Source organism: Chanodichthys erythropterus, chromosome 2 (assembly GCF_024489055.1).
Source record: "Chanodichthys erythropterus isolate Z2021 chromosome 2, ASM2448905v1, whole genome shotgun sequence".
NCBI lineage: Eukaryota > Metazoa > Chordata > Actinopteri > Cypriniformes > Xenocyprididae > Chanodichthys > Chanodichthys erythropterus.
In genome coordinates this window covers 27,298,246-27,436,211 of record NC_090222.1, presented here as the reverse complement: position 1 = coordinate 27,436,211, position 137,966 = coordinate 27,298,246, and the positions used below count along the sequence as shown (strand labels likewise).

The window sequence follows — 137,966 nt, the reverse complement described above, 5'->3', positions numbered from 1 at the left end:
AAAGCATTTATTTTCCATTGGCTCAGATCATTTACGTGTTTGTATGATATAAGCATGTTTGTGTGTGCTAACTGTTCATTAACAGAGAAAGCTTCTAGCATTCTAATTTACAGTCAAAAGGCTAGTTGGCTGAGGACATTTTGTCCTGTTAACAATGTGCTGGTGCTGTTAGTAAAATAATTAGATGATGAGCTGTGTGTAGAGTAAATAAAAGTGTTTGAACTCGCCCCTGTGTCGCCATTTTCACTAGGCTTGAAAGGCTGTAATAAGTGATGACACTCTCTCTCTCTCCCTCTCTCTTCTCTTTGATTGCAACACCTCTGAGAGTATGGGGAGGGGCTCCTCTCACACAAAGGCTTTTAATTGGACCGGCTCCTCTTTTATTTGCATAAAATCAGATTGACTGAGAGTCGTGAGAAAGACAGAGAGAGGCTGAGAGAGAGAGAGTGAGAGACCTCATGATTCTGCCACTTAGCACTGAAAGACAGGCTTTTGAAACAAACAGCGACTTGAGGGTAAATTTGAGGAAAACTAAAACAACCAGTGTTACAATTCCGTTTCCTTTTTTCTGTCGGCACAGTCAGGGTCTTTTTTCCCATTTAAAAATAAATCCCAACCTTTGCGGGATGCGTTTGAAGCCATCTCTCACCCAGGGAGAATGATCAGCCTGCAATGTAAGACAGAGACAACAAGCAGTGAATGAACCCCTTGCATCTCTAAAAACCAGTTCAGACTCGTTCAACAGACTGGTGAAACCATAGCCAAGTTTATTCTAGCAGGTTTTATCCAGTCAACTTTAAAAGAAGATATACTAGTAGTTCTAAAAGCAACAAGTCCTAGCACAGTCATGATCATTAATGAATGACTCGCATTAAACGCATCAGGTTTAATTAAAGCTTGTGTTTAAATACAGTTGACTTCAATCCCAACCTAATTAGAAAGTTAATAAAAAAATCTTCTCTTTTCAGGTCCCAGTTCAACCCCGGTTTTTCATATGGTGGAAGAGGATGGGTGGCCGGAGGGGTTGGCTGTTATCTTTGGTTATCTAGCTGTATGAGTGTTATACATTCTTCATAAAGCTAGATAACCGAAAGTAACAAGAATCCCATTACACACCTGAAAGGCATCACCCCACCTTGAGATCTGTACATTTCCCCTCTCCTCTTTTCCTTCCTAAGTCTCCCTCTCTCCTCCTCCTCAATTTCTGCATCTTATTGCAAGAGCAAGCCACAAAATGGCCTCCATCACTGCTGATGTAGAAGGTAAGCAGCATTTTTTTTATTACAGTAATTTTTTGTTCAAAAAACAAGCAGTGATTGTACCGTATAAAGTATTATGCAGCATCATCTTTCCTCGTAATGCCCAATCTTTCTCATTACCCTCTTTATAATGGTTGTTTCCACTCTGGCACAGGGCTAATACAATTGTAAAAGATGCAAGTACAAAACGGCTATCCATTTTTTAAAGAAGCCTGTAAGCCTCATATTTGTCATATTTGCATGAAAAATGAGAGCAAACAATTCATAAGAGCAGGTGTGAAATTTTCAAACTCAACTGCAATGTCTTTTGATGTAAAATGCATTACTCAAGGACTAGATCTGGATAGCATTAGACAAATAAATGGGATATGCGATTCATAGCTACACAGCAAGCAGGGGAAAATTCAGCAGAAGAGGAAAAATACACATTCACACCAATAGGCAACAACTTTCATTACAAATACTGCACAAAATGAGGATGTTTACCAAAATACAAAAATCTACAAAATCTATGGATTTGTATGGATAAAACATGGTTTATGCGAACATGCGGTGCAGTGGTAAGTTGGTCAAACATGATCGTGTTTAATCTGTAAGCTGCTAGTCTCAGAGCACAGAGCAGCAGGCTGAGGCTTAACACAAGGCCACATGATGATCACCCACGGGTGCCTGTACTAACACCCAGTCCGGTGCTTTCTGAAGTATTAGTCTGCAGCGAGCGCACAAAGCTCATTCACTCGTTACCTTTGTTTAACAAGGTTGGTGAGTTGAGACCCCATTGTCTTTTTCAATACCGACCCAGACTCGCTCAATTCAACTCATACATTTGAATAATTAACGGGCTAAAGCTTTCCCACGCAAATCTGGCTGCTATTCAGGATGCATTCGGACCTTGAGCCAGCGCTGAGAAACAAACGTTGATTGTCTGAACTTGAATTTTGTGCTGAGAGGTTCCTGATTGGATGTGACAGTTGGCTGTGTTATAAACGGGGCTGGGATGGAGCCAGTGCCGGCATGGACATTTTCTAAGTAGCAAAGCTTGTTGGGATGGTCCTGAATACAGGTCTGTGGGTTCAGCAGCTGAACCTTAACAGTTTTTGTTGGCAAAAAAAACATTAGGAGGCCAATACCACAATTCCCCTTCACTATTGTGATCAGTAGGTGGACATGAGCCACTTTGGGCATGTTATAGTAATTTAATTTCTCATTTTGAATTAACAGACCACAGAGGCTTCAAAAGTCTGATTTAGCAATGCTGTTTAGTAATGGGTACATTTTGGACGTTGTAAATTAATCTATATGGTGAGGCGCTGTCATTCAGTTTGTGTTACTACTGTAGCCACAGATAGTGCTGCTGCATTGCAGGTGCAGGGATTAAACTGTTCATCCTTGATAGCAAAAGACAAATACAGTCCAAACGTTACCACAGGGAATAGATAAATGAGTTTGAGCCAAAATGATCAAGTGTGTACACATGTGGTTACATTAGCATTGAGTTGATCGTGTCCTCCAATGACAAAATGTTTCAGACCAGTTTCTACTGAGTTTATTGAAACCTCTGACAAAAGCTGCCATTCACATACGATTGTTTCCTTATGGCAGTTGCACAGAACTTTCAAATTGGTCATGAAGAAGCTGTTACCCTCTGCTTATTCACTATTATAAAATGAATGAATAATGAATGTATGAATATATCCACATAAAACAAATTACCTCTAATACTTTTGAAAGAAAAGCATAGGTTTTCTAGGGCTTACCATGGACATTTTTTGTAATAACCACCCATTTTAGAGAAATAGTGTTTAAAGAATAATGTTTTAGTGCAAAAATATTGGTAATTCTCACCTCATGCTCATAGTTTTGATTAGAATACATTACATCCGGTCTAATGGTCTAACCGCAAATATTCATTGCAACCGAAGATCGAAAAATTCCACATGCGCATGTATGGCCAGAACTTCACAAAGCTTCACTTAATTGGAAGTGAATGACTTCTGGTCTTTTATTTGTTGGAGATAGTGAAAATTCTTAAAAGGTGGCTTAAGAGTTTCTAAAACCATGTTCAAGTTTAGCAATAACATGTGTGACAAACTCTCAATTTGTTTTGTCCTGCAGTTACATTATTAATAACTTTATTATCAAAAATACCTACACAGCAATTTATATACTCCAATATTATCAATCATCATCTTGATTTAGCTCAATTTGCATCACTCCATCATTATCCATTTCTCTTGTTGCATTCTTTACACCAATTTAGCAGTGAACTGTCCATCTTGGCCTAGCTAGAGTAAACTATAAATGACGTTCAATTACAAACTGTCCTAAAAAGTGTTATAAAAGAAAGATCTACAAGTACAAGTTAGAATACCTTGACGATTTAGCATGAAGGTAGGAGGTAGCCTTTAGGTTGGATACGTCACGGCCTGTGAGGAATAATGATTGGCAGTCTAATCATACTGTCTGTAGAGCAGGGAACAGAGGAACAGGAAGGAAAAGCATGAATGGCAGTTTTCTTGCACTTAGCATTTCGGACTTCAAGTGTCAACTAGAAAAACAAGCATTGTGCCCTCATTATTACCACCCTCCTCCCTTCTCCCGTCAACTGTACGGTCAATAGAGCCAGGCCACTTGTCACAGAGACAATGGATTCCTTTACCAACCTTTTGACAGCGTCCCAGTCACATCAGCCAGGCAGCTTTTGGTGAGCGCCGCTCTGATTCCTGCCCCCGGCAATGCTTCTCTTTCTTTGGACGGAACTCACCAACCGAGCCCCAAAATGGCTGCACTGTTGGAGAGGAAACTGAGGAATAGACACCGTTCTTTCTGACCCCCTCCCGCCCTGACGTCGCCCCAAAGAATTGTGAATTCCCTTTAGGCTGTTAGAGAAGTCAATGGGCCCACACACACAAAGGGGATTCAAACTCTCAGCAGTAACAGGTGTAGCCAAATGCTGTCCTGACTACATGAAAGGCCGATTCATCACACACGCTGTACGGCGACAAGAAGACCACACCGTTCTCGTTTAGACATTTAAATTTAGTTTAAAGGAATGAATGGGTAATTGCACAATGGGTTCGACTGTGTCTGAAAATAGCTGAATGCGAACATGGCAATAATATTGAATGCTGCTATATGAATTATTTACACTCTGTGCTATTTACACTCATAGATTTAAAAAATGTGTTATTGGAGAAGCAGTTAAAGAAAACAAATATTCAGATGTTGTAAAATCATACATCTGCTTGATTGTCCAAGTTTAATGGGCCATTCTGTTAAAAGCTTGGCACAGTGAACTAGTACTCGCTCTGGTGAAATGACTTTTTTTCTCCCCCACTGAAGCATCATTTGGATGGCTTTTCACATGCTGTCCACTCTCTGCCACATTGTCCTGTGCTCTCTTCAACACACCTACATGTCCACTGAAAGCACACAGTCCCATTGTTACCTCAGCTGTTAATGTCAGAGGCCTGACAATGGTTCCTATTTGCAGTATTTGCATAAGGCACTTTTCCAGCAAGCGTTTGGAGTGGTCTTAAAAGAGGGTCCACTTTATCCAGCCACAGCAAAAAAATGTCAAGTGCCAATTAGGGAAGGTTTGCTGCCTTTCAGCAGAACCCCACCCCTCCAATCCCACTCTTTATTTACCCCTCAGCCAACTCTCTCACACTCCGGCCCGGCTAACGGCACCTTAAAACAAAGACCACCTCTACCTCAGCATCCTCAGCGCAATGAAAGAAACTACCTAAGAAAAGACTAGCCTGCCACGCTGCGTTGTTTCCCCATGTGGGACCATCCATCAGATAATAAAGACTCCCTTAGCTTCTGAGATGATTAACAGGGATTCATAGTCCATCCCTCTGCAGATCTGCCTCAATATGAACCTGTCAGATTGGGTTTTATTTTGAGCTGGTACTTGTAATTAATGGTAATGCTGGTACTTCCTGGTCAGTGGCTGGTACTTATCTGGCAGCCACTGTGGCAGGTGACCTCTAAGAAAAAAAATACACACACACACACATACATATATATATATATTTATATTATATATATATATATATATATATATATATATATATATATATATATATATATATATATATATATATATATATATATATATATATATATATATATATATATATATATATATATATATATATATATATATAAAAATTATTACAAAATATATATTTTAAAAAATCATAACATTTTAATAAAATTGTATATAACTATATTAATATGTAATTTATATATATATATATATATATACACACAGTATTTTGAGATTATATATATTTAAATTGTTAAAAATTAAAATGCTGTATATATATATATATATATATATATATATATATATATATATATATATATATATATATATATATATATATATATATATATAAAATAGCCATTTTACAATTCAAATGTATGAAGTTCAATATAAAAAATGTAAAACATATCTAAAATATTATATATAGTATATATTATAGTGTGATTTATACATTTTAATTAAACAAAAATGGCTGTTAGAATGGTGTCTTTTTCTGGTGGGCAAGAAATTTAATTTCCCACCCCTGACTAGGTTATTTTAACAAGGCCTGTACGATGAGCAGCTCACGCTTCATACTCCAGCCCAATGAGTGTTTCACTGTTGTCTAGAACATTCCCTGTGGTGTATACAACTTCCATTTCATTCTCCATTATACTTTCAGAGCTCCTACAGCAGGTGGTCAACATGCATACTTATAGAACAACTTTTAACGTTTAATTTAGCGCTATGACACGGATCAGTAGCTATAGATATTGTGAGGACTGCATTCTAATGCTCAAATTCGGTTTGTGTTTTGTGCGCACGCTAAATCACCACAAAGAAAGAGTGTGTTACAATCTTAAACGGCCATTTTTGTGCTCTCTGGGACACCCTTGTTCCTCCACATGGCGTTTAGTTCTGTTAGCCGCCTCCTGCCACCCAAAGGATTTATCCTTCACTCTCTGTCTCTTTCATTCAATATCTCTGTGTAGATTTTTTCCCAGCCTTGATTCTCAGATGGTTGGGTCTGATTTGCATGCATTTGCATAATGAAAGTCATTTGCATGCTCAAGGCAGACTTTACCATGAGAACAGACATGAAAAGGTGCGAGTGTGCGCGCGCATGCCCGATCGTGCTTATGCCCTCACATGCTGATGCATTTATGCCCTTCTTCCTTCATCTTTCCATTTTCATTCTCCTACAGATCAACCATCCTTGATGCCAAGGAAAGGAAAGAGTGAAGCAGAAGCAGGGCAGGTCGGTTGTGTGGCTGTCGTCCTGCTGGCGTTGCTGCTCCCCTCCCCTTCGTTGCTCGCCTGCCCCCTTCCTCCTGTCACGAGATGCAGTTTGCACAAAGCCACCATCTTAGAGCATGCGGGCATTAAATGGAAGTGGAAAATAAGCAGGTATGACCCACCATCACTCTCCTGCATCTCACACCCTCCTCGCTCTCTCTCTCTCTCTTTCACACACGCCGTCCCCTCTCTCCCCCTGCTCGAAGGCACTGTTCATTACAGCAGATGTGTTTGTTAATTGTGAATATCACACGTCCTGGTTGTGATAGGCGCTGAAGGGGGTGGGGAGATGTTTTGTAGTCGTTTGCATTAAATCATTCCCCGGCACAATGGCTGAAGCAGAGCTGCATCTGCGGGCATCAACGTTGAATAGATCGCCATCAGGGATTCTGCTGCCCCGTCGCCGTACCATGCCAGCCACGGTGATGGCGTGCTGCCATTATTGCGAAGAACAGCAAGCCTTCTCTCCAGCCATAGTCGTCATGATATTAGCTTTCCCATGAGAGAGGAGCTTGAATGAGCAAAACGGTTAGTCTTACATAACTATAGAAACCATAAGCTAACATCTTGGATTATTTAGCATATATTTAAAGACAAACTAACAGCAAAAACAAGCTAAGAGAGACAAAAGTCGGAGTAGCAGAAGGGGGAGCGTGATGGAGAGTCTCAATGAGGACGGGTTCTCTTGGTTTCTAAGAGTCGCGGGCCAGACAAGTCCAGTATTGTTCTACATGGCAAGTTTGCCGTGGTGCACTGTTATTAAGGCCAGGAAGCTATAAGTTTAAAAACCGCTTAACCAAAACACCAGATAGAGCCGGCTGTGCCTGATTAAGTGAGGTAGCTAAGTAAACAATACCGGCCATTGTCCTTCATTCTCTCAGAGGGCCGCCTTTGTTCAGGTCCCATCACTGAATGTCCAGACAATAGCCAGAGCTAGGTGATACAGTGGAGGACTAGCGTGTTAATAGCGATGTTCAAAGCTCAGTCAGAGGAGAAGGTGTATGTTAGCTGTATATGCTTACAAAAAAGTACTATGCCGCCCTTTTAGCATACTGTGATGGTATTTCATGGCAATACTATGGTACCATGGTATTTAGTTGGTACCCCCATTATATGACACAATGAAAGTACCATGGCACATGTCCAAAAACATATTTTTAGTAGGTTTTTGTAAGTGTAGCATTGTATTCTGATTATTATCAACTTTTTACAGTCAGAAACTTTTATTGCCAAATATAAACTACCATTCAAAAGTTTGGGAGCAGTAAGATTTTTTTATATTTTTGAAAGAAGTGTCTTATGCTCACCAGGCTACATTTATTTGATTGAGAATACAGTGAAAACAGTAATATTGTAAAATATTATTACAATTTAAAATAACACTTTTTTTGCTATTTGAATATACTGTATTTTGGAAAGTAATTTATTCCTGTGATGGCAAAGCTGAAATTTCAGCATCATTACTCCAGTCTTCAGTGTCACATGATCCTTCAGAAATCATTCTAACATGTTGATTTGGTGCTCAAGAAACAGTTGTGCTGTACATCGTTTTCGGGATTCTTTTCTTTTTTTAAAAAAACAAACAAAAAAACAGCATTTATTTGAAATAGAAATCTTTTGTAACATTGTAAATATTTTTAGTATCGCTTTTTTTATTTAATTTAAAGCATTCTTATAGAATAAAAGTATTAATTTCTTTCTAAAGATTCTTTCTGACCCCAAACTTTTTAACGGTAGTGTATATCTAGTGCAACCACAAAAAAAAAAAAAAAAAATTTTAATGTGAGGAAATCAAACTTGCAGAACAGTTACACAAAGAGTTTTCCCACAACAAACAAATTTATCCGTCCAAAAAAATCATCTAGCAAAATGACAGCAGCAATGAAACTATTTCCTCTTTTCCACTTTTATCACATTAAAAATGCAAGTTCAATTTTTTTTAATTCCAAAACAAAGATTCAATTGTTCACGAGTGATAAAACTCTTTATGCAGGTAGCAGAGAATTACAGGATTGCAGTCACACTGGGTCTACAATCATGTCATTGTTTTCAGTAATCTAAGTGCACCACAGTAAACAGGTGGCAAACTGGGGGAAGAGCGGCTGAGAGGGACGGCACAGTAAATTATGCACAGTAAAAACAAAGCCAAAGCACATGAGATAAAAAAAGGAGCGAAGAATCCGCGGCAGCTTGCGTCTGGGAGCGTGCGAGGTGGCTGGGGCTTGGGCAAAGGGGCAGACACTCTCCCGTCTACACACACACACACACACACACACACACACACACAAGGCTCCCCTTTTCTGAGCAGCTGCTCTTGCCTCTTCACGTAGGCACCAGCCTTGGGAACCACCACGATGAGGCTCCCCCAAAAAATGGGCACCGGGGCCCCCCAAAGTCTGAGTCTGTCTGCCCCCCACCCCCCTCCTGTCTCTCCCTCCCCCTCCTGACGATGATGCTGGGTGCCTGGGAAGGACTCGGAGTTCATGGTCAGACTGCCTATTGAGCTGACAGGCTGACTGTTTGCTCAATTCACTCTTCTATTCAGCCGGGACAGGAGGAGGGAGACAGAGACACAGTAACACTCCAATGAGCATTCATTTAGGGAAGACAACCGGAGGGAGAGAGGGAAATCACGAAAAAAAGAATGAAAGCCAAGGCGCTTTTTTTTTTTTTTGCGACCCATTTGGCTTAGAGATACCAGCTTGACCATCATGTCCAAACTTCCACTCACACTTATCCAATTTTCCGACAACCAAACAAAGATAGAGTCATTGCAAGACCATAAATACAGACAAATGTGGGTGTTTGATCAGCCCTTGCCTCCTTGCATTCTTAATCACCTGCACACCTCGAGTTGCTTGTCTGAGCCGCGTGGAGCGACTAAACTCTGGAGTTCTCCGGGCTTAGGTTGTGTCACATGCCTCCTCTTTGCTTCAGTTCCACGTTGTACCAAGCGCAAAGGCACCGTCAACTTCGCCCTCAATCTCTAAACCTGGCACTCACTGTGGCCTGCATGAGTTACAGCCGTCTGAGGTGTTTGTTTGCTGCAAACTTCTTAATGAACCCTACAAAACAGAAAATTCAAATCCAATAACACAACATCTTAAAGTACAAAAGACAGTCCTGAAGAGATAAACCAACAGTTTTCAGTAATCAAATCAAATTATGATTTGAATCGAAATGGTTAATTTATCAAAAATATTATATCACTTATCACATTTCCTGTTTCTTTTGTGTCTTTTCAGGTTTTTAGAGTCAAGTCGAATAACGTGAAATCCATTAAATGGAAGAACGTTCATACCGACGGCTGATGGAGTCAGACGGGTTACTTTACTATGCATGTGCCCCAACATCAGATAAAACAGCACTTTAATTGTTCTATATGACTTCAATCTTAGCATTTGTGAAGCAGTTTTACTGTTCCATTGGCCGTATATTGCGAGCCAAGTGTGTGTGTGTATGGGTGTTGAAAAAATTGTGATTAACTGTTAGTCTTTCTTTGTATGGGTCTGGGTCAAAGTACTCAACAAACTGTATTTGTACAAACACACTAATTTGGAATTCTCCAAGTAAAAAGGTTTTATTCGGGCAGTTCTAATTTAATGAGGATTTTGTAGAGAATGTCATTTTAAAGGCCAACCATTTTGGTACTTTTTGATAAAAAGAATGTAAGAGATAAAAATGTGTGAAAGATTAGGTTTAGCCTATAAATATTATAAAAATGATTTTAACAGCTTAACACTCTCTTATCTAGTCTGTCTTGATACAATCTTTAGCATAATGCACTTTATAACACACAAACTGATTTTTTTTTAGTTCAATAGTTTTCAATATTAAAGGACAATTTAGGGGCATGTGTATATTCCCTAATGCATTTCTCTAATAACTGATTACTAATTGAAATCTAACATGAATTATTAGAAATAATGTGTGAGGCTCTGTAGATTCTGCACGTATGAGTGTGAGACCCACGGCAGCAGTGAACGATACTGCACTCTGATTGGACAGCTCAGTGTGTTCTATGTCACACACTTGTTGGACAGAGAGCTGTTGTCTTTAATCTCTATGCAATTGCGTTGGGCTTGCAATCACCTGGAAGAGAAGGCAGATCAGAGCAGCTATTTATGACAGCAGGTTCAATTTGTTTTAATGTGAGAGGAATATTTAGCTGAATGAATATGAATATTTCATTCCTCCGATTAAAACTGGTTTCCACAACAAACTGTAAAGTCACTGACCGCTAAAAGCATCTTCAACTAGCTTTTGTGTTTTTTATTTTTTGTTTCAGCACTCAAAATAACAATTTTAAAGGGTATTAAATGCTCTCTAAATGTCTCTCTGTATTTTATGTTAAAACAATCATAGCTGAAGAGAACGTTCAGTATTGAATATGCAAATGTTTTAAGAATGATTTACAATTTGAAGAGAATTGTGCAATCTATTTTTTTTTTATTCTATTATTTTTCTTAATTTTATTTTAATTACATTGATTTTTTTTGTTTTTCAAAATTTGACAAATCAAGCAAATTGTAAAGACAATGGATTGATGAAATGGGGCCTTTTACTATGCAATTTTTAACCATACTTTTCTGTGATTTTGTAGAGTTTTATGATTTTCAGCTAGTCATAGTCCTGTAATGATAATGATAACAATTAAAATCAAAATTTTGTAATGCTATAGTTTTATTCTTTTTCTTACTGTACTGTAAACAAAAAGTTTAATGTTGCAGTTAAAATGTGTGAGATATTTTTGTTCACCATGACTTATTTTCTGTATTACCACATGTGCCTTTTAACAAAGTCCTGTAATGGATATTAATAAAAGTTTACTTTGAAAACAAACTTGTGCTGTTGTCGCTAAGATTTTGGAACTGCCAAGTGAGAACAAATCTAAAATATATCTGATCAAATTCTAGAATCCTGAAGGCAGCACATCAGATTTTGCATGAAACTGAACTCAAGATGGTGGAAGCAGGTATAGGACTGACTGATTTTTCTTTCGACAAAGATTTGTTAACAGGTTATTCCACTAGCAAGGAACATCCAGTATTCAGTACTACAGTCCAACATCATTTCTTGGCCGCTCAGAGCAGCTTACAATCTGTGCGGCTGTGTGCCAGGAGACAAGGTGCATTAGTGTACTACTGTAGGCCATAATTCTGCTGATCTAACACACACTTTGTTGGGACACTGAGACTGTGCCTGAATTTAAACCAGTCCAAAAACAAAGCTTATTCAGTTTTCTGTGTATATAAGGGCTATGTCAACAAGTTTCTAGACTGATATATTACAGCAGTGGCTTCTTACACAACATTGCTGTCATTTCAATATAAACAAGGGAAGTACAGTAAGTGAAAGACAGAGTCTGTGACTGATCATTGGAAAGATGCGTTCTTACTTAGTTTGTGTCTATTCTGCCAAGTCAGTCTATGACTAAACTGTAAGCAGTTTGTGAGGAAATTGGCTTCTGACAGGTTTAAAAGTGACCAGAACTTATATTTAATATACATATTTTTTAAAGGTACACTATGTAACATTATCAAAATTAACTAAATTTAAATAATGAGTCAATACATCAGTACAAGTGTTTTTGTCTTACCCTGATTCACTGTGGTAAGCCTATTATAAGTGTTATAATGGATTTCGCGGGAAATTGCGTACATACATCACTCGCCCGTGCATGTCTCATCATATCCATAGAGAAAAAGTTGCTCCAACTACACTGACGCATGTATTGTGTGGGAACGGCATTGGTTAACTGTCACAACAAGCGAGAAATGTTTACATGGAGCACACTAAATCTGGAATCTCTAGTCTAGGGAATCACCCGTTTTAAAAATAAACAGAAGAGAGTCTGCTGGCAAAAAACAGAACATGACAAAGCTTGTAATACAACGAGAATCAACACTGGTTTGGCTTTTCGAGATGGCGACATTTGAAATGTTGTAAAAGCAACACGGAGATGGTGTTTTTATTACTCAACGGGTTTATAAAACAGATACATTGCCACATGAAGCTCTCTTGTTCATTGTAAATCATTATCTTTAGTGAAAAGGTCATATTCATCAAGCCGAAGCACAACCAAAACAAATGCATGCGGTTTTGTTTTTACATAGTGTACCTTAAAGGATAATATATTTTATTATTAATATATCATTTAAATATTTTTATATCACTAATTCTGTAGGCCCACATATGGACATTAACAAAAGTTTACTTTGAAAAAAAAAAAAAAATAATAAAAAAAAATAATATTATATATTATATCATATATATATATATATATATATATTCACTATGCAATTAATTATAGAATAACTATTAATTTATGAATTATTTACCTTTCAATGGACATCATTTTTTTCCACCAACTGCCAAACCATATGCGCAGGATTGTGGGACATCACTGGCAGTCAAGAATGCATCTGCAGCCTTCAAAAACAACCGGATGAAGGCATCTTAGTAGGCTTGTTGTCTTCCTCCATATGCTGTTTGTGAAGACAACATTTTTAGCTTTCGGATGCAGCTTTGATTACCAACTCATGCTGATAACTGTCTTTAAATCTCCACCTTAGTAATCAAATGTTGAACAATTCCTGTCATCACTATCTGCTAACTGCTGAGTAAATCAACGCTAGAGTCAACGACAAATGGGCCAAACAAAAAGATGGATTGTGTGAAATCTGGTTTAGATTTAAATATTTTTTGAGTAAAATTATATATCAAAAACTATAAAGCTGTTAATGTCAAACATAATTGTGAAGCTCTAATACATGTTTTATCATGGTGATGACTAAGAAAATAGTATGTGAAATCCTAAAGGAAATGTCCGAAGATTCCAAATACTGATGGTAGTATAGAAAAATATAGATGATAAATCCTGAAAGAAAAAAAAAACATTGCATTAATGATTTAATATCCTCAATTTAACATTATAAATGCCTGTTCAAATAATTATACTCAAGTTAAGTTGTTAATAGGCTGTTATGTTGTCATCTAAAGCTTTGAGATTCAAACAAATGTGCACACAAACCCAATATTAGAAACATTTTATGTTAGTGGTTACTAAACAGTTTGGTCTTTGTGATGAAATCTGGGAAAGCAGAGTTAATGATTACTAGGATATCATTTATCAAGCAGCACTTATATCCTCATGAATCACCATTTCATTGTGTCTTCGACAGCTCCACTCCAGTCCTGAGCTGCGTCTGACTTGTTGTCTGCCTGGTTTGCAAATCTTGTTCAAGCTACTGAAGTCACTTGGCTTAAAAAAAGCAAGTAAATACAAAATGGAGGATGTGGGAATGGAATTCGAACCCTGGATTTGCCTCATGGGAAAGCGAACAGCCCCAATGGGCGTGTGCGGCAGGGACGAGGTCACCACAGCCCGCCGTGCTGGTGTGAATGACTAGGGACTGGAGAGAGGAGTCGATGCAGACAACGCAACAATGAGAGTTTAAGGGTGAGAAGGAGGAGAGAAACAAGAGAATAGACCTGAGGTCAAGTTCAAGGCCGTTCTCACTGTCTGGCGATGTAAATGAGGTTGAACGCGCACACACATACAAACACATTCACATAAACAAATTCACACTTTTCCCAGCCCACACAGCATTCCCTCAATACAGTCTGCAATGAGTTAATGTTTATGCAACTTATTTTGTGGATTTAATAGGTTGTTTACATGAGAGCCTATTTCCGCCTCAGAGTAAAAATAAATAAAAACAAACAAAAACTGTGACTATCTCCCAATTACGAATTTATATCTCCCAATGTGCCATTTTCACAATAATCTTTTTAATATTTCACTCTGAGGTGGAAACACAGTGTTTTAGAAAGAAACAAAGGTTAAAAAAGGGGGTTTTCAGGCCACTTTTTTAATTCAGATTTTTTTTTTTTTTATTCTCAATCTCATATGTTGTTCAATAATGACTGAAGATGAGATTTAGACTTCAGCATCTGGACATTTTGACCTAAACATTCCATAAAGACCTGATGTTTTTGCACTGTAGGGGCATTTTTTCGTCTGTCTTTAAAATTATTTTGTCTCCCTTAATTTATCTGATTATTTGTGTTGTTTGTGAATCAGCTAGTAATAAAGTCAGAGAAACTGTGCTAATGGTGAATTTCCATCACATTCTGCACAACATACACACAAAGACAAACCTCATCCTACATTAATGAGTCAAAACGGCTTTCACTTGCTGATAGACTGTCAGAAGGATGCCTGTTAATTTGTTGAAACAATAGAGCACAGAGCTGTACAGATTCACTGATAAATATCAGTATTTATTTACAGATGTAACAGTGAATCTTGCAACAGATGCAGGATTTAAAAATTGATTTTTCCCTACAGTATATGATTTGGTGTATTATTATGTACTGATGGACAGGACCACACACACACACACACACACACACACACACACTCGTACAGTCTCTCACCCACACCCAGAGAACGTGCCCAGCGTCCCAGTGCTGTTCCACAGCTGCTGCGAGTCGGCTTTGTGCCATGCTCCACCTCTCTCTCTCTCCCTCGGTCTTCTCTCGCTAGCTTTCATGCTGCCTCCTGGTTGCCGTAGCAACTGATGGCACTGACTCAGAGAGGAAAGAGGTCTGCAGCAGAGAACAACACTTGTGAGCAGCACACACACACACATAACACAAATATATGCCAACGCACAAACAAACACATGCAGTGATGGGAACATACACTTGTGCCACCGCTCAGACACACACCTACAACAAAACACTGCTTAAATACATTTATATATGTTGACAAATGTATATGTGAAGTTCAGTCTCTGACTGATGCAATACTGTTATATATGAAGAGCTATAATCTGTATAGACTGTAGATGTTGCATCTGATTCTGTACTTACAATAACATTTAAACAATGAATCCAGATGTTGACATTTCTTTCCACAAGGCCAAAAGGAAAAGTGTGTTTCAGAAGCAGAAAGCACATAAATGTGCCCATACTGTGATGATTGACAGGACTGAGGTTTGTGCTCTAATTCTAATCTAATGTATCTAGCGTTCAAAAGTTTGGGTCAAGAAGATGTTTTAATGTTTAAGAAGTCTCCCCAGTATTCTTTGATGAGTAGAATATTCAAAATAAAAATGATTGTAACATTGCCTTCACTGATACTTTTGATCAATTTAATGCCTCTTTGCTAGGGGTGTGATGAGACACTCATGAGACGAGACGAGACATGAGATCGGGCTCACAAGAACGAGAAGATTTTTTAAAGGTGCCCTAGAACTTTTTTTTAAAAGATGTAATATAAGTCTAAGGTGTCCCCTGAATGTGTCTGTGAAGTTTCAGCTCAAAATACCCCATAGATTTTTTTTAATTCATTTTTTTAACTGCCTATTTTGGGGCATCATTATAAATGAGCCGATTCAGGGTGTGTGGCCCTTTAAATCTGGTGCTCCACGCCCCAAGAGCTCGCGCTTGCCTTAAACAGCATAAAAAAAAACGTTCAAACAGCTAACATAACACTCAAAATGGATCTTTACAAAGTGTTCATCATGCAGCATGTCTAATCGCGTAAGTACAGTGTTTATTTTGATGTTTACAATGATTCTGAATGAGTTTGAGGCTATGCTCCGTGGCTAACAGCTAATGCTACACTGTTGGAGAGATTTATAAAGAATGAAGTTGTGTTTGTGCATTATACAGACTGCAAGTGTTTAAAAATTAAAATAGCAACGGCTCTTGTGTCCGTGAATACAGTAATAAACAATGGTAACTTTAACCACATTTAACAGTACATTAGCAACATGCTAACGAAACATTTAGAAAGACAATTTACAAATATCACTAAAAATATCATGATATCAAGGATCATGTCAGTTATTATTGCTCCATCTGCCATTTTTTGCTATTGTTCTTGCTTGCTTATCTAGTCTGATGATTCAGCTCTGCACAGATCCAGACGTTTATACTGGCTGCCCTTGTCTAATGCCTTTCATAATGTTGGGAATATGGGCTGGCATATGCAAATATTGGGGGCGTACACCCCGACTGTTACGTAACAGTCGTTGTTATGTTGAGATTCGCCTGTTCTTCAGAGGTCTTTTAAACAAATGAGATTTATATAAGGAGGAGGAAACAATGGAGTTGGAGACTCACTGTATGTCTTTTCCATGTACTGAACTCTTGTTATTGAACTATGCCGAGGTAAATTCAATTTTTGAATCTAGGGCACCTTTAAGAAATCCTCAATGACAAAATTCATGACTGAAAAGATAGTCTGCAGGAGCATTTTGAAATGTTTTAACTAATTTCAGTTCTACTACAAGAAAAGACAACAATATACAAGCACTGTAAGATTTTGCCACAACTTCAACTGACTGGCTTCTCTCCTGTCTGATTTCACATAAGTCGCTTCAGACCTTACTGTGCATGAATTATGAGCTTCCAGAACATCTGATTGAGGCTGTGTGTGACCTCCTAATTGAAATCCTTTCCACAAATTGAGCATAGAAATAAAAACAGTTTCTTTTTAGTCTTATTAAGTGCAAACAATAAGTGCAACCAAAATCCAAGTACTCTCTCAATATTTAAAGTGAAAACAGAGACCAGAGCTAAAAGGTAGTTACAACTACACAGCCAAGCCTAAGATAGGTTTGAAATTGGGAGACAGGCTATTGTATGTACCCTAATTTACATGCATAAGGGAGCTTGTGTTTTACTTTCGTTTTCAAATTCGTTTCACACATACTCTGTGTATAGGGAGCGCGGGGCTGATCGCACATTGTACAAGATAAGACATTCATCAGACGCTTAGGCTCTGTTGTGCAACGAATCATCTGCCATGGTCTTGTCAGTCATCTCGCCTTTCTCTCGTCATATGATTAGTGAACTGTGATATAAAAAAAACCAAAACAACAGTGGAGGTTGTGCCACGGTGGGCCCCATAATGTAATTTAATAGCAATGGCATATAATTTCACCCTCACGCTCTGTCATGGTATTATCATGAGATGGCACAAGATCTCGTCACACCCCAAATTCTGTGCGTTAGTGTAGGTGGAGTTCAGTCATATAAAACTATATATTTTACATGACTAAACCATTCAAATTAAATGTTATAAATTACTTTTTTTAGGCACTGGTCACTCAGTTTAGAATAAAACACCAAAGCCATGTAAACCCTACAGTTGAATCAAAAACAATGGTTTGCAAACTGTACAAGCCCAGGAACACCCTATTAGACCAACCCAGGGCCTCCAATATAAAAAGAGATAGATAATACTTTATAATAGCTTTCATTAACAACATTTAGTAGTTAATGCTCATTCAATTTTAATATTTGTTCATTGACCTGTCATGGTCATTTCCTCAACACGACTGCCTATACCTCTCCAACAATTTTACACCGGGAATTCACTGCTAACACTAGGAGAGGCTACAACCATAATCCTTTAGGAATTTGAATTAAACCTAAATCTGCTGGTTAAACAGTGACTGATCAAACTCAACCAAGATTAATAAAACAGAGGGAAAAAAACTAAATTAATTTTTAAGTTCAGCATAGCACTACTAATACCAAAATAAAATGGTCTTTAATTTCAGATGTTTGAGAAGGAATCAAAAATCATAATAGGAGATAACAGAATGAATCATGGTCTTAAGTGACACTTAAAGGGATAGTTTACCCAAAAATGAAAATTCTGTCATCACTTACTCACCCTCAGGTTGTTCCAAACCTGTATAAGTTTCCTTTTCTTCTGCTGAACACAGATATTTTAAAGAATGTTGGTAACCAAACAATTGATGGTAGCCATTGACTTCCATAATAGGGAAAAAAAAATACAATGGAAGTCAATGGCTACTGTCAACTGTTTGATTACCAACATTCTTTAAAATATCTTCTTTTGTATTCGACAGAAGTAAGAACCTCATACAGGTTTGGAACAACATGAAGGTGAGTAAATGATGACAGAATTTTCATTTTTGGGTGAACTATCCCTTTAAGACTTGTCAACAAACGTACATACTACTGTAAGTATTTAGGAATAGTTCACCCAAAAATTCGATCATTATATCATTCCAAATCTGTATTACAATATGGCTTTTCACACTTCAAATAGTTAACCCTGGGTGATATTTTAAACCCCGGCTAAACAGAATCCTGGGTTATCTTTCTTCACGTTTCACACTGATCATAATTTACCCGGGGTTAATCCTGGGTATTCATAAGATGACGTTTCACATTGTACAATCCTAAAACCCTGGGTGCCTACATAGGCTAACTCTAGCATTGTGCATCCTCATACTGCCGACTGTACTATCCAGTTTATACTGAATGGACATTTCGGACTAAGGTAAGAATGAAAAGGCGATTTGATTTCGCCCGGCAACTCAGTCTGGAAACCTGTACATTCTTTTCTACTGCTTCTGTTACACTTTTGCGGGAACCAATCACAGACTGGCTTATCCACCTTGCTCGCTATTGGCGGGTATAACACGATGGCGATAGAGAAGCGACGGCAAGCACGACCAAATCCAATTCCTTTTAACCTCTTGACGATGCTGAATGACTTCTTTAGTTTAGCAAACAAATCGCTTGAGTGGGTGTAAATACCACCCACTTTCATGGTTTTTTTGCACAACCTGCAAAAATCGCTTGATGCCATTGCTTCTTCTGTAAACCGCTGATCAATGCTACAAACCAATACAAACTAAACCTGTCTGGAGTTTTTGCATCGCTCTGCAAAGTACGTCACCTGGATCATTAATCTGATTGGTTGAAGGACAATTGCGTGAATAATGCTCGTTGATCATGCCTCTTGTGAAGTAGAAAATACATAGCAGACTACCCAGACCAATGTTCAATTTTAAATTGAGCTTGGTCTGGTGATATAATATATATATATATATATCTATTCTATTATATATTTTGTATATATATATATATATATATATATATATATATATATATATATATATATATATATATACACATATATTTTTTATATTTTTTAAATATCTTTTATGTTTCATAGAAGAATGTTTTGGAACGACATGAGAGTGAGTAAATGATGACAGAATTTTTATTTTTGTGTGAACTAGCCATTTAAGTAATGTACTTAGTATATGCACAGCTGTAATGGGAGGCACCAATCAAAAGGTTCCCACAAAATGCCATCCACAATTCAGACAGTTATGAGTCCATTCATTAGCATGGAGTGACATGAGATTTGATGGGAAAGGTCTTTTCTGTGCAGTGATGCTGTAGACACAGGATGCCACCGTGATCCTCTGAAGCAGTCTAAGAGTGCTCTTTAATGCTGTCTCTAATATATCACATATGGTCTCGGGATTAAGCGGAAGACAGACAGGAACACACATAAAACGGAGGGCCTGAACACTGGCTGCACTCCACAATGACACTTTTAGGGGGCTGGAACCCTTAATTAAAGCACAGACGTGAAAAGGGGCCGCAGACAGAGAGGAGAGCAGAAGAAAAGCAAATGAGATGGAGTCCTCCAGACTGTCTGGGAAAGAGTGTGGGAGCGTGTTGCCCCTTGTGCATGTGTGCACGTGTTTATGGAGTTGGGGGGGGGGTTGACTTATATCACATCAAATTGTGTGACGCGCAAACAAACACTTTACTTATAACTCAACATTTTAATACTAATGTCCAGCACTGTTCAGATATTTCAGATAACTTGTCACCATATCATGAGGATGTAGGGCACTGTGCATAAACACCAGTTTTCTGTCTGAGAAGCACAAAGAGTAGGGGTGAAAGGTCAAACAAGCGCACTAAGATGGGTGGCTTTCTCATGCTAATTGCCATACCAATGCACCCCCAGCTCTGTCTGATACAGAGTTTTGGGGCTCCCTGATGGCACAGGGTAACATCCTCCATGAGCATCCTGGGAAGTGGGTGGTGACTGACGGTATGTGTCAAGGACAGATAAAAAGTGAAACATCGTTTAGCCTTCTGGGGAGAGTAACGATGACAGGCCGACACATTTGAGACTCTGTGAAAAGAGGGATGTCTAGACACGAATGAAAGATTTTTGAAGCCATGCTCACTAAGACCCGATTGTTTCTTTCAAATGAGTCATGCTATCGAATCACATTCAGGCTGGAAACTGCGCTGCATATAGATTTTAGACTTTTTCAAGTATATTACTTTAGTCCATACAATCCTGGATTTTTAATAAAGCATCAAGATGCATAAAAAAACATCTTCCTAAAGACGTTAAACACACAATAAGCAAAAAAAGGCAATGACAAAAATCAATTTCTAAGGAAAGCACCTATAAGGATGGTTTTCATTGTCTACAGTTTATAATAATAATAATGGAAAATGCTTTTAATGTATTAACGCACACACATACACACTTTGGGTTTTATGAGGACTCATCATAGACATAATGATTTTGTATACTGTACAATCTATACATTCTATCCCCTAACCCTACCGCTAAACCTAACCCTTACAGAAAACATTATGTGTCTTGGGGGTAAAATTTATATCCAGATGTGAGCTAAACCTGACAAAACTTCCAAAAACATCCTTTTGTGGATGTTTGCATTTGTAAAAAAAAAAAAGAAAGAAAGAAAAGAAACTAAATAAAGTTTTTTTTTTTTTTATTGTAAAAAGTTTTCTGTTAGGGATAGAGTTTGGGTGTAGGTTTGGTTATTTATTGACTGGATAGACTCAGTATGCAACCCTTTTACATAGGCTAGCTCTAGCATTGTGCATCCTCATATCGCCAACTGTACTATCCAGATTTATACTGAATTGACATTTCGGACTATAACCCAAGGTTAAGTGCAGTGTGAAAAACGCCCTTTTGTTTTTCAAAAATTTTGGTTACAATTTACATAAAAGAAGATATTTTGGGATTTTTTTTTTTTTTTTTTCCCCAAAATATCTTCTTTTATGTTTCATAGAAGAAAGTCAGAGTTTTGGAACGACATGAGGGTGAGTAAATGATGGCAGAATTTTTATTTTTGAGTGAACTATACATTTAAGTAATGGACTCAGAATATGCACAGCTGTAATGGGAGGCACCAATCAAAAGGTTCCCACAAAATGCTATCCACAATTCAGACAGATATGAGTCCATTCATTAGCATGGAGTGACATGGGATTTGATGGGAAAGGTTTTATATTATATATATATACTGTAGCCTACTATACTGTAGTACTGTAGCCAACCTGTGAATGCAGTTACTTGATAATCATTACCTAATAATGATAGTAGTGGTTGCAGAATTTTCCTTACTTGGAACCAACTTCTTAAAAAAAAAAAAGCCTAAACTATGTGCCAATTTCACAGGACAGCTTTAACAGCTAAGAAACTTTTTGGAAACTAAAACCTCTCACTTCCCTAATTCTCTCACGTTTTTATCAACCCTTTGTCATTTTCTAAACTAAAACACACACATAGCCTTTACATAATTTTAATAACGAGCTTAATTACATCTGTTAAAACTGTAGTTGTGATACATTCAAAGAAACAGTCCACATAACTTCACGATCAATGTAAGGTTCAGACGCTGTCATTGACGTGACAATCCGTGAAATTGTAATGAAGCGAATCCGCGCGCAGCCGCAGGGTGTGTCTGGGAACCACAAAGCCCGACTAGTTTCTCTCTGTAGCAACCAACCGTGACAGCAACGCGCGGGGATGAACGGGTTAATACCACCAACTTGGTGGACGTTAACTTATAGCATAACAGTGAGTGATCGGTTTGCATCTATCACTGAAGGGCGACCTCAAAAGTCAAAACTGCCCCATAGACCACCATCTACGATAGGAACACAGATTTACTATAAAAATTATACAAGAGAATAGACTTATAAATAATTTCGTGAAAGCAACACAAACCCTGAACGTTTGCATGCACGGTTAGAGTGCATCAGCCCACTCGCAATGCATCTGTCTATTTCTATCATATAGGCTGTAGTAATAAATCGTGCTTTGGTGCATCATTAAATCGGTGTGTATTTGTTTCATGTTGAAAATACAGAGCAAATAGGCTAAATAAATTAGCTAATACTAGATATAATAAATGGGCTAATAATAATCACTCATGGGCTATTCAGGGAATAGACCCATGGAATTAAACTAAATAGCCTAAATAAAATATAAAAGTCTCAAACCTATGTACATGATTTTTTTTTTTTTTTATATATATATATATTAAGTAGAAAGAAAACACTATCTGCAACTCTTAAAAGCTATAATGCAACCTAAGGTGAATACATTAATCCAATTAAACCGCTTCGTTTTTTCAGAAAAACAACATTTTTTTCGTTCTTTTGATTCTATATATAATTGCGCGGCCACACGGTTCACGTTGCAGAACATGCCTGTGTTGAGAGAGAGGGGCCCTCATTAGTGCGCGCGCGTCTTAATTTTTCTCCACCGAGGAATTATGTGACGTCAGCCTCAATTAACGCCACACAGGGTCATCGGGATTAAAACACAAGCTACCAGTTCTCACAGTTTCCCTCGCATCAAAGTAAAGCGCCTTTTGTTTGCTGCGCCTCTTCGACTGGACTGTGTGCATTCTATACCCTGCAGGACCCAATTAAAAACCGGAAAACAGTAAATGAAGGCAATGAGATCATTCACGGACCCGCTGATATTCGTTTCAGCCAATCAGAGTGAGCATTTTCTAAACGCAAATAAGGTTTGTGATTGGGAGGGGATGCAGACTCATTTACAAGTGACTGAAACGTAAATATCCATTTAAAGGCATATTTTCGTTCTTTGCAGTTGAGTGGCCTTATTATTATTATTATTATTTGTAAATTTATCTGGCATATACATAGGTTTTATGTGCGTTCATTTACTTTTACTTCGGAGTTACAATTGTACACCATTAAAAAAAAACAAAAGGCTACACAGCAGTGGTGTATTTAAGATTTATCAAATGATAAAATTAGGTTGATCTGATCATTTTCGTTTAAATGCAAGCTGGTAACTATCAGTGTCGGTACATTTTTGTACTTCATCTATTTAGCTTTTTAAAATTTCGTGAAATAAACCATGTTGCTTGATTTTAAATGAGACGGAGTTATGTAGGATGAAGGCACTTTTTTTTTATTAGCTACTAAGAAAATGCCACTAAAACAAAGTTTTTGTACAATTCTGTTGCATAAAAAAACTAATAAGAATACATAAAAATAAAATAAAAACATGCAGATATGAAGCAGAGTGGGCCACTTGAATTCATATTTTTGTGCATTGATAATTTAATAAAAACCTTTTTTTCCCAGGACAAACGATAGCTTTAATTTCATATTTGTTAATTTTACACGAATAATAAAACATCTAAAAAATTTGTGAGAAATATAGGAAGACAACAGACTGTAAAATGCAGGCAATTAAACTCATGAATGAGGCAAAAGAGGACATTAAAGGCTACTATATAACTTTTCACCTGAAATCTACAAATAGACTAACTTATAATTCTTAAAGCCTGATGCCATAGGATAACTTTAAGTTGCGCAAACCACTTTTTTTTTTTATTCTCGTGCAAAAACATGTTGGCTTCTGGTGCTTTAAAGATTCAGTTTGCAGATCTAAAGACTTTTGAATCCCCAATGATCCGCATGCAGCGAAAAACCTATGGTGTGGATTATTTTAGTTATTTTGCGTCAAAAGCCTGAAGCAGAGTGAGGTATAGAGAAACGCTGTATTTCAGAGCAAGAGGAACATTTGCCAGCGAAGTGAAGATGGTTAGATGATACACAACGCTTAAGCGTGGGCTCGCCTTTACACTTTTTCCCGGGGTTCATGTCAACCGAAGGGTGGCTAATGAGAGACGACAAGCGACTGACGAAAGGACGAGAGGTAATTGGCACGGAGTCGTGGGAAACCATAAACAAACAGCTGCCAATGGCATTTTGTTTTTCTCATCCCTTATACTACTGAAAAGAATCACAAGCGGTGCTGCTCACTGGCAGCTGGGAGAGGAGAGCTCACGAGAGGCCCAAATAACAAGCTTAGGAATTCTATAGCGTGCCACTGGCATTGCACATCACAGGATCACGAACACTCACGATTAACTATTCACTGTTTCTGAGAAAACTCATCATAATTCCATCACAACCGCTGCTCGTGAAAAGTACGCAGGCCTACCTTATTCGTGGCAGACGCCATTTTTAAAATTTTCACCAATGAAAACAAGGCTGTGAGAGATACACTTGCACGCTTGTAGTCTACTGGTGTGTACATGCAGTATATTAATGGATTAAACGTTAATTGTTGTTGCTTGAAACTGTTAAAAATCTACTGCTGTGTACATGGATATCAACTATTTAAAAAAAAAAAATCAGATAAATAAAACATATTTAAAATTATGACAATTTACCTGTTTACCAATTTACCTAATTATAACACTCCAACCCCCCAATTTTGAAATTCATTAGGCTACTGATGATGATGAGAACTTGTTTGATCTGGGAACTCATAAAATTAAGTATAAAGGAAAATGTAAAAGGAAACGGATGTATGAAAACACTTTTTACTGTGTGCAACATACAGAGACACAAAGAAAGATAGAAAGGCTTCATAAATTAGAAATGTTCTGAACGTAAAGATTTGGATTGTTTATTTTTAATTACATGGCAAACAGAGGGGTGCATTTTAATTAAAGAAAATAAAAATCTTAATTTGAAATGCTAGTCCATTAAAGCATTTCTTTTCACTGAGAAAAGCATCAGTAATCTTTTTAGTATTTTGGGTTGTTGTTTTTTTTTTCTGTAGTATGAAGATTTTTTTTGTTTGTGATCATTATCAAATTATGGTGATGTTAATTTAAGCAGGGAAGTTCATACCATAGCTGATTCACATGAATGGCTTTGGGGCAGCGATGAATGAACTGATATATGAATGTTGGTTTAACCTCACAGTGGGATGGACATATCCTTAATCAGTCATAAGGTGGATGTTAAACATAAGGAGGTGTCCCTGGGGTGTGCCCTCGGGGCATATCCCTCCCTTAGCACGCCCCACTATCCTTGTGACCTGCTTGTCCTTGCCTAACAGGGTCAAGCCTCCAATTAGCCAGAGGTCAGAGGTTAGGGACAGGGTCCTCTTCTCTAACATATGGCTCTATAGGCTGATGGCCTTCTCTTCAACAACAGGTCAATGTCAGCCATGCAATGTTATGTGAGCAGCTCGTTTAAGCAATATTAACTCAAAAAAGCAAAACCGATTATGTTCAGTTTTTCCATTGATTTTGTACTTTGCAATCTTAAGGAATGGATTTCTTTATTTCCCTGGATTTATTAGCTTGTATGTTTGAATTTTTTTATTTTTGTAATATATGATTATTGTTGATAGAGCTCAAAACTATGATCCAGAGTTGCCATTTTGCCAGTAACCCAGCATAGCGTGTTTTGTTAAATTAAAATAAAAGACCCAGCAGGATTTCCCACAATTATTGTCTCTGTGCTGAGCAAGCGAATGTCAGGGAAAAATAGATTTGGTCATCAAACTAGCTTGATTCATGTTAAAGAAAGCATTTTAATCTTTGTGCACATGTAATGGCTTTCAGAGGCCGAGATAAACTGTGTAAATTTAACTCAGTTTAATTAATTTTGAATTTCAAATCTTTTTTTCAGCTGCCCATTTGTGTTTTTCATGTAATCGCCAATGCTTGCATTGGGATTGGCGAAGACACATAAACTGCTCCCCACCATGCTGTCGTTTGCGATATATATCCTAGCGATTTGGGGTTTTAGAGGAAAATGTTAAAAGGGCACAATTGAGCCAGTCATGCATGTTCTGTGTATTCACTCGGCGTGGGCGTAATTCTCCAGAACACTTTTCCTTTGATTTCTTTCAGTTTTCACAGTGTCTCTCAGATGCCAATAATAGACTTGTCCATCAGCCTCTCCCTCCCTTGGAGTTAATTGGAGCTGTAGAGATTCAGACCAAGCTCTGAAGTTTGATTCATCATTGGATCACTAGATTATTAGATTAATCCTCCCCAAGATTAATGCCCCACCTGGACACCCTTTACCCCCCTGCCAGGCTGTCCTGCCCCTTCAATGCCCCTAACGGCCCCTGGGCTCTTTGATAAGGCTGACCTGTGCCTTTCACATAGAGATTTCACCAGGGCACTCTGGGATGTGTGTGCACGCTCACTGGCAACCACCAGGGTTGTTTGCAGAAATGAATCTTGAAAATAAAGAGCTAAAAACTCTGAGATACATCATTTATCAATAACATGTGCTTCAAAATCAATTTCTATTAAGAAGAACTGCCAAAAAAGAAAAAAAGTCACGTGTCTGTTCAAAAGAAACATCTAAAAGACTATGTACAAATGTTTTTTTTTTTTGCAATCCTGCAATGTTGATATAGTTTTTAAATTGAAACTTTATTTTTAATAGCTTTTTATCAGCAGTTTTTTTAACAAGTTAAGAATGTCCTTTCACAAATGTACATTTTACCTTTTTTTTTTTACCATTTTTGAATAAAAAATGTACATGATTGAATTCTGTTTTTATCCACCCTAGTTTATTAACACTATAGTTTATTTTTTTAAATAACACTTAATGTTAAGACTATAGTGTTGAATGGTAAAATACAATGTGCCTGACACAATTATTTATTTATATATATATATATAAAGACACTTAATATTAACACCGGTGCTTGAATAGTCAAATAATGTGTCTGGCAGTGATTATTTTTGTATTAAAAAAAACACTAAAAATGAACACTACTGCTTGAATGCATGTTGAATAAAATATGCTTGATAGAATTATTTTATATTTAAAAAAAACACCACTTAATATTAACACTTGTGCTTGAATAGTCAAATAAAATGTGCCTGACCAAGCTGTAAATATATATGTGATAAATTTTGCCTAATAGAAATACTTTTATATTTAATAAAATAAGATGAAATAATCGAAATAAAGTGAGAGCAATATTCCAGTCTCATTTTCAGGTCTAGATCCAGACTTTTCGACACAAACCCAGAATCTGATGCTTCTGTCAGGGCAAGCGAGTTGCACATCCCTTCACAGCAGAGAGCAGTGTGGCACAAAGAGTCAGGCTAATGAGGCTTGAGTGGCACTGGCATATACAAAACGCTTGGCATCTCTTGGCAAGCACATCCTTCTATCTCTCTGTATGCTGGCCTTCTCAGTGCTCGCTCTCTCTCTCTCTCTCTCTAGCTCTTCTCTCATCATCGCCTTTGCTGGCTCTTTCCGCCAGGCCCATGGTTTCCTGGCAGCGATGCCCGTCTCTGTATGCCATCCTGGGAGGCGTCGTATCCCCTCCAGAGAGCTGGCCCCTGCGGCTGATGGAGCCTTTCAGTCCAGAGAATGGGGGCATTGTGAGGAATTGTGGGTCATGGCCGGAGTAGGCGGCAGTTTGCTCATATACAGGCCCCTCACACACTCACACAGGGCGCTTAGAACTGAGAGCCAAAGATAGACATCCAACCTCTCAGCTTTAAAAATGCCTCCTCAGGAAGTAGCTGTGTGAGAAAGTGTGTGTGAGAGATGTGCATGGCAACACTGAAAGTATGCTCGCAAGTGTTTGTGTGCGTGTTTCTCTTTAAGCGCTTAAAAGCTAAAAAGAAACAATTTCACGGCATTGTGCGACGATGTGGTTGCGTATGTGATTCGGTGCCTGCAAACATGCATTTATTGCATTCATGTCTATTAGAGAAAGCGTTGTTGGAGGAGTGTGTTTCTTTTAAGGAACATTGGTTACACATGATATGCATATACATTTTTTTGTCAGGATCTATTAATTTATTTAAAAATATGAAATTTAAAATTTTGAATAGCTATTTAATAATAAATTATATTTCTAAATTAATGTAGCTTAAACAGCAGAGCATGGCGCTCACAACGCTAAGGCCATGGGTTTGATTCCCAGGGAATACAAGAACTGATAGAAATGCATGCACCTTAAATGTAAGTCGCTTGGATAAATGCATTTTATAAATGCAAGTTATTAAGAAAATAAAGATGTGTGCAAACTCACATGTATTGAAGGTCTAAGAAAAATTCTTAATGGATACACCACATGACAATTTTCATTTAGCCTGTAAGTAATTTAATTGAAACGTTTTTTGAAAATGGTCATCATTTTTCAAATCCATATGAAATCAAACATCTAAGAACTTGTCACATGTTTTAGACCAAATTTTTAAAAGATTTGTCCTTTGATTTACCATGGACACTACCACTGACACGTTTATACAGTAGGCCTAGAAGTTATATATTTGTAGCCTACCTATGAAAACAAAGCATTGATCAGATGTTCTCGAAGATGCTGAATGATTTTTGAGGGGGGAAAGAAACAGCACAGATTTTATATATATATATATATATATATATATATATATATATATATATATATATATATATATATATATATATATATATATATATATATATATTACTGTATTTAACTCAGAGACCAAGGCATGTGTATCCATCTGTAGATAGTGTTTAGTATAGCAGCTAAACCTTTGTGAAGCTCAGTCAGGTAGCCTACTGTAGAGACAAACAAGTACCGGCTCTCTCAAAGCTCACTCAGCTCCACCTAGTGGCTAGAAGAGGCCACATAATCACCCATTCACTGCATTTTCACTAGTCCAGCACCCTATTACACCTCTTACTTATTCTCTCAATGCATAGTGCTCATTTCCCCACCGCTGGCAACTCTGAGTGGCCGTAGGTGTTTTGGCACATGATGTATCCTTCCACAAGCGTAGGAGGAGAAAAATAGTACCTTTGTTTGTTTGTTTTTGGTTTTTTTTTTTTTTTTTTGCTCATGCAGCCCATCCACGGACACCCCGTCTCATTAATATTCAGCCACCGGACTCCTTTCTCTCACCGTGCTGCACTAAGACAAAAGAGCATTGTGGAGACACCTCCTGTTTTAATTATGATGAGAAGGTGCGGAGGGGGTGTGAATCGTGTGAGAGAGAAAAGCGAGAGGAGAGACACAGCGAATGCATTGATTTGTGTGTAAATGTGTGATTTGCTGGTGTGTAAGACATTCACTCTGTGACATTTTGTGTCTAAAGTGTGTTTTATGTCTATCTTTGTGTTTTTATTTGGGGTTGTGTTGGGGTGGTAGGTTATATGTTTCTGTGTAGCCTGTGTGTGTGTGTGTGTGTGTGGTGCAGCTGCAAGTCTGTTGTGGCTTGTTGCCATCATGCAAATTGGCATCTGATAAAACAGCATTGACTGAATTTGCTTAAGGGATGTAGAGGAAAGGAGTAAATAGGAGAGAATTAGTTTTTGTTGCAAAATCCACAGTCACACAGCATCTCTCAGCTCTCCCTCTCTCTTTTTTCCCTCTATACCCAATGAATCATCCCCAATTGGATAAACCAAAAATCTTCCTTGTACTTGAAATAGCTACCTCTTTCTTTATCTTTTTTTTTATTTTTTTATTTTTTTTGAAAAATGTGTTTGATGTGTGACACGGAACTCTGATAATCTACCATTCCATAAGCTAAAATACATAATGGTGAGTTTAAAAGGTGACCTGTGACAGTGTATATTGTCACCATATTGATAACAGTTTTTTTTTTTATTTTATTTTTTATATCATACTGGCTGATATCTGATATTTATTTTGGACTTGTTTCTACCTAAGATTTAAATCACTGTCTAGCAAAAATGTCAAATATTTAATATAAAATTAAATGTATAAATTTAATATTTTAGATATTTAACTTTTATAATCTAAATCATTATCCCCTGGAAAAAAAATACATACTATATATATACATACTTATATATATATATATATATATATATATATGTATATATATATATATATGTATGTATATATATATATATATATATATATATATATATGTATATATATATATATATGTATGTATATATATAGTATGTATTTTTTTTTTCCAGGGGATAACGATTTAGATTATAAATTAAAAATAAATAAATAAAAGTTTATATATGCCTAAATTCGCTTGAAGCATACAAACTATTTATTAGATTTTTAGTGTTTTACATTTCTTTTTTTAATAAAGTAAAAGATTTTATAATATTTGCTATTTATTGGTTATCAGCCTGAGAGAAACAGAAAAATAATTCTTTATTTTTTTCAGTATAAGAATAAATTTCAATATTATGCATCCCTAGTTTCATTCATTTGCTAAAGGGATGTTTCCTATAAATATGATCCGCTGTAAACAACTGTAAATCTCTTAAATCATTTAAGTAAAATTCCTCAATCATGTCAAGATTTACTCATTTTTCTTGTCATGATCATGGCTATATGTGGCCCAAGACACACTTCATTTAAGCATTAATAGTGACCCACTCCATCAGCTGAGCTAGCTAGAGCCCCTCCACGGTCACGTCCTCATTCAGCAGCACCAACTCAATTAAGACTCTATGATGGCTTCACCCCACTTGACCCAAACTGACCTCTGACCTCAAGGTTCACGCCTCTCACAATGTCAAGCATGCGTGTGGATGTGCTTGGCCAAGGGGGGGATCGCGAGGGGGTCGGTAAAGGGCTTTTGTCCCCTCTGTGTCCAGCCACCCTCTCTCCCTAAGGATGCTGTCAGTGCTTTTGTTGTGTTCCTTTGAATGTAATGGGCCCTGAGGGAGGGCTTGCAAGAGCAAAAATCCCTTAATCACCAAACAAATATGAGTTTAAAGTCAGTTTTTGTGGGATTGAAGATATCCGGCTATATTATCTTCTTAGTTTTTTGCTCTTGGCCCATTGGACGCCTCCTAAGTTGGTATTTCTTTTCTCACGGCTCTGTTGTTCATTTTGTTCTTGCTCTGCTCTCCGCTTAATGAACCTCTTGAACTTTGCTGCCCTTGGCGGAAGCAGGTGTGAGCTCCACTGTGACCATATTAGCCTGATTCTGTTGTGCTCGTTTCCATTCAGATCCAAACACCTTCGCTAGCCTACGCGAAGAACATGGGAACCAATAAGCACTTAAGCACATAAGCACCAATTTCTCCTGACAGAAAACTTCCTGGCCACAACGGGCTTTGTTAAAGCCCATAGTGTGTGATATTAGCAGTCTTATTGTTCTGTAAACTGTGCAATCAAAGAAGTTAACAAATCTAACTTAACTAGTTTAAGTTGAAATTAAAAAGGTTAATTGTGAATGAATCTGACTACAGTCTGGGAAACTCATAAGTCAAAATAACCCCCTAAGAAAAGAATAGAATAGAAGTGCATCTCGTAACTGCACAAATTTCTCAATTAACCAAAATTTCTGTTATCTTTAAAGAAATGTCAAGTAAGTATATGCAAGCTAGCTTCATTGAATTTGTAATCCAGCTCTCTCTCTATTTTTCTTGTTGTGCTGTTTGTGTGAGCACTGATCAGAGGGAGGCCTGCGGTTGAAAGGGACCATGGCCCCTGAGCACAGCCTGCCTGTAATCCTGTTAATGTGAGCTAAAGACAGGCACTCTCCCCATACAGACCGGCTTTCAGAGCACACACAGGACTTTCCCCTCGGCACACACTCCCACTGAAGACACTTTAGAGACAGGAGAAAATGGAAAGATAAACTCTCAAATGAATTGGTTCCTGCTTCAGTATACCTAACAAATAAAGAACATTCCCCTAAGATTTGCATATGGTTCCCATTTGGTTATTTTTTGGTAACTAATTCCTAATGTTAAAGGTTCTTTAGATTTTGTGTAACTATAATACAATGTTCTTCGACATAAAAACCTAATATGAACCTATAATACAGAAAGTGTTTGTGGGGGGATTTTAACGTTTCCCTGACCAAAAATTGTTATATGTCCTAGAAATTAGCTCGATGACTCTAGTTTTTAACAACTGCAGACTATAAGCACTATAATTAAAGTCTATCACGTGGACTTTGAAACCTTTTAAAGCTCAATTTCAAACAAAACACAAACAAATCAAGTATGTAAATACCACATTAGGTGCAGTTAGTATTCTTCATTTTTGGTGATTATAAAGCGCAATTAAGCACTTCAGCGTTAGCGCCTATTCACATCCCAGCTGTCCACCTGTCTGAGGCCTGGGAAAAGACCTTGGCGCTGGTTCACGCCGCGGCGCCGTCTCTGTAAAAGACGCTCTGCGCGAATGAAAAGGGGCGTAGAGCTGCTCCTCGCACAGCCCGCGAGCTCCAGGCGCTCCTAATAACGTGCTATCAAAATAAGACCCCCACTTTCTCTTCTCCGTTTGATCCTAGAAAGTGAAACTGTGCTAATTACGCGACGGAGACCATCTGGACTCTTCGTTAACCCTTTCCGCAGTGATTATAGGCTGGGCGCCATTAAGTATTCTCGATTTAAACGGCGCTTTCACTAGGAATTAGTGCGATTCGACGTCGTTGTTTATCTTTGAGCTGAATGTAAAATTAATGCTCGCGTGACTTTGCCAAACTCACTTAAGTTCTAGAGAGAGAGAGAGAGAGAGAGAGAGAGAAACACATTATCGTCTCAAAAACCATACAGTGTATTATCACCACACACATACACACCCTCCAAAGGTTAACAATTAATTTAAAACATGACATTTCAACAATATAAATCTTTGAACAATTTAATTAGATTTCATTCAATACAGAATTTTTATGTTCAAACGCAGGTTATGCTGGGTAGAAATAATGCATGTAAAGAAAAACATGTTTGTCCTCTAATTTAATTTATTTTTTTCCAAAAACAGATAGACATGTAACTATATACATTTAACATCGTACATCAATCCAAATATTTTCTCACTCCAAATTTTAGCAATTTTCCCATTAAAACATGTTTATAAATGTTCCATATTCACAGTATTTCTTATCTGTGTGAAACAAATAATCCAGAAAACCACGGTTGTCTGACATAAAATGTGACGTTAAAATAACTACATTGAAATATTACAGCTGTTTAGGATTCATTTATTTCACATTTATTTTTAGGGAAAACAAATTACATCAAATGAATAAAAAATTTTCCGATACATCCTTTTGCGGATTCCCCTCTTAAAAGAACTGCATTTTTCCGGTCGCCTTTCTTAAATAACAAATATTTCTAAGAGCTAATCATGCGAATAATCAGCTTGTGCTCTGTCTCGCGCTGTAGCCATTCGCAGCTCTGCACCACCATCTAGTGGTGTTATAGGGAATCACATGTATGTTGACAATAACAATAATGGAACAAAAGTCAGTAAAATAAACTGCACCTGCAGAGAACATCACAGGTGACAGATGAACAAATGCAAACAGGTGAAAGCAGGTAATTTAGCTGTTAAGTTTTTCCACTTCGTTTGGTGTGGCCACTTCCTGAAGCTCATGGTGACCTTCCTCCTCCCCAGGTAACTGAAACGGACACATTTCATTACAACGCAAAACAAGTATTGTTTGAGATACTTTCTCTGCATATTGGACATTCATTGTTCCACTAAATAGTTTTATGTTTCCTAATAATGACAATCCTTTACTGGTTAATTAGGTTAATAATGCCTAATAATTACACTGTTTGTCCAGGAATCTTTGTTTGAAAAACACAAAATATAGTATAAAATGTAAAATAATATAAACATGGTATCAGAAAGTCTTTACCTCCCAGTAGAGTCCATCCTCAAAGCAGTGAGTATCTGGAGGAGCACCGTAGATTGGCAGCTTCAAAATGAACCCTGAGAGTGCACACACGTATTGCTATGTTACTCTGAGGTCAACAAATCACAATATACTGCACACAGGTATACACAGAGAAGCATAAACAATCTAGCTAGCTGTCATGATGATGAATTTCTGTTTGATTAATTTTCATACAAATAACTCTGATTTTAACAATTTAATTGTTTATTTTAATTTCACTTACAGTGTTAAGTGTCTACACCAGATGCGAGCGGTGCAACGCGACAAAAGCAAACAGAACCCTTTATAACCCTTCACTGGATGTGGCACAATGCATTAAATTGCATGTTAATTCATACAGCATTATTTTCAGCATTATATAGTTTAGTCATCTGTAAATATTATTTTTTTTTCTTTTTCATTGGTTTTCTCAAAGTGATGATGAGAAGAAACCTAAAATGCTTTATAACCTGCATATATTGACCTCTGACACATCAGCTTGATACTGTAAATATGTTTTTTGTCTCGCATGATCCCCAATCAGCAAAGTACAGTCTGATTAAGATGGCTGTTTGCTCCTTTATTTGTTGCTGGTTTGAGTGGCTCTGGCAATTGAGTAAACATTCTTTTAGTGAAGACAATCAGTTTTGTGTAATGAAAACATGCACCTTGAATTCATTCATTCATGTTTGACAATCACTAAAGGATCACTAAACTTTTTAGACATTCTCAAAGAGTAAATTCACCCAAAACTGAAATTTCTGTCATTAAGTACTCCCCCTCATATCTTTCCAAACCCGTAAGACCTTCTTTCTTCTTCAGAACAAAAAATTAAGAGATTTTTTTTGATGAATTCCAACAGGTTTTTTTATACCCCATAGAAAGCAACATAATTACCACATTCAAGGTCCAAAAAAGTAGTAAATACATTGTTATAATAGTCCATGTGACTACAGTGGTTCAACCTTAAAGTTATGAAGCGACAAGAATACTTTGTGTGCACAAAGTGTCTTTGGTGTTTGCTTTATTTCACCACTTTAATTCCACAGTTTGAATATTGTGTTCCAAAGATGAATAAGGGTCGTGCGGGGTGAGGGTGAGTAATTAATGATAGAAATTTCATTTTTGGGTGAACTATCCCTTTAATTTTATATTTTAGAGAAATTAATAGGGGCAATAGTCTGAAAACACATATGTTTCCATACCCTGTATTATTTATATTATGCAAGTTATATATTTCTGTAGTAAATTCTTTACATTAATTTTTAAGGTGGATCGACTGACATGTAACAGCTGAAAGTGTTTGATTTTGCAGATATTTAAATATTCAGCTCTATACATATTTGCTTTGTTAATATTTTTTCCTGTGTGTGGTGCAATCTACCACTGACGGTGTGCAGTAGCGCGTATGCAGAGAAAAAATTTGCATTATTTTATTATGCTCATTTACAGATTAGGTCTATTAGAATATAGGTTTACATGATTTCATTTTTAATGTTAAAAAAACAAATTTTTCTTATAATTTACATTGTTGCAGCACATGTTTTCAACCTCTGTTTGAACGCTCTGTTGTAGTTTGTTTGCTTAGAATCCACCTTCCAAAATGTGTAGTCTGCTCTGATTGGTCTGTTGGCTCCTGTCTGTTGTGATTGGTCTACTGCAGTGGTTTCCAAACTTTTTAGAGTGGAGTACCCCCTGAAGGGATCATCATCCTTCTGCATACCCCCTCTCTTCCACTTAGACTGCAGTCACACCTTTACTATTAAGGGACAATATTTGCCCTCCTAAATTGATTTTCCAGTGCATATTTTTACCTTTATGAATAACTTTATAAAATAAATAATGTTTTAAATAAAAAATGTTCAATAGAGAAATATGAGAGTAAAATAATTAGTCTGGTGCAACTTCACAACCAACAAGGTGCATGGAATGGTAAATATGTAGTATAAGGAAGAAAACCAGCAGCACTTGTGGCACAGAGGGGTCAAAAGTAAAAACAAAAAACTATATATATGCAATAGAGAAAAATGCAATGATGGTAAAACAAAGTGATACTTTTAAATATTAAACTAAAACCGCCAGTAGGTGGCAGCAAGTCACTGTTTTTATGAGTGAGTCATCGAGTCATTCATTCAGTAAGGAAGCAAGTGGCTGTGAATAAATCATTGAATCATTGACTCTCACGATTCGTTCAAAGCCGCAGAATTGTTCGTGAAGCACAGACGTGTTGTATTTCTGCTGTGGTTTTCGTTAGAACTATTATTTAATTGCAAAACAGAGTAAATACTGACAGTGTTTAAAATGTACGTTTTGTTTTTTGACCTGTTGTATAATAATGTCATGTTTGTAAATTATGATATTATATATGATATATAATATATGAGTTTGTGATTATTTGGGAACAATTGCATTCTTGCTCGTTATCATCATTAAATACAAGAACTCACACAAGGTATGTTTTTGTATCTGAGAAAGTTTGAGTCTTAAATCGAAATGAATCCATTATCTGTGTCTATATTTGTTCTTCTTGCAAGTAAGTGCTAAATCCCCACTTTTACAAAGGTGCATTGTCGAGAACAACAGTAATTTAGAGCGATTTAAGGCAGCAGACTGCACACAATCTATAATATGCATGCTGCTTGTGTGGATACAGTCATTTTTGACTGAAAATGATGAGATAATTTGATTAAATGTACTGAATTCACTGCATTTTGGCAGTTAGAAATACATGCTCTGTTTTATTATTATTTTTACTGGAACAATTAAATGAACTACTCAGCATTTTCACATACCCCTTTTTGTCACCTCACGTACCCCAGTTTGGGAACCACTAGTCTACTGCTTAGTGTGTGTGTTGGAAATGTAGTGCCCCTTACCATAACCAGTGAGTCCTGAGGCTTCCTGAGGCTATAAGGCTATAATATTGCTGTGACTACACTTTGGCATTAGTTTTGCCACCTCATTTTGGGCCAAAATGCGATAATGACAGTCAATTAGAACAAGCTGATCGACCCAAACCACCTTCGCAAGTACGACTTATGTAAGAAAGTTTCACAGTGCTAATTTTTTTTTTTTAAAGCTCTCCTACATTTTAGATGTGCCGTTATAACTGTCATTTCTCTACATCTTTGCAAAAACTGTATGTCCATATAACAATGACGTGCATCGAACTGCACGGTTCAAGAAGAAACCAGCAGTCAGACAAGCTTGCACTCACCACACTTTACAACTGTAACCCACCTGTAACTAGACCACCAAACAGAGCAATTCCCAATGTGACGGCCAAGGAGATAGCCTGAAACCCTCCCTTAGATTCTGGGTTGAATTTTCCAGTTTCAACACCAGCGAAAACTCTTTGCAATCTGTGTAAGATTGGATACAGACGCAAATAAGTGTCTGTTCTCACACAGAATGAGTTCTCCAATATTTTCGGCCATGACACACGTTATTTAGTAAAATTTAAAATAACAATATATATAAAGAATACAGCAATAATAATTTTTAAATTGCATTCACATTGTTACTAAGCAATTAAACTAAAGATAATATCGTATGACAGATGTCATTAAGACAATCACAAATCATTATTTATGCAAATAATTACATATCAACTACTGACTTACCCATCTCCATATACATCCTTGGATGCCAGGGCAGCGGTGACAGCACCCACCACAGCTCCCAGTATTCCTGGCATTCCATGCAGGTTATGAATACCACAAGTGTCCTGAATCTTCAGTTTTGACTCCAAAACCGGCTAAAAGAGCATAAAAGAGCAACCAATGGGATACTGAGGATTGGTGTGGGTGTTTACAATTGTGTGTCAGAGAAGTGTGTGCTACTAACTGTGAGGTATTTGTATCCCAGGACTGAAATGGTTCCAGCTAGGAATCCCACAATCATAGAGCCAAATGCAGTCAGCATCATCTCCCCAGCTGTTCCCACAGCAACACCACCAGCCAGTGCGGCATTCTGAATGTGCACCTGAGAAAGACAGTAGCTTGTGTGAGAGCTTGCAATCTTGCAGTTTGTAATGTAATATCAAAGATGACCAAAAGGGGATGCTCACCATGTCCAATTTGCCTTCTGGGTTGACGAGGGCGGAGAAAGCGAATGTAGCCACTGTGCAGGCAGCCAGAGAATAGTAAGTGTTCATGGCGGTTCTGTGCTGGGGGTCCCCGTAGTTTGTAATGGCTGAGTTGAAGCTGGGCCAGAACATCCACAGATAGATGGTACCTGAGCAGAACCCAAGCTTTAGTGGCTTAAAGAGCAATGGATGACCACAGGCCATAATTTTGTAGGTATGTAAACTATTCAAGTGACTCACCGATCATGGCAAAGAGGTCAGAGTGGTAGACAGACGAGTTTCTGTCTTGGCTCTTGCTCAGGTTTGGTCTGTACAGGACACGGGTCACCATTAAGCCGAAGTATGCACCAAATGTATGAATGGTCATGGATCCTCCAGCGTCATTGGCCTATATATACCATTGACATTTAAATTGATAACATAAGTTATGACAACACATCGTAAACGCTTTATGCAAACTTCAGATTATGAACATTAGCTCTTTCTGTGGATATTTAAAGTAAATGTAAATGTGAAGTACTCAAATGTAATGTAGTTTTTTGTTTTAAGGTCTAAGGTAGAGCTACTAATGATGCACTAGGTTTACATGTGTCAAACATTAGAGAAGCACAATATATTGGTACTATATTGGATATTTAATTGTGCATGTTCATTTTCTCTTTTTTTACATTTAGATTAACTTTAAAAGTAATCTTTATCAGTTCTCAAAATAAATACTATACTGTAATGTTTTGATGGCTAAATGCATTTGAATAATTTAAAACAATTTATAATGTTTTCTTTTTATCTTATTTAAACAAATTTGTATCAAACTTTAAAGGTGCTCTAAGTGATCCTGGGTGGAGTAACTTTTTGTTGACGTTCGAAGTGTTGTCATACAAAAGAGAGGCTAGCTAGACCCTCCCTCCTCCTCCTCCTTCCCTCCGTGCTTCCTGAAACAGTCATAAACGTGCATTTAAAATCATTCTTGTTGGTTATTGGCTGGAGCATGTTATTATGTTTTGTGGTCCAGGCTGCACCAGTTTGTTTTTATTGCCGCTTTCGGAGCTTGTGGCGACTATAGAGACCGCGTTTTTTTTACAGTGTATTCAGGGGACAGGTAGCTAGCGGATAGTGAGATGTTTGCTGTATGTGACAAAAAATGTTTTGGCCTAAAAACGCGTGACATCACTTAGAGCACCTTTAATATTGACATTTATCAGTTATCGGCCATAAAATTAAAATAATTTTCAGCTTATGGTTATCGGCTAGAATTTTAATATCAGTGTATCCCTTTAAAACAAATGTCCAGTGTCTGGAAAACATTATTCATGTGAAAATTACAATATAATTACAATTAGCAAAATTTGAAAATTTTATTTTTGTGTGCTTTAGATAGATTGTGTTTCTATACTCACCCCAAGGATAGAAAGCAGGATGAACTCATTAACGGCAAACAATGTCACCTCAAAAATGGCCATAACAAGTAACTGCACAGGACTGGTTTTCCCCAAAACGGCACCAAAAGAGATCAGCACAGCACCAGTGCAGAAGTCTGCATTTATCATACTGCAGAAGAAACATATTCACTTTGAGTAATTATAAATATAAATGTGCATGTACTTGTGTGTTAGGGGCTGCAAAAGTTTAGTCAGCTGCTAAACTGCCATGTCCACTTGGTGGCGCTGTGTTCATCTGTAATCCAATATACAGACAAGAGGTCACAGCAAAAAAATGTGCAGTCAAAACATGAAAGATAAGAAACCTGCAAGCTTACAGTTAAAGAAATTTTAGCTGCATTTGTAGAAAATCTCTCATCTTTACTGACAAACCAAAGCTCTTTATGAGATCTTTACATGAGTAATCTCTTAGGGTAAAATGCAGATTACTGTATGCAACAAACAAACATATTTTTAAGGTTTTACCTTTCCACACCGACGTGAATCTTGCCATGGTGCATGCCGTGGAAAAAGCCCTGCATAAGTGTGGCCCACTGTAGGGAAAAGGCTGCGATAAGGAAATTAAATCCGACACTACTGAATCCATATCGCTGCAGAAATGTCATAAGGAACCCGAAGCCGACGAAGATCATCACATGAACATCCTGGAAACCTAAAACACACAGTCAGTTAGCTGTTTTTCCATTCTTCTCTCTCACATTCTCATTGTTATACATTTTTAATAGTATTATCATAGACTGTAGTTGATCACTGATATGTTTTTCATGACATTGGTACTTAGCAGCACTGTTCAGGGCCAAATTTAAACTATGGGTATGCTGAACTCAACATTAACCCCTGTGTTCTTCTCTGTGTAGAGCCATTCATTCACCCATTTTACTTCTTTTGACACAATTACACTGTTGCCAAGCAACTGGCCATTGACCTGGGCACCAATGAGGATGGCATGGCCCTTGTGGGCAAACTGTCCCACATATCTCTCACACTCACTCCTCTTTGGCAGCCCATAAACAAGTCTGGGCTCTATGTGTAAGCTGAGTCTTTAAATGGGTAGATTGAAAAATGTCTCAGTGTTTTTTGTCCATACAATAAAAGCCAAACGACCATTTTGGACCCCTTTGACCTTTCACTGCATGAAGTTCTTCAAAATCTTTTGTGTTCCACAGAGGAAAGTTATACAGGTTTGGAAACAAGTGACTTGATCCAAGAACTGTGAATAAATGTATTTGTATCCACAGAGACCTCTCAAATGATTATAATACATTATAATTTATTCTATTTAAGTACTCAATAATATAAAGATGTGATCTACTCCGTTGAATGGAGCTGTTTTTCATGTGACACCTGTTGTGTAGTTATGTGCCCTGCAGTTTAGCAGTGACAAGCAGAACCACTCCCATGGACCCTGTTTTCAACTGACTCAATATATAAAGATGAAGGTCAGTGACCAAATACTGTACAGAAAACAAGTCTTTCACAACACAACAAAATCATTGTTCTTTGCCAAGGGATTTGTCCCTTTCTTTCTTTATCCTACCAAATTTTTGTAGTATTCTGTTAAATCTGTTAAGTGAAGTCTGTATGTCATGATTTATGCAACTCATCATAAGTAATTCACACATAGGTGTGTCTTGGGCTTGTAGAGCAGACACAACATGCAATGAAATGAATGTAATTATGTGGTTCACACAAGTCTGGTGCTGAGGGTACGTTTAGTGCAAATCGCAGAGATTAAAATATACGAGACTTGGGTTTAGTAAAGCGAGATGGATGGGAAATCTGACTATAGTTGAAGTGTGATGACAGTTGCACAAAGGCAAGCACAAAACAAATGATAAATCAAGCTTTTGAAGAGATCAAATTCTTAAAGGTAAACATGCTTCACTTAAACCAGTCAGACTGCTCAAACACAAGTAGCACAGTTTAGGCCAATGTTTGTCTAAAGTTTACCCAATCAAACACATTCCTGAGGTATCAAGTTAAAAGGCACCGGATCTGTGTTTCTGTTGGTGAAATTAATAGATTTATTGATCCGCATTATTTTTTTAATTATTACCCAATTACATGATCGAATCAAATTCATAAATCTTCTCAACAATGAATGCTGAATATATATAAAAATCCAGGCATATTTACTACATTTCTACACATCATTTTATATGTCACTTACTGGGATAACGATAGTAGAACTCATTCTCGTAATCTTTTTTAGCATCAGTTCTGTTTTTATTCCACAGCTTGGCATCAGTGTCATGGTTATACTCCACCAGTGTTCCAAAGAGGATGATGAGGATGACCTCCAAGATGATGCATAACAGCGGCAGCCGTAGCCTCATGTTAGTTGAAGAATCAGCCATGGTGCTTCCTTTTTGCCAGTATCCTTTGCTCACTCTCTATCCCCTTCCCTCTTTCTGGAGCAGGGCACAGGCTCTGTTGAGTCTGGAGGCAGAGTGCAAGAGTACATCAGCGGACACAAGTCTTTTTATTGTTAGTTTGGCCACTTGATGAGCTTGTTAACGCCCACCTGCTCTCTCAAGGCTGTAGCAGTTCTGGGCTCCTCCCTCACCTTTTTTGCTCACGAGGTGTGCAAGGAATATCTTTTGGGCCGACAAGAATATTTAAGTCAAATATGATCAGTGTTATTGAAACTGAGCGATTTCTAACTGCCATAAAGAAAGGTCAAAGAGATGGTCAAAGATTTGTGTGGGAAGGTGAAAAAACAAATTCTGGGTTTTTGTCTGGATATGGGAAGCATGAGGCAAGTAGCGGAAATGGGTCCAGTTTTTTGAGGCTGATAATGATCACAGTTCTGTTAATATTACTGATGTGGGCTGTAAATAGGAATCTAAAGGTGAGACAGGGTGTGTCTTAGTCATATTCAATTTTAATGTTTCACCCAGGCTGCATTTTTTTGACCAAGAATACAGCAAAAACAGTAATACAATTTAAAATACTCTTTCTATTTTAATATATTTTAGAATGTAATTTATTCCTTTGATGGCAAAGCTGAATTTTTTTAGCATCATTACTCCAATATTCAGTGTCACATGATCCTTCAGAAATCATTCTAATATGCTGATTTGGTTCTTAATATTTTCAATATTAAAAACCTTTGTTCTGCTTAACATCTTAATATCTTACAGACCCCAAACTTGAGGTTGTTTCTATATATTTTAAATACTATTACTTCAAATACTACAAAAAATAAAAATAAACAATAATAATTATGGCCTGTACATTTTCTAATTTCTCAATTCTCTCACCATTAGAAGGTGTAGAAAAAAATAACATCTTGGATCCTGTATATACATACATATGTGTACGTGTAGACAGAAGAAACACAAAAAAATGTCACAAATTAGTGACATTGTCTAATCCACCAAGCATCCCATTGGCTGGTTTAAACTATCTGTAGATTCACAGGAATCATTTACACTGTGATGTTTATACAACACAATTGATAAAGGCCTACAAAGAAAAGCTACTAATCCGGCTCTCTGTCTGATAAGGGCAAATTAAAAGAAAATGCAAAAAAATGAGGGTTTAATCCCTATTTGCACTCCTGTGGTTGAAGTATGATAAGGGGTTAAGAGGTAATTCTATATGCTTTGAAAATAAAATAAACAAACAAGTAACTTGAGTGTTACCTTTTTGCGAAAAGTAGTTACAGTACAGAGCAAGAACCAACAACACCATAACCTTGGGGAAAAACTTCAGGTGAGGTAGGTTTGAATCAAATTTTACATTAAAGGACATGACTAAATGTGAATATTTGAGCTTTCTTGGCAAATATACTGCATATTACTAGCTCTAATTCAGAAGTTTAATGTTCTACGTGAACCAGAAGTTGCGAAGGACTCTGCTTCAGTTTTGTGACAAATTTGAAAAGGAAAATTTAATGAGAAAAATGATTATATTAGCGCATATCCTCGCCATCTCTAGCTCAGAGAAGATGGTTGTAGGGGAGTGGTTAAGGATGTTCTGCCCAAGCCGTCAAACTATTTATGGACAGCACCAGCAACACTTGTGGCGTTGAGGGGTCAACAATAAACAAAAAATTGAGCTAAAAGATCAATACTTTATTTTGCCAAAGCTTTTCGGCACACAGGCCTTCGTCAGGGCTAAAACCAGCCGTCAAACTGACATCATCAGGGAAGGAACGCCATTTCATTGACTGAAGATTATGAAGACGAACAATTTTTTCAGTGGATTAACCTTGTTAATGTTCGCAAACAAAGTAAATAGATTCGACAGGCTGACAAAATGGTAAAACAACTTCTCTAAAAATCTCTATTTAGGCACACCTTTCAAGACTAACCCTAAAGCTAAACCCATCAACTCTCATATTGACTAATCTGGTAAACAATGCTTGACCTTTGATCTCTTTCACCTCTACTTTGCTGAGAAGCGCTGGCTTTACAAACATCTGTGCATGTGAGTGCAAGGCCTTTCCAAAATCTCAGGTACTGATTATTCAAGCTCAGAAATAATAGATTGGATCGAAAGTAAGAAAAGGTGATGGATAAATTATGGGACAAAATAATGGGATAAGTGCACACTCTGACATCTGAAGTACTTTTGAAATAAAGTGAGAAAAATATAACACGATTACAACGGAAATCAAAAGGAGCAGCCTAGCTCTCTACAACAGCAGTTTTAGCAAAAACAACTGCTCTCCGTGTGAACCAGCTCAGTGTAAACCAGAGGGAAATTCATGGTGCAGGAAAAATCAAGTCAAACCTGCACTCCCACTAAAGTCTGTCACTGCTTTGGGTGCAAACAACAAAATGGAACTCTTAAGGGCTCCAAGGTGAACTTGGTTATAAAAGCCTGTAGCTAAATTTGTACTAACTAGATAACGCCACTTCCAAGAGATTCTCTTCACCATCAACAAAGCTACTGCCCAGTGGGGTCTGTTGAAAGATCTCAAGATTGGGTACTCCTGAATTCCTTTACATGCAGCTACAGGTCCTGGCACATACATTCATCATCTGATATTGATAGGGGGAAAACAGTTTAACTTTAAACTATAAGCAGTGAACCACTAACTGTCTTTCAGGCACTGCATACCATGTACATACTGTATACCTTTATGTTACTGGCATGCCAAGTGATTTCTTTCAGAAAAAGGGAACTGTAAGAAAACACAATTTTACATTGTTTATCCAATAATGATAACCTTCAGTAACCTTTCAGAATAAAAAAAAAAAAAGAAATTATAAATGATTGTGTTGTGTCATTGCAGGACAATTGTGAAGATCGATCTGAAATGCCTTATTCAAAATACTGTTAATAGTCTAATGTTTTTTACCACATCTACTAACAGGAAGATCTATATTATATTTTTAGCATATTCATCTATGAACGCATTACTCCCAGTGCAATAACTGGGACTAAGTGAGCTCATAAAAGTATTTAGAAACATAACAACAAATGTCTTGACAGTAAACAAACAAGAAGTGCCCCTCTTTGTGTCAGAGATCAGCCTGAGGGTGAGGACAGGACTGTTACCAGAGCATGACAAGTCATTACACCTTTTCTCCTTTAACTCAGTCTTTAACAGATAAAATGTTTGCACAATAATTTTATGCTAATAAGATCTATAATATATGAGATCAAGTTACACGTACAAATACATTATAGTGTCTAATATATCTCTATTCACACAATATACTAAATGCTACAGTAAATGATTATAGAAATTACTATCTACCAATATGAAAATCACATTTTTACAGATAACAGTTAGCTATCCAGTGCCTCATGTTAATACTAAACCAGGCATTTAACATTCAAACAATCTACATTTAAACTTTGTGAAAACTTTGTAAAACAGAAAACAGTTAGGTTGGGTTTGTGTGTGCTTAGTAGGATGGTCTTGCTTTTTCTCATTTATAGAAATTGCTATTGGGCACATTACTTTTTGTTGAGTAACAGTTACTTGTCTTTGCAATTTATATATATCTATATATATATATATATATATAACGTTAACGTTATATATTATTCGTTCAAATATAGTTTGTAATGTTACATCTCAGAGCTAGTTGGTTCATGTTTGTTTTGACATCTTTATCGAGAAAATTAATGGAAAAGATAATTACGGAATCAAGGCAGCTGAAAAGGAAGGAAGACCGCTAACTTTATATCTGTCTGTCCCTCAGGACACATAACGTTAACCACCACAACGGTTAGCGCTAACATTAACGTACGTTACGTTACTGTAATTAGCAATGAACGAAACCAGTGTAACGTTAATTCATAACAAACCTCGAGGTGTAACTTAGGCCTACTATACAAATTTGTACAAATATGTTTAAAATAAATATATAAAAGGACTAGACTCCGTCCTGGTACAATAATTTACTAATTAAATTGGGTTAAAGGTTTAACGTTACAGTGAGGGAGATTTTCAACTTTAAAACGCGGCGTTCATAAAACAGAATGCTAAAACATCTATAAAATTTACGATACACGGTTTATGTATAATTTGCACATGATAATAAAAAAGTATTGATAATATATCAGTGGTTTTACACTTTACTTGCCTGACTGGAAAGGAAGAAGACGTTAGCTTTCTCCAGAGAAATTCTTGAGTACAAGAGTGTCGGTGGGGGAGGGGCGCGCGATACCCGCGAAAGTTTTAAAAGCTACTCAGAAACATACAAAATATTTTATCATTTATTTTTTTAAATATCAAAGCATTTTTAATAAAGATACATTAAATGCGTTTTCCCCCCAGCAGCATAAATCTTGTTAAATTAATTTATTTTAGAGGTGCTTGGTTAAAGGTGCAGTGAGTTTTCTTCTTTCTCTTTAAAGTCAACATGAAATCGAAATTGACTTTCAACCGATTAATTCAAACGGCTGATTCATTCAGGAAGTGTTGCTCAGAGACGCAAAACAATGCTGTGGACTTTCGTTGGCGAAATAGAGGGATTTGCGATTTGGTGTCTAAAATGTAATTATTATACTGTAGGCTACGTTGTATAAAATCCATATCACATTTGTAATCATGCTTATATTGGATAAAATGGCGCTCTTCGTGTAATATTGGTTAACTATATTAAATTATATAAATATAAAAGACAAACAGGGGCATTTTAGCCCATTATCTTGAATTCTGGAGACATTCTAAATGTTATTCAGTAGAATAAATGACGTGGTGAAATTGTGCACTCTAAAATGCACGTACACTAACCTTCTAGACTATATAATGTAATGTACGCATGCATTCAACGTGTGTGTTTTTGTAAAGTGAGGGGCATACTCGATAATGTCAGATAAAATCAACAATTATGGTATCATAGACAATATATATTGCACACACAGCACTGGCCTGATCGGGTAAGTGACAGTTCTGTCAACTGTCCCGAGCGTCGTTCACACTGGCCCCGGGCCATCGGGCAGTCCTTACTGTCGAGCCCTGCACAAGCTCAATATATTTTCATGTTTTATTCTATGACATATAATACATCAGTAATATCCCCTTGTGATGTTTTTTAAGCTTTTACTTGTCTTGAAAAAGGCGGTTGCTAACAAGTGCTAAATGGGACAGAGGTAGTCAGGGAGATTAAATGTCCTCTGAACAGGTAAACTCATCTACTCACTAGTCCACTTATAACAGCACTCTTGCAAACTCTTCTAACACAAACTTTTATAGAAAATGTTTTTAAATAAAGACTAAAAAAGAGTTGTCGGAAGCTTAATGGTGGTGATGTTGAAGTCTTGCGACCGTGTATTTCGTTTATTTCGATTGAATTTAGGTTTCAAATGTCACAAAAGTTGATTTGATTATCATGATGTACAAAACATGTTAGAATCATATTTTTTTGTTAGTCGCAGAGCTTATTTATTACAATAATCCAAAAGCCAATTGAAAATGCCATTTTACTTGTATGTCACAATGGGGCAGAAAATTACTATTGTAATTTCCATTTCATGCCAACTTAAAAAAAAAAAAAAAACTGTTAAAGAAAGTGTTTAAAATCATAAATATTCAGATGAGGTTAATATTTAAATGCATTTAAATTAATTTTGAATTAATTAAATCTGTTTTATTTTACTGGCAGCAAGTCACCTAGGAGGAAATTTTCACTTGTGGAAAAAAGTCAATCATGTATGATACAGTGCATTTCTACAATGACATTGTAACTGAAAAGTTTTGCATGATCTGTGATCAGTTGTGTGTCCCATAGATACTGAACATCCCTGTCATTCCAAACCACATTGAAGCGTAAAAAACGTGATGCTCACGAGTTCTTGAGCACACAGACACACCTGACGGTACCATCATGTGACTCACAAATTTTTTAAGTCAATTATTTCAGTTCTTTTCTCCAAATGGGAGATTGTCACTTTATAGCACAATGAGGAATATCCAAGCATTGCATAAGACCCCCATCCCCAGCTCCATCCCAAAAAACAAATTCCTGCCAAAACCGCCACAAGCATGCCGTGAAGTGTGTCACTTGATCTATCCACTTCATCTTTGTGAGATAACAAAATCAAATGATCAGTGAGTATGGGGGGGGGGATGTGTTTGGGAATGTTATCTGAGCAACATATAGGTAACAGAAACAGCTTCATGAGACGCCAGCCAAGATCCCACAAGATAAGAACATGACAAGACCTGCAAGTTACATAACAGTTACATACAGGTGCTGGTCATATAATTAGAATATCATGAAAAGTTGATTTATTTCACTAATTCCATTCAAAAAGTGAAACTTGTATATTATATTCATTCATTACACACAGACTGATATATTTCAAATGTATAACTAACAACTAAGGAAAATCCCAAATTCAGTATCTCAGAAACTTAGAATATTGTGAAAAGGTTCAATATTGAAGACACCTGGTGCCACACTGTAATCAGCTAATTAACTCAAAACACATAAAAAGGCCTTTAAATGGTCTCTCAGTCTAGTTCTGTAGGCTACACAATCATGGGGAAGACTGCTGACTTGACAGTTGTCCAAAAGATGACCATTGACACCTTGCACAAGGAGGGCAAGACATAAAAGGTCATTGCAAAAAAGGCTGGCTGTTCACAGAGCTCTGTGTCTAAGCACATTAATAGAGAGGCGAAGGGAAGGAAAAGATGTGGTAGAAAAAATTGTACAAGCAATAGGGATAACCGCACCCTAGAGAGGATTGTGGAACAAAACCCATTCAAAAATGTGGGGGAGATTCACAAAGAGTGGACTGCAGCTGGAGTCAGTGCTTCAAGAACCACTACGCACAGACGTATGCAAGACATGGGTTTCAGCTGTCGCATTCCTTGTGTCAAGCCACTCTTGAACAACAGACAGCGTCAGAAGCATCTCACCTGGTCTAAAGACAAAAAGGTCCAAAGTTATGTTCTCTGATGAAAGTAAATTTTCCATTTCCTTTGGAAATCAGGGTCCTAGAGTCTGGAGGAAGAGAGGAGAGGCACACAATCCATGTTGCTTGAGGTCCAGTGTAAAGTTTCCACAGTCAATGATGGTTTGGGGTGCCATGTCATCTGCTGGTGTTGGTCCACTGTGCTTTCTGAGGTCCAAGGTCAACACATCCATATACCAGGAAGTTTTAGAGCACTTCATGCTTCCTGCTGCTGACCAACTTTATGGAGATGCAGATTTCATTTTGCAACAGGACTTGGCACTTGCACACAGTGCCAAAGCTACCAGTACCTGGTTTAAGGACCATGGTATCCCTGTTCTTAATTGGCCAGCAAACTCGCCTGACCTTAACCCCATAGAAAATCTATGGGGTATTGTGAAGAGGAAGATGCGATATGCCAGACCTAACAATGCAGAAGAGCTGAAGGCCACTATCAGAGCAACCTGGGCTCTCATAACACCTGAGCAGTGCCACAGACTGATCGACTCCATGCCACACCGCATTGCTGCAGTAATTCAGGCAAAAGGAGCCCCAACTAAATATTTAGTGCTGTACATGCTCATAATTTTCATGTTCATACTTTTCAGTTGGCCAAGATTTCTAAAAATCCTTTCTTTGTATTGGTCTTAAGTAATATTATAATTTTCTGAGATACTGAATTAGGGATTTTCCTTAGCTGTCAGTTATAATCATCAAAATGAAAAGAACTAAACATTTGAAATATATCAGTCTGTGTGTAATGAATGAATATAATATACAAGTTTCACTTTTTGAATGGAATTAGTGAAATAAATCAACTTTTTGATAATATTCTAATTATATGACCAGCACCTGTACATTTCAGTTTTTCACTTCAATTTGAAATAAACATCAGCATACAGCAAAAAGGGAGAAAGAGAGATCACTTATTGCACATTAAATAATAGAGAATCTAAGACTATTTCCTCTGTTCTCTTTTTTACAGTTGCTCAGTCTTGTGCATTCATGTGCATTCTGCAGGCACTTTGAATGAAATTTGCTTCAGGGAGCTATAAGTCAGCGTTCAAGTGAGTGTATGAGTGAGATTCCATTCATGTGTGAGTTAGAGAGAAAGAGATGGCTATCTAGACGTGTGACTGTCACATGGAAACGCACACCCAAAAATTTTCTTCACAAAAATGTCAGCCATCAGCAATTTAACAGACAGAGGTTTGACATTAGGGACAGAGAAAATAAAAAAAAAGAATTTACATCATATGATAATTGCAACACTGGAATCATAATTAAAATGTAGGAAATTATGCCACTACTTATTTTCATTTGTTTGTCAAGAACGATTAGATGTAGATGTGAGTCAAAGCAGCAGGTGTTATGGAGTAACTTCATATACAAGTCACAGCTGCCTTAAAAAAAGGTTCCAAAAGGTAGGTGAATTTAGGTTGATTGGGACACCTTTTGCCATTGAGATGACTGGGAAAAAGTGTCCCAATCAACCTGAATTCACCCCTGGTTTTTCCAGCAAAAAACCTTTCAGTGACCATTCTTAAAAGAACCATTTTTTAACCTTTTTCCACTAAGAACCTTTTGTGCAAATGAAATGTTCATCCAATTATAAATATCACCCAAATTATAAAACATTATTACAAGCTGAATGGGGCTAAGGTAAGGAGATAATTCTGAACACTGCTGGTTATGTACATGCTCAAAAATTGATTTTGGATAATGAAAAAAGTTCAGACAACAGCTTTAAAACCATGCACCAAATTCTAAACAGATAATGAATGATCAACACGTACGTGGATTGTAGATTTAAGTTTCATTTAATTAAATTGCAATATTTTTTTCATTAAATTGGTTGCATTGCAATGTTTTTTTGCTAAATTCTAATTTTTTTTTTTTTGTTGTTGACTTTGTTATTTTATTATTTCTTTTTGATTTATTTTGATGACTTTATTATTTCATGTGCTTTTAGATGTGAAATTTCAGCACATGCAGAAAAAACTCTAATTCATCCAGTGTGTTTACAGCAATGCAGAACATTTTGTGCTGTAAAACCTGAGCAGGTGTGTTCTTACACTGCAGACTTTGGATGTGAGTAAATTACACAAAAACTCTCCAGAACTTTATCTGATCAAAAGTCAGTGCCATCTACAAAATCTCAAACTAGCGGCAGACAATGAACATATGACCAAACAGAGAATGAAAAGGCTATTCATAGAGGAATGTATGAAGATACCCATCAATCAGCCCGTCAGCATGCAGGGACTGCAGACTCTATAGCAAATAATAGAATTCCTACTGATAAAAGGAACTGCCCAGAGATGTTCCTGTCAGGAGCTGTCAACGGCTGTAACTAAAAGTGCTCCACAATTGTGTTAACCATTCAAGTGGTTTACACAACATACACAAAACACAGAAACACACATTAAAAGGGAACAAAACATGCAATGAAAAGAGAATTCTTTCTCTCTCATCAAAATTTCTGACATACAGAAAGTGTGTAAAAACATTAAAAGAAAAGTTTTATAAAAAATGCATAACAAAAATATACGACTGGAATCCAGTTCTCTTGCAGAGTTCTCTGAATTTTCACATTGATTTGGACGCCTGAAAAGCTCTTCTATCACCTTATTGAATCAGTAGTGTTTGACTTTAGTCTGACTCCAGGTAAAGTGAACCTGGTTTGCACTGTGTCACATGTACACATTGCCACACTTCATGTTGGTTAAAGCCTGATTAACCTGCTGCTGTCCATACACAGAGAGAGAAGTAACGTGTTTGGTTATGACAGACCCACATACACATATCTGATCAACTATCAATGGTGATGATAATGGCACCAAGATGACACACCTTTCAGTCTACGTTCTGGTATTGATTGGACATCTGTTCTGAGCCGTCTAAACTTATCATCAGTTTGTCTAAACTCAAAATATTACAATTCTCATCATTATTAAGTCATTTTTTACTCAGCCTCAAGTCATTTTGTTTTCTCCATGGAACACACACACACACACACACACACACACACACACACACACACACACACACACACACACACACACACACACACACACAAACGCCATAAAAGTAGTCCATACTATATACTATATAACTACACTACTGTACACTACTCTAAGATCTCCTGCTCACCAAGGCTGCATTTATTTAATCTAAAATATAGTAAAAACTGTAGTGGAATATTATTATAGTATAAATTAAAGGAACACTCCACTTTTTTTGAAAATAGGCTAATTTTCCAACTCCCCTAGAGTTAAACAGTTGAGTTTTACCGTTTTCGAATCCATTCAGCCGATCTCCGGTTCTGGCGGTACCACTTTTAGCATAGCTTAGCATAGTTCATTGAATCTGATTAGACCGTTAGCATCGCGCTTAAAAATGACCAAAGAGTTTTGATATTTTTCATATTTAAAACTTGACTCTTCTGTAGTTAAATCGTGTACTAAGACCGGCAGAAAATGAAAAGTTGCGATTTTCTAGGCTGATATGGCTAGGAACTATACTCTCATTCCAGCGTAATAATCAAGGAACTTTGCTGCCGTTCCATGGCTGCAGCAGGCGCAATAATATTACGCAGCGTCTCTCACAAACGTCTCCATGGTTGCAAGGCACGTTCCCTGTGCAAGCAGGGGCTCACAGGCGCTGCGTAATATCATTGCGCTGCTGCAGCCATGGAACGGCAGCAAAGTTCCTTGATTATTACGCTGGAATGAGAGTATAGTTCCTAGCCATATCAGCCTAGAAAATCGCAACTTTTCATTTTTTGCCGGTCTTAGTACACGATTTAACTACAGAAGAGTCAAGTTTTAAATAGGAAAAATATCAAAACTCTTTGGTCATTTTTAAGCGCGATGCTAACGGTCTAATCAGATTCAATGAACTATGCTAAGCTATGCTAAACGTGGTACCGCCAGAACCGGAGATCGGCTGAATGGATTCGAAAACGGTAAAACTCAACTGTTTAACTCTAGGGGAGTTGGAAAATTAGCCTATTTTCAAAAAAAGTGGAGTGTTCCTTTAAATGTTTTCTATTTTAATATATTTTACAAATGTCATGTTAATATGTAATTTATTCCTGTGATGGAAAAGCTTAATTTTCAGCCACCATTACTCTTCAGTGTCACATCATCTCTCAGAAACCATTGTAATTTGGTGCTGAAGAAACATTTCTTCTTATTATCAATGTTGAAAACAGTTGTGCTGCTTAAATTATTTGTACAAACCTTGACACTTTTTTTCCTCAGTATTCTGTGATAGAAAGTTCAAATAAACAGCATTTACTTGAAATACAATTTAAAAGTCTTAACTGCCACTTTTGATCAGTTTAATGCATCCTTCCGCAATTTACCAAAAAAAAAAACAACAACAAAAAAAAAAAAACTTTTGAATAGTAGTGTACACGGAAACTTCTTTCGAATAATCAGTTTTCCACAAACAGCAATATAATGCTGCTAGAACTTGTCAAAAATGGTTCAAAAGATACGGGATCTAAATCAAAACGATATATGAAGGTAGCGGTAGGGGTGCTGATACATCATGCCTGGGCTTGACATCAGAGTTAGGCAAGACGGTTATCCTCTGGGGCAAGTCTATCATTTGTCAACCGCTGTCTCTTGTAACTGAGAGTGCATGCATTATTGGAACTACTTTCCCAGGGGCTGGGTTAACCTGAGGTTAAAGAGTGAGCCTGGGTGTGTGTGCTTGCTCATGCAGTTTGGGGGTAAGAGAGGGTTGTGGTTGATCAACTTTTATTAAGGACTTGGTGTATATTATTTGCATGCATGCTGGATTTTCAAAAAACTTAAACTAGTCAATAAATAATAAAACCTTTAAAGTCGTCATGAAACGAAAGTTGCGATAGTCTTTTCTTCCCAATTGTGACGCGCATGTCCGAGTGAATGGCTTCTTGAACAAGACAAAATGTAGGGTGGGAATTGATTTTGTCCATAAGGAATTGATTGGATTGTTGTGACTTGCTATTGCTGAGATATCATTTGAGTGACAGTTTGCCCCACCCTTGTACCAGAAATCACCTCTTCTGAGAAGAGATGCTTCTGTGAAAGGGAGGGAAAGTAATTTTACACAAGTACGAGGACACGTGAATTTGTGAATGTGCACGATTAATTGATTCATAATAAATACTGCAATATTATATTAAAAAAATAAGAATCAATTTCATGGTAGCTTTAAGTGTTAGAAATTAGAACTAATATAGATGACTGGGAGTGAGTGAATGAGATGAAAATAGACAGAGTGAGACAAAGGTCACCTAGACATGCCTTTGTGAACACAAACAGTTGAGGATGACAAAAAGAGCCATTGATGGAGAAGCACAATGCAAAGTACACTGACAAATGCTTGAATTCCATTATAGCTCTTCTCCTCCAACTGCTTGTTTCCTTTTCGTGTTTGCATGCTCACTGCTGCCCGTGGGTCAGTGCTGGGGGAGTTTAGTGACAAAGCTGTCATTGTGCACCCAAGTTGGAGAGAGAGACACAGAGAAAGGGAGCACAAACTATGGTCGATTCCATTTCCTCTTTTTGTTCCGGCCATGCAAACTGACTGGTCATACCAATGCAAACAATTATGACTGCACAACCTAAATAGTCAGAATAAAATAACTATGTAGTGTCTAGTCAGTAACAGGGTTATTATAATCTACTAAAACCATAAAAAAAGTTTGTTACTTGAAATAAAGTACCTGAAATTAATATATACACAAACTTAAACTTATTTTATTTCACCCAGTTGCCAAGGAAACATTTCTAATTTTCATTTAGTTTAATGCATTACCAAAATGACTAAAACTTAAAATGTATTAGACAAAACTGTTACAAAAATTCAAATAAAAACAGAAAATATAAAAAATAAAAATGGTATTTCAACAGTTAAAAATATATACATATAATCTAAATCATTTAAAATATGAAAACTTTTGCCATTTAAAAAAAAAAGTTTCTGGTTAACATTAGTGGATCATGTTTATAGTTGATGTAATAAAGTACACCTGCAGTTATTCTGACAAACGATGGTTGAGAAAAGAGCTGTCATCATATGTTTGCAGGTGCCACTTGGTTTGATGGACTGTTTTCTATCCAATACAATGAAATGTAGACATTCTAAATCCAAATATCACATCCATTGACTGATTCCAGGGAGACATGAGCATCTTAATTCTTTTGCTTCCTCAAAAAAAAAAAACACTGTGTGGGTTGGAAAATGATATTTTTTTCACCTCAGCGCCTTTAATGGCTACCACAAAAATGTGAAGTTGCCGTAATCATCTGAGGTTTCTTAGTTTCAGGCATTAGTGGAGTTGCTGAAAGGAACAATGAGAGTCTGTGTGATACTCATTAACATCTGGAGCAGAGGAGAGAAAAAGCCTGTGTACACATCCAACACTTGTCAGATGACCCTGATCGGTGTGTTTCTCCACTGCAGACAGAACATCTCTGACTCTATAAGAACAGAAGATTAATGTCATGGACTTTTTCTGGATGTCCTTTTTAAATTAAGGAAGAAGGCTGAAGACTAAGGTGAGACTTTTCTTTTCCTCAACAGCTTTCCCTTTGAATCAAATATCAATAAAACTATAACCATCATTATGTTGTTTAGGGAAATGATGGAATCCACAATGTATATCGCTCTGCTAGTGATTTCAGCCTGTTTGTTCTTGTGTACCTCTGCAAAATACCACCATCATAATCAAGGTATTGAAGTTGATATTAGAGACTTTGTGATTACAGTATAAGCATGATTTGAAAGCCATTACAGGACACTTTAACATAATATTAATTTACACAATGTTTTCACAATGTTTTTTCTAGACAAGGGAAAAGAGCTAAAATACCTCCTGGAACCTCTGGTATATGCTGAGGTCACTGCTCGTCGTGGACACACAGTTGTTTTGCCCTGTGTGATGAGGTTTAAACCACCGCATTACAGAGTAAAGTGGACTAAAATCGACCCCCCTAGTCAAGGAGTGGAAAACATAGTGCTTATAACAAATGGACATGCAGATAAGCAGTATGGCTCACTGGGGCCTCGAGCGTCTCTCCGGCGTTCACATGACCTGGATGTTTCCCTCCGTCTTACTGATCTGGAGCTGGAAGATGACGGTAGCTACCGCTGTGAACTGATCAACGGAATTGAAGATGAAAGTGTTATTATTACACTGAGGATTGAAGGTGAGATAATCTTGTTCAGCCATGGTGACATTGAAGTTTGAACAACAGTAAATAATAATAATAAAGTTACAAAAAGTAAGAACAACAGAAAGAATACACTACTGCTACTACTACTAATACTAATAAATAATAAATTAGTAGTAGTAGTAGCAGCAGAGCAATACTACTATTACTATTCCTTTTTATAACTTATTATTTTTAGGATAATAAATCATAATAGAATATATTATTTTAGATAACTTATAATGCATAACCCTAAATATACAATATACATATTTACATAATAATATGAATTAATATATTTTAATATATTCATTATGATATAATTATTCATTTGACCATGTATTTCAGGGGTTGTATTTCCTTATCAGAGTCACCATGGTCGGTACAGATTTACCTTCTTTGAAGCTAAAGATGCTTGTGCTGAACAGGATGCAACACTTGCCACCTACAAGCAGCTTTACCGGGGTAATATTTACACACTTTTGATTTTGAGCAATATTGCCCAAAGTTTCATTAAAGGGATAGTTCGCCCAAAAAAAATAAAATTCTGTCATCATTAACTCACCCTCAAGTTGTTCAAAACCTGTGAATTTCTTTCTTAGGCTAAACACAAAAGAAGATATTTTGAAGAATGCTGATACCCAAACAGTTTCTGGTCCCCATTGACTTCCATAGTACTTTTTTTTCATACCATGGGAGTCAATGGGGACCAGCAACTGTTTGGTTACCAACACTTCAAAATATATTCTTTTGTGTTCAACAGAACAAAGAAACTCATACAAGTTTAGAAAAAGTTGAGGGCGAGTAAATGATGACAGAATATTCTGTAACACTTTAGTTTTTAGGGTCCAAATCTCACTATTAACTATAGTTGCTTATTAACATGCATATTAGGATATTGGCTGCTTATTAGTACTTATATAGCATATATTAATGACTTATTCTGCATGATCATATTCTACACCCCCCTAATCCTACCCAATACCTAAACTTATCAACTACCTTACTAACTATTAATAAGCAGTAATTAGGAGTTTATTGGGGCAAGTTAATAGTCAATAGTGAAAATTGGACCCTAATCTAAAATGTGAATGAATTTTAATTTCTGGGTGAACTATCCCTTTAAGTTGACTTGTATGTGTTGGATGCTTATACCTATATCCATGTATGATCCTACTTTTTAGCCTGGACTGAAGGGTTGGACTGGTGCAATGCCGGATGGCTGAGTGACGGAACTGTCAATTACCCAGTCCTGCGCCCGCGGTCGGCTTGTGGAGGGGATCTTCTATCAGGCATCCGAAGTTATGGGCCTCGTCACAAAACACAGGACCACTATGATGCTTTCTGCTTCACGTCTACCACTAAGGGTCAGTGAATGTGAATTCTGCTGTGATTAGAATTAGAATGGGATTGAGATGATAAGAAAAATTATTTCACATATTGACATATTGTGATATTATATATCATTATATATAGGGTATAATCTATATTATTTATAGGAGAGATCTTCCCGTTTCTGTTGATAACAAAAGGCCATTAGAAACAGTTGCCGTTTGTTTTCCCAATACACAATAAAAGAGACACACCCGATCAGATCGGCTGTTTTTGTCTTTAGGAGAAACAAACAGTCTGCTACTCTGTAGAATGACATTTGAGCTTTCACTATGCCCACATGAGACTGCTGAATATGGCACTGTAAAGTTGAATGTCAATGACAGATATACAGGAATTGCACAGTTCATTTTGTTGTGCAGATCACAGTTGTTCACTAAACTTGTCTAATATTTCTATTTTACACTTATAAATGCAAAAATAAAAAAAAAATACCTTTCTTTTCTTTCCCAGACTCTGTTTTCTTCATTCCAGGGCAGTTGAATTTTGTCGAAGCTGAACACGCCTGCAGACGGGAGGGTGCCGGTCTAGCGAAGACTGGTCAGATCTACTCATCTTGGAAGTTTCAGCAGCTGGACCATTGCGATGGAGGCTGGCTGCAGGATGGTAGTGTACGATTCCCCATCATCAACCCAAGGGAGAATTGTGGAGGGATTGCAGAACCAGGGGTTCGGAGCTTTGGGTATCCCAGCAAAAGTTTGCGTCTTTATGGGGCTTATTGCTACAGGTAACAGCTCCAGATTTTGATGGCAGGTAAATTTTTGCTACAGGCTGTTTGCACTTATATGGCACACTAGCCTATAAAGAGGTGCAGAACATATCCTTCATTTAGATATGTAACGTATGGGCACAGCTAAAGGCTCTCTGCAGTGTAGAGCTACAGGAAAGGAAATGTATGAGCTATGTACTTAGCATTCTGGGTTACAGCTAGCACTGGGTTATATAATGGTTCATTTAATAAGCTTGTTTTAAAGCAGAAAATGTTAGTTCCTTTTGGAAAAACTTCACTTTCAAATTAAAGGGTTAGTTTTAAAAATGAAAATGATGTCATTAATGACTCACCCTCATGTCGTTCCAAACCCATAAGACCTCCGTTCATCTTCGGAACACAGTTTAAGATATTTTAGTTTTAGTCCGAGAGATTTCAGTCCCTCCATTGAAAGTGTTTGTACGGTAGACTGTCCATGTCCAGAAAAGTAATAAAAACATTATAAAAGTAGTCCATGTGACATCAGTGGGTTAGTTACAAGTTTTTGAAGCATCGAAAATACATTTTGGTCCAAAAATAACAAAAACTACGACTTTATTCAACATTGTATTCTCTTCCGGGTCTGTTGTCAATCCGGGTTCACGACTCCGCAGTGACGCTGCTGATGTAAGACGCTGCTGACGTGTTATCCGGTGCGCCCGAGCTTCGTTTACAGTCTGAGGGAGACGCACGCTGTATTCAAGCTATTCTACATTGTTTGTATTTTGGTATTGCTATATTTTTTAAAATGGTGCGTAAGTGTGCATGTCGCGGATGTCCTAATCGCCAAAAACAACGACGTCAAAGTGCATTACAAACGCCGACAGATGAAAGGATTCAATGGAATCAATTCAATGGAATCAGTTCAATGGAATCAGTTCAATGGAATCAATTCAATAGAAAAGGATTCCGGAAGAGAATACAATGCTGAATAAAGTCGTAGTTTTTGTTATTTTTGGACCAAAATGTATTTTCGATGCTTCAAAATTTTTTTTAGTAACTAACTGTCACATGACTACTTTGCTGATGTTTTTATTACCTTTCTGGACATGGACAGTCTACCATACAAACACTTTCAATGGAGGGACAGAAAGCTCTCGGACTAAATCTAAAAAATCTTAAACTGTGTTCCGAAGATGAACGGAGGTCTTACGGGTTTGGAACGACATGAGGGTGAGTAATTAGTGACATCATTTTCATTTTTGGGTGAACTAACCCTTTAAGAGTGGAAAGACAGAAAGTCTTTAATCCTGCTTGTATATCTGCTAGCTTGAAATACTAACTCTTTATCTCTGACTAAAGCTGTGCTGTGCAGTATATTTCAGTTGCAACAGGCATTAAATATATATCAGCTAAATGTTATATTGTGTAGCACCATATAGCCTACCGGATGGTACTCATGGTTGGATTTTTATTTATTTATTTATTTTAACAGTCAATGAACAAGTAAGTTTGCAAGATATGAGAATAAAATTACCAACAAAAACATGAAATCTGTATTTACTAGACCTGTTTTTTTTTTTTTTGTAACAGTCCTAATGTGCTATTTCTAAATTACATACACATGCACAGTGTACTGAACTATGACAAACAGTAATCTCAAATCAAGTTCTCTTAACATATTCTTTTAAAAGTGTCTCACAAATTTCACAATTACTAATCATGCTAGTTAGAATATTAACCAAGAAAGCATTTTAAATTCTTAATCAATAAAAAGCAAGAAAATTCTTAAACACATTTCCTATTGTAATAACTTTTTTATTGCGATTGCTCTGACTGTTTGGAATGTAATTCATTCAGTTTCTAGAGTGATGAAATATGTCCTGGTTTCAGGCCATCAAAAACTAAAATAAGATTTTGTTAGTGATGCATCTCTAAAACAAATAATGATAGTAGTCTAATTAAAACGGCCATCCTCCAGAGTACAATACAGACCTGAAAAACTGAGCACCAAGTCGCAGAATGACCATAATTAGACTCAACATGGGTCTTGAAATCACAAACATTTGTGGATTGCATATCTACCCTGCTTTATAAAGCTTTGCTGACCCACAACTTTATTTTTTTTAGAAAAAATGTACAATTTGTTTGTATTTCATCAAATTCTAGAATATTCTAAAACCAACCGCACAAATAAGACTATTCCTGTTGGGTCACTGTTTGTCTATGAGTTCTTGAACTGAATGCTTAAGAATGTATAAGTAACGCTACAGGGCAACAACATAAAACAAATTGATTCAGACCAGCTGATGTTAGACAGCATTTGTTCATAGGTTTATCTTATAATTTATTAAAAAAACAAAAAAACAAAAAGGGTGCCTGGTCCAACACTTACAAGCTTTGTTTGGATGTTGCTTTTTATCAAGTGTGCTTTTATCTTAGAATTACTAAATGTAATTCAGTGTCATGGTCTACACAGAGAAAAAAGCTGAGAGAGAGAGAGAGAAAGAGAAAAAAAGTTAATGACTCTTGAGTCCTATTTAAGTATCCAGTTATAGACGTTTGCTGTAAAACTGTTATCCGATTTTACCATTTAAAAAAAAGTTAAGTGGGACTGATTTCTTTATACAACATTGAACTTTGAAGAGTTGACCTTAAAGGAGGATAAAAGAAGGGATGACAGAATGAAAGAATTTATGAAATGCTACTAAGCAGTGTGCTTGTTTCAAAAGTTCCATTTTATATCCAAATATTCAGGTGGTGTTGTTTTTGTTGTTGTATCTTCTATGATTATTTCCATGTTCTGACCTGTGGGCCATGTGACCAGTTCTCCATTTGAGTATGCAGGTCCCACTGTGAGCAAAATACATGAAATAAACATGAGTAAGCTGTTTGGATTCAATAACTCAATCATTTAGTTAGACGCTTAGGCATGTATAATATAATATAATATAATATAATATAATATAATATAATATAATATAATATAATATAATATAATATAATATAATATAATATAATATTAAACTATTTTCACCTGGTGTACAAGTGATCTTAGGTTCCTCCCACTGTCCATTGCCTTGACACGTAATAACAGGGTTCTGTCTCTGGATGAAGCCTGGCTCACAGTAGTAGCGCACCTGTGAATTTGCCCTGTACTTTAGTTGACGACGTCCAAACATCTTAGCGTGCAGCACAAGAGGGGGCTGACCACAGAACGCTGCTAAAGAGAAACAAACAATCATGAACTTTTGCTCTTTCTGGGCCAAAGCACCCCTGCAGAAGGTGGTGTACTCACCAATGCCCTTCTTGCAGGTGTAGGAAAGCTGGTAGTTGCAAGGAATATCACTCCAACGCCCATCATCGTACCACACCATGACAACACAATCTTCCCCTGACAGGAAGTAGCTGTCTGGTTGTCCACGATACCAGTTTTCATACAGCTGCCAGAGAGAGAAAGAGAGAGGAAAACCAGGGGAATAAAATAAAAAAATTTAATTAAATAAAATATTGGATCTGGAAAGCCCAGCTTTGGGGCATGTGATATATAACTGGTAAGATGCACTTGATGTTTGTCATGTTTTTTTTTTTTTTTTTTTTTTTTTTTTTGCAGAAATCCAAAGTAGGCTCACCAGAGGGTTCCCATCCGACCAACGGAAATCTCCCTCGATGGTCTTGTCATTGAGACCTGTCCACTGATACTCCCTGTATTTATCTAAGGAAAGAGAAAAGCACAGAAATGCCAAATAACCAGCATACACTGTCATTAAGACACAACATAGACTCCAGTTCCAGTTTAACACCCGGATGCATCATATATGACAGAAATGCACAGGCTTTTTTAACACAACCCTCATTCAGTCGCATGAATAAGGTGACACGTTCAAAGCCCTTCAAAGATTAGATGATTGTATAGAAATGCAGAACAAAATGCTGGGCCCCTCAATGTTATGTCAACAAACTTGGTCCTTTATGTACTGTAAGCTAAACCTCTTCAGTAGCTTGACACACCTCTTTTTGACTCTTCATTTAAAGGGATAGTCCACCCAAAAATGAAAATTCTGTCATTAATTACTCACCCTCATGTCGTTCCACACCTGTAAGATCTTTGTTCACCTTCGGATTTTATCAAAAATATCTTAATTTGTGTTCCGAAGATGAACGAAGGTCTTACAGGTGTGGAATTACAAGAGGGTGAGTAATAAATGACAGAATTTTCATTTTTGGGTGAACTAAACCTTTAAGCAATATCACTCGAGCAAGAGTGCTGCTTTTCCAGTTCAGTGGTTCGGTGAAGAAACTGCTTTTATGTAACAGTTAAATAAACAAGAAGTTAGTACTGAGTAGGCTAACTTATATTTTAGAGACAATATTGGCGTTTGCTTTGTTAATTTTTGCTCTTCGCCAATGAAAATAGCTCCAAATTAAGCAAAAGCAGATTTAATCAGTCCACGTCTCTGAATAAACACACTGTAATGTTTAATTCCTGAATAAATCAGTGTTTTTGAACAAATTGGCTGAGTAAAAAATTAAATGATTCACTCATAATAGAGACTTCACTTTGTTTATTGCTGAAAGAATCTGTGTTTTTGAACAAATTGGTTGAACGAATGATGATTCACTCATCACTCACCTTTGTGCCACCTACTGGCAGAAAGAGTTACTGAAAAATCTACACCTCTTGCAAATACTGACAGCCTGTCTGGAACGTGCACACAAGTAGCAGGATATTCCTACAATTATTCAAATTCTACAACCTGAAAATGACACCTGGTTAAACACATTCCATCGGGTACTAATCAGGTTCCATCAAGTTTAAATTTTTAACATCATATGATATGTCAAACTGATACGATCAACAGGAAGGGGCCACCTCTGCAAACAGCTGTTCAGACATACCATTGATAAACCCTTGTTCCTCAGGTGACATAACAGAGACCAGGTGACCGCCGCACAGGCGACAGTGCTGCTCTGCCACCTCCCATTTCTGCCGTTTGGTGAAATGCTTGTAACAGAACCCTTGGAACTTTTCCCAGCCTGCTTCACAGTGCTCTAGATCTTTTTTTGGGAGAGAGAGGACACCATTAAGCACATTAAGCGGTCTAATCTAAGGCAGTTGGGTAATAATATATTATATATATATATATATATATATATATATATATATATATATATATATATATATATATATATATATATATATATATATGCAGGCATGCAGATAACTCACCTGTCTCGCAGAAGTCTCCTCCATAGGTGGGTAGACAAAGACACCTACGACCTTCTCCATTGTCTACACAAGTCCCTCCATTTTTACAAGGGTTCGCCAAACATGCATCTAAAAGGCCATTGACATGTTTTTATAGCTAACTAATAAAATATTATACATAATTGAAGGATGTAAAATCAAATATGATTCTAACCACAAGGTGGTGCTACTATGCAGTAAAAGCCATATTGCTATAGGCATGGCACACATCTTGTGGATCACATCTCAAAGAACATGCTAAATCGGGATTCCTGATTGGTTCCGTTAATCTCTATCTAAAACATACCATAGTGACACCAGATCCATTGCCTTTCCTTCGTGATTGTTCTGTTATCAGTTTCTAGTCATCATGGCCCCACTAAACCAAACTCCTTCATGCACCACAGAAACTATTTGTTGTGATGGGGGTTAAATGTATGATAAATTATCTCTATCTCTGCACTGTAGCCTTTGATAGACATTCTAATCAGATGTTGCACATTAAAGGGATAGTTCACCCAAAAATGAAAATTTGATGTTTATCTGCTTACCCCCAGTGCATCCAAGATGTAGGTGACATTTTTTCTTTAGTCGATCACAAATGATGATTTTTAACTGCAACCGCTGCCCTCTGTCATTCAAATAATGGCGGTTGATGGGAACTTCATCTATAAGAGTGAATAAACCTTGCTTAGACAAATCCGAATGAAACCCTGCGGCTCGTGACGACACATTAATGTCCTAAGACACGAAACGATCGGTTTGTGCGAGAAACTGAACAGTATTTATATAATTTTTTACCTCTAATACACCACTATGTCCAACTCCGTTCAGGACTCCTTTAGTGATGTCTGATCGCGCTCTGTCAACGGCAGTGATGTCTCGTCCATATACTTCAATGAGTGTCAGACATCACTGCTGTTGTCAGAGCGCGATCAGACATCACTAAAGGAGTCCTGAACGGAGTTGGACATAGTGGTGTATTAGAGGTAAAAAATTATATAAATACATTTCGGTTTCTCTCACAAACCGATCGTTTCGTGTCTTAGGACATTAATGTGTCGTCACAAGCTGCAGGGTTTAATTTGGATTTGTCTAAGCAAGGTTTATTCACTCTTATAGATGAAGTTCCCATCAACCGCCATTATTTGAATGACAGACGGCAGCGGTTGCAGTTAAAAATCATCATTTGTGATCGACTGAAGAAAAAATGTCACCTACATCTTGGATGCACTGGGGGTAAGCAGATAAACATCAAATTTTCATTTTTGGGTGAACTATCCCTTTAATGCATGTCAGTTATCAAGTTTCCAGGTATTTTAAAGAGAAAGGAAAACAGCGCCCCCTTTGGAGATATAAACCAAATATGTATATAAATAACACTAAAATAACACTGGTTTAAGTGGCCTAGTTTAACATTTTATTTATCATTAAATAAAACTTAAATACATTTTAGGCATTTTTTTCTCTCTTCAAATGACTACATTATAGGAAAGTTTTCTTTGTTTTCCCCATGGTTAATGAATGGAGAACTATAGAAGATATTTTTGACCGTGGTACAATGTGTTTACCTGAAATGTAGGCTGTCCTAACCAACACTCTATGTGTAGGTCTGGCAGGTAGAGCGGCAGACTCAGGTGTGGGTTTGACATGATTCTCATCTTCAATATTGGCTTTAGTATTGTTTTCGTTAGTCATGAGTTCGTAATCATTATCATCATCATCATCATCATCTTCATTACCAGCTGTCGTAGCGGTTGGTTTTTGGGTTTGCTCCATCTGCTCAATGATGGGTGCATTGGTGGAGTCAGATTCACTCAAGGCTTTGATGTCATCTGTGGTAAGTGCAGCTTCCCCACTGAATTCAACATCTGCTCTTAACTCTCCTGGGTTTGTGGAAGAGGCCACAGATTGCCAAATGGGACTTTGAGTCCCATGAGGAAGAAATGTAACCTTCAGACTTGTCGTGGGTCCCACAGTGCTGTCCTGATTATCTTCGTCATCAGTATTTGTTTCATTATGCTCCTCCATATCTGTCAGGTTAGAGGGAGTGATGGTGGCCACTTTTGAGTATGGATGCTTAGTAACTGAAGACCAGTTTCCTGGAGGTTCTCCTTCTCCGGAGGACTCATCCTCTTCACTGCCTTCAACATTGATAGTTATAGTAGAATTATTAAGCTCAGTGGATGTGGTGATTAGGTATTTAGGTGCTTCTCCAAGCCCTTCCTGCTCCACCTTCTCCAGTTCTTCTTCCACAATCCCAAGGCTAGGTGGAGTGGTGCTTTCAGGGAGGACTCCTTCCATTTCCTGTGGAGAACTGATTTCTACTTGCGCAGGCCCATGTGTGGTTGATGTGCCCAACAGATGAGGCACAGGGGTGGTCAACAGTGTGACTGGCAGGACATCATCATTGTCGCCAGAACCTTCAGACGATTCGGTTTCCTTCAGTGTTGTGCTCACAGTCGAATAATTGCTGACATCATCAACTGCACCAAGAGACATGGGAACAGTCCCAGATGGAACCTCCTCAGCATTGAGATGGTCTGCAGAACTGTTTTCATATATGGGTTTTAAAGCTGAAAGTGATCAAAATCAAATCATTTTTATGTAATTTATAACCATGATCAGGACACGTCCATCCATCCATCCATCCATACATCCGTCCAAAAAAATTCAATTAATTTTAAATCTATTTTTTAAAATTGAACAATTTTAAAGGCATTCTTAATTCAGTTCGGAATGTCACACAACCCTGATTTCGGTATATTTGTGGATATTAAAAAGCACACAAAAATATTATTTGCTGATACACTGTATGATTATAATGTTTCTTTTTACTTACTTGGGCTAATATTGTTCAGATGTGTTAATGAGAAGCTCTCTGTCATAGTCTCAGTTGTCGATGCTCCATATGTCTCTGACATATGTGGGGTGACCAGATGTTCTGACTTTTCTGTGGATAACAAGGTCAAATCCTCACCGGAACCCTCCAACCAACCTTTAGTGCTGGATGTTCTTACTGAGGTGGACTGAGTTGTGCGTGTTAAAAGACCTTGGTCTTCTTCTGACTCTGGAGCTTCTGTGATATTTTCTGCATTTTTCTCCACTGTAGCACCTTCAGGAAGGTATGTTGAGAGACCCGACTGGACTGGAGTATTGTACGTTGTGGTGTCATTGCTTGAGTCATATTCCAGTGTAGTGCCCTCAGTAGTCATAGAGATCTCACTAGTCACATGATATTCATCCTCCTCCTCCAGGCTAGTGTCAGGCATGGGTTGGAAGTGTTTGGACCCATTTATCTCCTTTGGTTGAGAAGATGGTGCCTCTGTTGTCTCAGGCCAAGCCTCTGTTGGTGGGATGAAGTCAATGGGCTCTCCTGGCTCTAAGTTGGTATCTGGCATTGGTTGGTAGTGTCTATGATTGCTGCTCTTAACACCATCAATTGATGAAGCTTTTATTTCTGGTTCTCCTTCTTGCATGAAATTATTGTGTTTTGGATCCATGTAAATCTCTGGAACAGACTGAACTTTTTGCCTGGTGACCTCAGTGGACTCAAGATATCGGTCTGTGCTGGCTGGGGTGGTGAGGTCTCTTCTGGTGCTAGCAGTGGCATCTTCCTGAGAGCTCAGGGTGTGGTTGTGTTCCTCAGGTTCTGAAGTAGTCTGTGTGCTGTAGATGGAAAAGGACTCAACAGCCCCCTGAGCTTCATTTTCGGACTCTTGAGTGACCTGATCCATGCTGTATTCCTCTTGGGGATCTGCTAAAGTCACAATATGCTGCTCGGTGTCCTCTGGCTCTGTTGCCATATAATCTATAGGTGGGACTGTCTGAGAGTTGCTGTTAGCTGCAGAGGAAGATTGAAATAGATACATTTATTCAAGCTTTATGATTTTATGTAACTGATAGTTTAGGTTAGGGGTTTTCCAACTTTTTGATGTCAAGAACCCCTAAACATAATGATACCATTGGGAGGGACTCCCTTCCTAAAATATAAAAGCAGTTGTATATTTTCATTTATATAAAAAAATCCATTCATACTGTGTGAGAAAAAATATTAAATGTGACAACAAATTTAAATAATTGTTTAAAATGTTAAATAGTTAGCTTTTACCTGGTCATTGTAATAATTAATTAAAATATTATTGGGAAAACATTACTTTTTATTCTTTTAAAAATTATGATAGTTATAAGAAATTAATCTCATGATTTCTGACCAGTCTTTAGAAAGCAGAGTAAATTTAGAGAATTTAAAAAAAGGAAAAGAAAAAAAGTTAAACATATTTCATGAATATCTTAAAGGGATAGTTCACCCAAAAATTAAAATTATCCAATGATTTACTCACCCTCAAGCCATCCTAGGTTTAATATGACATTCTTCATTCAGCCAAACACAACTGGAGTTACATAAAAAAATCCTGGCTTTTCCAAGCTTTATAATGGTAGTGAATGGTGCTCCTGATTTTGAAGTCCAAAAAAAAAAACACATCCATCTATCATGAAAGTAATCTCCAGGGGGTTAATAAAGTCCTTCTGAAGCGTCCTTCTATAATCCATAATTATAACTTTATAAATTGTAATCACTAACTTCCGGTAAAGACTGTACGTGAGTCTAGTTTCACTTCAGAAGGCCTTTATTAACCCCCTGGAGCCATATGGATTACTTTTTTGGGCTACAAAAAAAATGGCACTATTCACTTCCATAATAAAACTTGGAAGAGGAAATTTTTAAATACAACTCAAATTGTGTTCATCTGAAAGAAGACAGTCATGTACACCTGGATTGAGGGTGTGCAAATTATGGGATAATTTTCATTTTAAAGAGTTAGTTCACCCAAAAATGAAAATTCTGTTATTTATTACTTACCCTCATGCCGTTTCACACACGTAAGACCTTCGTTAATCTTCAGAACACAAATTAAGATATTTTAGTTGAAATCCGATGGCTCAGTGAGGCCTCCATAGGGAGAAATGGACACTTCCTCTCTCAAGATCCATAAAGGTACTAAAAACATATTTAAATCAGTTCATGTGAATACAGTGAATCAATATTAATATTATAAAGCGACGAACAGCAGATTCGACACACTGATGCATCTGTGCTCTGATGCTTCCTGAAGCAGTGTTTTGAAATCGGCCATCACTATATAAGTCGTTATTTAGTTTTTTTTTGCCGCTCCAAAAATATTCTCGTCGCTTTATAATATTAATATTGAACCACTGTTCTCACATGAACCGATTTAAATATGTTTTAGTACCTTTATGGATCTTGAGAGAGGAAGTGTCCATTGCTCCCTATGCAGGCCTCACGGAGCCATTGGATTTCAACTAAAATATCTTAATTTGTGTTCTGAAGATTATTGAAAGTCTTATGGGTGTGGAATGGCATGAGGGTGAGTAATAAATGACAGAATTTTCATTTTTGAGTGAACTAACCCTTTAAGTGTACAGCCCTAAAAACAATTTTTTTCCCCTACCCTCTAGCACCCCCTGGGGGTCCCAGATTCAAGCCCATCTGTCAAATACCTCTGAAGCAGTAGGCATCATGGCGAGTGTATGGTTCTGGGAATCCTGTTTGATTGCTAAAACGATAAACTGTCTTGACACCAGGTTCAGAGCCCCCACACCGTTCACGAGGGGTCACAATGGGGTAGCGAACGCTTCCATCAGCAAGCCAGCCAGGACTGCAGTGATTCAGACCATCATTCCATGCGGCATACAGCTGGCCAGTGGTGGCTAGCTGAGCTCCCTGCTGCTCACAGTATGTCTTAGCTTCTGACAAGCTGAAGCGCTGTGGGGTTGACCCATGAAAAACCTCCCCTAAAAACAGTTACATCAATAAATAAACAACAAATTTTAGCTTTCACATCGTAAACAGGGTGCATTCTTTATATATGGACTGCTTGCTAATATCAAAAGCTAATTTCGAGCACATTGTTTGCAAAAGTGAATATTAGAAATGTTTTGGGAGTGGTTTACCATGAATGTTCTCCACATAGCAATACACGTCAAAGAGTTCATCATTATCCATCAAGCCATAGTTTCGAACGCCTGGTAATCCATCCATGTCTCCAAAACAGCCTTCACGGGGCATTTGGATTGGGTATCTAAGAAGGCATTGCATAAAAACATTTTAACAAAGATTTAAAGATACATGTATTTTTGTTATTAGTCAAAACCATCTAAGCTTAATCTTGTTAACTAATATAATTATAATTTTGTTAACTAATAAAATTATTTATATCTTAAACACTGCGGCAGGACAATGTTGCACTGGTTAGTCCAGTGTGAAATCCAACAGATTGCAACAGTGTCTGCCCACTTTTTCACCAGCCTTGGTCATTTTCCCTAATCATTTTCCCTATAAGAATTTTTTTTTAAAGTTTTCATGTAAGCTAATAGGGTAACACTTTGGAATGGGGAACACATATTCACTATTTACTACGACTTTTGACTCAATAAACTCTTAATTTACTGCTTATTAATAGTTAGTAAGTAGGTGTTGTAACGTTTAAGTTTGGGTATGGGGTAGGACTTAGGGATGTAGAATAAGGTCATGCAGAATAAGGCATTATTATGTGCTTTATAAGTACAAATAAACAGCCAGATAATAAATGAAAGCTAATAAGCAACTAGTTAAAAGTGTTTTCACTTGCAGATCTGTCCTGAAAGGTTTTTTTATGTTATTGTTCACAATCAGTTCACATATGAATACAATGAATGAGATTGACTTTTGTTGCACACTGTTTGTCTAGAAATCTATTCCAAATATTAAATGTAAAAAATGTTCTATTGACTGTGATTTTGTTGCTTTATGTGTGAATAGACAAATTGCCTGGAAACTTGTCTGCATCACATCTAGTCCAAAAATACACTTCACATGATGGCATAGTTGGTTTTTTAATGTGTCTGTCACTCACCTAACAGAGCGATCTGAAAGCCAGCCAGCGTCACACTGCTCATAACCGCTGTGATACGCAGCCAGCAGCTGCTCTGGAGAAGCAATCTGAGCTCCAATGTCCTCACACGCATCTTTGGCCTCATCAAAAGTGAAGGCATAGCGACTTGAGGTGTAGCGGTAGAGAAAAACAACACCTAAGAACACATAGCATATTAGTGCTCTCATATATCACAGCTTTTGAGCTGGTAAAAAATCTAAGTAGCCATTTTCTAGTGTGGAAAACATCTGTCTTGCATTTGAAGGAAACAGCCGCTGTATTTAAGAAATGCTAATACGAAAGCATCAAATCAGCATACAAGAATGATTTCTGAAGGGTCATGTGACACTGAAGACTGGAGTAATGGCTGCTGAAAATTCAGTTTTGCTATCATAGGAATGAAATTACATATGAAAACATGTCAAAATAGAAAAGTTATTTTAAATTGTAAAAATATTTCACAATATTATTGTTTTACTGTATTTATATATATATATATATATACAGTACAGTCTTAAAGTTTGGAACCACTAAGATTTTTAATGTTTTTAAAAGAAGTTTCGTCTGCTCACCAAGGCTACATTTATTTAATTAAAAATACAGTAAAAAACAGTAATATTGTGAAATATTATTACAATTTAAAATAACTGTTTTCTATTTAAATATATTTGACAAAGTAATTTATTCCTGTGATGCAAAGCTGAATTTTCAGCATCGTTACTTTCCTTCAGAAATCATTCTAATATGCTGATTTGCTGCTCAATAAACATTTATGATTATTTTCAATGTTGAAAACAGTTGTGTACTTTTTTTTTCAGGATTCCTTGATGAATAGAAAGTTCAAAAGAACAGCATTTATCTGAAATACAAAGCTTCTGTAGCATTATACACTACCGTTTGAGGTCAGTAAGAATTTTTATTTTTATTTTTTTGAAAAGAAATTTAAAGAAATGAATACTTTTATTCAGCAAGGATGCATTAAATCAATCAAAAGTGGCAGTAAAGACATTTATAATGTTACAAAAGATTAGATTTCAGATAAACACTGTTCTTTTGAACTTTCTATTCATCAAATAATCCTGAAAAAAATATTGTACACAAATATTAAATATTTCTTGAGCAGCAGATCAGCATATTAGAATGATTTCTGAAGGATCATGTGACACTGAAGACTGGAGTAATGATGCTGAAAATTCAGCTTTGCCATCACAGGAATAAATTACTTTGTGAAATATATTCAAATAGAAAACAGTTATTTTAAATTGTAATAATATTTCACAATATTACTGTTTTTACTGTATTTTTAATTAAATAAATGTAGCCTTGGTGAGCAGACGAAACTTCTTTTAAAAACATTAAAAATCTTAGTGGTTCCAAACTTTTGGACTGTACTGTATATATATATATATATATATATATATATATATATATATATATATATATATATATATATATATATATATATATATATAACATATAACACATAATTAATAACATATAATTAATAAAAATAGGAAGTATATATATATATATATATATATATATATATATATATATATATATATATATATATATATATATATATATATATATATACTTCCTATTTTTATTAATTATATGTTATTAATTATATACATTTAAGCAGGAATTTCTATCACAATCTTATAAACTACTTGGGTTCAAAACACTCTGATTATAATCGTGACTATACTTGATGTGGCAAAATCTAAAGTTTTTTTTCACAGACAGAGACTTTAAAACAATAATCACCTTTTACTTTGACTTGGGCCTGGTCATGAGCATCCTCCAAGCCATGCTGGACTTCACAGCGGTAGAAGCCTGTGTCATTGTGTATCAGCCCATCCAGTCTGAGGGTAAGATCAGCTGAAGAGGCAGCATAATTCAGCAGTGAAGCCCTTCCTTTATACAACTCACTCACCTTTACCCGCTCACCACGGGCCACTAGGATCTCTGTCTCTCTGTTTGATGAAAGAAAGCTCCATTTGACTCGTGGTTGGGTCAGTACAGCATGCCGACCCAAAGATGGGGTCCGGGAGAGACTCACCATGCAGGGCAGAGTCAGGGAGCCCCCCAAAATAGCAGACACTGGCCTATCAGGAATGGCCACTTGTAAGAATGAGGTCTCATCTGAGGAAAAGACATGAATGATTGAGATACTAATGAAATGGCAGTTTAATACTGAACTGAACTGGATTTCCATATACAATTTTTTAAAACTTAGGCCCCACTTTATATTAAGTGCCTTTAAATACTAACATTTAATTTTATCAGTTGATACATCTTATCATTACATTCATAATGCACTGTTGACCCTTCTTTTACCCCTTAACCCACCCTTAAATCTAACAGCATCACAAAAACTTTAACCCATATCCCACCTCAATAGGAGCAAAAGAGTTTTGCAATACAACATGAACACAATAAGTATGTTGTACCAAACATTTTTTTGATGCAAGTACATAGTGTGACCAAAAAGCTTATAAATTTTACTGTGCATTTACAGGCTTTTATTGCTGGAAAGCAATAAAAGTGCAATAACAATGGAATCTAGTTTGAATGTTTGACTCTAAGAGCTGCCTGTGACCTTTACTGTTATTTATCATTAATCATATCCTGTGTCTTGAACAGTAGAGGTGAGACAAACCTGCTGCAGGACTGAGGACGGCCGAAGATGACAAGACAAAGAGGCAGATGGTACGCAGCAGTATATGCAGGAACATCGCTGATCTGAGACTGAACAGAGAAAGAGAGAGAGAGTAAATGGAAACAAAGTCAAAGAACAGCATTATAAAAGTAAAATGGGAACTGTGACACACCACAACATAAGGTCTTTGTTTTGAAATGAAAGAAGCAAACATTTATTTCCAGTACAGCCATTTAGCTAATTTATGTCACTGAATTTAACTGCATTCTGCTCCAGTGTAAGTTCATGGATATTCATAGGGGAAAATGACACACTGTCTTGTGTGAGAAAGTGAGAAAATGAGACAGAGGGAAAGTTCTTTGTGCCTCTGCTGTTGCCAGATTGTGTGAATTCACATTCTGAACATCTGAACATCAGACTGTTTGACTGCAAAATTCTAATAGCTATTTTAATAGCATTAAGTGACTAAATTAAGTGATTTAATATATTAAATTAAGGACATTTTTTCAGGACAAGGGACCCCCCCGCCTAGACTCTCAGCAAACCCAGTGACCACAAAAAAAAAAAAAAAAAAAAAAAAAAAAAAAAATATATATATATATATATATACTGTATAAAACATAAAATTAAACACTATCAGGGTAACACACTTTGAACCCCCCCCCCCCCCCCCAAAAAAAAAAACCCCAAAATTGAATTATAATACAACTATATGAATTTTCCCATAAGAATATAATTACGTTATAAGGGTTATAAGGGTAAACCAATTAACAAATACTTAACATGTTTAAAGAAAACTGTACGTTTTTAATAATCTTCTCCACTGATCTCCCTTTGTGGGCCTTTGGTTGAAAACTCTGGTTTTAAAGGCATGATCCTGAACAGAACAAAACAAAACAGAAAGGCTTGCCTGCAGTTCTAATTTTCACTGCAGACCCACAGCATAGTCTTTAGAGGGTGTGTTTATTCTTTAAACAAGGAGACTTTGCAAACTTATAATTTGTGCTGAGTAACATTTTTATTTGTTTTATTTAACTTTATGTGTGGCTTTGCATTTTCACAAGCCTTTCTGGATCAGAGGTTAGACGAAAGCTTGCTGGACAGAGGATTTGGCAACCCTGTGCTATGTCCAGCTGGCATGATTCAGATCTTTGGAGTCTTTGGGAGCTCTTGTATGTGCTCAGAATTCTGACGAGTCACCAAACAGACTAACTATCCTTTTCTAGACATGAGCATCTCTTTACATCCAGTACATCCATCTCCGCTAATGTCATCTTTATGCACCTGTCTCTGTGCAGCCCTTAAACTACACACAGAGCACAATATAGACTGTGTTTAACTAAAAGACCCAGTGAAAGGGAATGTTTTTAGCAGCTAGATGGTTTCTAAGTGAGACAGGCCGAAATAAATAAATAAAAGACCACCTGCTAGATCCACTGAAATACTGTTTGTAAAGACCGAATGAATTGAATAGTCATGCCTCAAAGAGTTAGCCAGAAAAGAAAGTAGACAGAACAGTGGTCCAGTGATTTTAACAAATTTTAAATATCTCAGTGACCATATCCAAATATCCAAGTAAGTTCCCATTCAGTCGGTCACGTTCGACGTACGTCGGACAGACCGACGAATAGGCCTCTCTAGCGAGATTCCTATTCGTCGGTCTGTCCGACGTACGTCTCCGTTCCCTCCTTCAGGGAACGAGGGTTACCTTTGTAACCGAGACGTTCCCATTCAGTCGGTCACGTTCGACGTACGTCGGACAGACCGACGAATAGGCCTCTCTAGCGAGATTCCTATTCGTCGGTCTGTCCGACGTACGTCTCCGTTCCCTCCTTCAGGGAACGAGGGTTACCTTTGTAACCGAGACGTTTTAGCAACACTACATGAGCATTTTTTATATTTTCATGTAGGACTCCAGGCACCATTTAAATGAAGTGGAAAGTAATGAGCTGATTACATAAGTTTTACATGATAACATATCATTGACTTTAAGTTACTTTAACAACAGGATGTTTACGGTGATGTCTGTGCAAAATAAGGGGTCATTTAAGTATCTAATTGTTACTCTTCTCTGTTTACATGAAATGTTTTACAACCAACCAGATGTGAAATTACAGACTACATCCCTAAAGAAAGACCCTCATCATCTCTGATGTGTAATATTGCCTAATAGAGCGCAGGCTGATGTTGAGGAAATTTAATGATGCAATGTGAATTTTAATCAATGAGACTGACATGGAAGTGCAATGGAAATGGAGTTTGTGTCTTCTGAACATTTCATCTGTGTACTACTCCTCTGGGTTTTGGACATGTGAACAGCAATTTCTTTCCTTATGGACTTATTTGAAATAAAAATTAAAAAATTATATCTAAAGTAAATTTTGCTTATTAGTATGGTTGAATTGGATCAACGACAGTCAGCAGCAAAGACACTGGTTAATAAAGTGAGATTAAATACATAATGTATATTTGTGCTAAAAAAGTAATTCATATATGTGACCATGGACCACAAAACCATAAGGGTCAATTTTTTGAAATTGAGATTTATACATCATCTAAAAGCTGAATAAATAAGCTTTCAATTGATGTATGGTTTGTTAGGATAGGACAAAATCTGGAATCTGAGGGTGCAAAAAAATCAAAATATTGAGAAAATTGCCTTTAAAGTTGTCCAAATGAAGTCCCTAGCAATGCATATCCACTAACAAAAATACATTTTTGATATATTTATGGAAGGAAATTTACAAAATATCTTCATGGAACATGATCTTTAATAATATCCTAATGATTTTTGGCATAAAAGAAAAATCGATCATTTTGACCCATACAATGTATTGTTGGCTATTGCTACAAATACACAGAACTGAAGAGAAGAAGCACCAACATGGAGCTGGGAATCTGAAGGATCTGGAGATTCTGTATGAAGGAATGGTCTCTGATCTCTTGTCAGGTGTTCTCCAAACTCTTCAGGCATTATAGGTGAAGACTTAGAGCTGTTATCTTGGCAAAAGGATGTTATCCACTAACAAAAATACATTTTTGATATATTTATGGAAGGAAATTTACAAAATATCTTCATGGAACATGATCTTTAATAATATCCTAATGATTTTTGGCATAAAAGAAAAATCGATCATTTTGACCCATACAATGTATTGTTGGCTATTGCTACAAATATACCCATGCGACTTATGACTGGTTTTGTGGTCCAGGATCACATATTTTGTTGAAAATTTAAAGGCAATGTGTTACTTGAAAAAAGTAATCTGATTACGTAACACGTTACTTGTAATGCGTTATACCTCAGGTATAATGCGTTTTACCTGTATGTGTATATAACCTTGTAACCTTTCATTTAAGTAAAACTGGGGAAAATGGGGGAGAAAGCTCATTATGAAATAAATGTTTTTCTCTAATTCATGTTGGCCGCAATTATTGGCACCCAATTATTGCAACATCCTTTTGCCAAGATAACAGCTCTAAGTCTTCACCTATAATGCCTGAAGAGTTTGGAGAACACCTGACAAGAGATCAGAGACCATTCCTTCATACAGAATCTCCAGATCCTTCAGATTCCCAGCTCCATGTTGGTGCTTCTTCTCTTCAGTTCACTCCACTCATTTTCTTTTGGGTTCAGGTCAGGGGACTGGGATGGTCATGGCACATTTTTTTGCTCATGGCACATTTGTGCTCAGTGACACATTTTTGTGTTGGTTTTGATGTTTGTTTTGGATCATCATTCTGATGGAAGATCCAACCATGGCCCATTATAAGGTTTCTAGCAGAATCAGTTTTTTTTTTTTTTTTTATCTGTTAGTATTTGATAGAATCCATGATACCATGTATCTGAACAAGATGTCAAGGACCTCCAGCAGAAAAATAGGCCCACAACATTAAATATCCAGCAGTATATTTATCCGTGGACATGGGGTACTTTTTATCCATGTGTGCACCAAACCCATCTGGTGGGTTTGCTGCCAAAAAGCTCTTTTTTACTTTCATCTGACCATAGAAGCCGGTCCCGTTTGAAGTTCCAGTCGTGTCTGACGGCTGAATATGCTGGAGCTTGTTTTTGGATGAGCGAGGAGGATTTTTCTTGAAACCCTCCCAAACAACTTGTTGGGATGTAGGTGCTGTTTGGCAATTTTTTTTTTTTTTTGGCTTTCTAACCCCAAGACTCAACTAATCTCTGCAATTCTCCAGCTGTGATCCTTGGAGAGTCTTTGTTCACTCAAACTTTCCTCCTCACTGCGCATTAGGACGATTTTAGACAAACGTCCTCTTCCAGGCAGATTTGTAACATCTTTAGTTGATTGGAACTTAATTATTGCCCTGATGGTAGAAATGGGGATTTTCAATGTTTTAGCTATTTTGTGAAGCTCAACAATCTTTTGCTGCACATCAGAACTATATTCTTTAGTCATCTTCATTGTGATGAATGATTAAGGCAATTTGGCCTTTGTGTTTCCTCATGTTTATACTCCTGTGGAACAGAAGTCATGGCTGGACAATTTCATGTTCATGATCACCCTGGTGTGATAAAAAAATGAAAATATGAATGGGAATATATTTCAGAGATATTTTAATCATAAGAAATTCTAGGGGTGCCAATAATTGTGGCCAACATGTATTGGGGAAAAAAAATATTTCATAGTGTAATTCCCCCCCCACTTTCAATTACTTCAATAAAAGGTTAGAATTTTGTGAATTTTTGGAATGAAAGATCAAAAGGATAAACAATGCAGATTTATTTTCACAGCCGCCTTTGCTCATATTTACTAAGGGTGCTAATATTTGTGGAGGGCACTGTATATATATATATATATATATATATATATATATATATATATATATTCAGAATCCACATTTTACCACTAAAAAATAAACAGTATGATTTGTGTCTTCTCGAAAGAGCAACATTTCCAAAGCACGCTTCCTTGGTGTAACCTTTTTCTCCTGTTTTCAATTTAAAAAGGAAGTTCACGAAAGATATGGCCCATTAAGCTCTCTAATCCAGAGGTCCAACAGAAGTGGTTTACTGTAAGTACAAGACAGGAACTACAAAGCCCAGAAAAAGCTGAATTCAGGGCACAAAAGCCTCAGACGCACCAGAGCAGGAAGTTCTGACGCTATGGTGCATTTTTTAGAGATGTAGAGTAATGGGTACATGGAAACGGTACGCCTGAGAGGGAAAGAGAGAGAAAGAGATGGATGGAAACTGGCATGAACTGGTTGACCTGAAGTTGGATACATGAATGCATGTTACTGCTAAGAGAAGAATGAGTGTGTTTGCACATTCACTGTACCTTCTCTAAAAGTGCACTTGGACTTTAATCTACAAGATTAAGTAGAGAAGTACAACATTTTGTGGCAGTTTTCAGAAAGGAAACACTAAGAACTTTAATGCTAAGAAGACTGAACAAAGCTGCATTGCTATTTAACTGCAAGTATTTGATCTGTGCCTCTGCTTATTTTTTTACTTATTTTGACCTGTTGTTCTTGAGAACATTATCAACAGACGCAGCAACATTTCCATAAACCAAAAGTAAATCCAGATTGCTGTAAGGGCAAACATGGAGGACAGGGCCCAGCAACCTCAAGAGTGCTTAGGCAAGCATCGCCACGGACGCCTGCTGTCTGGAATACAAAATGACTTAATTTGAAAAGAAACGGGGAAGGAGATGGTCTATTTCACTTACAGTGATTGTGCAGAGCGTAGAAAGAGCTCCCAAATACCTGATGAAGACTTGGTTTTAGTCTTTGACTAGTTTGCCACATTATGCCCATGCTGGAACTTTTGGATAAACTCTCAGACAAGGGATGGTAAAAGAAAGCAGACAAACTGTCCCACACACATCGTTCTCTGTGGAATGCTGTTCTCTTTTGCATTTTCCCCATTTTTTCCTTTACTTTTTCAGGTGTTGTCTGTCAGCTTGGTCATGGGCAATATACCCTTGCTCTTTCTTCTCTCTCAGTGACACACCCACCCTCAAACTCAAGCCCTTTCTAACCTCGTATGACTCTCTGTGACTTCGTCCATCACCCGGGGCAACCAGCACTGTCCTCAGAAACACAGACCGACCGGAACTCATGCAGAGAGAGACAGAGAGGGTAATTCTCCCAGGCTGCAGAAGTCTGAGGTGTTATTAGCCAAGCAGGCAGTGGTAGATCTGGCTAGCCAAGCACACAGCCATTATCTGAGCTCTGTAAGAATCTGCAGAGAACACATCTGAATAGTGGACTGAGCCTGACAACTGAGCCAGAAAAAATATAAATAAAGAAAGAAGGTGCTATTCACCTTAGCAACGCGGAAGTAAGCAATTTTCTGTGATTGTGTGGGCACTTCCGATTCATTAGCTGCTAGTAAATAACTGAAAGAATAAAAAAATGCAGTAAATGGTCAAATAATTTGCACTACAAACTAGTGTGTTTATGACTAAAATAAAAAATTTAAATAATATGATAATAAATAACAGTTTGCGATAGAGACCAGGAGCCTAAACACAATCAAGTTACAATGGCCGTGCCCGCTCTTACACTGTAAACCCTCTCAAAATAATTAATTGGTTTGAGTAGGGCTAACTCAAATTAAAAAATTTGTTCAATCAAATGAACTTTTATGAGTATTTAGAACTTTCTTTTTCTTTTGCATTCACGAAACTGACACATTTTAAGTAATCTGAACTGTTTTATTGTTTTGAGTTTTATGAACTTGTTTCTTTTAATTTAGACAAATTTAAATTTTCCTGAAACTGGACTGAGATTTCTATTTCACAGAATGCCATGGCACTCAAAGGGAGAATAAAAGCTAAAATTAAGTGTTATACAATGGTTTTTTTTTAGTAGTGTTTTTTAGTAGTGTTTAATACTTTGCTGTCCCAATTTACAAGAGTTTCTGTTATGTGTGTTACCTCATTACATCATGGTGACGAATGGAGCATGTGACTTGAGAAAAGGTATTTCATAAATGTTCTATATTATTGTACTCTTTCAGCAATTGCTATGCTAATCTAATGTTATCAAAGCATTGTGTTACCAACTAGCATTTGCTGAATTATCTAGTTATAGCTAGCTATTTTTTCACTATTAAAAATACAAGTTAAGATGTTGGCGACGATAGCCTCGTGGGCAGCACGCTGACATATTGCACCATTGCGTTATGGGTGACCCGAGTTCAAGTCCCGGCTTTCCCGATCCCGTCCCCCTCTCTCTCCCACTTCGCATCCTGTCTGCTTACCGTCCTATTATAGTTAAGGTAAAAACACCAAAATAAATCTATATAAATTAAGATTAGATGATAATTTTAAGTTTAATGTATGAATTAACTTACTCAAAATTAAAATTAAAATGTTGACATCTACCAGTTCTGCTTACTTAAACTTTAAACGTTTGCAATTTTTTGAAACTGTTAGTTCAAAAGAACAGCCTTTTCGAAACAGAAATCCTTTGATTAATTTAATGCATCCTTGCTGAATAAGAATAAAGAAGGATAAGGATTGCTGAATAAGGATAAGTATTAATTTTTAATTATATTTAGTTTTAAAAAAATGATATATATATATATATATATATATATATATATATAACTAAATATAATATAATAAGTTATATAAATACTAATACATAAATAAATAAAAGTTAATATAAACTGAACCTTATTGTAAAGAGTTACAATAACATTTACAGAAAGACAGACCTGTGTTGTTCTACCAGATGCAAATTGTAATTTTTGCTTTACATTAAGACACATGCATGGATAAAATTACTTACATAATCTACTCATATATAAACATAGTAACATAATTAAAAAATAAAAATATAAATTTAAGGGGAAAACATGACACATTAATGTATGCATCATCAAATCTTTTTTCTGGGACTCTGCAACAATCTCATCCTGATTTACTTTCTCAGTGGTTTACCACGAGAGACTCTTTACTCTTTATATTGGGGTGATCAGGACTGGACTTGAGTGCTGTACAGTTAAATTAGGTCAGATGTGTCCTGCAGGGGTTCAGGCGAGTATTTTGGCTATGGTGACTGAAAGAGAAGACACCAATCTATATATCTGTTGTGCTGTTCCACAACCGATACCAAATATAAGTGAACGCATAAATGTATACATTTGTTCACAACGTCTTTAAAGAAAAGCAGCGATGGATAAGAAGTTTTGGGGATGCTTCATAGCAGGATGCAAATAGTTTAACAATCTGTCAGATGCTATAAAGGGTCTTTATCTTATAACTGCATGAAAAACACTCACACATCAACTTACTTCAGCTCTGTTACACCTATTTGAGCGATGGGTTTAGAAACAAGCTGAGCCACTGTGAAGATGAAAGGTTGCTGTGGCACTACAGCCAATAAAGTGCTGCAATTTTACAGCTGAAAACACAGTGCAGACATTAACACTCAATGTCTCAATAGAATAAAGTTGACTCGCGTAAGCACTGGAATAACTGCAAATGTAGACCAAACAGGTATTCATGAATCATGTCTTTCATGCTACATTTGGCACCTGGATTTCTGCTTAGCTTGTTCCACAAAGCAAAATCATCCAGCAGGTGTGCTGCAGGCATCTCTTCCCCACTTGCACAACCATCTCTAATATTTGTGTCAAAGCCTTTAGGCACAATATTAAGATCTTCTAAAATATGCTAAAGAGTCACTAAAATCAGCGCACTGTTATAATGACATTTAACAAGACTCAACCTTATATCCACATGCAATTAAGTAATGTAATCCATTACATTACACATTTTATGCAATATAATCGGACTACTTTTTGATTACTTTTGATTTTTTAACTTTGAATAGAATAGGATAATATTGCACCATATTGATATAAAATACAAAGAGAAGGAAAATATATTCCATTCAACAACATAAAATGCATTAAACATTGCATTATGACAGGGCTTCCCAAAATGGGGTTCAAGAAGAAACTGCAGGGGGTTTGTGAGTTTAATGAAAAGCTTATAATTTAATAAATGATTAAAATGTAAACATTTAAATAAATAAAATTAAAATGATAAAAAAATGTGTTTTAAAGACAAAAGCCTTCAATAGCAATACATGTTTAATTGATAATTCAAATAATTAATGTGTTTGTCAGGAGCTGATTACATATGTAATCATGTTGCAATGTTGAGAAAACACTCCTTAAAAGTGAAATGATTTCAATAAATCCAGTGGTCAAATGCTTTGTAGGTCTCAGTTTTCCATGTAATTATATTATAACCACCTGACTAGTGACTGGCCATAGTAGGAAAAATAAATACTCTGGGTAGTCAATGGAGGGCGAGGTCTGTTTTGTTAGTAACATTCTTCCAAATATCTTCCTTTGTGTTCAGCAGAACAAAGAAATTCATACAGGTCTGGAACAACTTGAGGGTGAATAAATGATGACAGAATTTTCATTTTTGGGTGAACTATCCCTTTAATATGTGATCTGATACACAAGAACTAGATTTTGTTTGTGAATGGGAGTCTTACATTAGCAGTTCTTTTCAGCAAATCTGTAAATTATTATCTGCAGAGTTAAATAACTGACTATTTTTGTGCAGTAATTGCATATTTAGGTAATGGAGATAAAAAAAAAAAAAAAAATACAGGTTGACTGTTTGCTTGGGTTGCTGCAAATTCATTTATCTCTTACTGCTTGTGGATATAAGACACGTATTCACTTTTTAGAAATGTCAAGAGCAGGTGTCGTCTCTTTGAAGCCTCAGTCTTTGAAGAGCACTTATGTGCCTTCCAACATTGACAAGCTTTCAAACACATTCTAAACAAATTCTAAAATTAATTCTCACTACAAGCACTCCAGGAATAGATACACTGTCAGAAATTACAGTTCCAAATGAAAGGGTCTTTACAGCCTGATGCCATAAAAAAGCCTTTTTAGTTTCACACACAAAACTGTAGGCTTTAAAAAAAAAAACCCAGATGCAGAAAATCTGATCTGAAGAACCAGTAATGTATCAAGAACTTTTAATCTCCAAACAAAGACCCATTTGCAGCCAAAAAATATTCCTAATAAGAAAAAGTTTCTTATTTAGAACAGTGAAAGTATTCTAAGACATGCTTTATCAATGAACAACTATTAAAATAAGTTAGATTATAACAATATTCTGAATGGATACAGCTCTGCATAATAGTCTGTACCAGACTAATGTCCAGTTCACATGGGCTGATGCAACATGCTTATTCAGCATAGTAATCTCCATCATAGCATCTCCTGCTGTGTGCTCAAACTTGAAAATATGCAGGTCAGAGAATGTTCTATATAAGCATAATTCAGTTACTAATCCTAAAAATTATGCTCAAAAGTCGAAATCCAATAGCCATGAAACCAGTTTTCTAAGTTGCAACTGCTTTTACAGAATCATTATAGGCTAGTCAATTAAAATGCATTTAAAGCCACATACCTAATTCCTAAGGATTCCTCTGGAAAAGCCCCCGTTTAGATGGAGGATTGTATAGTCTCAGCGCGAGCTGGAGATGATGGATGCTGTGAGCTCGTCCAGAGGAGGAGAAGAAAGAGAGAGAATGACAGAGAGAGGTGGAATAAAGGCGCAGCAATGATCTCCGATCAACCCACTCTTTAACCAACAGGGTAAGTGGGAAGGGACGGAGAAAAAAGTTAAAATGTCCCAAATTAGAATGAGAGAGAGAGAGAGAAAGAGAGAGAGAGAGAGCTTTAAACTTACACACCTGACCTGAAATGGTCGCTCTCCACTATTATTGTCCAGTCAATAAAAATATTTCACGCGCCCTGAAAAGTAAACAAAAAGATTAACTTATTTAACGCGCGTAGACACTGTTTCAAAATGACCATGTGACCGAGAACTGATTTGTTCCGACCACTCGTGTCCTTCATAAAGCTCGTCTCCTAGAGAAAATAAGAAGAGATGTAGGTTTTATGCGTGCCATTGTTTAACGAACAAAAAATTAAAACGATGCTGTTGGCTTAGCGTTTAGCTCCAGGGGTCAATTGAGTTCATAATTGGGAAAACTGTTTTCTTGGCCCACATTGATTCGTCATTGATTCTGTCAAAGACGTATTACAATTTTAAAACCTGTCGAGGTGAAGGAAACTTCAATTTCTCAATGGAAAAAAAGATCAAATTGCCACATGGGCCATTTTTTGTTTCAGTATATAATTAAGTGATTAAATAGGCAGTAAAAGACTGTAAAATGGTAAGCCTGTCATAAATGAATCATAATGAGATCACGTTTTCACGCCATTTACCGTACATGAGAGATGACAACAAGTGGCGCTGTACAAGGGATCTGTTCATGTCCACGGATTCGGACTTAAACGTTTCTCGTGCACTCCAAAATAAATCTGCAGTGGTCGCGTGGTACAGCGGTCACGTGGTAGCCTATAAGTCGTATCTTTTAATTACGAGTTCTACGATCACGTGAATGCTTTTTACAAGTCAGAATGGTAGAATGAGTAGTGTAATTTTGTTTAAAATTAATATTTTAACAATCAACATAAGCAACCACAACCCCACAACCCTGTGGGTCATAATGCATGAATTATAATTATAATTTAGTCATGATTTAACAAAATGTATCTGTTTTTATCTAAAAACTTTGGGTTTTCTTGATGTTTGTTCCAGAGATATTTAACATAGAATGAAAACTGCATCAACTAGTAGAGGGAAAGGTAGGGTAATCATTTTGTTACATGGAGGAAACATTCACTCTCACTGAATTTACCCATTGTTTAAAGGAAGTATTCCTATTTTAAGGAAGGATCAACTTTGCATTGAGCAAGAGTCCAAGGGGTGAGTGCCACAATGAATGCTTAGGTTCAATCATTTTGCTAGGCCACAACAACATGGTAAAGGAGAATTAAATGGTTATGTAAGCATCCAGTTCTGCACACGTTCTGGCTAAATAAACAGCCAAATATAAGCTTCACGATTCTGGACCAGTGCAACGGTGAATCAAATTTGTATAGCAGGGTATGAACGTACACCTTCTATAACTCGCTCCAAGCAAAGGGATATGTGTGTCAAGATTGGTGAGCTCTAATAACCAGATCCCTCAGTAATGATGAGACAACTGCTTATTCAGAGAAATTACCAGTTTGAAATGGTTTACATGAGTCACTGCTGATTCACATCTGTAAGTTTGAATCTGATCCATTTGTGAGTCATGTCTGTGAAGGTAACCACATTTGAACACAACAGACCAGAGTCTAGCCTTAAAATTGTAGCAAACTTTCAGAGATGAGAGGTTGGATGATAAGTGAGCTGATAAGGTGAATATGGCTTTGTATGTCATATACTCTTTAATACTGCCATATAAAAGAAGAAATTAACATATCAACACAGCTGACTGCCTCAGAAATCCTAAATCTGTGCAGATGATGAAAAGCCAGGTAATATCACTCTGAACATCTATATGCAAAAAAGACCAGACAGTTTACATACATTATTTATTGGCTCTTATATTATCGTAATCCTTTATTAATGAGCAAGGGTACCTATTTATGTACCACAAGATTACCTCTGCCTGCCAACCATTGAGGATTTTAAAACTTGATCCGTTTTACAGACATTACTACCATCCACATCCAAGCCACAAGTGGGAAAGTATGAAGTCACTGACTGCTGTCTCTACAGCACACCCCATTAACCCCATTTTATACTGATTTCATCCGTATAAAATTAGTTAATGCAATAGGTATAATAAACAATAAACAATTTATAGCATTTATTGATATTTAATAATTTTGTGTATTATGCACATTTTTAACATTTATTATTACATAATCTACAAGTTATTTTATAAATAAATTTAGGGAGAAATTGTTGTGTGTGTATGTATAAACGCACGCACACACACAAACACACACTAGCTCGGAGTCAGTACTGAAAGAAAGTAATACTTATGTTCAGCAAGAATGCATTTAATTAGTCAAATGTGACAGTAAAGATATTTATAATGTAATAATATAATTATAATTAAACAATTTCTATTCATCAAAGAATCCTGAAAAAAATGATTCACAGTTTCCACAAAAATATTAAGCAGCACAACTGTTCAGATATTGATGAGAAATTTGTCTTGAGCACCAAATAATCATATTACAATAATTTCTGAAAGAACATGTGACACTGAAGACTGGAGTAATGGCTGCTGAAAATTATGGTTTACTGATCTAAAAGATTCAAATATTAACCCTTTCATCGCATAGAGGTCCCTATAATGGAGAGCTTTTCAAAAAGCAATTTTCTTGCACATGCATGGGTTTTGATGGCATTGTTGCTCATTAACCACTACAGTAGACCCTACTAATACATCATCCTAAACACTGCCACCAAGTGGGAAGCTTGTGGATTTTTTCTCCAAACAAATATGGCTGACAGCCAGTCAGAAATGCCAATTGCAATTACAGATTACTTAATGTACATCACTTGCAATGCATTACTCATCACATCAAAAAGTAATCTGATTACACATGTTACTTGTAATGCATTACCCCCAAAACTAAGGGTAAATTTACTCTGGTAGACTGAAGGGAGTGTGAGCCTTTTCTACATAGTCTGAATTGGGTTTCCAAAGAATTGTACCTCAACCAGATCTCTGATGAAACAGAGATTATTTGCAATAAATGGAGCTGTACTGTATTTTTTCTCCTTTTTATAGTTTTCACATGATTTTTTTTTATTTTATTTTATTTATTGGTTTGTTAATTTAACACAGTATTACTGTGTTATTACTGTATTGTTTAATGAAAAATGTAACTGTCAGACTGTTATTGAAAATAAGAACATGTTCTTAATGACTTGCCCGGTTAAATAAAGGTTCAATAAAAACCGCATACTGTCCTCTCAAATGGACATCTGAAAATCTCTTTGAAAAATTGTGTTTAAAAAAGGTTCAAATGTTGTTTTTCATGCCCTAAGAGCGATAAAAACACATAGGAAAAACATCCCAACTGAGGTTGTCATAATGCATGAAAGGGTTAAAATCTGGTTTATTTTTAGTGTGCTGCCTCAAACGAATGTTGATATAGTAGAGATTAAGAAAGTTGAAAAAAAAAAGCACCATAATGTCAAATCCACCCCTCCTTTATATAAGACACTTTGGTCTTTATAGTTGAGGCAAATTTCATGGATTATGCAACAGAAGTCACCAGCGAACCCTTAGGACCTACTATATGCTTTACCATATATCACTTTTGCATATTTTAGAGAATACTCTAAAAACAAAAATGATGCAAAAAGTGTGGTTAGTGCATGTAATGCAAGTACTGGACTGTGTTCTACAGCACACATTATAACATTTCTGGTTGTGCAGAAGAGAATCCCATATAAGGCTGAAAATCAGACCATCACAAGCTTGTTTAACCGCTGGGAAACTGGTGGGCAAGAAAGATCCAACTGCTTCCCAAACATCACCAAAGTGGTGCGACCAAATTCTTAAACACAGACTGACTGATGATTGAGTGGGTTAGAGGGAAAAAGAGCTTCGACTGTAATCTCAAGGATGGCTGTTGAGGGCCTGTACATTTGGACAGTTAAATAAAGGAAGAGCAGTAATTCATGTGGTGGTGTTGAATTTAGAGTAGAAGAAGAATGCTGACTCATCCTATAAGTCAGACATCAGAAAGACAGACAGGCGGAGGGAGGAACGAGGAGAGCGGTTTTTCTTTTTACTTACTGTAATGATTCTGAACAGAACACAAAAATTTGTGTGTACAGTTAACAATGTCCAACATCTTTTGCAACTTACTTGCAACACTTCCTTCAAACCAACTAAACCAATATAAGTTACCTTTTTTATATACTGTAGAGCCCCCTAGTGGTATTTAAACTCAGACCTTGCTGAGAAGTTTAGATGATATAAAAGGAGTGAAGTTAAAACTGCATCTTTAAAAAAAAAAATCTTATTTTTGATTCTGAGCTAGATCCATTGCTTTATCTGAAAGGCTGAGAGCTCTGAGCTTTTGCTCCCACGTCTTCTCCACTACTTTGTACAGTTCCATGGTGGCTACGGCATCTTCTACTGATGAGTGGCCATCATTCCCCGTCTGAAAATAAGAAGAGTTTTTCAGTGGAAAAAAAAAATGAAAGCATGTTCTTATTTTTCTTTATAAAAATAGTCTGACTCTAATCCTAGGATTCAAGAGCTGCTTTTGAACAGACTCCAGATTTACTCAGTCTAAAATGTCCGACAGCTGAACTCTTCTAAGGAAATCTTTGTGGCTCAGGTGAAAATGACAATCACTGAGCCACAATGCAACATTCTGTGCTGAGTTAAACCCACCTGTATGTCCTGGTTGAGGATAGCTTTAGTGAGCCTCTTCAGAGAGAGTGTTATATTCTCAGGCTGTCCAGCTTTCTGGTTTAGCAATGGAATCTTCGATGTGTCTCGCGTTTGGCAATTAGGATGGAAATATTTTATGACCTTGAAGTCATTATGGATGGCATGGCCCACAACCATTTTTCCTTTTAATATCTTCACAATCTGTGTGCAAAACATAATAAAACTAATCAGACTATTACAGGCTTGTCTTGGGTTGTTTATTTTAAGCAGGGTGAATAAATTAAATGTAATGTAATGCCTCATTTCAATTAGGTATTAACTGAAAAATGAAAATGAAAAATCTGGCTGATACAGAGAAGATGATAATAATTTTCATATTATGGCGAACAACTAATAAATTAATATTTTGACAAAATAAATAAAAAACACTAAAATTAACTACACTACAGGTGAATTTGGGCATCACAACATTATAATGTACAATATGAAAATGGATATTTGTTTTGAGATTTGCTAAATATTACACTAAACAGTGTTTAATGTATCGGATGATGGCAAAGGTAATCAAAAACGTAAAAATAAAGAGAAATGTTCATGAACAAATAAATCTACAATACAAATCAACAAAAAATATCTGATATGGTACTAAAGATATATTGTCCACGTATAATTTTAAATCAGAAAACGATTTGAACTTTTTTAGTTTTACTGATCCACTATGAGTATAGTATGTTCACAATATAACATTATAACATTCTGTGAGCTAAAACAAAATACTAAAGCCTGAGCTACATAAAAGCTTTCATAATATAAAATGGGTGGGCTGCGATGTTCACATAACTCAAGAATGGCACTAAAAACAGCCGATTTGCTTGATAAAATTGTCTACTTCATAAACGAATGCACTGTAACATGATCATTTAAGTACAGATGCTCTTTCATACCTCTTTTTGTGCCGTATGGAAGGGTGTGGCATTGACTAAATCCTTCCTCCTGACTCCACTCCAGCGAGTTCGGTAATCTGTCACAGGATTGATGGGTTTGATAAATTTGTCATAAAGAACATCACCGTCGTAGTTAACAATACTGCAGCGGGCGAGTTCACTGCAAACCCCCTTCGGTCCTGTTCCCACCATCTCACAGTCCAATGCCACGTATTTTAAAGGTCCAAGGGTGCGAGGTGCCGCTTGGTGTGTCGGGTGCCTCTGAAACGTGCTGGCAGTGGATGGACATGAAAATGTGGAAGATGTATTTGCAGAACTTGAAGGTGAAGGCTTATTGGTCTTATTCAGCAGATTAGAGGTAAATTTAGGAAAAACAGCCCCTCCACTGAGATGTGTGTTGGACTTTTTTGATTGACCCCCTCCACTGAGCTGTGTGTTGGACTTTTTTGTTCGACCCCCTCCACTGAGCTGTGTGTTGGACTTTTTTGATTGACCCCCTCCACGGAGCTGTGTGTTGGACTTTTTCGATTGATCCCCTCCACTTTGTGTCTTGGACATTTTCGATCGACCCCCTCCACTGAGCTGTGTGTTGGACTTTTTCAATCGATCTCCTCCACTGAGCTGTGTGTTGGACTTTTTCGATTGATCCCCTCCATTGAACTGTGTGTTTGTATTTTTTTGAAGGGAGAGCTTTTTATTTTTTGGAGGGAGGCTGTTCCACTTTACATTTTGTTTCTCTTTTAACAAACCCTTGCGCTCCAGGTAATGTCTTCTTCCAAGGAAACGCTTATGTTTGAGATTTCCTCCGGATTTGTCTGATTTGCATAGAGGACCAGGTTCTTCAAAAACCAGGTTCAACACAATCCCGGAGTCTGACATTCTTATACTCCCTTAGAGATTGATTATAACATGTGTCTTCTTGAAGTCATCACTCTTAAATAGAGAGAAAAGAACAATGACCATTAAGACAAGAGCTAACAATGTTGTAATGGGATTGCACAAAATGATTTTGATAACATAATTTGTCTTTTTAAACCAGGGGTTTTCAAACCAGTGTCTGGGGACCCCAAGGGGGCAGCAAGGCAGTGCTAGATCATTTAATATATAAATAATACAATTAAAATGTAACTAACTAAATATTAATGAAATTAAACAAATAATAACAGTAAAGTACATTAGCACAGTATTGAATATTTTCCAAAACAATATTTCACTCATATTTATATTACATTTTCACAGCATAAATCGAGTCTTTGTACAGTAAAATATATACAGTAGCTGCCTTTTAAATTTTAGGATTGGGGTTTCTCAAACTATGATATTTGAGGGTATCTAAAAGATTTAAAACCCCTCTTATAAACAATGTTTTTTAAGGTAACCAGCATCTCTTTACAATATGGGATAAACACTACACATGAGAAGGATAGATATGACAGTTTTACTAACCAGGTAACGTTAGACGTGTCATTTTCACTTTTTGTTCCAACTACAAACAAGTCCATTTAATCAACGGATTAACTCAACTTTACAATCACGGTTCACGAATCTTGTAATTTTTGAGGAAAAAACAGCTTCGTTAATGTCGGTTTAATAAAATATTTATGAACATCTTGCGTTGTCTCGGAGGAGGAGCACATTTCCACGATCGAGTTTAAGTATCAAAAAAGTATCAATAAAATGTGCGACTCGATTATGGATTGAAACAACATTTCCAAATTGCAGGATACATACCATTACTTGCCCCTAAAAAGGCTATATTTTCTTGATTCCTGTGTCAAGACAAGCATACCACATGCGTATGCATGTGTATTTCCGGGTCGGAGGGTAATGGTTACAGGAAGTTCGACTCTTACGAACAATTCATTTCAAATAACTGATTCAGTGATTCTTTTTTCCTCGTTTTTGTTAATAAGGGTGTTTATAGTAATTTCAAGTGACTTAATTCAGTTTGTCAGTTAGCCTAAATATAACTCCCATTTACATGTTATGATTTTTGCTAAATCCATAAAATATATGTTCGTTACTTGAAATAAAACAAACGTCAACTGAAATAAAATAAAATATAACAAAACAACAACATTAATTCCAGCTAGCTTCCATGGAAACATTTATTCATTTTTCATTTAGTTTAAATCTCTAAAAATATACAAATTATACGTTTAAAAGAACGAAAAACAATTTCCTGAAAGGTTTTCGTAATCAGTACGATTCAATTCTTCAGGCCTGTTTTTCGAATCAGTTCAACCGATTCAATGATTTGTTCACGAATCGGACATCACTGGTAGGCGGTGCTCTCGGGAGCACGTGTGTGGTCGGATTGCTACATGTAAACAGAAAGTCTTATTACGTTCCCAATTAATTTCCTCACTTAAATGACTAGTAGTATTGAAGTGCACCCAGTTTAATCTGCATAGTGTTTTTGTAATGTTGTAAAAAATGTCTGTGGCGACTTTTTCAGAGCAGGAGCAAAGAGAACTAGCCGAGAAGCTGACATGGCTCCTGTCAACCTACAGACGCATATCAGACTCCTACATAATAGTAATGAATCAACAGCTTATTGTACTATTTCAGTGTTTGTGCTTTATATACTTTTATGTTTTAACATTTGTCCAGATTCCAAGTGTGAGTGTAACAGTATAATCCCGCACATTTATGCTGCATTCACGTGCTATCGGAATTAAATACTAAAAATTGCACATGAACGCCCTCGCAAATCTAAACTTGAATGTGATGACCTCGTAATTACGACTTCAGAAGTGGGAAGTACGAAATTTCCGATAGCACGTGAAGGCAGCAGGTTTTCTGTCAGCTGAGCATGCGCGAGCATACTGAAATATGCATGTGAAACGATGTGAAAGTGTATCGGTGTTTCTCCGTCCACGCAGGAGTTCTTCAGTGAGAGTTTGTGGGATACTCTGCCTTTGAGCTGGCAGGAAGCCCTCGGTGATCTTACACCCCCACAGATCGCTGATCTACTGCTGGACAAAGAGATTAATGACAGGCGGTAAATTCTGTGTATCAGTCTTGCCTTTAAGGATTAGTTAACTTTCAAATTAAAATTTCCTGATAATTTACTCACCCCCATGTCATCCAAGATGTTCATGTCTTTCTTTCTTCAGTCGAAAAGAAATTAAGTTTTTTGATGAAAACATTCCAGGATTTTTCTCTATAGTGGACTTCAATGGCATCCAAACGGTTGAAGGTCCACAGGTAAAAGTTTGAACTAAATTGTCATACACAATATGCTAGTGCAAGTATATAACAATTAGTTCAATCCTGTGGAGGGCAGTAATACACTTAGCAGCGTCTACACTGCTGGAATTCAAATAGAGAAGAAGAAGAGAGCTAGTTTGAGATGAGCATTTATTGTTAAAACTTATATAATTTGTAATTTTTTTTTAGAAAAGGAGCGATGGTTTCTCTAGATAAGACCCTTATTTCTCAACTGGGATCGTGTAGAACGAAAAAATCTGTCAAAAAAATCCTGGAATGTTTTCATCAAAAAACTTGGGTGAGCAAATTATCTGGAAAATTTAATTTGAAAGTGAACTAATCCTTTAAATTAAGATAATGTTACAAAGTCAGAACATTGCTTTTAGAAAAAGCTACCAGATAAACAGATATACACTACAACTACTAAAAGATTTGAATGCACTATCATGACTATTTACACATCTTAAAATAGTAAGTCATCAAAATAATTATAATAACACATGTAGTACATTTTTATAAAACTATTTAATAGAGTAAACACATTAACGGAAGTATTTTCAATATTTTGTCTTTTAGGTACCCATCTGTGTGGCCTCTGTCTTTACTGGCACTGCGGACAGCAGCACATGTGCTGTCGTTTCCACGTAAAGCGCCAGGTGGGCACAGTGAGGACGCAGGTGCAGCAGTGCCAGAGGAGTTTCAGTCCAACCAGAGTCAGAGCTCTTTGTTAGGACACATTTTCCGTAAACACGTCAAGCCCAAAAAGCAGCATGAAATCCGCCGCCTGGGCACGGTATGGGTACATTTTGTCAATGTGGCAATATTCTGAATGGCATTATTAAATAAACAACCCTCCAATAAGAGTGTTTGATACTTTAAAGAATGTTTCTTCTGTTGAACTCTCTCCTAGCTGGTCAAGAAGTTGTGTGATCAGGCTAACTGTAACTGTGTGGTTGATGTTGGGTCTGGACAGGTACAGTAAGGTCTTGCTTCATTTTGTTATTTTAAATATGCCAATCTTTATATTTTGAATATGCAAATTACCCACTTTAATTAGATCCATCCCTCCAGGGCCATTTGACACGGTTTCTATCTTTTGGACTCGGCCTGGATGTCACTGGAATTGAGGCTGATCCCAACCTTGTTTCCATGGCTAACAAATTTGACAGACAGCTCCTATTGACACTCACCAAAGAGAATCAAAGGGTATGACCCTCATAAAATATATATATATATTAAATATTATATTTTAAATTTATATTTATATATATTATCCTCTTCTGTACTCTTTGTATATATTTAAATTATATAAAAAAATATTATGCTTTAAATTGTATATATTTTCTGTTCCTTTAACCATCTTTAGATATTGATATTAATTTTTTCATCACACGGATCATGTTTTATTTTTATTTTTTTATGTCTTACCTACTGTGACCCACAGTATATTTTTTTTGAATGTGCTGAGATATTTTTAATCTGCATTTCTGTTGTAGTCAGGAAAAGCTGAAGGTCTGCATTATGCACCTGGTCCTTCTCCTCGTCATGTGGTGGGCTGGGTCAACCCACAGGCTACATGGGATGTCTTCATTCAGCAACTTGTGACAGCAAGTGAAAGTGACAGTAGTGTTGGACCGACCACTGGGCCATATGAAAAGAAACAAAGGGTGGAAGATCTGCATCTGGAGCCTCATTCATGCCAAACCAAAGGAGAGGACAAAGCAGAGTTACAAAATACTCTTCAGACTCAAAGAACTGACATAAATATTTCAGACTCCGTAGCCCAAATAAACACTGGGGCTTTTCCATCGGAAATGGAAACCGAAATGCTTACCTGTAAAAGCATACCAGTTACTGATTGTGGTGTAAAAGAACTGGGTAGTTTTGTCCTTACAGGTCTTCACGCCTGCGGAGACCTTAGCTCCACACTTCTGCGGCATTTCACCAACTGCCCTCAGGTTCAGGTCATCACGTCTGTGGCTTGCTGCTACATGAAAATCTCAACCCAGGAGAACCCAAACCCTCCAGGGGTATTCCAATCCCCGTTTTCTTCAGACATCAATTCCAGTTCAGAATATGGTTATCCAATGAGTGACTGGGTACGTGGATTACCAGGGCACCAGTTGTCCTACAAGGCACGAGAGGGAGCGTGTCATGCAATAGAGGACTATCTTCAGCGGCTGAGAGAGGAGAGTGGGTTACTGCGGACACACTGCTACAGAGCCATCTTAGAAAGCATCATCAGAGCGGAGAGGCCCCATATGCGCAGACCGGGTGTTCAGACCGTTAAGAAAGCCCACGCACTGTCATTTTCCGAGTTAGTCTTCCTTTATTGCGACATTTGATGATATTAATATCTTTAAAGGATTGGCGAATCTGTGGCTCATTCCTGAGCTTCAGTTTCTGGAACAGGAAGTACCTGAGAAATTAGTTTTGTAAAGTTAAAATGAAAGTCAAAATCTCAATCTTATGTTAAAAAGTACACCTGAGATACTAGACTGCTGCATTATACTATTATCTTGTGTTTTTTCACAGGTATGCTTGTTTGGCTTTGCCACGGGTCGGTCTACCCGCTGATCTCCCATATGACCCTGTCTGTGTGGATTCAATGCTAGCACACCAGGGTAAAGTGGTGGCATACTTCAGCTTGGTTCTTCTCCTGGCACCTGTGGTGGAGACTCTAGTGTTACTGGACAGAATGATTTTCCTCCAGGAGAGAGGCATGTATACATTTTTTGTTACACAATTAAAAATGTAATATTGGTTGGGTTATTTTATTAATGGTCTTTACATAGTATATTTTTACAGAGATAAAACCTTTGTATTTTCATATTTAGGTTTTCAGAGTGAACTCATCCCACTCTTTGATGCTGCTTTTTCCCCACGAAACCTGGTACTGGTGGCCGTCAAGCCCAAAGAAGCACAAAGCTGAGTGAAATAACAGGCCAAGATATTCAAACCCACGTTGTGCATCACAACCACATAATTAGATTTACAGTAACATATTATGAATAAAATGCCCTTAAATTAACTGCCACACAAACCATCAGACATTTGAGAACTGAAATTAGAGGTTTGATTTTATGTTTTCCAGAGCGAACCATTAATGGGTCATTGTTCAGTAATTTTTTCCCCTCCTTTACTTGTTTTGACTCAAAGCAAACGTTTTCGCATTTTAAATAGTTTTTAGTCTGAATTGCAGAGAGGGAAAGTCTTATGAATTCTGATTTTAGTAATTTTATTGTTATTAAAATGACAAACTGATTTTTTTTTTAACTGCATGTTGTACAAGGTTGTTTCTATTTATTATATTTAAGCCATGGAATCACGCTGAGCAAAGTTGCAATCAATGGTATCCTCACCTCTATTACAAAAGACATGTAAGAATCATTCAGAAAGATTTTTTGACTGCAAGTATGAATGTTGTATATGAAAATAAAAATTGTCAAATTAAAAGGCTAACATTTCTTTTTTAAGCCTATAGATGGCACTCTTAAGACAAAATCAGGACAATATCTAAAGGCCCCAAAATATTTTGGTACTTCTGCTGTAATAAACTTTAAAATATATATACACACAATTATAATTACATAATTCCAGAAGTTTCAGTAACTAAACATTCTTCAGGGTTTATGCTTTTGCACCAATTTACACAACTTCCTAGCAATTTGTGATTTTTTTTTTTTTTTTATACTTCATTTCTACCAAAATATTTGATCATGTTTGAGAATTTTAATTTCCGTTACCTTTTAGAATTTTATTTCCATGACTTTACCAGGTCTATAAATCACTTTCAAAATTCCCTCATTTATCTAGGTTTTCCTGGGAATCCTGCTGGTTCTTATTCAAGAATGACATTTGTGAAGGGAACAAATTAAAGAGGAAATATCAGTGTCAGTTTACATCTTGATTTTTATGCATTTTAGTGCTCATTGTGTCTTATTGCAAGTGATTTTAAGTCATCTTGTGCCCCCCCGGTTGAGAGCCACTGCTCTGAATAAAACATTGCATCATCACAAATTTGCTCTAATACACATACACGCATTAGTCTGCATGTCACTAGTATTTATTTTTTGAGAACACGTACAAAATGCAGCTGAAGGGAGTCATAGAAGAACATTTAATTCTTCATGCTCTCTACAAAGAACTCATTACAAGCCACTGTGAGAGCAGCCACCAGCACAACAAACTCCTGAAAGTCCACCTCTCCATCCCGGTTCTCATCCAAATCAGACATGATCTTCTCCACGACCATGGGGTCTTTACTTGCCTACAACAAGACGGACACAGTCATTCACAATGGTTCTTCAACTATGCACATCAGCCATAAATGTTAATGCCAATTAATGTGGTTAAAACTTACTGCTAAAAAGTCACCGAGTTCTCCCTGAAGCAAGCTCTTGAGCTCGGCTTTGCTTAGCTTGTACTTGTCTCCTTCCTTGGAAGAGTATGTGTGGAAGACTTTAATGAGGCCTTCCATTGCGTTTTCCAGTTTCGAAACCATGTTGCTGTTGTTTTACAAAATACTCTAAAAATACATACATAAAAAAAAAAATATATATATATACACATGTTAGTGGACCATTTATTTATTTAAATGCATCGTCTCTATTCATCCAATAAATATGCATATACACAAAATTATAGTTGTGAGAATGCATAGCCCTTTTTGATTCTTTAATACATTTGCAGAGACACCTGCTGACCCCAGAGACCCCTTCACCCCCCTATAGGTACCCAGAGACTGGGGTTTCACAGCCAGTGAGGGATCTAATATCTGTCCGCGAACAGGCCTTTTGGCATTGGCAGGCTGATGACCATCATGAGGGAGAGGGAAGACAGGTATGCATCAATTATTCAATTAGCCTTTTGTATGAACTAAGCTATGAGCTCTGAGAATGTTAACCCACCATTAGAGCATGTAGGCCTTATTTTTGATATTAGACTGCTATTAAGTTTAAAATAGAATGTCAATATTTAAGACACTAGATAGACCATCAAAAACAATGCACTTCAAATGAACTAACTTTCCATCAGCAGCACCATTAAAGTAAATTTAGTTACAGTTGGTACGACATTAAGTTGTGTTAAGTAATAATTCTTAAATAAAATGCTCTCATCAAATGCATTAACTTTTGACATCGTTAAACAGCTCTATTAATAAGGTTTTTTTTTTTTTAATCCTTAAACGTCCCACTTTCAAATTCATGCTTACCATTAATGGCGTATAGCCTACACACAATATTTTCAGAAAGTTATTGTAATCAGCATAACATTTGTAAGTCTATATAAAAACAACTTACCTTGACAAAAAAGAAGTGGTAACTAGCGTTTGAAAAGATGTTACTGCTGCTCATTCATTAAATATCCTCCATTCACCTGTGCGGGGGAATTAGCCAAGTAGGCGGAGCCTCTTCCAACCGCAGCCCGCACGTGTAATGATGTCACCACGCACGCTCGTGAGGCTACGCTCAGGTGCATATTTAAGGTCTTCCCATTAGGATGTGCGTATTTACATTATGTGGTTTCTCACGTTTATTTAATTAAATAAAACTGTATATATATGCAAAAATGTGACCTTCTTGTAGATTCACAATGGAGCACTGATACTTTTTTGTAAAATATAGTGCAATCCCAGTGAAATGCTTTTGAATGGTATCACTAATCAAGAAAAATATCAAATTAAAGGGTTAGTTCACCCAAAAATTAAATTTCTGTCATTAATTACTCACCTTCATGTCGTTCCACACCCACAATTTGTGTTCATCTTTGGAACACAAAGATATTTTTGATGAAATCCAAGAGGTTTTTTTTATCTCCCAAAAACATTACCAAATTCAAGGTCCAGAGAAGTAGTAAAGACATCGTTAAAATATTCAACATGACTACAGTGGTTCAAGCTTAATGTTATGAAGCGACAACAATACTTTTTATGCGTAAAAACAAAACAAAAATAATGACTTTATTCAACAATTTTTCCTTCTCCCTGTCAGTCTCCTTTGCTGTTGACGCAGTGCAGTGCTTCCGTGTTTATATCCTAACGCCGGCTCAGTATTGGCTAACGACATTCACGCGAGCAGCACGATGTATACGTGTGACGCAGGGCCCCATTACACTGCACTCGTCTGCAGCGCGTTACGGCTGTAACGCGGCTACCGGAGCTGATCCGAAGCCGCTCTAGTCAATGCTCGTGTTTATGCTGCGCTGCTTCGCTAAAGATAGGTGCCTCGCCTATTTTTGACGGACACCGCATCCAAGACGCGCAGCTATAATACAAAATAAAGTCAAAATAATCACCCTGTGTAAACTTCCGCTCATATTTCACATCACTAGGAGGCCAGAAACTGAAGTCAAGAGATTTGAAGTTGAAAAACTTCAATTTTTTGTTCTTGTCATCTATAACTGGACTTTTAAGTGTATTAACTTCGTCTGTAGGCTACAGCAAAATAAAGTATGGCATAGCAATAAACACAATTAAACCATACAAAATATAACCATTTAGCCATTAAAAACACAGAAAAATCATGGGAAAAAAAACGTCAGAAAGGCAAATTTCGTGGTCTCGCGAATCCAGCCACTTCGCTTCTGAAATGCTTCTGGTGTGAGTTGACACTGCGCAGAGGACGGAACAAAACCTTACCGGAGCCGTAACGCACCGCACCGCAGATGCGTGCTGTGTAAACAAGGCTGTAGCCAGCCAACACTGAGTCGGCGTTCTGACATAGAACACGAAAGCTCTGCACTGTGTTCACTGCGTAGGAGAAGAGGAAAAAAGTTATTTTGTTTTTGTTTACAAAAAGTATTTTCGTCGCTTCATAACATTTAGGTTGAACCACTGTAGTCACGTTGACTATTTTAACCATGTCTTTAGTACTTCTCTGGACCTTGAATGTGGTCATTTCGTTGCTTTCTATGGGGAAAAAAAAAAAAAAAACATTTCATCAAAAATATCTTAATTTGTGTTCCTAAGGTGAACAAAGGTTCTTTGGAATGACTTGAATGTGAGTAATTAATGACAAATTTCATTTTTGGGTGAACTAACCTTTTAATTCACATTGATTTTGATGATTCCTGTTTTGTGAGGGAAGGCTCAATGTGCTGAAACTTGAAACAATGGCTCTCTTGAGGCCAACTATGTCCAAGTGAATTCTTGGCATCATTCTATCTCAGATCTCACTTGAGTACAAATAAATCACTTTATTTTCAGTCTACGGTTTAATACCAGTCAAATGACATCTGTGTCAGGCTAAAGGAATCTGATGATGCACGAAGTTATGAAAAAAATCATGAGAAGCTGAAAATGTGTAATGTGATAATATGAATGTGTCATAGCTTTTTGTTTATTTCCAAGCATCCATCTGTTCAGTATTTAAAATTGTATGACTAATGATTTACAACTAGATAGAACAGACATAAAAACATCATTATGGATTTGAAATTGAAATTACCTGTGGGACTACCAAACTTGGTGTACACAGGTTATGCTTATTTCAGACAATAAAGAATAAAGACATGACATTATATTCAAACTGCTTTGAGAAAGAACATTCAGTGCCTGCCATTAATATCAATAAGATACATTTTCAGAGAGAAATATGAGCCTATGTGCACAATACATTACTAGATTTGTCTTTGGTTTTTAACCATGGCACCTTTATCATATAATAATTTTCTCCCCAGGAATCAATCAAGCACATCTATTTCATCATCCTGACATCCCCATTATTTTTTTTCATCATTCCATGTACAATAATCCAAAAAAAGAAGGAATCACCTTTTTAATCACACATTCAGATACATTATGGTGCAAAATACATGTATGTGACATGGGTGTAAGAAAAAGACATTTAAGGGTCTGGCAAAGGGATGAAAATAGATGGATAAAAACTGAATATAGCCTGTATTTACAAATTAATTTAAATATTTTAAATCTTAAAACATGATTTATTTAAACAATACTGATATAAAATGTATACTTTCTGAGCCAAGAGTAACAGTTTTAGTGAAATAATGACTTGTTTGAGTAGACAGATGAGTGAATAGTATTGCAGATCATTACCTTAATTAAGATAAGTAGATATACTTGCATACTAAAGTAAATAGAACTGTATTGATTGTCAGAGTAAGCTTGTGTGTTGTTGAGGATGCGACAGGCAACTACGTCAGTAAATCACTGTCTGGATCTATCTTGTTTGTTTTGCACATTGACTGAATCTCTGAGTCAGAATTATCTTTTTCCAGTCCTTCTGCCACCAATGAGTCAGACAAACCGGTTTAGACAAAGGCTCGTCTGATCATCATTGCAGAATAGTCACTTTTTTTAATGCATGTCATATTCTGAATATAGGAAAGATAAAAACGCGTTTTGTCTGGTCATCTCAGCCACAGAAATCTTTCAAGCAATTTCTCTCAAAGTTTGTTGACATCTATTAGAAGGCTGATCGCTGACCTGGTGGCCATCTTCATCTGCAGAATTCTGGTTCTGCGGCAGCTCTATCAGTGAAACGGACATCACTGAAGACAGGCGGCTACGCTGGCTGGTTGTGCGCAGTCTTATTACATTTGGTTTCCCCAGAACACTCCTCAGCTGGACCCAGAAAAAGCTCTGTTCTGTGGGTTGCTGGGGCCACTCTAGGTAGGTTTTGGTATTGAGCATCTTTTTGAGTTTGCAGAATTTGCTGGGAAGAGAAGTGGGATCAATGGGCTCCTTCACGATCAGAATGACATCACTGAACGTCTTTCCAATGGCCCGTTGTTGGGCGAAGTAGAGCTCGTAGTTGCACCACACGCTGTTCACGAAGCTCCGCGATAACACGAAGATTACCTTGATGATGAGAAAACAAGTTAGGATGCTGCCTAACAAATTTGTAGAAACTTATAAAAGACAAAAAAAGATTTGTCTTTTTAATTTTTTAAAAATTGTTTCTTTTATATGGAAGCCCATTTCCACCTCAGAATAAAAAAAATAAAATATGGTAATTTGTTCGAAAGTTACAAGAAGAAATAAAATCACATTGTGAAATATAAAGCCAATATAAACAAAGCTGCAATTGCAAGATAAAGTTACACTTTTTGATATAAAGTAATATTGAGAAATATAAAATATATTTGAATATAATATGAAACATAACCGTTCAAAAGTTTGGTGTTAGTATAATTTTTTTGAAAGAAATTCATTTATTTTCTTTTATTCTTTATTTATCTTTAATTTCTAAAAAATATTAGGTAACACAGTTGTTTTCAATCATAATTTTCAATCAAGAGCACCAAATCAGCATATAAGAATTATTTATAAAGGATCATGTGACACTGAAGACTGGAATAATATTAAAATAGAAAACTGTTATTTTAAATGATATTTCACAATATTTACTGTAAAAAAATTTACGGTAACACATTACAATAAGGTTCATTAGTTAAACATTAGTTAATGTATTAACTAACATGAACTAACCACAAGCAATACATTTGTTACTGTATTTACTAATCTTCATTAACATTAGTTACTGAAAATACAGTTGTTCATGTTAGTTCACAGTGTATTAACTAATGTTAACAAGATTTTAATAATGTATTAGTAAATGTTGAAATTAACATTAACAAAGATTAATAAATGCTGTATAAGTGCAGTTCATTATTAGTTCATGTTAACTAATGTAGTTAACTAATGAACCTTATTGTAAAGTGTTACCAAAAAAATCTTACCAACCCTAAACTTTTGAAAGTTAGTGTATAATGTTGCAACAATTGTGAGATATGAAGTTGCAAAAATGTGAATTAATGTCGTACATTGTGAGATACTGTATATTGCTGTCCATATAACATTTAAATTTATCAATTCTGAGATGGAATAGGCTTCTATAATTTGAAGACTTAGATATTTACATACAAACTACACTTTTTGTAATGAAAGATACACAATTTTTTTTTTTTTTTTTTTTTTTTTTTTTTTTTTAAATCTGACTAATCCTTGTTATCCAAATGGGCTCATGTTACATTAATTTCAGAGTTGTTGACACTCTAGGTTTCTTTTCTAAAAAGGCATTTTCGAAGAACATACACTGTGTTCCAAATTATTATGCAAGTGACATATCAGAAGGAGTTCAGTTTTTCAAAGAAAGTGTTTTTTTTATTCCTCATATTTTTTTAGATAACTAGTATCAATCTCAGACAGGTTTGTTGAGTAGTTTGCCAGGTCTTGGGTAAATGGAAAACCTACTTAAAGTTGTTGTTTCACATTATTAAGCAAGTCATGGTTCTCATGCAATATGGGGAAGAAACAAGATCTTTCTGAAGATGAAAAGCATAAAATCGTGCAATGCCTTGCAAAAGGCATGAAAACAACTAATATTTCACAAAAACTGAATAGAGATTTTCAAAAAGATTTGTGAGTGATTTAGAGCACAGAAGAACCCGGTCAGATAAAGACTTATTAAGGGACATTTTTGTCAAACAAATTAATTGTATTAAAAGGGCATTTAAAATAAAAAGTCACTGTTGAACAGCAAACGGGTATTTGAACTTGCTGGAGTCTCAAGAACCTCTCAATGCAGTCTGGCAGTTGTACATAATGTTGCATTACAGCCACCCTTACTAAAGCTCAAAAAGAGACAAGTTTACAGTGGGTTTAGAAATAATTATTAAAAACAAGCTATAAAAAAAAGCCACTTTTGAGCAGAAATTGGGTATTTGATGACTATTTAAAGTCTTGTTGAAATGTGGTGGCCATTCACCCACCATCAGAAATCCATCCATCTGGACCATCCACTACAACACAGTAAATTCAACTCATATTTTAAATAGTTGTATTTACTGATGAATGCTGTGTTGCAATGAATGGTCCAGATGGATGGATTTCTGAATGGTTGGTGACTGGCCACCACGTTCCAACCAGACTGCAATGTCAGCAAGGAGCTAGCAGCAGGTGATGATTTGGGCTGCAAGTTTGGAAAGCGAGATGGAAGGTCCCTTTAGGGTCTCTGAGGGTGTCAAAATGACTTCTGCAAGATATAGGGAGTTCGTAAGTAACCATTTTATGCTATGGCATAAAAAGGACTGTACCTTCTGATATAAAAGGATTTTCATGCAGAACAACCCATTATCCCATGCTGAAATAAACACCACAGCAACAACTGTTTGTAAATGTATTTCTACACCCACTGTAAACGTTTTTCTTTGAAAGCTTTGGTAAGGGTGGCTGAAATGCAGCTTTATACAAAATTGCCAGCCTGCATGGAGAGGTTCTTGAGATTCGAGAAGCTTCAAATACCTGTTTGCTGCTCAAAAGTGGCCTTTTTTATAGCTGTCTTTTTAATACAATTCATTTGTTTGACAGAAACTTCCAGATCGGATTCTTCTGTGCTCTAAATCACTCAAAAATATTTTGACAGTTCGATGATTCAGTTTTCGCAAAACATTAGTTGGTTTCATGCCTTTCGCACAACAGTGCGCAATTTCATGCTTTTCATCTTCAGAAAGATCTTTCTTCCTCCCCATATTGCATGAGAACTGCGACTTGCTTAATAATGTGGAACAACCAAATTAATGCAAGTAGAGTTTCCATTTACTAAAGAATACCTGGCATACTACTCCAGATTGATACCAATTATCTGAAAAGAAATGAGAAATAAAACAAACAAACATTTTCTCTGAAAAACTAAAATCTAAATGTTTATTGTACTAAAATCCTACTGATACGTAACTTGCATAATAAAATGGAACACAGTGTAAATGTGTGTGTGGATGTATAGTACCTTGCGACTATTTTCAATATTCTCAATGATGTTGTCAATGATCCACTTCCCTGGAATGAAGTCTCTTTCATGGATGCAGAGGCGGTAAGGGGGCTTAGCATTCTCTAGACAAGGGAGCAGCTGGTCTCGGACCCAGTCTGCATCCGCGTGGCTGTAAGAAATGAAAGCATGAAAGGTGTAGTCCACAGTCTGACCTGACCCTTCTTTATGGGCCCTATACTTGGCTCTGATGATCTGGTATGTGGCTTTAATGTACCATGGAACATTGAAAATGTAGCACAGAAGCATGATAGCAAGAACAACAACCGCCGTTGTTGACACGGAGATGATGATAACGAGTGTAATATTACAGACTAAATGACCAGGGAAGTATTGGGATACCATTGTGTTGAGAAGACGCTCAGGGTGGTAACACTTGTAGTTGTTCGGCCAGTCTGTGATGGTCACATTCCTTTTGCTTGTGGTTTCTTGTATGAAGGTGTAGAGATCACAGATACAGTGGTAAGGGTTGTTGCCTGCGGTCAGGACACGTAGGCTAGGCATGTCCTTAAAAGACGTCATGCTAACAAGTCCAAATGAGTTTCCATCTAAAGCGAGTGTCCTCAAGTATGGATTCCTCCAGCCGGATGGGATGAACTTGATCTTGTTGCCGCTGAGGAGAAGCTCTGTCAGGTTGGATGCCTTATTAAAATAGTCCATGTCCAGCTGGTCTAGGCTGCTGTATGAAAGATCGAGGAAGATTACAGAAGTGGGGAGGCACTTAAAACTGTCGCTCGTCAGATTATTATGATGAGCGATTACTTTGGTAATGGTCGGTCTCCAGTAACAGACACGCTTCCCTATATATTGCAGCTGGTTGTAACTCATATCGATTGTTGTCAGCTTGACAAAGTCCTTGGTCAGAGATGCCAAGTCGCTGAGGCTGGTAAGTCGATTACGGCTGATGTTAAAGGTTTTGAGGTTGTGCAATGTGTTTCTAGTGTCACATAGTGGGTTATAAAGATAACTGTCCTTCAGCTGGTTGTTAGAGATGTCCAGAAACTCAACATTTTTCATCTCCGGCCACGAGTCGCACGGCACACTGTTGAAGTTTACATTCCATACACTGAATTGGCGGACATGATTAAGCCAGGTAAAGCTCCAGTCGAAGCGCATTATATCTGGATTACTGATGTCCCTGTAGAACAAAACCACAAGAGAATAACATTTAAGATGAGAATTCTTAAGATATTCTTATACAAATTTGGGAATCGTAAACAATTTAGTGATTCCTGTTCCAATTCTTAAATGATTCCTTAATGATTCTGATTTCTTAACAGCTCCATTAACAATCTTTATTGCACTTTTAAGGTAGGCTATAAATATTTGGAAAAAAGAAATGCAATACCATTGCCAAAAGATGAGGTAATTTCAATAATGAATACAAATTTATTATTGGCAATTCTATTAAAACAAGTAACATTACAATAATTATTCAAGCATTTTTTAAATCAACAGGAGTTAGTACAACTTACGCGAGAACCAGTCGTTCCAAGGTCAAGTTTGTCACACTGGATCCCTGTGTTTTATTCAGTGAACGAGCAAAATCGATGAAACGCAGTTCCAGGGCTTTGATTGGACTGATTTCCACATTTAGCAGAGCCATCCTCATAACTTCCTCATTGAATTTTCCCCGAAAGAATGTTAGGCATTGAGTCTTTACATACTGCAGGCCATAAAAAATATCCCGTTTACCAGTATAGTACTGAAATTCAAAAAGGTTTCGAAAACGTAGCACATCAAAAGTCTTGTTGGCTAGATCTTTCAACATCATTGGAAGCACATCTGGTTCTTTGTCAATAGCTATATCGAACCACAAGTTTTTTGTGTTGAGGTTGCTGAAATACCCAGGTTCATAACTTTTAAAACCAGTACCAGTTTTAATAGCAAATTTGTTCAATGAGATGTTCTTCAACACATAATTGTCACGGCTTCCTAATCTACTAACCAGGGGCCCGCCAATGGACAGCACTTTTAACTTGGTGAAATTCAAAAAAGCAGCACCAAGAGATACTTGTGTGTACAAATTATTGGACATATCTAAATCCTTCAAATTTGTGAGCAACTCAAGAGCTTTGAAGGGGATTTCGGTCATTGAGTTATTAAATAGGTTTAGATCCTCCAGCAGAAGGTTTCCATGAAAGGCATCATCCATAATCAGAGAGATGTTGTTGAAATTAAGCTTGAGGACTCGCAGATGATTAAGTTTGAAAAAGTCTTGTTTGCAGATGACCTGTATGATATTGAAAGACAAGTCGAGCTCTTCCAGAGAGTCAGGCAGCGTTGTTATAGGCACATTGTCTAGGCGTAGACCTTTACAGTCAGCTGCACGGCCATCAGATCTAATTGTACAGGAATGTTTGGCTTTAGCTGGCTTAATTTGCAGAACTGCTTGGACGCTGAGAAGTAGAGCCAGTGAAAAAAGCATTATCACAGGCTTTGCTTAGATCTGAAACAGAGGATAGAGAAAAAAAATATTTCTGTTATTAAACCTCTTAGTTGCATCTTTTCAATTTTTGTGAGAACAGTAAGGGGGTTTTGCTTAAAGGGTTAGTTCACCCAGTAATGAAAATTATGTAATTTATTACTCACCCTCATGTCATGTCATTCCACACCTTTGTTCATCTTCGGATATTTTTGATAAAACCTGATGACTCAGCAAGGCCTGCATCACCAGCAATAACACTCCCTTTTTCAAAGCAACTACAAACATATTTAAAACAGTTCACGTGACTACAGTGGTTCAACTTTAATATTATAAAGTGAGGGGAATACTTTTTGTGCACCAAAAATAACAAAATAGTGACTTTATTCAACAATATCTAGTTATGGGTGATTTCAAAACACCGCTTCATGAAGCTCCGAAGCTTAACGAATCATTTGTTTTGAATCAGTGGTTCAGAGCGTGTACCAAACTGCCAGAAGCACGTGAACTATTGAAGTTTCAAAACATTTATGACGTAAAAAAGCCTCATTTACTGAAATCATGGGATTTTAGCTCTCTGAACCACTGATTCGAAACAAATGATTTGTAAAGCTTAGAAGCTTCATGAAGCAGAGTTTTGAAATCACCCATCACTACACTCTAAAAAATGCTGGGCTGTTTCAACCCAAGTTGGACAAACCCAACCATTGGATTAAATTTTTAAATGCATTTTTTAACCCAACGGTTGGGTTTGTCCATATTTGACCCAAATTTGGGTTGAAACAACCCAGCATTTTTTAGAGTGTAGATATTGTGGAATAAAGTTGCTATTTTGTTATTTTTGGTTGCACAAAAAGTATTCTCGTTGCTTTTATAATATATAATAAGTTGAACCACTGTAGTCACATGAACTGTTTTAAATATGTTTTTAGTGGATTTATGGGCATTGAAAAAGGGACTGTTATTGCTGGTGATGCAGGCCTTACTGAGCCATCAGATTTTATTAAAAATATATTAATTTATGTTCTGAAGATGAACGAAGGTCTTACAGGTGTGGAACAACATGAGGGTGAGTAATAAATGACAGAATTTTCATTTTTGGGTGAACTAACACTTTAATAACTAACTAAATAAATGTTGAGTTCACTTGAAAGAAGAAAAAATTAGTATAACTATAATCATATATGTTATAAAGGGGTGGGAAACGTTGATCCTGGAGGGCCATTGTCCTGCAGAGTTTAGCTCCAACCCTAATTAAGCACACCTGAAGCTAATCAAGGTCTTCAGGATTACTAAAGTTAAAGGCAGTTGAGTGTTTTTTTCAGGGTTGGAGCTAAACTCTGCAGGATAATGGCACTCCATGATCAACGTTCTCCACCCCTGATGTAATATGTACGCATGGTTGGCAAAGAGGAAATGAGAAAAGAGTTGTTGGCAGAACATCGCAAATTCTCTATCATAGTGTCAGTTTGCAATTCTTGGAAAAATAAATTTCAATGCATTTCACCATACTTTTCTTTATAAAGCACAGCTTCCAAATATTGAGTTTTGAAAATGTGGTCTTCAAAAATCAATCATATCTTGCTATGTGAAAAATATGAAAATATGTCAAACAGGCTGTTTAATACCACAATTATGCATTTTTACTTTAAGTACATTATTTCTTTATGCTATAAAAATCATATTGCATAGCAAAAATTAAAAAATAACTAAATTAAGAAGCACATATTACCTTTTGAGAACTTTCAGTTATTCAAAGTCTGTGTTTGTGGCAAAAACATGGAATCCACAATGAGCCCTTCAATTTAATCTGCATGAGAGTGCAATGCTCATGCACAGTAATAAATTAATATACACATTTTTACCATGTGACTTAATGCTCAAATCAATATTTTTGCCAAGAACAGAAAGAGGAAATTATTTACCTAATGTAATGCTTTCCAGTAGAACAAAGCCTTCATTATTGTCTTAAGTTCCTTGTTGAGTTCCGTTAACTGATTCAGTGTTTTACCAGCATTGCAGGATTTCCCTTCTTTTTTTTTTACAATTTACAATTGGAGAGTTTTTCTGTCTAGGTTCAACATAATGTATTGAGAACTGAATAAATAAATATTCTAAAAGATGAAAAGTTTTAGTTTATGTTATTTTCACACATTCTGACATAGAGCCTGGAAGCCTGCACTGTCTATACAACGTTAACTGCGTAGGAGAATGACCGGGGAGAGAAGAAATTGTTGAATAAAGTTATTTTTGTTTTGTTTTTTTTTTTACACAAAAAGTATTCTCGTCATTTCATAAAATTAAGGTTGAACCACTGTAGTTACATGGACTAGTTTAACAATGTTTTTACTACTTTTCTGGACCTTGAATGTGGTACTTATGTTGCTTTCTATGGGGGATAAAAAAAACAAACAAACAAAGATAAACAAAGGTCTTACGGGTTTGGAACGACATGAGGATGAGTAATGACATAAAATTTCATTTTTGGGTGAACTAACCATTTAATATTCAACAGTATGATGGATTCGAAATGGTCAATATTCATATTCATGCATTTTTATTAATATTTATGTTAATCGTTTATGGCTTATTATTTATCAGTTTCACTTTTGATTTCCTATATTTATGAACTCATACTTATATATATATATATATATATATATATTAATTCTTATCAGATTTTATTTACTTGTTATTGTACCCTTATGGTTGTTCTTATTTTATATTTAAGAGTATGCTTGTTATGTTCAATTGTTTTTCAAAGTGTTCCAGTGTGACAGGTCACACTGACATGTTTCTGGTTAGACATTAGACGCCTGCCAAGTACTGCAGAAGTGATGTTTTTTAACATTTGCAAAATTCCCTAAGGGTTAAAACAACTATTTTTGACACTGGACCAGTGGATGACATAATGGATGAAATTGCCACCATTGTATGAGAACTGGACTGAGCTGGACAATGACATCACTGTTTTTTCCAGAGCTGCTGTATAGATAAATTAACTAAATTAATAACTAATGATTTTTACATCGGAAATGAATCAATGCTGAACTTAAAGGGTTAGTTCACCCAAAAATGAAAATAATGTAATTTATTACTCACCTTCATGTAGTTCTACACCCGTAAGACCTCTGTTCATCTTCAGAACACAAATTAAGATATTTTTGATTAAATCCGATGGCTCAGTGAGGCCTCCATAGCCAGCAATGGTACTTCCTCTCAAGATCCATACTAAAAACATACTGAAATCAGTTCATGTGAGTTCAGTGGTTCTACCTTAATATTATAAAGCGACGAGAATTTTTTTTGTGCGGCAAAAAAAGAATATCTTATGGACGATTTCAAAACACTGCTTCGGAGCGTTAAGAATCTTTTGAGTCGAATCAGTGATTCGGATCGAGTGTCAAACCACCAAACTGCTGAAATTACGAGACTTTGCTCCGAACCACAAAATCGGCCATCATTAGATATTGTTAAAAAGTTGTTATTTTGTTTTTTTGGCACACAAAAAATATTCTCATTGCTTTATTATATGAAGATAGAACCAAAGTATTCAAATGAACTGATTTAAGTATGTTTTTAGTACCTTTATGGATCTTGAGAGAGGAAGTACCATTGCCGTCTATGCAGGCCTCACTGAGCCATCGGATTTAATCAAAAATATCTTAATTTGTGTTCTGAAGATGAACGAAGGTCTTACGGATGTGGAACAACATGAGGATGAGTAATTAATGACATTATTTTCATTTTTGGGTGAAATAACCCTTTAAGGTGGACAATGACACTATTTTCTTCTAGAACTCCTGTTATCACTGTAAAGCTGAATTGAAATAAGATACATTGTAAAAAAAAAAAAGCGCTACATAAATAAAGGTGTCTTGACTATGATGTTAGCGATGCTGTTGATGTTGACTATGATGTCATATTGTAATTCACATTTACAACTTCTATGAATTCTATTGAGAAAACATGAAAAGAGTGAATAAAGACTGAGAATCAATGTTCAGAAATTATTAATTAAATAATTTGATTAATTTGCAGCATGTTTGTTGTCAAACTAAAAAAAAATTGTTTTAATTATTAATGCCATTTTATATGAAAAAGTTAAAAATGTTATTTTATTGCCAATGTTATTGTTTGTTTTGTAGACCTATATATTTTTATTAGAACAGATATTGTCAGAATGGTCATGTTACAATTTCACTTCCATTCTTTTGGTAATCAAGAAAAGAAAAAAAAAATACACTGTATTAATGAAACAAAACCACATAATTGTACTAGGCATGTGTGAAATTAATGTGAGGGGATGAAATACTCTGAACCCCAGATGGATTTACACACACTGAGAAAGTCAAAAAGTGTTAGATTGTGCCCTGCTTTCCGCTATATTTCACCAGGCGTGGGTTTACTTTATCTAAACTCCAGTTTCAATAGTAGCCTATCTCAGAATGGCAAACTAGATACTTCAAGAATTTCAGGGTAAGCATGTTTCAATTTACACAGTTTGATATAAAAGTAATAATTAAATATTTGTCTGTAAATACATGTCATTACACTTTTTTTTTTTAGTAAAACAGTAACCGTAATACGACACCTATAAAACTTCTAAAACCTTAAAGCATGTTAAAATTCATGAAATTCCCTATTTTTCCATTTGTCCTACTACTCGGCTATTGTACTCAAGCAAACACAAAATAAAGTTTGATTTGGTGAAAAGCACACTTGACGGGCGCAAGACCAAGAACAAAGATGTTTATGTATATAAAGCTTTATCCTTCAGCAGTCAACAAGTATTTGGAAATGTCAAACTGGCAAAAACTCGATATTTACTGCTTTGTTGGGTAGGTCATATATCGCACTGACACTAGAATAAATATTGTGGCAATAAAAACGAGCAGAAGGGAGAAAATCGACGAGGAGGGTGAAAACAATGTTTATAATGTTGCTTCCGTTAGTAGCTACACGAGTCCCTCTACACTAAGATTTAATTACAAACATACGCACGCCAACAAACACAGGTGGGTTTTATAGACTGTTACATACAGACTATAATGGTTTCAAAATCTGAAGCTCATTTTGCATTAGGCAGATATATCGCGATTTTCATCGTTCTGTTTTCATGCTGTGAATAATTCTTGTGAAAATAACATACACAGCACAGTGTGCTCTTTTCAATTTAAAGGAAAATAACAGCTTACCTCAGAAGTTCCCGCAGTGGACACGGAAGATATATCAGTTTATCTTCAGAGGAAGATCGAGCACATCCTATCAGCTTTCCCTGAGCTCCTCGTTTCAGTCTGTGCCTGTTTGTTACAACGCAGACAGTACAAGGTGTACTGCGGTCATGAACCGCCCAGTTAGGGGCCGTTCACATGTAGTTTCTAAAACCGCGTGGAAAACCACAAACTTTCTCCTGTCCACCGTGGCTTAGCAATCATGAGCCGCGTTCTCCATTAAGACGAAGAAGTTTCAGCAAAGGATAAATGCATTTCCAGCCCTTACACTACTAGATATAGCCTATTTATGGAGATGAGAAATAAAAATCAGCCCTGTACAGCTATGATCAGCTGTTCGTCCGGCACCCCGGCTGTGTTTACATGCACCAATTTTCGTCAATCCGAATGAATTGAATCCGATTGCAGATCTGTTTACATGTACATGTAACAAGTACATGTTTACATTCCGATTAAAACTTTTGCGCACGCGCACACTAGAGACATGGGCTGCGTCCGAAAACCTAGGTAGCTGTCTTTCTGCCTCGCTATCTTATAAGAGAATGACTTGTACGGTAGATTTGAGTGGGATGTAAATTTCCCTATATGCTCACGGTATAAAGCTGACCGGGTCATTGGTAATTTGGCTTTTTCCCTCCTTTGCTCTCCTTGGCTTCTGCTTCTTGTCTCTTATCTGCAAATGTCTTAATTATTGCTCTTTTTGATCTTCATCTATTAGATAGCCTACAATACTCTGGAGTTTACAATACTCTACATTTTATTATTAACTATTGACTGCTTCTTTATAGTTGTTATTTTACCTTTTGGCTTTATTAAATATTTTCATTATCGATTAAAGTTTGCGTGTGAGGCTAAATTTCATTGTAATGAATAAATAATTTTCCATCAACTTTATCTACTGCCTGGTTTTGGTGCCGTGACCCGGATCTGTTCGGCCCGGTTCGGGTTCTTTGAAAGATGCACTGCAAGGCTTAAAATAGGTGAGTAAAACCATCTTGTTTTATTCGGTCTACTGTTTTCCGGATTGTTGAGCCTGGAAGTGTCTGTCTGTTTAATGAGGATTTGGTAATTCCAATTTGGCTGCAGACAAGGAATTATCATGAGATCCGGAATCTCGACGAACTTTTGAATATTATCTGACTGGTGTTCATATTGAATTATCAATTTAATATTCTGTTTCAATCGGACGAGGGAAAATGAGGGAGCGTTCTGTTGCGAGGGTGACCGCCGTTTGATATCAATTTCCCATTGTTTGTTTACCCGTTAGGCTAATCCTCTGGTTAGACTGTGTTGGTGGGTTATTGAAAGTCTGTTTGGTCAACTCGTGTCTTTTTCGGCAGGGACACTTCTGATAATGGCTCTACAATCTTCAGTAAATGGCAGTGGACTGGCCTCGCTGAATTATTGAATTGAGATCCATTGGCAAATAATATAGCAATTTTTTAATTTAAACCCAAGAGAAATTTGAAATTTGTCTAAATTCAGAAAGCAGAAATTTTAATTGTGCCAATTTGTAAAATAAGAAAAATCATTAACATTGTGGTCAACCACAAATTTTGGGTATCTTGAGTGTTTTACCTAGATGAAGTTATATTCGGTCATGACCTATTCTTTTGTGTATTGAAGCCCTTGCAAGGCACTAAAAAACCTAAAATGCTAAATAACGTTTAAAAACTCGATCTTGTCGGAGTGGGTGTCAAAGCAGAGCAGCACATCAGTAATTATTCTTGTATGTGGATGTCCGTCTTATAAAGATTGGTTTGGATTGTAAATAGACTTTAAAAAAATTTAACTTAATGGCTATTTGCCACTATTTCCTCCAAGTCACTTTGATGAGGTGAAGTTAGTTTCGAGTTCCTGCTCTGTTCTGTCCCAGCTGTGTTAGATCGAGTGTGCTGCTATCTTCAAAGTATTGTGGTCCAAATTTTAGTGATATGATATGTACAATTGTACTTAGATAATTCTGCTTAATAGTTTGTGTTTTATTATTATTTTATGCATTGTCTCAGATAGGTTAAAAGTTAAAGAAAATACTATATTATATATATATATATATAATATATATAATATATATATATATATATATATATATATATATATATATATATATTGTGGAGCTACTTAAAAGAGAAATTAATAAATAGTACAATATTAACTGAATGAAGCAAAAATATAGGTTTAATATATTCTGTTATCAGTGATCTGAAGATGTCTGAAATATGTATTCATAATCCCTGGTGGACAGCTTGAAATTTGATCTATTTTAGAGATTTTTAGTAAGTGTTAATGGAAATAACTTTTGCATTGTGTTGAATGTGAACAAGATTGAGTGACTAAGTTCAAATTAAATTGATTTAGGTAAAGAAAGAAAAGTTTCATTTTGTTTTGTTTTGTTTGATTTTGATGTATTTGTGAGTATTATTTATATGTTCAGATAATTAAAAATATAGTTTAGTTTGCATTTTGCAAAGAAGAAATTGCTTGCTCTATTTTCTGCAAAGAAGAACTTGCTTTATTAAAATAAAATCTAGAACTGCTGTTATCAATTCGATGAGACTCTTAAAATAAGTAAAAGCAGAGCAGATTGCTCATTTTCGGTTGTAATGACAATTTGTATGGGGTCAATTTGATTTATGCCATTCTCTCAGTGTTCAATTTCCAGAAGAAAAGTGAATGGACTGTGCATGCCATTGGGGGAAAAGAAACTCAAAGACCCAGGCTGCAAAGAAATACGGGCACTCATTGATGGGCCTTCAGCTCAGCCCTGATTCCAGCTAATCGGAGCATAATGAATCAGCTGTTCGGAGCACCAAAGTCACGTGATTTCAGCAGTTTGGCGGTTTGACACGTGATCTGAATCATGATTGTTATGTGAACACACAAAATCATGGACATGATTTGAAAAGGTTGAATAGTCCAGAAAAAAATAGTAAAAATAGAACGTACTGTTCGCAGTTAAAAATGACCGCAAAAAGAATGGGAAGCGAATTTTTGCGGCCAAACAAAATCTTACTGAAAGCACATTTTTTGAGATATAAACCTCAAATTTAGAGCACAACTTCTTTACATTTCTCACATTTTTAGAGTAAAACATGTTTTGGAATATAGGCCTATATATTTCATTTCCTATAAAATTAAAAAATTTTACATTTTTATGCATTTCTCAAAATAATAAACATTTTTAATTTTTCACTTTTTTCACTTCAGCAATAATCTGCCAAGTGTCTTCATTAAAAAGAGACCAAACTTAAGATTTACAACAGTTTAAGTTGGAAATTAAATTTCAGGTCTATGCTCAGAAAGTGATTAACAGTAATAAATGGATCATAACAATTCCATAAAAATAATTTAATACCATAAAATCCCATAAAAATACAAAATATTAAACAAAAAACATCAGCTAGGATTGTTTTGTCCTCATGTTTGTGGTCTCTCACATTTTGAAAATCTTATAAGTTTTCAAAAATCTTTTAGTGTGTACCAAGCATAATACAGCACAATGGGGAAGAAAAAACTTTTGCAATTTCCGTTTCATGGAGACGACTTTAACCTATGAACCAAATTCTGTGTCGCCACTCAACTTCTTTCTTTTGTGGAACAAACCAGATACTTAATTTTTTTTATTTATTATTTATTTATTTATTTGGATCTGTCCATACATTGGAAGTCGATGGTAACAAAAACTGTTTGGTTACCAAAGTTCTTCAAAATATCTTCTTTTGTGTTTCAAAGAAGAAAGATATCTAAATGTAAGAAATATAAAAGTATAACAGAAATGTTATGTTTTGGTGAAATATCCCAATAATAAATGATTGTAGAAATTTAATTAGGGGTGAACTGTTCCTTTAAAGATCTGGGCTGCTAACACAAAGATTGCAGTTTTGATCTCTGAGCTACACACCCTCAGGGGGTTCCAGAAGATGTCACTGCAATTAGTGCACTGTCTGCCTATGCCACAGACATCTGCTAAATGAACATGTTTACACATGTTCTGTGCTTCTAGCCAAGGAAACTCCCTCAACTCATATGCCTATGTGCACTCACTTTTTTTTTGTGTGTGTTCCATTTAATTAATTAATTAAAATGAGCTAAAGTAACACAATTTTATAACATTTTGTCACAACTTAATTTAGTTGAGTTCAAACTCATATATTTAAAACTGAAAGGGAAAGATGTTGGTGGTTCATGTTGATGTGTTTAATGTTGAGTTATGTTGGAGAAGTTTCTGTATTGTTTGAATGTTGTGGTTGGCATTAAAGGAACACTCCACTTTTTTTGAAAATAGGCTCATTTTCCAACTCCCCTAGAGTTAAACAGTTGAGTTTTACCGTTTTCGAATCCATTCAGCCGATCTCCGGTTCTGGCGGTACCACTTTTAGCATAGCTTAGCATAGTTCATTGAATCTGATTAGACCGTTAGCATCGCGCTTAAAAATGACCAAAGAGTTTTGATATTTTTCCTATTTAAAACTTGACTCTTCTGTAGTTAAATCGTGTACTAAGACTGACGGAAAATAAAAAGTTGCGATTTTCTAGGCTGATATGGCTAGGAACTATACTCTCATTCCAGCGTAATAATCAAGGAACTTTGCTGCCGTTCCATGGCTGCAGCAGGCGCAATAATATTACGCAGCGTCTCTCACAAACGTCTCCATGGTTGCAAGGCACGTTCCCTGTGCAAGCAGGGGCTCACGGGCGCTGCGTAATATCATTGCGCTGCTGCAGCCATGGAACGGCAGCAAAGTTCCTTGATTATTACGCCTGAGTGAGAGTATAGTTCCTAGCCATATCAGCCTAGAAAATCGCAACTTTTTATTTTCCGTCGGTCTTAGTACACGATTTAACTACAGAAGAGTCAAGTTTTAAATAGGAAAAATATCAAAACTCTTTGGTCATTTTTAAGCACGATGCTAACGGTCTAATCAGATTCAATGAACTATGCTAAGCTATGCTAAAAGTGGTACCGCCAGAACCGGAGATCGGCTGAATGGATTCGAAAACGGTAAAACTCAACTGTTTAACTCTAGGGGAGTTGGAAAATTAGCCTATTTTCAAAAAAAGTGGAGTGTTCCTTTAAGCGAAAGAGTGGCACTCAGTGATCAATACTGTCAGTACTGACACCAGTCTTTACTTATTTGTTCATGATATATATTGTGTATAAAGATGTTTGAACATAAGAAATGTAAGTCTTAGTAAATTAATAAAAATTAAAATTAAAAATTTAAGTTAAACTTACTAGAGTAACTGAATTCGACCTAAACCAACTAAATTGTGTTGACCCAACTAAACCGAATTATTTTTAATAAACTAAATTAAAATGTGCGTAAAAACTTTCTTCAGTTAAATTAAGGATATTAAATTCATTTTTTTAGTGCATTGTTTAATAGCAAAGTCCACAGCTTTTTGTTTTGTTTTAATACTGTTTCACAAATCAGTGGTGCATTTTAGTCTTTAGTCAAACTGCTTTAGTAATAATGTCAAAATAATTGTAATTTTTTTTAAAATAATGTATCGTTTCTGATGATGCTTAAAACCACATATTTTGTTTTACTACACCTAATGTGTGTTTCATAAAGAAATACTAACCTTATATAAATTTGCTTTTCAGATGGAAACATTTAGCTTTGTATACCATTTAAATTAAGAAAAAAAAAAAGATAATTCTTTTGTGTTTTGGTGAATAAACCGATATTTACATTAGCCTACATGTCACAATTTTGAAGAAATCATTTGGTGAAAAGCAATATTTAAATAACCAAAATAGTGCAAACTGTACAATAGCAAGTTTGTACCACATACTGTACATGTTAAAATAGTAAAAACATATATTTTTTTTTACAAAAAACAAACAAACATTGATGAACAATAAAAAACATAAAAACAGATATTTTGTTATTTATTTTAATGCACATTTTCAGGGAAACATTTAATGTATAATTTTATGTTTCTGTATTTTACAACGTCTTCAACCCCTTTAGAAAAAAACTGCTATGACTCTGGTAACCAGTTATAAATATGAATTATTAAGTGCAAGCTTATACACAACTGCAAGATGCTTTGAGCAGTAAACCGTGCTGAGCGTCCCTACACGAGAAAACACTCCCTGCCACAAGTCTTAGTCAAAAAAACAAAAAAAAAACACGATGCATAGCAAATGACAAGACGAAAAACACAGTGGCCTCGCAACACCAGTTACAGAGTAAAAAACGAATAAAAAATTAAACATGTAACAACTGTTTACAGTTTTGACTTTGTGTGATATACATTGTAGGACCCTGTGTCATTTGCACTGCCTAAAGTGATTTAGAGTGTGTGCGCGCGTGTCGGTGTGTATCTAGATTCTGCTATATGTTTGTCAGAAAGGTAAATGTTTGGCTTCGACACACAGTGGAAAAGTTAGAAAAGCTCTCTGGTGAAAATGACACAATATTGGTTTGGCACTACAACGTTCCTGCATTTAGTGCAGTGTAGCACATTAGGCCACGAGACAGAGAGTACACAGAGAGGGCAACAGTACTGTGGCATTCAGCATGCAAACAGAAGGTTAGCACACGCTAGCAATAAGAAGCTAATGCACTAATGTGAAAAGCAACACTGCAGTCAGTCCTTGGACTATTTACATGAGTTATATGACACTTTAAATATCTCATGATTCCCAAACATCAACCAAGAGATCCACATGTGCATACAAAACAAATTTTTAGCATTTCTGCTTAGGTTTGGCAGATTATGTCTCCAGTAGAGCAAGAAACAGAATGACACTAGACATACAATGCACTTCTGGTTAATTAGTAATCATTTCGTTCATAACATTATTGTTTCACTCCTGCTCCCAAAGAAAAGAACAAGGTTAAAGACAAATTTGGCATTTTGGGTCAGTTGCTCTGAGAGAGAGAGAGAGAGAGAAACAGAAATAGTTGTGTGTGTGTGTGTGTGTGTGTGTGTGTGTGTGTGTGTGTGTGTGTGTGTGTGTGTGTGTGTGTGTGTGTGTGTGTGTGTGTGTGTGTGTGTTAGGGGTGCAGATGACGATTAGAGACAATTATGTGCTAGTTAGAAAGTTCTTGTATGAGCATCTGAGCTCTCCCTTTCTGTAATGTGTATTAGATAACTATCATAAAGTGAAGTGATGATCAAATAAAGTAAAATGGTGACACTCAGAACACCTTAGTGCAGAATGACTGTTTAGATCCATCAGGAATACTTTCTATTCCCATAGGCAGCAATGGTGAGAAACAGCATATGCAGAGCATTACAATTAAAACAACATTATAATTAAGCCTCTTTACACTGCAACTACAAAATGCAACTCCATATTACATTTACCGAAGCTTATTTCGTATGTCCGCAAAATATAAAATTATGTTTCATGAGCATGAAAAGTACAGGCATCAAGGATGCAAGAGTGTTGTTCATGTCTGTCTGTTAAACACAGTGACGTAACCGAGATAAAACTATCTGGTTGATATTGATTCTGGTTATTCTTCCTGTCCATCCACTGAGCAAAATCAGTTGAATCTGTTTTGGTTTTGTATCATATTGCAGTTCACATTTCTAATAGTGACTGATAAGTGATTTCAGACTTCTTAAACAGGTACAGACAAATCAACTGCATGTACTCCCGAAATCATGCTGAAATAACATTCTGCGTCAGGTCGGAATGACTCAATGGAAAGACAAAGCCAGCAGATTCTGCAGGTTCTGCTCAGTTTGCAGGTTGTGCTTAGGATGTGACCCTTACAGCTTAAAGGGACTCATCCTTGTTTTAAGGCTTCAGAACTGTCCTAATGGCACACAATGGAAAAATCAAAGAATTTATAACAGTATAGTCTTGTTTTAGCATGTACTCGCTTTTGAAACTCAGTAATTATACATACGAAAAATGAAAAAGTTACACTTTAAAATAAGGTTCAATTTGGTTATATCATTAGGTAACATGAATTAACAATGATCAGCACATTAAATTAAATGTTAATTTCTGCATACACTAATATATTTTTAGCATTAGCTAGCTATATAAATGAACATTAGTTCATGTTTTATGAACAAACATGGATTTACAATGAACAATAGTATATTAAATGTTAAACAACAGTAAAATAACATTTACTAAATACTGCAAAATATGTTAGTCCATGATACCCAAACGCATTAACTAATGTAACTGAACCTTACCTTAAGTGTTAACGAGAAAACTAACCAAGTTAAAGAAGCGATCTGGATTCCATGTCTAAGTGTAGTTAGCAAAGCAGTCTTCTGAAACATCTGAATGATGGCACTAACATTTTGCAAGCAATGTACAAAAATTTCATGTAGTAGATATTTGAATATACAGTATATAAGTCTAAATGTTTGCTTTCAGGCTGATGGCATGAAACAGTTCACTTACATAAGTTCATGTAATACATAACACTGGTGTTTGGTATGATAAAGCGTTTTGCAAAATGAGACAATTTCAGGCATTTTCTCGGCCCTTCAAAGAAAAGAATTGCTCCGAATAAGAAACAAGAAACACAGTTAATACAGAGACCAGCTGCTCCCCTGCAGTTTAGTTGGACCGGTCTAGGTACTCATGCTCTGCTGACCTTAGCATAAAAACTCGTTTCCTTCTGACCCCTCAGGATTCATTGGATCTACAGGAGCCAGTGTGCCGCAGCAGCCAGCAGCAGAGCCGACCCCAGGGTGGAGGCTAGCGAGGTGGAGAGGGGCCCACCGTTGAACACCAGCTTGTAGGAGACCACCTCCTGTTGCAGACCGTTCTCCTCCGCCAGGCAGCGGAACACGCCCTCCTTCAGAGGCAGGTCAGGAGTGGGTGCCAGGACACAGGAGGAGCCAGAGATGGTGCAAGGATATTGCTTGATGCAGTTGTCTTTCTCCCAGCGGTAAGTGGCATGATAGGATCGCACGGGGCATGGTAGAAGGACCGGTCCATCTTTGTCCACTAAAACTTGTTTGGGGATGGTGCTACGTGCCTTATGAGCTGTATCCCACAATTACAGGAAACATTTTAGTGTTATGAAACAATTTTGGTAGCACTTTATTTTACAGTCCAATAATTGAGTAATAACTAGGTGCTAACCCTGAACCTACCCCTATTCTTAACCTTAACCCATGTAGTTACCTTATATTACGCAGTACTTTCTTAGGTTAGTACACATACTGTAATATAAAGTAACATAAATATATGTAATATAAAATACTTTTATTTTATATATATATATATATATATATATATATATATATATATATATATATATATATATATATATATATATATATATATATACACTGCTGTTAGGTAAGATTTTAAGATTTTTAATGTTTTTATGTCTCTTATGCTTTCCAAGTCTGCATTTATTTGATCAAAAATACAGTAAAAACAGTAATTTCGTGAAATATTTTTTACATTTCAAAATAACTATTCCTTTTTTAATATATTTTAAAATGTAATTTATTTATGTGTTGGCAAAGCTACATTTTCAGCATCATTACTTTATTACAAATTTTTATTTATTTTTTTTATTACTTTTTTTCAGGATTATTCAAAAGAACAGCATATATTTCAAAAATATTTTCATATCGATGTAAAAATGAATTTCTTTTATATTATAAATATATAAATATATAGTATATAGCTTGATACTTCTATTAAAGGTGCTAAAGAGGATGTTTTGTTTTATAAATTTTTGCAGTATTACTTGAAACTGTCTTTACTAACTGATAAAAGACTATTTATTAGGTGCACTGAAAGGAATAATATTAATATACATCATCTGTGCACGAGGTAGTGCTTTAAAAACATCAGCCAATCATCATCAGCCAAACGATTGGCCCTCTGGCTTGTCAATCACTGCCATGACGTTCCTTGTGCGAGACGTGCACGGCTGTGCGCTCCAGTAACTTTCCACACTCCACAGGCGCTGCATGCGATGTTTTTGTCCGGAGACAGGAGTAACAACTGCAGATTATGAGTTACCTGCGGTGAGTCCGACATAATGAATCCACTAACACGACACAGCGAATGCCGGTGGTAAACACTCGTGTTCCAATACTCGTGCACGAGTTTTGGGAGGCGTTCCTTCAAAATGAGCTGTGAAGGAGGGGGGGTTGTTCTTACGCATGCGCTCATTTCAAAAACTCACTAACAGTCTTTGGTTTCTCAGTCGATGAAAAGATCCTCTTTAGCACCTTTAATGTCTCTTATGAACACAGAACACTTGCTTTACTATTATTACAGGGCTACAAAAAGAATGTATTTTTTATTCTTAGTGTTTTAATTGTTTATTTGTCAATATCTTGTAAAAAAAAAAAAAAGATGCTCAAAAAGAAGCAGTTTTCAAAGCCATTAAATTCTCTTAGCTCAGTGAATGCTAGAATAAAAAATGTATTTGGAAAGTGATATGAACATAAAATCTAAATTTAGAAGGAATGCAAAAATGGGTTTCATTGGGAATTTGGGAAGAAATAGTTGAAACTGTTTGGATATCTTTCAAATTCTCAAGTGCTATAAAGGGTTCAGAGATAGAGAAAAAAAATTGCACCTTCAAAAGTCTAAAAGACAATCTACCTGTTACATCGCCACAGACCGAGGCACTGGAGTGGTCAAGGGTCTGAAAAAGGGTCCTGATTCCAAAATAGGGAGCATAAAAAGGAAAAAAAGAAACTCAGGTTATTTTGCCAGGGAAAAAGTAATGGATCATTGTGATAGGATATTTGTGAGTGCATTTGTACCCAGTGCTAATGTTGTAGTTTGCAGGGATTGCAGTACACTTCCTCTTGGACATGTCCCACGCACAATATGGATCTCGTGAAAGGATGCATTCCCGGCAGCTGACTCCGTAGCGACTACAATCAGCCAGGGGGAGGCGCTGCACTTCAAGCTCTGTGCCAATATAGAGATGACCCTGGCAAAAAGCAGAATTCAGAGGTGAAAGGTGCCATCTGGTTCCTATCAAACTCTATTTTGAATATCTATGTGAACAGCCTTTTAATTACTCTCTCACTGTAATGTGCAAATAGTGAATTAAAGCTATATATAACTATATTTGAGTGGAATAATATGTCCTACCACTGCAGGCTAAAATTGGCCTGTTTTAGTGTGAGTGTACTTCTTTAAAATGTACCTTTTTAGAGTCAATGGCCATGTTAATGATGGGACTATCATCCTGGAATAAAGAGTACTGTGCTATGATAAAGGCTCCTTCTATGGCATGGAGCACCTTCAGGACTTTACCCTTTTCTGTACAGGAGACACAGGAAAAATAGCATTAGAAATGATTGAAAAACAATAATAGAATGAGAATTATATGAGGTGCAAGATTGTCGGTGCAATATTGAATATTTGTCAATATTAGAGATTTGTTTTAGTTTACCGTTAACACTCAATATTGGATATTCAAAGGAATAGTTTACCCAAAAATTTAAATTATCCCATAATTTACTCAACCTCAAACCATTCTAAGTGTATATGACTTTCTTCTTTCAGCCGAACACAATCAGAGTTATATTAAATAATATCCTGGCTTTTCCCAGCTTTATAATGGCATTGAATAGTGTCAGGGTTTTTGAAGCTCCAAAAAGTGCACCCATCCATCATAAAAGTAATCCATACGACTCTAATAGGTTAATAAATGCTGAAGCGTAGTGATGTTTTTTTTTGTTAAGAAAAATATCCATATTTAAAACTTTATAAACTATAATGGCCGTACGTGCTTTCACAAGAGAGTCGAGTTCTGGTGGAAGGGTTACTTCTGACCCAACATATGACATAGCTCCTCTTCTCTTATATCGAAATCGACATCTTTCTTTAAAACTTCTCATTTTAGACTTCTAATTTGTGACCGGCATTTAGTCTTGCTCTATCGTCTGTGCTTCTGTTTTCGTCAATTCTCATGCCTGCGTCCTACTGTATGTCCTACATCATACGTCGGGTCAGAGGTCACGCTTCCACCAGAAATCGAATTTCTCGTGAATGCACGTATGGCCAGTGCTGAAAGCCAGGGATTGGGTCATATGGATTACTTTTATGATGGATAGATGTGCTTTTTGGAGATTCAAAACCTTGGGTGCCATTCAATCCCATTACAAAGCTGGAAAGAGCCAGGATTTGTTTTAATATAACTCTGATTGGGTTTTGTTTAAAAAAAAAAAAGTCATATACACCTTGAATGGCTTGAGTGTGAAACAATTATGGGATAATTTTCATTTTTGTGTGAACTATTCCTTTAATTGTGTTGCAAATTTCCTCTACTTTTATATTTAGATTACCTTTGCAGCCATCTAACACTCACTTAATCTTTAAAAACAAATAATTTTATAACACTGTAAATATAATCTTTAGCCAATCTCAAAATGAATATCAATTTTCTCTGTGATTCAGAGTACCTGTGCCCAAATAAATGATGCTGTAGTGTTCATCATTGACAGCCAAGACTGTGTCTGCCACAATATGTGTAAAGTGGTCATGAACTGGCAGTTCCAGAGGAGTTTCGTCAACCGTGGTGATCATGTCCTCAATCTCGGGGTGATCCTTGATTACATTCAGGATCTTCTGGTTATGAGCCTGAGTGTTGTTCCTGAAAGCACACTGGAGAAATGCGAACCAAACAAATGAAAAATCAGGCTGTGTCTTTGTTTTCTGTAATTGTAGGATAATAATTTATAAATGCATTAAAAATTAATGCAATAAATGTTTAGAATGTAATAATATGTATAACACGGCACAGAATTATGCCTTCGACTGGTTGATGTTTTGATGTGCTGTACCGTTCCAGGACGTGGACTTGTCAAAGGTAAGTTGTAGCCCTTCAGTTTGGATGTAGAAAAGGCCTTGTCAATGTCTTCAATAGAGTATGCACACACTACAGTGGTGTTCCTGTGGAAAGACATAAACATGGAACATTTTAATCAAGTACAGCTAAAAGGAGTTAAAAATTACAGTAGTGATGCAACATAAAATTATGGCCAATAATTATTTTAATATTTTGTCCAATAACTGATGAAAAGGCCAACATTAATTCTGTTTTTTCATATTTTCTGTATTATACTATCTCTATACTATTATTATACTATAATACTATACTATAAATGAATAAACATTAAAAATTAAATTGGTAATGAACAGAATGAAAAATGGATATTCATTCTGAGATCTGTTAAAGATTACATTTATCAGTGTTATGACATTATTAGTGTCTTTAAAGATTAGCTTTAAGTAAATGTTAATGTAAAAAAGGGAATATGAACACAATTAAATATCTGATCTGTTAAATGAAAAAAAAAAAAGAAATAAAATATTGATCAATATGGTACCAGTACTTCTTATCTATATAACCTTTAAGTAAACACAGCTGACAAAGTTTTTATCAGTGTTATGAGTAAAAGATTTATAGTGATGTACTTTCTGGTGTATAATGTAGTCTTGCTAGAGGCATTATCCAACAGCCTGAAATCAAATGTCTTCCTACTCACTTTTAGACTTCACATCTGCTTACCAGGCATTGGAGAAGAGGCCGTATAACAACCCAGTGCGGTGATGAGAGGTCAGAACGAAGGCCTGTTTGAAGTTGTTGTACTGTACCGGAGTTCCCGCTTTCCCACACATCACACGTGCCTTCAGGAATGTAGTCCAGGAGTTGGGCAGCACATTCTGAAGCCCTCCCTCATCAACCTGAGCCACAGATGCAAAGGTTATCAGAAACCCTGAGTCCTCACAGCAGTGTATCTGAAGCAGGAATGGATTAAGAGCTTGTTACCATGCAGACTCGTCCTATCCGAGCCCTGTATGGCTCTTCATCTAGATTGGCTGTACTGTTGACCTCACTGAAGAAGAAATAGATCTCATCTTTGAGTTTCTCTTGGTGTGGTATCACAGCGGCTCCTGCAAACTGGGGATCTGAGAGAGAGGGTGAGAGCAGATTTGTTATTTTCATAGACTCTTTGTGCTGTATATAAAAGCATTAATCTTTGAACCTTTATCTTACTTGAAATGTATACTTTTTTATTTTTAACATGCTTTCTTCATTTCCAGCTTAATATGTAGAGATTTAAGTAAGTAAGCCATTCATGAGATGATTTCACCAAAAACTGCACTGTGGTGCTGCTTAGATATTGTTGAAAAGTCATTATTTAGATTTTTTGGGGGGGCACAAAAGGTATTCTCGTCGCTTTATATTATTAAGGTAGAACCACTGTACTCTCAAGAACTGTTTTAAATATGTTTTGAGAACCTTTCTGGATTTCGAGAAGTTCTGTGACATTGCTGGCAATGGAGACCTCACTGAGCCATCGGATTACATCAAAAATATCTTAATTTGTGTTCTGAAGATGAACAAAGGGTATATTATATATTGTTATATATAGAACGACATGAGGGTGAGTTTTGGGGTTAATTAACCCTTTAATATTGCTCTGTTTGAGAGGCACAACATGGCAACATTCGCTTATCCTGAATGACATGATTATGGTTAAACTACTAATAAAAGTTAAATGATTTATGATATATATGTATATATATATATATTCCATATCCCACTACCTTTCAATTTTGGGCTCAGTAAGATTTTAAGAAATAAATACATTTATTCATTAAACTGATCGGTGACAGTAAAAACGTATATATTTAAATATAAAAGAAGAAAAATGTTCTTTTGAATTTTATATTCATCAAGAATCCTAGGGGGGAAAAAATGATCATGGTTTCCACAAAAATATTAAGCATTAGAACCGTTTTCAACATTGATAATAATGTTTCTTGAGCAGCAAATATTTTTGAATGATTTCTGAAGGATCATGTGACACTAAAGACTGGAGTTATGATGCTGAAAATTCAGCTTTACCCTCACAATCAGGAATAGATTATTAATATATGACAGAAAACAGTTAAATTGTAATAATATTCCACAATATTACTGTTTTAATGTATTTTTGGTGAACATAAGGGACTTGTTTTGAAAAATTTTAAAAATCTATATATTTTATTTATTTTTTCATTACTTTTGGTGACTCCAGGATTTTTAAACAAACTCTGTTTTAAGCTGATATAGCAGGCCTGGATCCATTAGCTCAGTCCTTCAAGAAAAACTCTAAACCGCTAATGCAGTATAGATAACAACTGTCAACTCACTCTGTAACCATTTATTCTCTGTCTTCAGCTGCTTTTTGGAGCCGTATGTGCGACGGATAGAGCCAGTCTGTCCTGCAACCGCTGACAGAGCAGAGTACAGATTCCCATCTAAATAAAAAGAGAGAGATAAGTATATCCATCATCCAAAACTCTTTGACTATAGTCCTGTCAAATCAAAGATTACCTTAAACTTTGATTCAAATTTAGCAATGTTTGCAATGCTTTGATACTCAAAGTAAAAATAGGGCTGCAAACGCACTGCAAACTACTTCCTTCTGACTGACAGATTGAGACATTTTTGAGACATGCAACTTCTTTCAGCACCTGTGTTGACCTTTCAGCTCTCAGCCTCACATGGCATATGAAATTACTCAACTTTGTACCTGACATTTGAAACACTAAAGAAAAGGGCAAGATCTCTTTTTGTCATATACAACAGGGACAGTTGTTCTTTTCGGAATTTGTTCTTTTACATTTCCTCTGATACACACTGTATTTTCTAAAGAGATCTGACAAGATTTGAGGCTTTGAGCATGTCATACATCGTTTTTACCAAATGGATCTCTGTTCCCTGAGGGATTGATGTCAGGTCAGAATAAAATTCATTAAAAGTTACATTACAGTCTGCTCTACAAATATCTATTCAAATGAAAGAATGTGAACAAAAACATTCTCTCCCATCTTCTTAACATTTCCCCTCTCCTTTTCCCTCCCTTCATTCCTCTCCTCTGTCTCTACCTGCTGACAGACTGATGGAGCGCTGAGAAGGGAAAGGTGCCAAGATGTTAGATGCGACTGTTTCCGCCGGCATGTCCGTCAGTACACTGTCATTTACCTGGAGGAGAGAGATGATGTTATCATTCACTAATTCACAGGCTTTTATTAAGAAAACAGCAGTGACACTGGCACTTTGAGAAATCATACCACTTTTTAGCAGGAAAGTCACTATAATGAACTTTTTCCATAATATTATTCATCCACTAAATGTGTGTCCCACTTTTCAGGATGTCAAACTCTCATTTTATTGTATTGCCTTCAGTTCTATCTGGTTTTAATCCCAGCACAGTGGTGGAAACTGTTAAATGATTCGGTTATAAATCACACCCACGGCAGAGACAAGCTAAGGTTATAAAAATGTTCACAATAATACAGAAGCAGTTAAATAAATAGCCCGAATTCTACCAAAGCAGCTGAGCTTAGAGGGAAAACTGGTCTTATTTCCTTCACTTTTTCATGTAATCCACAGAAAATGCTAAATCGAATGAAATAAATTATGAGCAGTGTTGGGTAATGCATTACAAGTAATGTGAGTTATGTAATCAGATTACTTTTTCAAGTAACTAGTAAAGTAACGCATTACTTTTTCAATTTACAACAAAATATCTAAGTTACTTTTTCACATTTATTGACTGACAGCTCTCCTGTCCCCATGTTGAGAGAAATAAAGTGCCGAGGAGTTGTGTGCGCTGTGTGAACATGATAGTTATTGTAGTTCTAGACTAAATGTGAACATGCATTTACTCATCTTTCTTGCACGAAAACATTCAGTATTCCTCAAATGAATAAAAACAGAGTGAAATGCAATCTCAGAATTTTATGCAAACCTGTAATAATTAACTATAGTAAATTACACAAATATACTTTATGTATTTAATTTCACTTTATTAACCATTGTCTTTGCTACTGACCTTCAGCAATCTAATTCAACTATACTAATTAGCAAAGCAAAATTACTTTAGATTATATTTAGAAATAAGATTGTTGAACTTCCTTCTCCTGTATCCAATTCTTCTTTAATCCAGAATTGCAGCACAGCTGAAAGGTTTGTTTAAGATGTGCCCTCTACTATACAGGCGTAAATATGCATTTCCTTCAGCCTGAGGCTTTATCATTTCACTTTTGGTGTGGAAGGGCCTTAACATTTGCCAAAAATATAACTTTTTTTGTTGTTATTAAAAAACAAACAAACAAGCCCTGCCCAGGTGAGAAAAAGTAAAGCAAAATTAACATAACGCATTACTTTTCATAAAAAAGTAACTAAACAATTAGTTAATTTGAAGGGCGTAACACAATATAAAAGTAACTTTCCCCAGCACTGATTATGAGTAATAAGTGTTGATGTTGTTAACTTCGCAAACATCATTTGTTATATTAAAGGAATCTGAAATGTCTGCATTTAGCAGGTGTGGATTATTTGCTTGTTTCTGCAACTTGAACACTAACAAAGAGGGAAGATGACCTAATCTTAACCACTTTTGTGGTTTGCTTACAGATGCAGTTTATACTGCTTCAGGGTTGTGAGATAATATTGATTATTCCTGAACAAAGCCCACCAAATTACCACAAACTCCACATTCCAAAGATCTACGAGTCAACTCATTCCCCCATTGAACCATTTGTGAGCCATAAAGTTGGACCTGGGAACTAAAATGGCCGATCGAAGACGGCCCCTCAATGTCTGCTTAATTACAAATGCATTTGATTGTAGAAACAGAGCAAAAGATCAAAGAGACCCTTTTTCGCTGTGTGGACTTTAAGGAACAGATGGATCTACAAACCCCGAGATACAAGGCGTAAATTTCCACTGTTACCAGGGCCCGGTTTTTCAAAAGGTTTAATCCGGATAAAATTGATCCGGATTTAGTAATCCTTTTTTTGCGATCCGTGATCACGTAATCCAGTTTACTTTTGGAGCCAGTTTTTTAAAGCAACATCGGATTGGATCAATCTGATCCAGATAGGAACTTTTCAGGATCACCAAATCTGGATTTCCAGTGCTCTACGGAGGCCCTAAAGGGACATGTTGATAGAAAGAATGTGGGTTTTGAATTAAATATATTTTTGTTGGATATTTACAGCTGTTTAGGGATTGTTTTATGGCACCAAAATTTCTTTTTACTTTAGAGTAGGTTACCGAAAGGTTAAATATGTAGACTAATGTCTGCATTTAATTTATTACTTTAACAGTTAAACTAATCAAGAGCAAGATAAAAATGTGTATGTATATTACATGGTAAAAATGTTCTATTTTTTGACTAGTTTTAAAGTTTTACTACATTTTCCTCCTGGAATCCACCTTGAAATCCTACCCCCTGTTGGGATCAGGATAATCCTGTTTTTTTGGATCAAAGTGATCCAAATCCTACAAAAAAGTTCTGGAAAAACCCAAACTAAAGGTTTGATCCGGATCAAAATTGGATTACGTGATCTAATCCGATTATGTAATCCGTTTTTTCTTTTGAAAAACACATTTTCAAGATTTGATCCAATCCGTTATCCAAAATCCTAGTGGATTACTTTTGAAAAACCGGGCCCAGGAAACTCGGACTTGTGACACATCTCGAGGTGAAAGTCACAGCAGGTCATCACTGAATCACCTACAGGAAACATTCTCTTTTGCCCAGCTTTGCATTTCAAAAATACATTCCAAAAAGTTTCCCTGGCAGACAATAGAGCCACTCTGTTTTTGTTCAAACAAAGACAATTTAGAAAATGCTGTCAAAAGACATGAACTTATCACCAAAAACAGCCTCTCACATTTCATATGTATCAAGCATGTTTTTATTTTGTTTATGAAACCTATGTAATTCTTTCTATGTGTTTTTAAACGTTGATTACAGGTAAATTTGAATAGAATCTACCTCAATTACAGAAAGTGTGTACTGTTTTGTATTTTGATGCAAAATTGATTTATGTAAGATGAACGACTTTTAAACAAGCAAAATTAACTTCTGACCAAAATCCCTAAGTTTGAGAACAAAGGACTGTGAGGACATTATGCTAATAATTGCATACACGAGAACAGGAGAACTGGGCGTAGGACCCGCCCAAAACAGGACCTGATTGGCTAAAACAATCGGAGAGGCGGAACCAACAATGCCGCGCATTGTGCTTTTGGTTTTGCCCTTGCTTGTACTTCGCCTTGGCCTTCGCTGAGTCGGCGGACCGATCATCGTCCTGCCTGCAAGCTAAACATCTTCAAGAACTCACTCAACCCCTGAAAGAACCTTCGTTGAACTTCGCAGACGAGGACTCACCAAAAGTCTTTAGTTTCCAGCAACGCGTAAACCCTGCAACCATTCAACGAAGACTCCGGCTGCGTCCGAAAACTGGAAAATGCTGCCTTCTGAGGACACATTTCAAGGTAGAAAGGCATCAAGGCACGTCCGAATCCAATGTTAGCTTCACTGTTACGCTGCCTCAGAAGTCTGTCCGAAATCAGTTTCGTGAGGTGCCTTCATGCACAAACGCTGCCGTACAAGTCATTCTCTTATAAGACAGCGAGGCAGCAAGACAGCTACCCAGGTTTTCGGATGCAGCCTCGGTTTTCTGCAAAGCCAACTACTTCCCCCTGCATGGACGTTGTCCTTCAGAACTCTTGACCGAGCAACGCCACTTCCTTCAACTCCGTCACGAAGGGAACACGCGCTTAAAGGAGCAGCCAACGCAAGTAACACGGGTCTCCTAATTTTGCTGAGCTGAAACTATGGTTGAATTGCTAGTGTATGAATTCTCTCAGGTTACGGTCAAAGAAACTTGTTAAAAGCTAAACAATTGGGGAATCCATTCACCTCCAGACAATAATCTCACCATTTCCCTGTAACTGAATGAATGAGTGTGTGTGTGTGTGTGTGTGTGTGTGTGTGTGTGTGTGTGTGTGAGAGAGAGAGAGAGAGAGAGTATGTGTTTTTTCGTTAGATTAGTTTGTGTTTTAGTAGATTTAGTTCAATAAAGTCTTGTTTGATTTTTCACTCATACAAGTGTCTTGTGATGTGGTTATCAAATTGCTGCCTTAAAGATTGTGCTACCTTGCTCATAATCATAATTAATAATCATAACAAAATATTATTACTGTTGGCCACGGGATAATATTTTGTCCAGAATCTGTAAAATATTTTAAGCTCAATTTTTCGGTGGACGAATAATTGATAGTGTTAAATATTGATTCTGAATCATTTACAGTAAATCTGGCTCTTATTCAATGTAATTTAATTACACTTTGATTAATTAATTGGGTTGATTCCTATAATTTATGATGGCATATTAATATAGTCTCATATATAATGGCAGGTAAGGCATCTTACCAGGAGCCAACATTTAGGAGAACCCGCTCTTGTCCCACACACCACGATCGAATCACCGACTTTCTCAATTACTGTGATGAAATTATCACACTCTTGCTATAGAAAGATGAAAAACACAATATGTGTCAATGCAAAACATACAGACATCATACATTATAAATGATAGAAAGGATATAAGTGCTAAACACAGTATGCCATGTAATTGTGGGCTTGGAGAGGCTCTTTTTCCTTTTTCTATACTAATTGGATTTTGCAACTTCAGCATAAACACCCTAACAGCCATCTTTATTTAGATTTTAAATGAGCCCATCATTGATGTGTTGGCTTTCTGTCCGTGCCATTACCCTTAAAAAATAGCCTCATTCAGTCAACTCTGAGTGATGACCTGCTCATCATGGATGACTATTTCTGTAGACGTTGAACCAGGGCAGTGAATCCAGCCAGGCTCCCGCTCGCATAATGATGAGCGTCTGGGAGACTTTCATAAATGTTCTGATTAAAGTCATTTTCAGATTTCACTAGTATAATCCAGCTAAACCTGATGTGTAATTCACACATAGGATTTATGAGCAACGCTATCACTTGTGCACAGTTAGATTTGTGAGTGAATTGAATTGCATGGCTTAAATGAGTCAAGATAATCTTTTTCTTAAAATGTCAAGCAGCTTGAGGTCTGAGATGACTGAATATTGTGTGATTGTCTCTCTTACCTTCCATGCTGGTGATTTAGAGACACACATCTCTTTTGCATTCTTATCCATTACCACAGGGATCTGTGAGCACATCAACAACATTACTAACCATGCAGCCTTACAACATACAGAATAATGTAAGGATGAATTGTTCTCATCATTTTAGAACTATATTCTATAATTGCAATGAGAAAACAGCAAATAAGATTTTATGGCTATAGTATAATGATAAGAAGCTATAACTATCCCCCCTTTGCATAGAAATGCCTACTTTTATGCAACCACAAGTAATACCTCTACCATAAGGCATTGTTCTACTCCATAAATAATAGCACAGTTTTATTACTTGCTGAGTACCAGCTATCTAGGTCAGGATTTAGAGTAGTGATAGATCTACTTTAGCTCCAGGTTATGGTGTCATCCCCCCTACCTGTGTGTCATGCACTCCTTTATCACTGAAGCTGAGCTTATAGATGACCCCTTGGCCCCCCACATACAGGACATCAGTTTCCTGTTGGTGGTAAACCGCCGTGTAGTTCTCCGGTTTCATGAAGCGAAACCGAGGTGATTCTACAGACAAATGAAATGCAGTGTATAAACATTGTTTTTGACAGTCTTTATGTAAGCAATAAGGTACTGGAGGCTGTGCTTCGCGTCGTGCCTAACAACGCCCTTCAGCCGTGACTTATTCACAATAAAGCACTAGCCTCGAGTTCCTTATTGGTTTTATAAAACGGATACCACATAATACAAATATTAAAGCCAAAAAATATGTATCAATACAACTTTCATGAAGTAAAATCACTAAAAGCCTTCCTTCCGCTGGAAAAAATAGTCCCTGACCTTGAACAGCAACAGAAGTTATATTATTACGCCATTAGATGGCGGCAAAGGGCAAAGGCCGCCTTTATGAGTGATTCACTCAGTCACAAAGACTTATAGTGAAAAGACTGAATTGCTGTGCACACGAAACAAGACGCAACTGAAATGCTTTGACTAGTGCTGTCAGTCACGGGGAAAACCCTAAACAGATTATTTTAACATTTTTATTATGACCTGAAGAAAAATACTAAAACTGAATGCAGGTAATAAACTTGCTCACTCGATCTCTTTTTCTCACAATACTCTTCTACATAATACAGTAAGCTTCAATGAACAATATAAATTGAGAAGTTTACGTTGCTAAGAGTGGTTGCTAAGGGTGTTGTGTAGTGATACACAGAACCGTTGGGTGAAGCGGTCATAGCCATGTTTTATCGTGAATAAAACACAGCTATTGACCAATCAGAGTCAAGGACATAAACTAACCGATTTATAAATGTTGTATATACATCAAAGACTATAGAATAACACAAGACATGTCACTAGTACTGTTTTGAACAGTAGAAATGGGAGAAAGTGCAACTCGCAATATGGCGGAATAAGTCCCGCCTTCTAAATAAGTCATCACGTCACTGCAGCGGCCGTGAGAAGCTCCGGTTCCTACAGTCAGACTTGAGCCTCCGAAATGAGACACGTTTTTTTTTTTTGGTCATGATTCGAACATTTAGAAACAAGATTTATGAGACAGTTGTTGTCAGATTGCATTGGTGATTTCAAATATGAAATTTAATCGAAAGCTTGGCAAACAGCTTTGGAGAATTTGATGTTTCCCCATTCAAGCCGAACTTGCATGCCCGAGAGGCGTTTCAAAGATGGCCGCCGAGTGAAATGACTTGTTTTAAAGGGACTTTGATATACATTCACATATATGTATAACGTACGTTTACTAAATCAGGGGTTCTCAGCTGGTGGGTTGCAATTCAAAAATTGGTAAAAATGCATATAACAAAATGCAACATAAAAAAGTGTATAGTTAGGATAGCAAAATAAATAGGCTTCTTATATGAGCCCATGTAAATACCATAAATGCTTTTATCTTTTGTTGAGATCAAAGGCTGTGTACCCATGCTGTTTTGGTCCAAATTCATCTAATAGTAATAATAGCTAATATTTGGTCCAGTGTTGGTAATCCCATTTTTGCTGTTGTATGCATTAACAAAAAATGATGTAAATAATTTTTCATATTGTTGGACCTATGCTTTTTATAAATGCTATGTCAAATATTATGCCATATTATTTAAGGGCTACCACTTGATTTCCACAGTAAAATTTGGGTTTTGGAACAAAACCAGTTGAGAACTCTAAATGATTAGCTCAAATGCTTTAGATGCTTTTGTGGGCGTTTTTCATTTGACCTAAATGGAGAATACTGTCAAATATGGTTGGTTGTCAGGGGTAACCGTGAAATTAAAATAAATAAATACATTAAAATTGATACAATATTGTATAAAAAGGAGCTTCGTGTTCATTTCATAAAACTAGCACGTTGCAACAGGTGTTTGTCTCGGTCTGCGCTGGCAGAGATTACATCTTAATCAATAACTGGCTATTCGAATGAGGGGCTGCAGTGGTCGAAAAAGCCTGCAGACCAGTCTGAACCGGTTTCTATTTGCATATTAAGGTCTCGTCTTCCATAACGCAATAATTTAGTTTATCAGATCATTTGTCTCCCGATCGCATCCTTCATGATTCAAGAAGACGTGCGCTGAATTGAGGATTCGGGGAAGAGTCGCTGTCCATGATGCTGAAGTGGGCGGTCAAGACCAACAAGCTCATTGGAGTCTCATATTGAGCTCTCAAGGTTTCTCATGTGTATTCGTGAGAGGTTGTAGTATCAGCTAACACTGAGGGGATGCCCGTGAGACATGTTTATGTCTTTAAACAAATACATGAGCCATAGCCTATTGGTTGTATCGACATAGAAGTCTGTGAGCGTGATTGGAATAAATAATAAAGGTGGGCTTCGTGGAATTTTCCAGGGTCTACACTCTGCTTCTGCGAGTGTTTTTTTTTCCATGTTTTCTGCGAGTGTGTTTTTTCCATGTTGTTGGAAATGCATCAGTTGCTGCAGTGCCATCATTCCCGTTAGCTCGCGCACCTGCATTGCAGCTCTGTAGATTGCGTCCTATGCTTTTCTTAAAACAAACCCACTTGCTGCGTATTCTACAGGAAAATTACATCAAAACAGCAGCGTCATTCAAGGCATTTACAAGTTTAGATAGAAAGCAAATGGTCGATTCAGTAAATTACTTATTCAGTAGCATCCAGGAAGATTCAGGAGCTTGTTTACTCATACATGCCAAGCAGACTACTCGCTCTTGACCAGCCCATACATCACTAACATAGCCTATCTTAAAGAGATCTCAGACAGTCAAAAAACCTTCCAGCATCCTTGCATGAACCTTCAGTTATACTTGGCATTATATACAATACAATTGGCATTTATACAATGCAAATAATTAACGCGATGCATTTGTATTTTTCATTGTAGTCTATGCTTAAGTACTCTTAACCATGATTAATATCACATACACGTCATGATGTGAAGTCATGACGTGCATATGAGCCTCAATTGTTTTTTGTTTTCAAAACAAAAATGTAAAGCAGTCATTGCCCCATTTCGGCTTGCTTCAATTTGCTAACATTGCGATTTGATAGCCTATATATATATATTTTTCACTTCCTTAATGGAAATCTTCCAGAAATATTACGCAGCATTTTCCCCCGAGGGGAAAAATAAGCTGAGCAATTTCTGCTTATAATGATAAACATGGCATCAGAACCTGATAACGAGAAAATTCCACAGAATCCGTAGCAGAATTAAACTATAACATTGAAGGGAAAAAAAGCCTTACCCATCACGTTAAATTTCAGCCGAGGTGATTTTTCGGCCAAAACCACAGAGAACAGAGTCGCCAGTATGAGTAAATTCATGTTGCTCAGTGATGCGTTAATTAGAGTGAAGACACGCTAATATAAGTCTGGTCTCAGATAAGGACTGGTGTTTTTTTTTTTTTTTTTTTTTTGCAGAAGTGTGCGTGATAAGCGGGCGCTGCTTGTTCCTCAGACCTCTGTGAGAATCTGAGCGGCAAATGCCTTCACGTCACACGTTCTGAAAGAGAGAGGAAAGGGTGAGCAGACATGCGCTCACGCGAATTGACAACTACAGAATGTGATAAACACTTTATTTATTAGTTTCATGCATTTTAATGAATGCGTTTATTCCACTTTAATACGCTTCCGTTTGTAGATCTCAGAGATACTCTAAATATTATAGTGTAGGCTACATTTAGACAGGGTTGTTGTAGCTATTATAACATTGTGTTATAAATGTTTACACAGTAAACATATTTTTTTTTTTGTATACACAGGCCTACAAATGTTTATAGGCCTATTGTCCCTCCAGTATTTTAAACTTTTGCATGCAATATTAAATATTATTAATAATTAAATATTATCACAAAATACCCTGCATTTAGAAGGCAATTTATAGAAAAGTAAATAGGCTATACATTTATAGAGAAGCGTGTGTATGTATGTGTGTGTGTGTGTGTATATATATATATCGCGATGTTTTACTGTAAACATCTTAGGGGACATCGCCCAACCCTAATAATAATAATAATAATAATAATATATATATATATATATATATATATATATATATATATATATATATATATATATATATATATATATATATATAGCCTATATTAGGGTTGGGGTTGGGCGATGTCCCCTAAGATACAGTAATCGCGATGGACGATGATATCGTCGGGTGGGGGTGGGGAGGGGATCATTTTAATTATTTTTAATTTAAATACATATAAGTACAAACAAAACAATACATTCAGTTTGTAAAATACACAATGATGTAGCTTAGAAGCGGCAATAGGCCTATTCTTTCCATTATAATTAGAGGACACGTTTTATTAATATCAGATAGCCTACACATTGTGTAAGTAACTTTAAAGTTTACTCTATTCTTCCCCAGTTCACCGTTTACTTCGGGAGAATTGGATCAATTCACATGTTGTAAATCCAACAGAACCTGCGGCACTAACTAACATGGCGGCGCCCATAACGTGTAGCTCAACTAA

At 36.5% G+C, this 137,966-nt stretch overlaps 8 protein-coding genes across 12 annotated transcripts; 2 read left to right on the top strand and 6 right to left on the bottom strand.

Moving 5' to 3' along the window:
• Window positions 1-33,187: 33,187 nt before the first annotated feature.
• On the bottom strand, window positions 33,188-42,115 carry rhbg (Rh family B glycoprotein). Its single transcript, XM_067394774.1, has 10 exons — window positions 41,854-42,115; window positions 40,149-40,335; window positions 39,642-39,792; window positions 38,485-38,632; window positions 38,227-38,393; window positions 38,004-38,141; window positions 37,781-37,914; window positions 37,398-37,519; window positions 34,140-34,213; window positions 33,188-33,896 (listed from the first exon to the last, which is right to left on the bottom strand). The coding sequence occupies exons 1-10, from the start codon at window positions 42,038-42,040 to the stop codon at window positions 33,819-33,821; spliced, it is 1,386 nt and encodes a 461-aa protein (XP_067250875.1). The 5' UTR covers window positions 42,041-42,115; the 3' UTR covers window positions 33,188-33,818.
• A 13,374-nt stretch (window positions 42,116-55,489) lies between these two features.
• hapln2 (hyaluronan and proteoglycan link protein 2) lies at window positions 55,490-58,680 on the top strand. The gene is made up of 6 exons (XM_067407499.1): window positions 55,490-55,609; window positions 55,689-55,783; window positions 55,901-56,260; window positions 56,612-56,728; window positions 57,448-57,630; window positions 58,109-58,680. The coding sequence occupies exons 2-6, from the start codon at window positions 55,693-55,695 to the stop codon at window positions 58,384-58,386; spliced, it is 1,029 nt and encodes a 342-aa protein (XP_067263600.1). The 5' UTR covers window positions 55,490-55,609; window positions 55,689-55,692; the 3' UTR covers window positions 58,387-58,680.
• Window positions 58,681-60,159: 1,479 nt separating this feature from the next.
• On the bottom strand, window positions 60,160-83,916 carry bcan (brevican). Of its 3 annotated transcripts, XM_067407467.1 has the most exons (15): window positions 83,901-83,916; window positions 83,619-83,701; window positions 73,192-73,280; window positions 72,297-72,674; window positions 70,509-70,683; window positions 69,568-69,695; window positions 69,115-69,408; window positions 66,434-67,435; window positions 65,163-66,167; window positions 63,574-63,681; window positions 63,243-63,401; window positions 61,976-62,058; window positions 61,642-61,786; window positions 61,381-61,566; window positions 60,160-61,196 (listed from the first exon to the last, which is right to left on the bottom strand). In XM_067407467.1, exons 3-15 carry the CDS (start codon window positions 73,265-73,267, stop codon window positions 61,069-61,071), a joined length of 3,867 nt encoding a protein of 1,288 aa, XP_067263568.1. In that variant the 5' UTR covers window positions 73,268-73,280; window positions 83,619-83,701; window positions 83,901-83,916; the 3' UTR covers window positions 60,160-61,068. The 3 variants fall into 3 exon arrangements, with proteins under 3 accessions (XP_067263568.1, XP_067263549.1, XP_067263559.1); XM_067407448.1 differs by lacking the exons at window positions 83,619-83,701; window positions 83,901-83,916 and having other exon boundaries at window positions 73,192-73,575; XM_067407458.1 differs by lacking the exons at window positions 83,619-83,701; window positions 83,901-83,916 and having other exon boundaries at window positions 61,381-61,563; window positions 73,192-73,575.
• Window positions 83,917-85,451: 1,535 nt separating this feature from the next.
• isg20l2 (interferon stimulated exonuclease gene 20-like 2) lies at window positions 85,452-91,253 on the bottom strand. Of its 2 annotated transcripts, none has more exons than XM_067407479.1 (4): window positions 91,155-91,253; window positions 89,424-90,356; window positions 88,480-88,680; window positions 85,452-88,243 (listed from the first exon to the last, which is right to left on the bottom strand). In XM_067407479.1, the coding sequence occupies exons 2-4, from the start codon at window positions 90,300-90,302 to the stop codon at window positions 88,100-88,102; spliced, it is 1,224 nt and encodes a 407-aa protein (XP_067263580.1). In that variant the 5' UTR covers window positions 90,303-90,356; window positions 91,155-91,253; the 3' UTR covers window positions 85,452-88,099. The 2 variants fall into 2 exon arrangements, with proteins under 2 accessions (XP_067263580.1, XP_067263588.1); XM_067407487.1 differs by lacking the exon at window positions 91,155-91,253 and adding an exon at window positions 90,870-91,148.
• A 462-nt stretch (window positions 91,254-91,715) lies between these two features.
• On the top strand, window positions 91,716-96,271 carry mettl25b (methyltransferase like 25B). The gene is made up of 8 exons (XM_067407408.1): window positions 91,716-91,961; window positions 92,309-92,427; window positions 93,213-93,429; window positions 93,547-93,609; window positions 93,708-93,842; window positions 94,133-94,953; window positions 95,172-95,356; window positions 95,474-96,271. The coding sequence occupies exons 1-8, from the start codon at window positions 91,860-91,862 to the stop codon at window positions 95,566-95,568; spliced, it is 1,737 nt and encodes a 578-aa protein (XP_067263509.1). The 5' UTR covers window positions 91,716-91,859; the 3' UTR covers window positions 95,569-96,271.
• Window positions 96,272-96,535: 264 nt separating this feature from the next.
• On the bottom strand, window positions 96,536-98,074 carry s100a1 (S100 calcium binding protein A1). The gene is made up of 3 exons (XM_067407421.1): window positions 97,940-98,074; window positions 97,000-97,164; window positions 96,536-96,906 (listed from the first exon to the last, which is right to left on the bottom strand). Exons 2-3 carry the CDS (start codon window positions 97,138-97,140, stop codon window positions 96,757-96,759), a joined length of 291 nt encoding a protein of 96 aa, XP_067263522.1. The 5' UTR covers window positions 97,141-97,164; window positions 97,940-98,074; the 3' UTR covers window positions 96,536-96,756.
• A 1,560-nt stretch (window positions 98,075-99,634) lies between these two features.
• tlr18 (toll-like receptor 18) lies at window positions 99,635-112,166 on the bottom strand. Of its 2 annotated transcripts, none has more exons than XM_067407345.1 (4): window positions 112,052-112,166; window positions 105,904-106,877; window positions 104,390-105,566; window positions 99,635-101,460 (listed from the first exon to the last, which is right to left on the bottom strand). In XM_067407345.1, the coding sequence occupies exons 2-4, from the start codon at window positions 106,854-106,856 to the stop codon at window positions 101,032-101,034; spliced, it is 2,559 nt and encodes an 852-aa protein (XP_067263446.1). In that variant the 5' UTR covers window positions 106,857-106,877; window positions 112,052-112,166; the 3' UTR covers window positions 99,635-101,031. The 2 variants fall into 2 exon arrangements, with proteins under 2 accessions (XP_067263446.1, XP_067263454.1); XM_067407353.1 differs by lacking the exon at window positions 112,052-112,166 and adding an exon at window positions 107,021-107,112.
• Window positions 112,167-118,093: 5,927 nt separating this feature from the next.
• Window positions 118,094-136,862, bottom strand: si:ch211-113g11.6 (uncharacterized protein LOC559008 homolog). The gene is made up of 14 exons (XM_067407434.1): window positions 136,722-136,862; window positions 133,415-133,554; window positions 133,003-133,065; window positions 132,293-132,388; window positions 127,947-128,043; window positions 127,209-127,316; window positions 125,839-125,978; window positions 125,578-125,753; window positions 124,850-124,958; window positions 124,469-124,670; window positions 123,208-123,323; window positions 122,816-122,988; window positions 122,652-122,707; window positions 118,094-121,064 (listed from the first exon to the last, which is right to left on the bottom strand). Exons 1-14 carry the CDS (start codon window positions 136,798-136,800, stop codon window positions 120,718-120,720), a joined length of 1,902 nt encoding a protein of 633 aa, XP_067263535.1. The 5' UTR covers window positions 136,801-136,862; the 3' UTR covers window positions 118,094-120,717.
• Between the last annotated feature and the right edge of the window lie 1,104 nt (window positions 136,863-137,966).

Coding starts and splice junctions, on each gene's coding strand:
- rhbg (XM_067394774.1), bottom strand. CDS start 42,040: ATGGCTGATTCTTCAACTAACATGAGGCTACGGCTGCCGCTGTTATGC. Junction 38,142..38,226: donor CAGAAGGCAAATTGGACATG/GTGAGCATCCCC, acceptor TGTCTTTCTCAG/GTGCACATTCAGAATGCCGC. Junction 33,897..34,139: donor AGGATGGACTCTACTGGGAG/GTAAAGACTTTC, acceptor TGTCCGTTTCAG/TTACCTGGGGAGGAGGAAGG.
- hapln2 (XM_067407499.1), top strand. CDS start 55,693: ATGATGGAATCCACAATGTATATCGCTCTGCTAGTGATTTCAGCCTGT. Junction 56,261..56,611: donor TATTACACTGAGGATTGAAG/GTGAGATAATCT, acceptor CATGTATTTCAG/GGGTTGTATTTCCTTATCAG. Junction 57,631..58,108: donor CTTCACGTCTACCACTAAGG/GTCAGTGAATGT, acceptor TTTCTTTCCCAG/ACTCTGTTTTCTTCATTCCA.
- bcan (XM_067407448.1), bottom strand. CDS start 73,405: ATGTTTGCTTCTTTCATTTCAAAACAAAGACCTTATGTTGTGGTGTGT. Junction 67,436..69,114: donor TGATGCCTACTGCTTCAGAG/GTATTTGACAGA, acceptor CTTCCTCTGCAG/CTAACAGCAACTCTCAGACA. Junction 62,059..63,242: donor GGAACAAGGGTTTATCAATG/GTATGTCTGAAC, acceptor CTCTTTCCTTAG/ATAAATACAGGGAGTATCAG.
- isg20l2 (XM_067407479.1), bottom strand. CDS start 90,302: ATGTCAGACTCCGGGATTGTGTTGAACCTGGTTTTTGAAGAACCTGGT. Junction 88,681..89,423: donor TCCATACGGCACAAAAAGAG/GTATGAAAGAGC, acceptor TTTTGCACACAG/ATTGTGAAGATATTAAAAGG. Junction 88,244..88,479: donor TCCTCAACCAGGACATACAG/GTGGGTTTAACT, acceptor TCTTATTTTCAG/ACGGGGAATGATGGCCACTC.
- mettl25b (XM_067407408.1), top strand. CDS start 91,860: ATGTCTGTGGCGACTTTTTCAGAGCAGGAGCAAAGAGAACTAGCCGAG. Junction 93,430..93,546: donor AAATCCGCCGCCTGGGCACG/GTATGGGTACAT, acceptor ACTCTCTCCTAG/CTGGTCAAGAAGTTGTGTGA. Junction 93,610..93,707: donor TTGATGTTGGGTCTGGACAG/GTACAGTAAGGT, acceptor CCATCCCTCCAG/GGCCATTTGACACGGTTTCT.
- s100a1 (XM_067407421.1), bottom strand. CDS start 97,140: ATGGTTTCGAAACTGGAAAACGCAATGGAAGGCCTCATTAAAGTCTTC. Junction 96,907..96,999: donor AACTCGGTGACTTTTTAGCA/GTAAGTTTTAAC, acceptor GTCTTGTTGTAG/GCAAGTAAAGACCCCATGGT.
- tlr18 (XM_067407345.1), bottom strand. CDS start 106,856: ATGCTTTTTTCACTGGCTCTACTTCTCAGCGTCCAAGCAGTTCTGCAA. Junction 105,567..105,903: donor TTGGAACGACTGGTTCTCGC/GTAAGTTGTACT, acceptor TTTGTTCTACAG/GGACATCAGTAATCCAGATA. Junction 101,461..104,389: donor ATATTGAAAATAGTCGCAAG/GTACTATACATC, acceptor CTCATCATCAAG/GTAATCTTCGTGTTATCGCG.
- si:ch211-113g11.6 (XM_067407434.1), bottom strand. CDS start 136,800: ATGAATTTACTCATACTGGCGACTCTGTTCTCTGTGGTTTTGGCCGAA. Junction 128,044..132,292: donor CTCCTAAATGTTGGCTCCTG/GTAAGATGCCTT, acceptor TCTCTCCTCCAG/GTAAATGACAGTGTACTGAC. Junction 125,754..125,838: donor GGATAGGACGAGTCTGCATG/GTAACAAGCTCT, acceptor TCTGTGGCTCAG/GTTGATGAGGGAGGGCTTCA.